Source organism: Phoenix dactylifera, chromosome 4 (genome assembly GCF_051530095.1).
Source record: "Phoenix dactylifera cultivar Ajwa chromosome 4, Ajwa_hap1_PhDact_Kaust_v1.1, whole genome shotgun sequence".
Lineage (NCBI taxonomy): Eukaryota > Viridiplantae > Streptophyta > Magnoliopsida > Arecales > Arecaceae > Phoenix > Phoenix dactylifera.
In genome coordinates this window covers 666,589-782,129 of record NC_143193.1, presented here as the reverse complement: position 1 = coordinate 782,129, position 115,541 = coordinate 666,589, and the positions used below count along the sequence as shown (strand labels likewise).

Genomic DNA, 115,541 nt, shown 5'->3' with positions numbered 1-115,541 from the left:
CATCATATATACTAAAATTATTTAGAACATCAGACTTTAAAATCACTAAATCTGAAACCAAAATATGTTTTGATTATGCAATTAAATATAATTTTATCTTTCCATAATGTTGACATCATATAGGGTGCTAGCTTCATCAAAAAACAAACACATCATATAGGGTGCTAGATGTAAATATGGTTAAATTTGCCTTTTGAAAAAATCTAGCCACTCTTGTCCAGACTAAAATTACTGAGAACATTAGACTTGAAAATCACTAAATCTGAAACCAAATTATATTCTGATTATGCAATTAAATATAATTTTATCTTTCTTTGTTTTAGATAGTGATCAATCAACCAATGGAATGCAGAATTAAAATATAAACATTTAAGAATGATCTTATCTCTTACATTTCCTAATATTTGTAGGTCTGCAGCTTGGATATGAGTTATAAATTTGGTGGACTCAAAACTTAATTTCTGGCCAAAGGAGGGGTTTATAGAAAATCCATCGATTTCTTATATCCTATAAAATATTTAACGAATGGCAGGTCCCGCCGGCGTCTTCCAAATTAAGTTTCACATATGATATGCCGACTTTAAATTAAACTTAACAAAAGCTCCTTCTTATATCTTACCATATTTTTCAGTCCAGAAGGGCCCAAATTTATTCAATCCCATTTTACCCGACGACCCTCGGCACCCCCCCCCCCCCTCTCTCTCGGTCCCCATCTCACGGAATCCTCGGCCCCACTCTCCCCTCCGCGGATCGGCGAGGGTTCGTTCTCCGGAGACCTCTCATCCGGCGAAGAGATCGTCTCCGGCCGCCGCCTGGTGAGTAGCTTCACCCTTTCTTTGTCGCCGGTGGGATTGGCGAAAACATCCCCTCCCTATTCCCGACAGCGTCATTTGTGATGTGGGGATCACATTCTTGAAGCTCAATTCCTTAAATTGTATCGTTATTTGTTTATTTTTTACGTAAGAACGTTGGAGATTGAACTCATCAGGTGCTAAGGGCAGCATAAGATGGAGAATTAAATCGTGGAATGATTTAAATCACAAATTATCATGATTCGTGTTAATTTACAAATTCTGATATTTTTCAAATAAAAAGTTATTGTGAGGGAAAGAAATTACATGAAATGGGTTATTGAATTGTGGAACGCTCTAAAGAATCATTATTTTGAGCAAATTTATGAAGTATGAAACTATTCTTATGCCGATGTTTATTTTTTTTAAGGCGGATATGTGTGATTATTGAGAGGAATGCTTCTCAATCGATGATGAAACGCTTTGTCTACATCAACGATGATTCATCCCAGGATTCTTATTGTGACAACAGGATATCTAATAGAAAGTATACGTTGTTGAACTTTCTCCCGAAGAATCTATGGGAGCAATTCAGGTTTGCTTTGTTTATTGAATTGTAGTTCAACTATAAAGTGTTGATTTATGTTAGACTTGTAATAATTGTGGTATCTATATATTCTAGTAGAAAGTATAATGTTGTAGACTTTCTTTTGTATGTGTTATCAATTTCAGATTAAGCATTATTGATATCAAACATTCAGACTTTATGAGATTTTGAACTCTTATTTGATTAATCCTTTTCTTTGAGCATACACCTTTTGCTTTGGGTGAAAGCTGGCACCTGGCTTTCCTTGTTGTTTCCTAGTAGGAGTAGCTATCTCAAATGTTAACACTAGCTCATTCAATCTATCATCAAAAGTTTCAACATGATTCTATTAGTTTGTGTGCTCTTATTTTTTGGACTCTTTCAAACAAAAACTTTGAGCTGCTCTTATTTCATCTTTATCATTCACTCACTCCCTCACTCGCTTACTCTTTTTGACCCTTCAAAAAGAAAATTAAATTTTTCTTTAGATGATAACCTTCACTAGTCTTAGTTGTACGTGGTCTTTTTTTTTGCTGTGCACCTTTTAAGCTTCCTCTAACGTGATAACTCGATCTTTATCATGCTCTTTTAACAGCTTCCATTACATATCTTGTATTTTCTTTATTGATCAACATCATGACCATATCGTAGTCTTACTAGACTATGGCCTCTTTCAATATCAATAAGTTAATTTCCCCCCTCGTATATTGGCTTTCATCCATTTTTTTATTTTTTAAATCAGCCCCAACACATAATGTTATAATGTGGCAAGTCTCTTAATCAGCGATCTCTATGTAAGTTGACACTGTAGTCTAGAACAAGTGATTTGTATGTCAGAGCACTGATAAAGCGGTTCATCATGATCAACAACTATTGAAAATTGTGCAATAATATAGGAGAAGTATTCTCATTGAATTATTGGGAATGAATTTAAGAATCAGGGATCTTCTAGTGTCACAATCCTTTGACCTTTTTCCTTTTAGGGTAGAAGAGGCCACAAGCAATGGGCTACATGAGGGGAGATAGGCCTTCCCCAATATTCCTAACCTCCCAAACCAATTGGTTGCCTCAACCTGAACCACCTGATTTTGGGCGTAGGGACCTATTCCAGGTGGAAATTGTGTCGAGATGTAGGTTTAGTTTGGAACATGCCTTGAACCAGCCTTATCTGAATCGAGTAGAACCGCCTAAGGCTGTACATGGGTTGGGTTGACCTGTGACCCGATCCGACCCGACTTGAATTGAAGGACCCGCGGGGCTAGGTCGGGTCCTAAAATTGGACCTATTCTATTTTTCGGGTCGACCCGACCTGTTTTTTTGAGTCAATTTTGGATCGCTTATCCAATGACCTGATTTGACCCGATCCGAACCCGAATTACCCTTTTAGGCCTGCAGCCTACAAGCCCACAGTCTACCGATAAAAATCAAGCTAAAAATATTTTTTATTAAAAAAATGTAAAAAAAAAAGAAAGCAGAAAAGGAGGGGGGGAATGTCATGTCGCCCGTTTTGATCATTTCGCGGAAATCACTTTAATGCAGTTCTTCTTTCCGCCCTTCTCTTAAGCATTACGGTTGATGTGAATCTTGTGCTCATGAATTTGGATCTTTGTGAAATGGGCCGATCTTTGTGATTCAATGATCAGAAGCTGTTCCTTGGAACTCTCTCTGCAGAGAATTGTGCCCAAATTTCATTCGACTTAGTATTCGAGAAGGAATTTGAATTGTCTCACAGCTCAAAGAATGCCAGTGTGTTTTTCTGTGGGTACATTAGTACTTATCCTGAGCCCTAGATCATGCCTCCCCACTCCCTAGGGCAATAGCCGATCGTCATATGACAGGTGGCGGAATGTCATATCGCCCTTGATGATGATGGGACGGCTATGCAAGTCCGGACCCATCATCTGGTACATGGCATAGGCTGTTCATAAATTAAAACAGGTCCAGAGTGAGGAGGAATGTCATGTCGCCTTTCCTTCATTCATGAATTAAAGCAGGTCTCTTAATGATGATGGGACGACTATGCAAGTTTGACCCATCATCTATTACATGGCATATGTTGTTCATAAATTAAATCACCAGATCGGCTCTCTCTCGTCATATGACAGGTGGCAGAATGTCATGTCCCCTTGCCTTCTTTCATAAATTAAAACAGCAAGTTCGGACCCAACCCTGACCCAAACCCAAACCCAAACCCGACCCGGACCTGAATTTTTTAGGTCGGGTCTGGGTTATGTATGGACCTGACCCGATCCGAATAACTTGTTGGATCAAAAATTATAGCCGTAGACCCGACCCGACCCGACTCGATCTTCAGTTGGGTAGGGTTTGGGTCCAAAATTAGGACCCGAACAAGAAACTGGGTCGAGTCTGGGTCACTCAAGACCCGACCCATATGCACCCCTAGAATCGCCTGGTTTTGCTCGGTTCCGGGCAGTTCAAGCTGTACACTGCATTTGTACCCCGTCAGTTACAATCTTGAGTTGCCTCATCTCTCAATCATACTCTCTCTCACTCTCACATTTTGTTAAGTTTAGGGTTTCGACCCCCCCAAAAGGAAAGCGTCGAACCGAGCCATCAATAAGTCAGCTCCTTCTACTGCACCTCAAGCACCCTCCCCCTTGCGCCGCCATCACCTCTAACAATGATCATAGGTACGTGAGTTGCCCTCTCTCTCTCTCTCTTCCAGCAATGATGACCCTGACAGTTCACTCTTTCTTCTCTCTCTTTTAAAGATGACAATGATCTTGTTGGCGGCTTCGCCCTCCTCTCTCTTTCTCCTTTCTTTCTCTCCCTCGAAGATGATGATGACCCCAATGGCTTCACCGCCCTCTTTCTCCTTCCTCTCTCTTCTCCTCCCTCTCCTTCTTCCTCTCTCCTCTCTCCCTCTCCCTCTCCCTCTCCCTCTCCTTAGTTATGATACACCTTGGGTCGGTATGGTAAGTATCGGTACTATACCGAATTAGTCGTTGTTTGGCATGACCTATGGTACTGATTTGGCGAGCCTTGCCCCAAATCTTATGGAGGTGAGATTTGAACCTAGGTCCTTAGTACAACAATCAAGATGCTTTACTGGTTTGATAATGTATTTACTTGCAACTATAAATTGAGTTTAATATTTTTAGCATCTTGATAGTTGTATCTGCCATCAACATTAAATTGGATTTGTAGGTGATATTATGTTGATTGATTTAGAGATTACAAGATTAACTACTAAGGAACTATGGAGGAGGCCTAAGAGGATGTCCCAAGATTAGAAGAATGAAAGATAGACTAAATGAAGTACAATCGCAGTGAACTTGAAGATGAAATATGATAATCAAGTGCTTAACCAAAACTGATGGATAGGAGATCCCACGATTAGGTTAGTTTCATTATGTAGGATCTAATATAGAAAACTGGTGAGATGGATAAAAACATCTATATTAGGAGTTTTATGGATGAAATTAGAGGCAATTTTAGGTAATATATTATTGATGCGTTTCTTGGCAACTTCATGAAGATTTTTATAAAATGACAACAAGGCCTTCTATGCTCTGTGGCTTATAATGTTGGTTAATGGAGAGGATCCTAGCAAACACGATGAATGCAACACAGAGGAGAATGTTGGGGTGGCTGTGTGGTGAAACTATAAAGGATAGAGCGGGGAGTTGGTATATTAAAGATGAAGTAGTAGGGTTGAATTTGATGATATGGGCATGTGCTATGAAGATCCAAGGAGGCTCCAATAGGAAGCGATGCTGTGAAAATATCCCGAAAGAGGAAGGGAGGACCTAAGGTAACATGTTGGAAATTGTTAGAGGTAAAATGAAAAGCTTGCAATAAAAATACAGTTAGCCCTTAATAGAAATGATAGACAAATGAGGATTCATAGAAGCCAAATGCAAATAGTCGGAGACAAGTCTTGATGACCATAGTTATGGATATGGTCATAGTTACAACATCATGCTTAAGTATAATAGTAATTTTGCGCATGTTGACTTTTAACCATACCGTGACTATGGAGTTCAAAATTTGCAAGAAAATACCTAAGTGCTAAGTTGAATGCTATGTGTAGTATGATTATTATATTTTTGCATCTCAAGGTAGTATTTCTTTATATTAGTTTGTGATGAAGAGGATTATTTTTGCTAACTCTTGGGTCTTAAAGGTACTTTCCTTCGTGTGTAGCATCTGGTTTCATCCAAATCCTTGGAGTCGTCTATGTTCTTGTCATCCATTTGAGTTTTTGCAAACCCTCTAGTTTGTGGTTGTCACATCAAAAGAAGCATATTTGCTCTTCTCCATTATGCTTCTTCATAGATGTGAACATCAGTCATTGCTTTAAAGATCCCATTCAGTATTCTCAGCTTGGTCTTGGTCATGTTGTTGTATACCTGAACATCTCTTGCCTTGTCAGTATACTTTACATATCATGAACCACATTAGATAGTTAGGCAACTTGGAGCAATGTGATTGGCGGTTTGTGCATATCTCAGTGGAAGTGAGGCCAAGTTCATAATGTAAGGTAATTTTGGAATTAGCATCTGATTTTTGAAAAGTAACTAACATTGTTTTAATGTCTCTCTCAAAAAGTATTAAGAGTTTCATTTCCCTTTTTTCTTTTTATTTTTTATGTTGCTGTCATTCTATGAGTTACTAAAAGAATCTTTAGCAAACAAAACTACTTATATCTTTGGTATGTTAACATATGTCACCTTTATCTAGACATCATTAATGACTGTTAAGATGGAAAGCATCAATCTTCATTGTTAACAATTGTGATTATCATAAGTTTGATGCATGGTTTTCATTATATTTGCTACTTACAGCATTTTATTTATTTACTTATTAAATTGATCTGTATGCATGCATGTATGAGCATACACATAAAGTTGCAACCTGCAAACATGCTTTCTTTCAGTGCTTGATTGTTCACTTATGTTTGTGCCTACTACCCTTTGGTCCCTGTTTATTCTTGTCACCTCTCTTTCTTTAGTCTATTGTGTGATTTGCTGACTTCTTGGTGTGAAGATGCATCAAGACGTACTCCAAAACCTATATCTTCATGTTGTAGCTTATAGTGGTGAGTATCAATATGTTCAATACCACCATCTTGCCTATTCTTTCTCGACATTATCTCAAGACTATAGAATGGTGATGATTTCTACTCTCTGAATAGAGCTTTCTCATTGCATATTCGAAGGGGGAAGTTGAATTTAAGAGAAATCACTTGCTTATGCATTATCATAAGTGTACAAATCGTGCTTTTGCTAAGTGAAACTTTGCATTTGGAGTTTAGACTATTTTTTCCTTCCTTACGTACACAAGTAGTCAACTGAAAAAAATCTGACCTTCCAGGAGAATAATAAAAGAAAGATTCTTGTAATGATGTGGGAAGCATTAAATTTTCTGATGATAATCCTGCATAACATAAAATACTTTAGCCACTAGTTAATAAGATTGAAGTTGCATGTGCTCTAGTCCTTTCAGAGGCTTTTGCTTTCAACTGAACTGCTCAGACATAGGTTGCATGCACCTTAAAAAGGGATCGATTCTAGGGGCTGAACTAAGGGTCCCCAAGAGGGTTTAAAAATTATATCTTGGAGAAAGGAGTTACCAACAATTGATGAAGGACAATTCTCTTCTACTGATGTAGTAGAGCTCGTGGCAGTCCTAGCCATTTGCTGGAGGATATCTTAAACATGTGCCTTCTTCTATGATGCATGATTCTATTTAATCATGTAACTTTTTTTTTTCAATGCCAATTTAGTTTATTTTGAAGATATCTTAACAAAAACTTGGCATTCTTTTTGACATGGATCTTTTTCTCATTATGACAGATTTATTCTCAATATTGATAGATTTATATGAATCTCTCCTGGTATGATATTGATATAGTATCTCATGTGCATGGTGGAAGTGATCAGGCTTTTAGTGTGTTCAATATCACAGCAGGCTTTACAGTAAATGTCTTTCATATTCTTGGGACCTCACTATCTTTTATTTTTTTCGTTTTTCAGCCGTTTCATGAATCAGTACTTTTTGCTGATTGCATGCCTTCAACTGTGGTCACTTATTACTCCTGTAAACCCAGCAAGTACATGGGGTCCGCTTATCTTTATATTTGCGGTCTCTGCTACGAAAGAGGCCTGGGATGACTACAACAGATATCTTTCTGACAAGCAAGCAAATGAGAAAGAAGTTTGGGTTGTAAAGGAGGGCATTCGAAAACATGTATGGTTCTTTTTCACTCTTTCTTGTTAATGGTTTCATTAATGATCGTGAACTTTTGGTAGCACTCCCAAAACATCAAATCAGTTTACTTGTTAAATGGCCATGATTTTTACGTTTGTTCTTCTTAACGAACAAAGGATTCATTCAACTCTTGTGGTGGTGGTTTTCTTGCTATGGTCCCCACTTTTCTTATCTATCTTATATATGCACCAGATTTATGTGACCTAATTGATTCTGTGACGACATGCAATACATTAAGTAGATTAAAAGACACAGGATTGCTTCAAAATGTACAGATTCCACATGTTTTCTTATTGTTTTGCAAGTAGGACTTCTCTTAATAAGAATTGTATAACATGGTTGTTTTAGTTTGGCATGCCATGCTTTCTACTTCGAATATTGGTGTTATTGGTTAAGAAATTCAGACCAGCCAGTTGACATGGTACTGTATGTTGTTTCATAATGTTGGGAATGGTTATTTTGTATTAGTTAAAGCCAACTTTCTGCCTAACAATATGAAAGACAAAGTTTGAAAAGTTGATAGAGCAGCATTTGAGTCATTTCTTAAAAATCCCATGAAAGCCACTTTGCATTAGTGGAAAGATATGCTAGGAATTTATGTTTGTCGTTTGTCATGAAATTTCTTTAGATAAGTGACAAGGATGTTAAACAAATCAAAATTCCAAATAGGGAAATTTTTTAATTTAGTAGATTGATTTAGATTTATAAAGAAAAGCACAAGGATGAAGCTGTGCAAAACTACGTATACTGAAAATCTAAAATAGGTTCTGATCTTTGGAGAAACCCTACTTTAGCAAGTCAACCACATCATATAATTGGTAGACATATGGAAATTTTGGATATGTACACTTCTATATAGTTGATTGCTTGCACTGGGGATGGACATGTCTACAATCACAGGTACCTACTTATGAGACTTCGACACCTTGTACAACCTGGAAAATCTTTACCATTCATAAAAATTATGTGTTTTCTAACTGACTTCACCTTTTATTGGATATGACATGATATCTAGTTATTTATTACCACTTTTCAGTATGAGAGTTTATTTAGACTTTGAATATATGTATAACAATGAGTTTTTGAGGGGAGTCTATGCTTTTATTAATATGGCTGACTTTGTGCATGATGTGAAGTGGTGGGTTTATTATCTTAGTTAACATTTCATTCTATTGACAATGTATTTATTTATTTTTTCATTCAATTGCTGAATATAATAGCATGATTTTAAGTTGTCAACTTTGTTCTTTCCCTTTCTTTAGTTTTGGACATTGTTTTCTAGGACGGGCTTCATATTGTTCTCTTGCACAACTGTTCAAGAGCTACTTGGGTGTGGCTTGTAACTTGTTACGATCTATTCAAATTAGAAATTTCGTTAAGTATGACTCCTGTATAAATACTTAGTGGAGAATAAGTTTAAAGTTTCTTTTAGCATTAAACTATGTAATAGTTGAATTGTTACTAAATGCCTCTCTATAACTTATATTCCTCATTTTTCTAAGTTTAGATTCAAGCACAAGACATTCGTATTGGTAATATAGTGTGGCTGCGAGAGAATGATGAAGTACCATGCGATCTGGTCTTGATTGGAACTTCTGAACCACAAGGCATCTGCTATGTTGAGGTATGTTGTAACTTGTAGCAACAGTTGAAAAAGTTTTGATATAAATTTCTTTATTTTATTTTTCTTTTGTTGAATAAAATAGGATGATCTTATGTAAGGGGCTTCAAGTGAAAGCACTATAATTTATAATTTCATTCAAGGTGGATGTCTGATGCTAGGAGTCCCTACAATTGGAGTATGGTAGGTTCTGTTTAAACAAAATTTACGCAAAGGGATTCTGCAGAAGCTCAGACAACAAGCTGGTTTTAGATGGTTGAAGTCCTTCGAGCATTAATGTCTTACATTGTAATGTTAAAAGAAGAAAGAAACCTTGCACTCAAGGAGATGCTTAGTAGAAAATGAGATGTTGTTTGCCATCTGATGTCTGGGTTTTGTTTTCTGGTTACTGAAGTTGAACAAATGTTAGTTTTCTGCTTGGACATTACTAAGATTTGGTGTCATTTAATTTTATTGCAAGTTGAAAAAGAAATTCCTGTCCAATATATAATGGGAAAGGTTCTGATGCTGGCCTCATGTGGCTGGCCACAGAGCCTGAATTTTCCCACTTTCTTGGGGGCCCCACATGTAAAGTGGTTAAGGAAAAGAAATATAATCCATATTTATTTCTTGCACACTTGCCTATGCACATTGTTGAAAGAAAACATCATGACATGAAGGGAAAAACACCTTAAAAAAAATTAAATATTGTTTCCTCTTCTATGTTTTTCTTTTAATTTTTATGCAGTGGGTGTGGAAAAGAGATTAGATTCCTTATTTCATGCTCGAGTAGGCTCTCTTTTTAAAGGATTTCTTGCATGTTCATTGCACTTGTAGGACTCTAGTATGCAATAAAGGTTTCTTAATGTAGAAGGCATCGCACACATGTATGCATAGTATGCTGAATTGGCCCGTACCAGCCAGTTCAGCACGTACCAGACTGGTCCGGTTCAAGCGTGGAAAACGGTTCCGGCCCCAGAAGGGTCGGAACCAATCAGTACGGTCGCGTATCGGTGCGAATCATACGCGTACTAGAAAGAAATCAAATCTGGAATAATACACATATTTTCTTTCAAAATTTATTTTTCATAAACTGATCCTAGACTCAATATTAGGCTATGGCCATGTAACGCAGTGGCATGGGTCTGATAACAGATGACAGATACCACTGTTCTAATCATTGGCGGCTCGGTGTTGAAATTAGTTTCTCAGATTACAAGTTGACAGGGCCAACGAATAATCCTCATTGGCGGGCCAGATCATAACCATGCCGAGAATATATATAAAGCAAAATTCACAAATTATCCAGTCAAATTTGCAAATTCATTTTATAAGAATATCAAAATACATAACATGTTTTAAAACAATTATGATGGTAATAATAACATGTTTGATCCATTTAATCAAACATGAAATAAAGTTTATAACCAATTTAATAAACTCATTGTAATTTTTCAAAAGTCATTTAGAAAATGCGCTTTGAAGTGTTAGATTACTTACCTCTTCTCATTTCAAAATCTCACTTCAATTAGATAGGTTGGCTTCACCTATTTATTGTCATTAAAATTTAATAATTTAATATCATCTTGGAAGCTAAGTTAAAAATTTGAGATACTACTAGGGATACGACTTCATGCCCAACAAGGATGGAGGAGGACAGGGCTAGCCAGGCGGAAGGGCCCAACAACCCGATCGATCCGGTCAAGCTAATTCCATCCGATCAAAGGTCAGACCAAAGTACAGATGCCTCACAGCAATTGAAGATGTCCAAATCTAGTAGGATCTAATAAGGATCAGGGTGGAGGCCGGTTCGTTACTTGATGGCTAAGGATCAGGACCCCCTACTGAGAGCAACATGGGTTGCAAGAGAGGGGCCCTATAGGGTCACCTGCTGACTAGAGAGAGACAGTCTAGGAAGAGAGAGAGTGGGCAATAAATGGGAGAGAAGATAGACAAAAGAAGAGGAGAAGAAAGAAGAAAAAGAGGAGGACCGCGGTTAGGTGGCTGAGGTGGTGGTCGATAGTCGAAGGACTGATGACAAGGCCAACGGTGGTGGCGACAGGGCAGCTGATGATGGAAAAATAAAAAGAAAAACAAAAAAAATAGGGGTTTTGGCTCACACCCAAGGATTGCCGATGGCCAGGCTCGGACAATGGTCATGAGCCGACATGGGAGACCGGGCAAGATATCTGGCGACAATGCCGACGCAGGGAAGATTGAGAAACAAGGAACATGATTGGTTTTTAGATATGAAAATAGGAGTCGAATAGAGTGTCTCTTTGCTTGGCTATTTTTAGTGAAACCTCGGCTGATGGCGGGGCTTATGTGTGAGGGAGTGAGGGGAAAAGAACAAGGTCCTTATCTAGGGTTCTAGTGAGGGCTTGGCTGCAGTTTCCGATAGCCATAGTGAGCCCAGTCGGCAGTCTTCTGAGAGAAGAAGAGGAAGGAAGATGCAATGGGCTGCAACAATCTCTAGTGATGGGGAAGAGCTAGGGTTGGCCGGTTGGGGTTCTTTAAATAGATGACATCCTAGGGCTTGGCTTGAATTTGGCGTGCCTTAGGGCTCCTGGCATCCGTCGGTATTGCGCGGGGGGGGGGGGGGGGGGGCGACTTCCAGTAGGAGTCTTCTTTTGCATGGCACGTGTGAGGCTGGCCCAAACAACGCAAGGCTGCTCAAGTGGACTAGGTCTTACACTATATTATATGAGATGGACTTTGCTGCTCTCGAGAGGAGAGTGTATCTACTCCTCTTAGATCGAAAATTGATGGTAATTAGGCACCCAAATCAGAGATCTACATCATTGATCATGATCCATACCACTAAAAATGCTTTAACCTAAGTCATGAGTTTTGGTGTTTTTCAAAATATGCATCAAGTAGCCACAAAAAATGGATGATTAAAATGATACCTGATCATGTTTTGTTATGATCCAAGCATTAACATCTATTGTTTTCAATTTAAATATGTTTACATGTGTAAATTATGATCGATAAGATGGATTCTTAATTTATGTACTTCATCATGTATTTAGCATTATAAGCATAATGGAAACCGTCTATTTATCTGCTTGATGTATAGATTAGAGACTATCAAAGCATGCAATTTTATGTTATAGTCGTTTTTAGTAGTATAGATCATGATTGACGGTATAAATTATTGATTTTGAATCGGAGAGTAGTAGATACCCCCTCCTCTCAAGAGGAGCATAGTCCATCCCTCTACATATGAGATGGACTTTGCTCCTTTTGAGAGGAGAGAGTATAATGGGGCATCTAGATTGAGGATCCACACAGTCGATTGTGATCTATACCGCTAAAAATGCCTAGAAATCAAAAAATCACATGTTTTGATGGTCTCTAACCTTTTTATCAATCAGGTGTGCAAATATGCCATTAAAATGTTAGGCGACCATGTTTCTCTATAATCCAAGCATCAAAATCCATTGATTTTCAATCTATATATGTTTTAACATGCATGATCAATAAGGTAGGTTCTTAGTTTAAATGCTTTTTCATGTATTTTAACAAAGTAGTATTATAAAAACTATTTATTTTTATGCTCACTTGATGCATAGGTTAGAAGCCACCAAAACACATGATTTTTGATTTTGAGACATTTTTATTGATGCATATCATGATCAATGATGTAGATCTTTAATTTGGATGTCCCATTGTTGATTTGGGACTTGAGAGTAGATACTGTCTCTCCTCAAGAGGAGCATAGTTCATCTTTTTATATATGATAACCTTTAAGAATAATTAGCAACATATGGCACATTTAAGATTTATTGAAAACCTCTTGCAACTTATTATTATGATACAAAGATGATTGAAATACTTGATTTTGATTACTAAATGCATATTTATTTTCTCAACAACATACAGAAACACGTACGTAAATTAGTAGGATAAAGAATACTCATTGTTAAATTATGATTTCTCCTATTTTGTTTGCAGACGGCTGCTCTAGATGGGGAAACTGATTTAAAGACGAGAGTTATTCCATCAGCTTGCATTGGGCTGGCACCTGAACAGTTGCACAAAATCAAGGTACCTTATCCAACTCTTCTGCATGGATGAATTCCTAGGTATTCTTTATGAGGAACTTTTCTATCACTCTTCCTTGTTAATCTTTGCATATTCAAATAAACAGGGTGTCATTGAGTGCCCCAACCCTGATAAAGACATTAGAAGATTTGATGCAAATATGCGGCTGTTTCCTCCATTTATTGATAATGATTTGTGCCCTTTGACCATCAATAACACACTTCTGCAGTCATGCTATTTAAGGAATACAGAATGGGCATGCGGAGTAGCGGTTTATACAGGCAAGTTTGTTCTATCTAGTTCCATATTTTCTATACACATATATAAATTGGTTTTATCAGGTTCCTTATTTTTTACATACCAGTTTAATAAATGCTCACAAACAATGAGCACATATTGTTTGAAACAAAAAATCGAAAGGTTCGAAGTAGAGCTAATACTTGGGGTTCTGGTTGGATGACTGGGGGCTTAGTTTTGGTAACATGAGCTATTGGATGTGATTTACTATCTTTGAACTACTCATTGTCCAAAAATCATATGATTTGGATATCCCAATCCTATGCATCCAATGGTAAAAAAGAACCGTTTAAATAACACGAAATAATGTATGCTTTTTTGACCATTGGATGCATAATCTAAGAATCAATTCATATGATTTTTTGATAGTGAGCCATTCAAAGATAGTAGATCACATCCAATGGCTTGGATCATCGGTGTTGGGCCCCCAGTCGTTTGGTTAGGACCGACCTTATTAGGGCTGTTGTGTGGATGCCCACATATTAGCTCTACTCATAATATATGTATGTATATATGTATATACATATGTACATGTGTATTTATGTATGTATGCATGGATGCAGGCATGTATGTATCTGTTTGTGTATGTTTGTATGCTTGTATGTTTGTATGCATGTTACCATTCATGCTATCCATTATTTCAGGCGGAATTATGGAATTATTTTTGCTGTTACCATATAAATTTTTCATTCAGATGTTATGGGATTTTGAATTTTGATTATTGAAGTATGACAGCACACTCTCCAACGTATTGTACTGTGCTGGCATTCAAGGGTGAAAATTATTCTGGTCATTGTACATAAGCTCATGTGACAATTTATTTTTGTAACGTTTGAAGTTGATGCACAATATTTAATACTGGTGATGTAATTTTAAAGAGGAAAACTGGACTTAAGCGTAAATCTAGATGAAAAACTTTTCTAGACTACACTTACTCTCTGCATCTCTGATTTCTGCTATTAATGCTTCACTGCTTAAGGGTTTGCTTGTGGTGCACATTGCATGTATATGGTTTCATTTCCACTCATAGTTCTGGCATTCTTGTATTGTTAAATGTATATCTAGCATTACTTTGTTCAGCAGTCTTGTGGGTGTCTTGGATCTAGTTACGGGGTATGTCATTTCATATATTTATTTTCCTTGATATGTATCCATGCTGCTAAATGGTCTTTGACATATTCTTGTTTATCATTATTGCCAATATATGTTAGAAGTCATGATTGTGAACTTGATTGCTGAAATAGAATAATTGGATTGTCCTGAAGATGCTCTTATTTTCATTCAGGGATATATTACATGGATATGTTGAATTGTAGGTTGTCTAGATCTGTTTTGGGTAGGCAATTTTCTGCAAATTAAGTCAAGTATAATCTTGGTGAGGATAATTTGGTTGATCGTATCAGACCTAGAATGGCAAGTTTTCTCATGGCTCTTTCATTCTTGAGGATGATGTGTACCTAACTTCATGCAAATAAACAAGGGTCTGATGAGCACATGGCTGCCTAGTTTGAGCTCCTTTTGTGGTCAGAAGCTAACATGGAACATCCAAAGAGTTGACACTTAGTTTTCTCTGTTGATAGGCTGTTTGTCAAAGATGCATGATGCATCCATTGCTTCTTTCTTATAGGACATGTAACCAACTTCAGAACAATATTCTACTCCTAGCCAGATAGCTAGAACTTATTGGAGAGACATTATTAAATTTTCTAACATCTCCTCTATATGCAATGTTTTATGTACTTCAATGGGTGTATCGTCTCTACAAAATTCTGAATAATCTCATTTGAACTTTTTCTGCCTGAGCTCTCAGCACTTTGAGCAATTCTCCTTTTATTCATATCATATCCCTGCTGTGAGGTCCATAGAAAGAAATAATGACTAAAGAATACAAAACTGCAAAATATTTGCTAAAAAAATGATATTGTAATGCTTGGTGAATCATATAGGGTTAATATGAAATTTGATCAGCAATCCAAAATAAAATAGCAAATGTCATATTTCTTTTTCCCTCTTTTATGGGGGTCTCTTCTACATAAGCAGTAAAGAAAATCAGTGCTATCCATTTATAAGCTACTAGCTATGTAGAGTCGACTATAGAATAGTAAATTCACAATCAATACCACATTTACTTGATTCCTCATCCAAAATGCCACTGAAATTGCAGAAGGAGCAACTACATCTCTACCGTTAGATAATTTTCCTTCCTTAAGTTAAGACTTCTTAAACAGTAAAGATCTCAACACCAGAAAGATATAAGTCAAATTGAATTCCTCAATCTCTGATAGGGAAGGCCAACAAATAGTAATTTTCATTTAAAATTTTAAAATATTGCTATAATACTCGTGTGTGTTAAGTGATTAAAATGGTTGTTGATAGAAATTTCATGGAGAGTGTATTAACAATAAATAGCTAACTATTTGTAATTTTGTATCATGATGTATCCAGGCAATGAAACAAAGTTGGGAATGAGCAGGGGTGTACCAGAGCCAAAGCTTACAGCTGTAGATGCGATGATTGATAAGTTGACTGGAGCAATATTCTTGTTCCAAATTGTAGTTGTTATTGTTCTAGGGTTTTCAGGGAACATTTGGAAGGATACTGAAGCTCGTAAGGTATTTTCTGCTGCGATTATCTAGTATAGCAGATAAATTGGATTGTCCAAATTGACCATGAACACAGATACTATTTATGGTGTCATGATTTATTTTCTTCTTGCACGTACTTGCCACAGCATGGCATTACTTCACTACAGCATGGCATTACTTCACTATTTAGTGCTTTTTCGCTATTTTTATTATGTTTTTTGAAAATAAATCTGTCATGTATCTCTAAGTTGATCTTTTATCTAAAGGTACAATAGGATTACAAAACAACTGCAAGTATGAGTATGTTTCTGGCTGATAAAGCAGGTCTATGATGCTCTTTTGTTGCTCTCTGTCAGAAAGCTGCATGGTTTCTGTATTTGGATTAAGTTTGATCTGCTACATGCTGACATTCATGGATTGGCACTCAAAAATAAAAAAAGTACAATAGGTATTTGAAAAATTCATCTGGAAAGATGGCTATAAGCCTATATCTATATGATGCCGGGCACTTTTCTTTTGTCTTTGTATTTAATGAAAAATGTCCGAATGACAAATGTTGATTCATATAGTCATCTATTTGATAGATAGGTAATCCAACCTTTATCATTTTGGGCAACGAACTTATACCCTACTTATGTAAGTTATAAATAAATTGGAGATAGCTGTGCAACAATTTTTTATGATTGTTGCAATAATACTAATGTGTTAACAAAACATTGTGATGCCGCAATTGGAGTACTAAAACATGCCTACCTCAAAGGTCTCTAAGTCATACAGGGTTTCTTACTTTGACCCATACACTTTCTTAGGTGTCACCTCATTAAGCTTGCCTTGCTTGGAGATAATTAAGCTGCTCTAGGGTTGCCTTGCCTCACCTAAGCACCTAGGTGAGTGGCCGGGGCAACGTTCACCGTCTCGTTACTGCAACCCATATGGGTACCATCCTATTACAATGTCAGAATGCAGTACAGTACGAGACGACGAGGCCTATTGAGTACATTACGGTATCACTGAGATTGCATACCGGTTTGGTACGGTACGTTTGGTACAACAAACCTTAGGCTGGAGTGTGTTTGACAACAAGTGCTGCTAGCTATTCTTTGAATCCCATAAATATTAGTTGCTATAATAATTGAAAATAGATACTTATAATGACCAAGTGTAGCTGCCAAGTGAACTATTGGAGGTATAAATGTAGTTCAGTGATATACTTAATAAACACTTGAGGTTGCTACATATGCTACTTGGAAGGTAATAGAGTTTATGTTATTCTTCATCTGGTTTAGCACTAATATAGGTGTTAGTCTTGTCATAATTGGTGCCCTAACAAAGCCATGATTTTATTGATGAGATACACTTTAGAGTCAAATATGAGAGTTCATTCTTCTAATGATTTACATTCGCATTTTTTGTATTGCACATGATGTATAATATGCTATTAGATGATCCATAGGATATATTGTAGTAAACTCAAGTGAGTGCTATGTGTGTTTCCCCAGTTGTTTCTTTTCCTTTTTTTTGTGCGTGTTACTCAACTCAGATAATCAATAGTTACTAAGACTTGATGCTAATTTTATTTTTGCCTCTATGTCAAATGATAATCCATCATTAGCATAACTGTAAGCATAATCATCCTACTTTTTTCTCGACTATTCGTGTTGGCTTTATAGATTCTCATTCACTAAGAATTCCTGTTTAGTGCCACTTTTGATGTTATTCCAAGATTCTCTGTATCCTTTCTCACAATCTCCATCCATGTTACCTCAATTCTTTCTCTCCTTTTCTTACAATCTTCAAAATGAACTACCATACCTCTCCTTGATGGAGCCTCCTCAACAAGATTCGCTAAACTGGTATCGGAGGGCGTACTGGCTAGTGACCATTTCGGCATGGTACGGGTCCATATCATGTTGTTTTGGGGCATACTGAAATAAAGAGAGCTAGCGAGGAGGGAGGAGATAGATGAAAAGAGAGAGAGAGAGGGAGAGGAAGGGAGGGAGAGAGAGGAGGGAGAGGGAATAGGCCGAGAGAGGGAGAGGGAGAGGCCGTCATTGTTGTTGACGGGGGGAGAGAGAGGGAGAAGGAGAGGGAGGGAGGGAGAGAGGTTGAGAGAGAGAGAGAGGGAGACTAACTCGGGGAACTCGTCATCGTCAGCTTGTCGAGCCGGCTAGAGACAGAGACCATTAGGGTTTCGAAATGGGGGATGGGTGAAGGAGAGAAACAAACACGTAGGGGCTGGGGCGAGGGTGCCTTAATAAACCAAACTGGTATATTGAACTGTGCTATAGTTGACCGGTTTGGTTCTGTATGCTTCGAACTAGCCAGTTCGGCATGGTTTGTCAACACTGCTCCTCAAATCTCAATATTTTATTTGATCCCAGCTTAACAATTCCAAATAAAAATGATCCAATGATTCATACTGCTTCTACTGCACGAGTTATTTGCTTGTATGGTTTTTGGGCCTTGTGCACAAGCACAAGGCTCATGACTGGTTTGGGTAAACCCTCGAGGTGCTCAAATACCAATAAACCTACCATGGAAGAAATCCTCATAATTTGACTTTCGATTTCTTATGAGTTCTTCATTCCCATAATTTGTGTGTTCTCAAGTAGCATCATAGAAGATATAGCAATTCTGTGATAGCAATTCTGGATGCCTCCATGACAAGTTCACATAGATGCACAAAATTGACTTGGACAAGATGTGGTTAAGAAATGATACAAATTCTTACTAACCTAAATGAAGCTTCTCTTGAGTTGAAAAGGATGTGTAAGACACTTAAGATCTTTTTTTCCTTAGGTCATCTATTGTTGATTGAATCAAAGCTTGTCTTATGCTGTAGCATACAAGTTGCTTAACAGAGGTGTTTTTTATTGTTCTACTTGTCTCAGGAAGCTCCAGTTGCTGGTCCTACATAAACAATGAACAGATCATAGTTTTAATAGTCTCCTTTTGCTGTTAAATTAGCAGTCATATTCTATAAACTTTTGACTATTTTTTTGATATTGAATTCCTTGAAAGTGCTTCTTTAAAATAGTTAAGCTGGAATTATTGTTTATTTTGTAATACGAAAATCAAAATAAATTTCATTACCTATGAACATCATACAGTCCAGAGTTCTGTCATTTTGTTATTTCTGACATGTTTAGTACTTACTGACTATTTTGTTTCTTGCCTGATGTAGCAATGGTATGTAAAATATCCTGATGAAGGACCTTGGTATGAACTATTGGTCATCCCTCTGCGGTTTGAGCTTTTATGTTCGATCATGATTCCAATATCTATAAAGGTATGATATGATGTTTTAATGTTGAAACTTTTGACATTCTTGAATTGGAAGTTAGTAGGCTTTTTAGTTCTTCAACAAAAGTTATACTGAAATAGGCTGTCTTTGAAGTGCGCAACCATTTGCATGTGACTCCCATGCTGTCTCTGGTTTACTGCTTATTTGGATATTAAATAGCCAAGAGCACATGCTAAATTATGCTATATAAAGTTATACTGAAGTATGCTACCCAAGTAAATGTGGTCTATATAAAGTCTAAATGGTCAACTACTAAGATTTTTGCTAATGAGTGATGAGGGCTTCTTTGTGCGATTTGTCTTCAAGATTAAAATCACTGTGATTATGATCATTGATAATTCTTGCATTCATGGTACACCATACTGTACTGAATCGGGCGGTATAGGGTATACTATACCATATCGGTTTGGTACCGGTACACCGAATCGGCTCCTGTATCGGGCATACCGACAGTGATAGAGTGGCACCGGTGCGGGGCCTGGTACCGAGTTAGAATACCTACCTTGCATTCATCGTAGGATTGATTGATTCCTGTACTAATGGCTTATGAAAAATAGTGGATATTGTTTCCAAACTCTTTAGCATTTTTTCTTACAAAAAATTATTTACTTTAATAAACCAATTAATCAATTATGCTTAAAAAATATAAGCAGATACTTACCTTCAAATAATTTTTCACATAATTCAAAAAGTGAAAAGCATTTATTCATGAAATTCTTAGATTCTGGATGTAAGATAGATAAGTTTTTCATGTAGTAGCTAATCATTTAAATTGATTAAAAAATGGCAAATCAGTTATAAATGGATTCAAGTATTGAAAGTCACCTCAATGTACAAATCCCATGTGACTTCATCAGCAGTAGCAACACTTGCAACATCATCCCATCCAAAACCACTATTTTTTCAAATTGCTTTCAGAATGGTATGTTATGTCTTAAATGGTGTTGATACTTAGTCTAAAGAATAACTGTGATTACATTTTTTCGTTAAATGCAAGTCAAATAACTCTCTATGTTTCTGTGAGATAAACTGAGTCTGTCTTTTTTGCCTAAATGCCATGTTCAAATAATTTTTCTAATAAAAATTGGTCACATGCTGTAATCCATCCAGCATGCTTATTATCTTGGGATAGAGGCCATCCTTACAGAAAAAAAGGAAAGAATTATTCTTGATGATATTCTCATTGAAAAAGAAAATAAAATTAAAGAGGCATCAACATTAAACACAAGAGCCAAATATTGAAATACATTTTCAAAATTGTTAACTAAAATAAAGTATAAATTCGAGACTCTATGATAATTATTCCACAATATTTTTCCTTCTCTACATTGTACCCTTTGTGCATTTTCATATTGTATGTTTGAACTCATGGTCTTTGCACTGTTATCTGAGCTTCAATGTCCTTTTCAAATAGTATACAATTTGTCTTTCCTTTGGTTTTCAATCATAACGATGTTGTGCAAAGTGCAAGCTGCTACTACAAGTTTAGCTTGTGATTGATAAGATATGACCTTGCAACATTCAATATTGGGAAATGCTTCCTCAGGACTCCAAAGATTCATTCATTTGCATACCTAAGGCTTGAATGCCTAAGATTAAAGAACTCCTTGGATCTAGCGGTCCTTCACTGCCTTTAGCAAAGTCTGTTAAATAAAACCTTGCACCTCTGTATGGTGCCATAAAGTTAGGTGTGTGTGCATAACCAGCATCGACAAGAATTATACTTATCTAGACAGGAGATATAAAGTCAATAATTTAACTAAAGTTGAAAAGAGTATGTTTTTAAAATTGATTAATTATGATTACCTCAAGGTACACTAAGATCCTTTTGTAAAGCTCACTGGAGGACCAGTGAATCATGTGCCGATCCTTCCCACCCGGCTAGCACATAAAGAAAAAGTAAGTCAAAAGAGCATGCTGCCATCATGTTTTGTGAAAGAAAAGTTTTTCTATTGCGATAAGGAACATGCTTTTACATCCATACAGGTATATGTGTACCATCAATTGCACAAGACAGTCCTTGAATAGAAAAGAAAGTTACATTTTAGAAATAGGTATTATGAAGAAAATATTTAAATAAATTTTATATTTAAAATTCTATGTGCATTGAGGGGATCAGATTTTGGTTTCACAAGGATATCCAAATGATCATCTGGCAATGGAAGTTGGATGTACATGAAAGACAGTTTGAATCTTGCATTCATTGCGTTATTGAAATGACCGATGGTTTCCCCACTATGTTGGAAACACTCTTGCAGATTATGGTTGCCTACTCCATAGCAATAGTATATAAATACCATCAATTGCTCCTCAACTTTCACATTGGATGTGTTTTTCAGAAGATCCCTATGACAGACAATTTCACGAAGTTTAATAAATATCTTAAGATCCATTTGGCAAACTTCCTGGCATCGTCATTCATGACCTTGCATTAATATTTCTTGAACATACATGCCACCTCTTAAAGATGAGATATGACGCGGTATCTTCTTCATATAACCATCATGATAACAACATGCAGCCAGTATACTGTAGTTACATGTCCTTTTAATCTTTTATGTTCTTCAATCTCAATTTCATCCATAATAGGCTGCATGAGAACAATAACCACAATTAAAAAAAATCTATATATTACTATTTGGTGCCAAGCATTAATCTAGAAATCAACTAGGATGTCAAAATACTAACAAAGTCAAACTTTTGACTATGATGTACAGGCTATTTAACCATAATCCTCATAAATCCTAACAATCAGATTAATTATATGGATTGATCATATATAAGAGGAGAAAATTGTACTACACAAAGTGTACATGCACTTACATATTTCTATTCGATACTATCCAAGGAAGGAGGTCAGTGTTCCATCCAATCACCACAGATCTATTTAGAAAGCGAGAATACTAGTCCATTTAAATAATACCTTTCAAATCATACAAGTTTCTGCTTTATTGTACTGTAAAAGAAATCCATGCTACACTACTTTGATAGATAGACTAAAACAAAGTGCACCACTGTTTGGTTCCAAATTTGTGGTGTAAAAAATCACTTTCTTGCTCCTATGAATATTTATAATACAAATTCAAGACAACTTTGCTGTACAAATAGGATGATCACTAAAGAGAGAAAAATAATAAAAATATAATCATATGACTGTCTGAGTCACCTATTGAGATATGCGCATGTTTTCAATCATATATTAGAATCTACAGCCACAACCATAGTTTTCCAATTCATATGCATATACAATATACAAACTCAATATATAGAGACTGCTTCTTGAATAGATATCAACATGAAAAAAATAAAATCACTCTTTGATGGAATGAATCTCTATTAAATTCAAGCGAAACATTTATAGAACCACTATGATATTAGAAAAGATGACATGCTTTTTTTCCCAAGTCTGGGTTGGCCGAGGGATGCCCCTGTTTAATAGCTCCTCCAACTGGGCATGAGCTATGGCAAGTGTATTCTCATTACTGTGAGGCACTTCGTAATGAAGCTACACCATCCCTTCTTTATATCTACCTTTCATCTCTCACCATCAAGCAATAGGTTCATGCGCGCACACGCGCACACATAGAGAGAGAGTGTGGCTGCTTTTGTAATATTTTACTCTTGATCTGATGTGGGAGATCAGACCTCTGTTACAAGAGAGTGGGGAAGGGAAGGGAAGTGGGTGATTAATACGAAAGGAGAAGGATATAGAGTTATAGACATGCATGCAGGATGTGAAAACAAACTTGTGGCCCATTTTTCTTGAAATATTAAAATCAAGATTTTCCAAAATTCTACGCCAAGCCAAATTTTCAAAAACCATGATGTTTGGTAAGTCACGTTTTCTCAAATCCTGAATTTTAGGTACCAAATAGCATGCATGGTTTTGGGAATCATAAAAAAATAAAATATTCTAAAATTTCGTGATTTTTATGGGCATCCAAATGCACCCTTTGTGTTGTTTTCTCTAAAACTTGGGAAATAATGCTTCCAACCACTTATTTCTTTTATGGTATGTATTCAATTTTTCCTTCTTAATTTCAATATGCACATGCACATACACATATAAATGTGTCTGCCCGCTCATGCATATAGGCATGCGCATATGCGCGCAGACAGGCACACGCAGTGAGAGGGATTTGGTGGTGGTGGTGGGGGAATTGAGCTGGAAAATTATTGGTAAGATTGCAGCTCAAATTCAGTCATATCAGGGTAAAATAAATGATGGATCTTGTAAGGTGAGGATCCACACTGTTGAACATGATAAGAATATTTTAAAGTACCTAAAATGTATACATAATATGTGTGTTTTGGAAGTTTCTTAACTATATGTGTAGTCAACACAATATTAAAGGGACTGGTAGAATTCGTATGCCAAAATATATTGCACACCATAAAAATTAATAAAACAGATGGTTGATCATGATTTAGATATCTAGTAATACATGACAAAGTTCAATTGATGTGGATGCTTCAAAATGGTAAATCAAATGAAAACATGGTATCTTGCTGCTAAAAGTGTTCTTTTGTGATCATTTTATGCATAAGTAGGATATATTAAAACAATTGATATTTGTTAATGTTGTGGATTTCCAACTTAGATATTGTATCCATGATTTTGCATAAATAGTAGAGGGTTCTTAATCCTCCAGGAAGTATTCTAGCTTAGTTCTATATTCGGTTTTGTTTCATATCTAACATATCTAAGAAATTGTATGCATTACAGGTTTCTCTTGATCTTGTGAAGAGTTTGTATGCAAAGTTTATTGACTGGGATGAGGAAATGTATGATCACGATACTGATACCCCTTCTCATGCAGCAAAGTAAGCCAACCATGTTTCATATCTATACTGATCGATGTTCGTACTATATCTTTCATTCTTTTGAGTTTCAGAAGTATTGGTTTCTTTCAGCACAGCAATCAGTGAGGATTTGGGACAAGTTGAGTATATTTTGACTGATAAAACGGGGACTCTTACGGAAAATAGAATGATCTTTAGAAGATGCTGTATCAGTGGCATTTTCTATGGAAATGAAAATGGAGATGCTTTGAAAGGTTATTTTCTTTTTCCTCTAATTAATTTGTTTTCTTTTTCTTTTTCTTTTTTCGCTGTCATCTTCTTTGATGCTACTTCAGTTCGTGCCTTAACTAGGAAGATATGCTGACACACTATAGAGGAACTCTGTTATCTCCTATTAGGGACTGTCATGCTATTGTAGTCTTTCAACTAAGGTTGCAGACCACAAATAGACAACAAAAGGTTTTAGATTTTTTTCCTCCCTAGTGAGTTGCCAAATTCAGAACTGCTGGAGACTATCTTTTTTTTCTTTTCTTGACTTTTCTGCTTCATATGTCTTGCATTGTGCGGCTGTTAGTTAACCTGGCCAAAAATATGTTGCCTATTATTTTGCTTATTTTTCCTTTACATTGGTTATATCATAGAATGTGGATTCTCCACAACTGATGTGCGGTAATTTGCCTTTTACCTTTTGATGTTATTTATTATATCTAATCCAATGGCTTGACTGGAACATCATTTTTGTATAATTGTACTGATTTTGGCATCTATCACCAGATATTGAACTGCTGAATGCTGTTGCCAAAAACATTCCTGATGTTATTAGATTTCTTACAATCATGACAATTTGCAACACAGTTATCCCTGTTAGAAGGTGATCTTTTATTTTTTGCACTTCAATATGTTGGCAATGTCTTGGCTTTGGTTTTTATTTTTCACTAGAATTCATTTTAATTCGCTCTCTATTTTGATTTTTAGCAATAGTGGAGCAATCACGTATAAAGCGCAATCTCAGGATGAGGATGCTCTTGTCAATGCTGCTGCTTGCTTGCATATGGTTCTTATTAGCAAAAATGGCAATACTCTTGGTAAGATGTTCCCATGTAGGAGATGTTTAATGCAGATTTTGTAGCATCATCATGGTGCAACTGTCGCTCTATTCACAATTATGGACTGATCATAAGATCATGCACATTATGGATGAGTATTGGCCTCCATGTGCTGGCAACCAGTTACCTCCTTTACTTTCTGTTATAAAATGGCCAAACTGTTATGCAATTGGTGCATGACCAGTCTAAAATTTGAAAATGCCGTGGAGGATATGTCAGCCTGATGCCGCTATCTTAGTCGTCCTGCCTTTTCCTTTTACTTAAGGAATTCCTATTAGTTAATAATCTGTTGTAACTGTTGGACAAGTACTTGCAATTTTGACTCAGTTCTGTTGTTATTTTGATATATCTGCAGAAGTCAATTTCAATGGCTCGGTTATCCAATATGATATATTAGATATTTTAGAGTTCACTTCTGACCGGAAAAGAATGTCAGTTGTAGTCAGGGATTGTCAAAATGAAAAGATTCTCCTCCTTTCCAAAGGTGCAGATGAAGCAATTTTCCCTTGTGCTTGTGCTGGTAAGTTACAAATTGATTTCATTGTTTAATTATGTTTGAAAATTTGCTAAATGTTGAGATCTTACTAGAAAACGGTATCCTATGCCCATACCCATCTTGAAATCTCAACATATAAATTGGCTGAACCGCTGAAGACCTTGGATGTCCTTAATCAAACTGCTGAGCCAATACCTTTACCTATAGCCTAAACTTCCACAAATTTGTTGAGCATATTAGCATCCTTTGACATATGAAAGTCTGACAGTGTAGTCTCAAACAGATCCCTTTAGCATGATATTTTATTAATTATTTATAGGGGATCTTTGCCTTTGGACTTCGTGAACCTTGCTTTTACAAACAGCAAGTGGACCCCACCATCCGAGTTTTAAAATGCTGGTACTAGATGCTGGTTTTGAATCGGAACAGTATGGCACCACTGCAGTCAATATGGACTGAAATGATTAATATTGATGAGAACAAAAATTAATTGGTACATATTGACTCTTGCTACATGCTGATTATCTGTATGGACAGGTATGACTGGTACATACTTGTTAAAGTGATAACTTGCCCCACACCTGTATCAATCCTGTTTACCTGTGCAAATGGTACCAAACTACTGCCAACACTAAAACTTGAACTTCCACCCCTTCATCCTTCCTAACCCTATATATGAGACATCCAGTACGGCGATGCATGTGATTTAAATTGCCTAGTCACTAGGCCTAAGGGTGGTGACACCGGGAAAGCATGAACTGATTTGGAAGCAGTTTGAGAACACATAAAAGTGGAGTGTCTCCCCATTAGGCATGAGATCTGTAGAACAGCACACTGCACGATGTAGGTCTACTATATTGGCCTAGGATCCAAGACAAGCATCAAAAGATAACAAGGAAGAATTGCTGAAAGAAAAATTTGGGAGTGAAAAATAAATTTATTCAAAAGAAAATAAAGGCCAAAACAATAAGTTTTTCTTCCACTCTCAAAGACGCCTTACCTTACATAAAAGAATTCCCTTCAACTCTTCCGATGCTCCCTTTTATTGCGAAATCCATTCCAACAACATTGGATTTATCGGTGTTGTGAAACGCCACAGTAGCCATTGCCAATATTACCATAGTAATAGTAACATCCAATGACTTTTCGACCCAACAGTTCAATCTTGAAGCTCCTTTATTGGCTCGAGTAATAATAACTTTACTGCCTTGTCCCCTTCGATGCATATATCGAAATTGGCGGTGTTCTCCAACATTTTCCTTTAGCATTGACTCCATGATCACAGTTCTAAGATTCCATTAAGCATCTTGCTCATACCATTGAATATCAAGTTGCCAATTGTAATCACTGTTCATATAACATCAATTATTACTTGCAAATAAGTAAAATCTGCAATAAAATTTTGGCCATATTCACATGCCTCCAGTTCAGTAGCACCATGTATCCACATACAACTGGCTCCAATGCATGAAATCAAATCATAATGCATAGAGTTTTCTAACTGTTCGAACTTTGAAATCTATAGTAGCTTTAAAATTAACTGATGCACCAAAAACCTTGTTGAATACTAAGGCTCAATATTAATCATCCACACCAAGCATATCTTGGTGCTTGATCTCTGAAACTATTTCAAAACTAGTCAACTCTTTATCCTTATGACTAGTTCTCCAAAAGAAACATTCATATTTTGGATAGCTTAACATAAGACTCTTCTGCATGATTTGACTCCTCAATGCGGATCTTTATGATTGGATCAACTATAGCATCCTTTGACTCTTCTTGGGCAATTTCAAAACCAACTAGTTCTTCAATCATGATCTTTTATGAACTTGATGCAACAACCACTTAATCAAGCTCGTCATGTTTTAAATTTACTTCTGTACTTGGTTGATCCTTGAGTTGATCAACTTTATCATGTTCTGAGTCTTTTATATTTGATCCAATCTCTATCAAGGTATACCGTACCGGTACTGGTAGGCGCACCGGTCGTCTATCAAATCGGTATGGTACCAGTTCAGATCGATTTAAACTGGTACCGAATCGAAAAGTAATTTTTCTGCGTCCGGGAGGGGGGGCGGACGTGCGCGCCCAATGTTAAATGCCACAGAGTGGCATTAGATGCCACTCTGTGGCATCCCACGCGGGAGCGTTGCCCCGCGCAGGCGAGCTGCCCAGCACGCGCTCGCACGAAAAACGCTTACAGGCTCGAGGAACCGTACGTTTCTTTGCGCGGGAACACTTTTTCCTGCGCGGGGAAGCTTTTCCGCGCTGTGGGCAGCGCATGCGGGGGCACAGAGTGGCATTAAATGCCGGTTCGCACCAGCCAAACCAGACAGAACAGGTCCAGTTTTGTCCGGTTTGCTCTTATACCGGCCAGTATGGGCTCCGTACTGTTCGGTTTCTGCCCGAATAGGGTCGAAATTGTTTTCCACGACTGTACCGGACCGGTTCGGTACGGGCTGAACTAGCCCGTATGGGGTATGGGCTGAACCAGCCCGTACGGGGTACGGGCCGGTTCAACACACCATGGTCTCTACCTGATTAAGCTCATCATGCTTTAAATCTTTGTTTTTAAACCAGTTCTGCTCTTCCTTTGGATTGTCGAGGAAGCCTGTAACCAAAACCTACTCTTCGGGCTACTTTTGTTTGTGAACATCTTGATTTCTCATCTTGCTAGATCTTGAATGAACAACCACTAGAATATCCCATGCTTTCTCACATGCTAGTCTTGAGTAAACAACCACAAGTATATCCTGCACTTTCTTCGGCTCTTTTATATCTTAGATATGGAGATAATTTTCTGTATCCACCATAGCTTTGATAATTCATATCACCTTCTTAGATTTCAGACTCCACTTTCTTCCTATAATCTCATTATCAAAGGTATCTGCTGGCATCCTTTTGACTCTTCTAAGATGTTCCACAAATCTTGTCCCATCCGATATGCTTTGATCATAGACTTGCACCTTGGATAATTTGTTGTTCAACTTTAGGAGACAAGTGCTGGTAGCAAAAGCAGCCATGTTGATGTTGTTGAAGTCGACCATCACGATATGAATCACCATAAAATCCACATGCACAATGAATTAATGGAAACTCTTGAACCATGCTGAATAATCACCTTAAACCACCAGCAATCAAGCTGCCGCTCCAAAAACTGTGCTCTGATTATATCTAATCGAAGCCACAAACCAATTGACCACACTTCAATCTCACTCTGATACCATGTAGAATGGCATGCTACTCGGTATAGATCTATCACGTTGGCCTAGGATCCAAGAGAAGCACAAAAGAATAATATGGAAGAATCATTGGAAGAAAAATTTGAGAGAAAAATAAATTTATTCAAAAGAAAATAAAGGCTAGAGCAATTAGTTTTGCTCTCACTCTCAAAGATACTTCACCTCATCAAAAAAATTTCCCTCCAACTCGTTGTTTCACTCTCCCCCCCTCTTTATAAGACCACGCTCTCTCTCTCCCACTAGAAGATAGCATCTCCCGCTTCCACTAAAGTACAAGCTTTTGTATATTGAGTCTAAGGCTCCACCTAACTTAACTTAAACTAGCACTAAAAGACAAACTCCAACTAGAATTGGAACAAGACACAAGGATAAACTAGGAACAGAATCCTAGTACAAGCATGGCAACCAATGGACGTCCAACAAGATCCTGCATTTGGGAGGGTGGGTTTGAGGGGTGGAGGAGCGATGGAACCTGCAGAAGGGCTGAAGAGGTGGGTAGGATGTAGATAGAGAAACAGAGATTTACTGATTGAAGGGTTGGCACAAATCTTTTCCACTTTGAAATAGTGCTGGTTATCCAGGTGAGGCGACTTGATCATCTATGACCGGCTCGGAATAATTTTTACCAAAAAGATTGCTTTAAGCTGCTATTTAGGAATAGCAGTAGCTTTACACTCTGTGCAAGGACTATTGTAATTTTTATGTGAATTTGAGCTTTTGATTCTCAAATTGTAATAAGAAATGCTAAAACTTTGCAACTGCAGCTTATGTGATTTTAGTAAAAGACAATTTGAAATGTACTTTAAGCATCTAACATTATGTTTTGCTTTCCCCTACATAATGTTACATTATTAAAGCATGTATGTGGTGATTCTATAACTTTTCAGGACAGCAAATAAGGACTTTTGTTGATGCGGTAGAGCAATATGCTCAACTTGGGTTACGCACACTCTGTTTGGGGTGGCGTGAGTTGAAAGATGATGAATATGAAGAGTGGTCTCATATGTTTAAAGAAGCTAGCACTGCATTATTTGACAGGGAGGTAAGTTGAAGTCAAAAATTAATCTAAAATGTATCTGTTAGTTAGAAGGGAAGGAACTAATGCTGCTACTACTGCCCTCTTAGTGGAAGCTGGCTGAGGTTTGCCAAAGACTAGAGCATGACCTTGAGATTCTTGGGGTAACTGCAATAGAGGATCGTCTGCAGGTACACTATTCTTTCATCAAAAGAACTTGTCAGATATTTATACTCATTTATTTTGAGGTAAAAACGTCTCTTATGGTCACATGCATTATAGAATGGTTGTGTACTAACTTTTTTGAATATTCTACTGTGATTCTTAAATAGGATGGTGTACCAGAAACTATTGAAACACTGAGGAAAGCAGGAATCAACTTCTGGATGCTAACTGGTGATAAACAAAATACTGCCATCCAAATAGCACTTCTATGCAACTTTATTTCTTCAGGTAAGCTATGATTTTCGCATCTGTCCTTTATCATCCATGTTAAGTGTAACCTTTCAGCATACTTTTTCAAGGTATACATTGTGGTAGAGATTTGACGTTCATGGTGTCAAACAAGGCTAATTTAAGCATCTTCTCTTACCTGCTGTTATATATACTCTCTTGAGATATGCAATAACCTACATGATAATTTGATATCAGCTTGCTAGCCACCTTTCTTTATCCAACTTGACAAGTAACTCCCTTCACAAGTTGTGCATTGTCAAGATTTTTGTTAGACATAGCATTAGAAAAATCAATTGTTGTTGCATAACTTCAACTGAACCCTAAGTCTTTTTGAAGTGGAGATTTGTAGCTATATGTGGGAAGTAGGAAAGTATTATCTAAAGATACCAAAGACACAGGATTTCCTTGTATTGTTTTTAAAGTTTATTAAGTATTATTAAACCTATATAGGATGCATATGATATGTTATTTTGACTTGAATCATTTGTATTCAAAGTCATTATTTAAAGAAGTTTGGCTATTGGGCCGAGAATCTTCTTATCACTTAAAATTTGACATTTTAATGCTTCCTCTCAATTTTTTTTTTTTATAAAAGTTAAATGCTGCTAAAAAGTTAAAATTTAAATCTTGTTGTAGGAATCTTGTTTTAGAAGTTAAATTCACAGTTATTTTTTGAGTGACGACGTCTGTTCAAACTGTTTTTCTAATGCTTTTATTTCTTCTCTCAAAATGTCTATCGTCGAACGGATTGAATGATAAGGCCTCTTATGCTCTGTGTATGGTATACTATCCTAGGTGAAATCTGATTGTAGACTTTGATTTTTTTAACTTCAGAGGCAAGTATCTTTCTTCCATTTGTTTCTTTTTCTATTGTTTTGTGTGTTCCAAATGATCATTACGATGAAATTCATTTTTTTTTAAAATATCAACAATATGGAACTCTAGCAATGCTATGCAAGTTTGAGAAAGCCTACAGCAAAAATCTTGGCACACAGTAAACTGATGATTCAAAGGTTCATGAGTTATGAATTATGAAATAAACCAGGATTGCCAAAGAAGACACCTGATTGATGATACGTCGCTTTCATCAAAGTAGACTAGTATAATTGATGTCATGGGATTTTATTGACACAATTGTTGGTATTGTAACTTCTATGTAGGTGATCATTGCAAAGTTGCATCATTTTTTGTAGGGAATAAGTCAGAGATCTAAAACCTCTTGTATAATAAAGATTGGATTTTGTGTTAAAGCCTCGATTTTGGTGGAATTTGGAGTGCTTAGAAGTCTTTTTACTTTATATATTAAGCAGATCATTTGTGGTAGAAATATAGATCCCTAAAGGACGTAGAGCTTTGGTTTAGCATTTGTGGTGGCTTTATAGACATTTGTAAATTGAAGCATTTAATTAAAATTCTTAAGTGAAAAATAGTTTTCCTCTAAATTGTGGATTCCAATATTCAGAATTTTGTGGAAATTACTTAAGATCTTCTCTATTTTCAATTAATTACCAGTACATATGATAGCTAATGCCCAAATTTGTGCTCCCTATAAGCAAATCGAAGTTTCAAAATCATGACAGATGTAAACAATTATATACTTAATGATGGAAATTCATCTAAAACAAACAAGATGGATAAGTAATTTTAAGTCTTGACAGCACATCAAGTAAAAATGACGATAAGATTTGAAAGATCAGGGATTGAAATCTTGCAGTATGGTGCCATATCACTCACTTGTTAGTATGGTAACTAGACAGCTTGACCATATCAACAGTGCCTTGGCCAGTAAAGGGGGGGAAAATTGGTGTAGATTACCTGTGGACCGGTTTAGGGGCATTCAGGACCTTCACACTGGTATGGTGGTTCACCCGTGATGGTCTTGATAGGGTCTTGGGTATAGGTTCCTAGCATCTACAATATGGTCAGGCTGGCATTTGATTCCTTGGAAAAGATGGCTTCTTTTATCAATATATGGTCTTTGAAAGGAAAAGTATTGATTTGTCAATTTTTATTGGATTGAATGGCCAGCAAAGGTATTAGACCAAGGTTTGAAGTTTCATCTAAAATGGATTTGTTCCGTCAGAAATGGATCAGTTTTAGAAACTGAACCAAAAATTTAGCTTTAGGCTTGGCAGTTTTAGCATGTTTTGGTCCGCTTCAGGTGGTTTTTGTCAACTTTAGCTGGAGCTAAGCATGCATACTATGCTTACTCTATATTTTGGTATTTAGTGTTATTTTGAGGTCATATATTTATAATGACAGCAAACGTTTATATGTTGACCTGCATATCTATTAATAAGTATAGAAATCAGGATGCTACAGTACCCTTTTTTTTTTTTACCATGCTACAGTCCTTATTTTATTTCATGGTTTTTTCCCTTTGATTTAGATTAACTCGATCGCAGTTTTTTGTCATTTTTACGTTGGCAGATGCACGTTGCACTTTCAACTCATAATTATGTGAATATACATTGAAAGTTGTGTTCTTGGGCATTTCAAATCTGATAATTTATTTTGCACTTATATGTACATCAAAATAGAGATTGTCAAGTACTGTTTGGCAGTAATTATTTTTTGGCCTTGTTGTCAGAGCCTAAAGGACAACTTTTGTTCATCAATGGCAAAACTGAAGATGAAGTGGTCAGAAGCTTGGAGAGAGTGCTACTCACAATGAGGATAACTTCTTCTGAACCCAAGGTACCTCTCAGCATTGTATACATTGTTCTCTGAGTGTTGTTCTGGTTCATTCTCTTATTCTTTAAGACCTGATGCAACCCAGCTCACTTGTTCATGAAACGTAATAATCTATACTTTTATTTTTTATCGTAACAACTTTGAGGAGATCAAGTTTATGAATCAAAATACATTTCATTGAATGTGAAAAATATTATGAGTTGGTCATGTGTCAGAAAGCAGAGGACTGGTTATACGCATCACTAGCTCTTGTTGGATTTCATGATTTATTATGTGAGAAGTACTCAAGGATTTAATTGTCAATTTATATAACATACTGCATGGTTACCAAAAAAATACCTAAGGTGCATATAAATTTTGATGTACCAGTCATTATTGCAGGAACCAGTTAAGATGCACTAAGATGCTCTAATTCCAAGATGCACTAAGATGTTGGTCAAATAATTATGTTGGTTGCAGAACTGTTTTGAATGCGAGTCATTTTTGTAATAATATATAGCTGCTTTATTTTGGCAATAGTATATGGTGGATCCTTTTTTGTCATTGTATGTGCTTCCTGTTTCAATCTTTTTTATAAGAAAAATTACTTTAATCTTATCTTTAAACAAGTCAGCCAGAACTTAACATGATGTATACTTGTTTAAGTATTAGGTTTTAGGTAACACATTCTTTTGGATAGCTGCTAATCCCATTTGTCATATACAATAGGACTTGGCATTTGTTGTAGATGGTTGGGCCCTTGAAATCATTTTGAAGCAATATAGGGAGGCTTTCACAGAACTAGCAATACTTTCAAGAACAGCAATCTGTTGCCGTGTGACACCTTCACAGAAAGCACAGGTACCATTTTTCTTCTTTTCTCTTCTTTTCTTTCTTTTTTCTATGGGCCACTTTGAGTTTTTTGATTTGTTGGTGGCTTCTTCATCATCCTGCTTATCTGGGACATTGACATGGTTTAGAAAAGATAAGTGAGGCTGACCTGTTTATGGGGATGTTAATCTTGGTTCTAAACTAGGTTTTTGATACCTTTGATGGTTCAAAGAAAAATGGATGTTAAAGAAATGAATCAGCAACTAGCGAAATTGACAATATTGTTGATGAACCTGAAATCCATCCTATAGTGCAGTATTGCAAAACCCATTAGCAATGTCTAGGCATAAAGAACTCATTATTAGCACATCACCTTAGGCATCTAAGTCGTCAAGCTTCCTCTCATGGTTGCTTGCCATGGATCACATGAACTTTCTGTAAGTTATCACAGTGTAGTCTATCCCTAAATAATAGTATCTTCATCAAATTTAGTTGACCATCGTAGTTATATTCATGGAAAATGGTATTCAATGTCAAGTATGAAATGGATCATCCATTCATCCCTTGATTGCTAGTCACAGATTCCTTTTCTCATTATCGGAAAAGCTATTTTATCATGTTGCTTATCATGCCCATGCCAGTTAGAGTTTAGCAGGTTACATGTGCTGTGTCATTCTGTGTCATCACTTGGCACAGATCAGCAATGCCCAGTCGTCTGTGGATGCACACTGGCATGCTTGAGCTTTTCTACTTTAGCAATTTTCTTTCAATACTTGGATCATTTTTTTTTTCACTTCTTCATAATGCTGTCTAGACATGTTTTCAATTGAAAGATCATTGCTTTGAAGTTTTAATTATGTGACCGACCTAAAATCATGCCTGAGCCTTTATGTTGATTGCTATTTAATGTGTGCATTGAATCATTTAAAAAGTTTAATGTATCACTTAAAATTGAACAGCTATATTTGCTCCAAATAAACTTAAGCTTTGTGATTTAGATTTCCATTCTGCCAGGGCATGTGAGTCAAGTTATGAAAAAACCAATTATTGCCAAGATTCAGTAGCGAACCTGTATAATGAGTAAACAAATGAACGAAGGACTTGTGCAGCTTTTGCTTTCTCTTCCTCCATCTAAATTTTTCATTATTCTAATTTTTTGGGGCTTCTTGCTAATTGCGTTCCTGCTTATTTTATGCCCAATAGTGCAGTGTATCTTATCCAATGCTGTTATCACCACTTCTGCATATGTGACTGAGAAGAGAGGATGTGCAGATACTGTCATGTCACTGTTAGATTGGGTCTTGCTCTTCTCAATCCCTTTTGTGGCTGATCCAGATTTAAACAAATTGGTGTTGTTTATTAATTATCCAATAGATGTCTAGCATCTTAAATCACTTAATATGCTATTAGTGAAATTATACAACTATTTAAAATGAAAAATATTAAAATCCATGATATGAGATGCACGAGGGATTGTGCATTATATCTTTGTCTATCCTCTCTTACAGCATGTTTAATGAACTATAAAATCCATATGGAGTTGACTATATTGATCCTTCTTCTAAATAAATTACTATTGATGGATCGAGTGTGTCTCTTCTCAAATCTCAGTACTTCTATTTGCATCTTCTATGGTTAGCAGCCTCTTCTTGTACTTTAACTCATCATCAGATTGTTCTTATGTACATTATGCATGTCCATACCATCTTGGAAAATTCTTTACTTGATTTCTTGCTAGTCTTAATCCTAATGCTTTCCCTATTATACATTTTAAAACTCCATGCTTTTAATTTAGTCACTTATCTACTTAACTTTTCCCACTTTTACTATAATTTTTGTTTGTAAGAGAGGGACTTTTAGGAGTCAGGATAAATGACCTAAAGTGTTTCTTTAGATGGATGGTGTCAGGGATTCAACCCATCATTGATCCAGGATGTTTTCCATATCCTTAAGTATTATGTATATTATTTTTTATCAATAAACTGAGTTTTGCACAACTGCTCAAATCCAATTTTGGCCTTGAGTTTGGAGTCTGGCCTGACCAACCTCAAGCTGGCTCGATCCTATTATGAACCCTATCAAGGAATTCACCACCTTCTACATGGGATCAACCATTTTGTTGATGTGGTGGCAACTTTGGATTTTGATTCCGATTTTGTGATTGGTGAATCAAAAAGCACTCTCCATTCGTAACATATTTCAGAAAGCAGTTTTAAATTTAGCAGGTAATTTCTACTTCTCACTCTCAATTTCATGTTATGAGTGCCTTGCTTGATTTCTCATTCAAAGATGCTGGTAAGACATAAAAAGTCAGAAGCAAATCTCTACTTTAATGACTTAATTTTTCTTCTATAATCAGAATTTTGGTCCCTCAAAATTGGGGAAATGTAGGTTGGAATTTGGAATGAAGTTGAAAGATGTCACCTTGAATTACATAGAAATCAGTCTCACACTGAGGTCCTAAGTCAAACCACTAATGGAATCGCAATGTTCGATGAATATTGGCTTCAAGCATCACTTTCTCTTGTTTTCTTTCTTATTTTGTTTCTTTCTATTCTGTTTTGCATCGGAGCCAACCACGACTTACAAAACAATCTGAATTATCATGAGAAAACTTTTGAGTCCTATCAAGTCTGATAAGGAATGATACAGAAATCATACTGAGACACAATATGTAGGACACTTTGACTCCCTCAACTCAACTTAGAATAGAATCTTACTTGTAATAATACTCCAAAATTTTCCAACAGTCCTTGATATATATCTTAATGTTGCAAGCGCCCAAATGAAAACAAGATTTGAGGACACCAACTAGAAGATGTAGAGAAACATGGACTGAAACTCACTAAAGAAATCCCTTCTTGTTTGAGAGGTGCTCTATGATACTTCCACTCAAATTTCTTATTCAGTAAACTCTTAGGTAGCTTTACTTAAGATTATCATCATAATGCTTGCAAAATGCAATGTTGTCCATTTGCATCAAGAATCATGTCATTCTTGGTTTGAATATTAGTGCTTTGATTCAGAGTTATATAAGTGCAGCTTGTTGAGCTACTAAAATCATGTGATTACCGAACTTTGGCAATTGGTGATGGTGGAAATGATGTAAGGATGATACAACAGGCTCACATCGGTGTGGGCATTAGTGGTAGGGAAGGGCTTCAAGCTGCAAGGGCAGCTGATTATAGCATTGGGAGTAAGTAACTTCTGTACATTTTTGTCTCTCTACATTATTTGTGAGTTCTTTCTTGTCATTCATTTTATTTGTCCAAGTATCATGGTTTTTGTTTATTTTCTAGTTGAACCATGTAAAATATCTGTTATGCAATGCCAAGTCTAACTACCAATAGTTTTGTATGTTGTTAATTCTTTACTCAACATTTTATGTCATCTATGTACTACCTAGTCTTGTCCACTCTAGGTGCAGGTTCAATGTGTGCCTACAAGCATGCATATGTCAGACTCATCTTTGTCCACTCTAAGTGCAGGTTCAGTGTTTTTAGAATCTTATGTTTCATGATTCTCATCTAATGATCTGGATTAAAATGGCCATAAACAATCCAAATTTCATCTTTGGATCTGGATCAGCCAGGAAGATAGGGTCTAAATCTGTACTTTTGAGTTCTGTAGTCCCTTAGATCATAAGAATCATGTTGATTATGCTATTTAGATAGTAATATCAGGTACGATTCCATTTCATATAAATTCATTTGATTATAGAACTTTTAATTTACTTATTACTAATAAGCCTTGAGTAGTAAAATAGCAAGCTTGTTACTGGAGTTTATGGAGTTAAAAATAAGAGTCAATTTTTTGCATTTTTACTACCATATGTTAAATTATTATCCTTTTTTTCCGAAAACATTCTAACTAAAAGGATTATTGAATTGATAGAAACTTGTAAATATCTTGAATAATGAAACATAATGTCTATTTCATTAGACATGCTAAAAATAGGTTTTTATTAGTGGAAACTAGACTTCTTGTATTAACGGTTTTTTGCTCTTCATTAATTACTCTATTTTAGTTATATTTCATTTTTTTGCATTTGTTATATATTCTAAATATTTTTGAAGAAATCAGAAAAATCTTATGATCTGCTATCTGATCCAAGCTCCAATATAGTCCAACCCATTTTATGATTGATGACTCAATCTCGATCTTAACAACAGTGGTCTGATTGATAATATATGCATAAAGTTTTCTAGGAGGAGGTTCTAGTTCCGTCGAAGTATCAAATTTGTTAATGGAGTTAAGGGTGGTGTTTGTTTAAAGGAAATACCATTTGTGATCTTCTTCTTCTTCTTACTGTGTGATGCTATCTATTACTATATGGATTCCTGTTGAGCGAATTTCTCCATATGTAGCTCCTCAATTTCTTCAAAATGAATATGCTCAAACATTTGTTTCAACATATTATATGATATCCAATGTCCAACATGTGCAATATATTATTCATTGTCCTGCTATATTGGATGGTGTTTTGTTATCCAAGCAACATTTTAGTCATTCATGCTGTGAGGACCTGTACAAGCAGTGTGTTTAGTCCTAGATCAGTTTTACGCTGCAAAAATCCTGGGTAAAGGGCCAGAAACCTCAAACAATAACTTCATGCTAGCCCTTTGGATGTGATCTTAGGTTGTTAGAAAACGGGATTAGAGTGAATCCAGCCATGGCCCGCGTGTACTAGGAGACACTGCAGCACAAGCCTTTTTGAGGATGACAATGAGCTAGTGATTTTGATAGGACCCTTTCTCTGGTGAGAATGCCAGGGTTTACACTAGAGGAGTGTGTGAGGACCTATATGAGCATGTGTTAAGTCCGCATCAATTATGCACCGGAAGATATCGAGTACTTAATAGGGCCAAGGGTCCCAAATAATAACTTTTGGCTCGCCTTTATGGGTGAGGTCTTGGGTCGAGACCCATGTATGTGGATTTGAAAGTTATGGCCTTCGTTGACTGATTTTTTTATAGTAGTATGTGATCACTAATAAAGTAGAGAGGATCTTCTTCTACGATTTTAATGTGGCATATCTTGTTTTATATTTAGAATCATTCTTTGATGCTTCTTCTGGTTTATTTAATTTTAATAACTTGATAACTAGTCTAATTTATTAGAATCATTTTTTTCCATATCCTATGCATCATAATTTGACTTATGTGTCCATTCTTTTTAGATGTAGAATCTTGATTATCTATTGTAGCATTAAATTCATGAACAACTAATTCCACTAAATTGTGTTAAGTCATATATGATTGAAGTGTCAATGTCACTGGAGGTCAATTTAGGGCACGTGAAGACACCTGGACAATAATAGACTTGCCAAGTATCTAGGCAACACCGCCAAATTGTAGGATTTTGTTTGGTGAATTTTTATTTGGTTGGCCTATGCGTATCCTTTTACTCATATAGAGGGACAAATCCACGCAAATGTTTTCTGATACTGTAGAAATCAAGGTCTGACGAACCGGCCCGTACTGGCCGGTTCGGACCGGTCCGGCCTGTAACCGGTACGCTGGAGCAGTGGAAACCGGTACGAGCCGGTTCTGTGCTAGAGACAAAGAAGACGGAGAGAAGAAGAGAGAGCGCAGGGAAGAGAGGGAGGGAGGAGACATGTGGCCGCCATCGGAGAGCCGCGGAGGGGCGGCGGAGCTTGTGGGGGGGCGGGGGAACCCGTGGGGGCGCGGTGGAGGCGGAGGCCGCAGCCGCCTCCCCTGTTTCTTTCGAAAAATTTGGAGATTTTTAAGTGAAGTCGGTACCCGATTTGCCGACTTCACTTAAAATCTCCAAATTGAAAAGCCGAGGCCATGTCCTCGGCCTCCGCCCGCCCCCACGGGTTCCCTAGTAAGGTCAGGAACTAAGAACATATCAGAAACACTTTAATGTGATTCTTAGTAAGGTCAGGTTCGAGAATGAACTTAACCAGAATTTTTTTTTTGGATTTGTCTCTTTCCTGCTTTTATAAACAGAGCTTTACGTAACTAGTTACACGGAAACTGTTTAGGTTTAAATTCATAGATGATTTTTATTATAGTTCTGGTGTTTTAGGGAGAGAAAAGTTAGTCCCTTCCCCCTAGACAATGGAGGATGAGGTTTCTAAGAAGATAAATTTCATTGGTTTATAGCTTTTACTGGCCAATGAAACATAAAGATGATTAGAATTTATTAGAAGTTCTACAAATGGTTAGAATCTAGTAGATCAAGTCCTACAAATACAATTATAACCTAAGTGCCCCATGCACTCTGCTAAGTTAAATGTCTAAAGATCAATAGGCTTGGTGTTGTTCTTACCATGCATCTTGGTTCTGTTACTAAAATGGTCTTAGCATGACTTGAAGCTATTTTTCTTTTTTTCCATTGACAAGAAGCTATGGACTCCGTCGAACTATTGCTTTTGATCTTTGATTGTGGTTGAATGAGACAAGCAGCCTCATGCCAGAAAGCTCTTGTTAGGTAACTTATTGTGGTTGAATAAATCTATTTTTAGGTATACTTTTGAAAAGTTGATGAAACTTCGAGTTTATGGATATGTTTCAAAGAGTTTTGCAGAGTCAATGTGAAGCTAAATTTATGACACATTATCGTATAGAAGACCAAGTGCTTGTCATCACCTGACCAAGTGCTTGTCATCACCTCATCTTATCATGTTTTTTTCTATTTCATTAGTAAATAGTTTTGCTCCTTGTTTCATTCCTTCTACCAGTAGAATTTGAACTTTACTTCTCAATATGGAGCTCATAAGGTTTAAGTCTCTATATATCCAAGTGCATGAAACTTATGATATCTTTATTAGTTTCACTGAACTTTACTCTCAATAGATTGTTGCAAGTTTTCCTTTTCTTCTTTATTTTCTTTTTTTTTAAATTAAAAAAAACAAAGTTTCAATGTTCATTTGATATACAACATGAGATTGTTTCATTATTTATCTAATTATTTGGCATGATTTTGCAGAATTCAGGTTTCTTAAAAGGTTGATACTTGTTCATGGGCGTTATTCATACAACCGCACAGCATTTCTATCACAATATTCCTTTTACAAGTCACTAGTGATATGTTTTATACAAATACTGTGAGTCCAATGGCTTGTGAGCTTAATTTTTGTTCCCAAATTCTTACTACTTGAAAATGTGCTGCTTTCCTTTTAGTATTTTTATGTGCCATTTAATATCAGAACCTGTGTGATGATCAATCTTCTTCAGTACTCTTCTAATAGGTTACATATAGTCTTCCATGTTTCTAATGCTAATTTCCATTCCTTTGTAGTTTTTCTTTATTTTCAGGTGTATCCGGAACTAGTTTATTCAATTCCGTCAGCCTGATGGCTTATAATGTCTTCTACACAAGTATACCAGTTTTAACAAGTGTCCTTGATAAGGATCTCACTGAAAAAACAGTGATGCAACATCCACAGATTCTATTCTATTGTCAAGCTGGAAGGTAAGCATAGATCTTTCTGGTGCTTGCCAGCTGTCTGGATCACACTAGGCATAGAATGGACGATGGTTCCCCTTTTATTTCTGCTGAGATTGTTTGCATATAAGACTAGACTGCAAGTTGCATCAGTGAATAAACAGTTCCATCATTGGCTAACTTTGTTTGTCTTGAAACCAGGCTCTTGAACCCTAGTACTTTTGCTGGATGGTTTGGCCGGTCATTATATCATGTGAGTGTAGATCTTTTTGCATAATCCATGCATGATTAGTATGATTCTGCATCCTGAGTCCTGCTTTGTTGGAAACCGTGGAGATCGTAGTTCTTAATAAATGCCTTTATGTTGCTGCTTCCTAAGCTGAGGCAGAAAATATTACTGAATATAATTACAATAATATTTCTTTATATCCATGATTGGAATGAAGTGGGAATGAATGTAAGGAATTTTTTTTTCTTCATATAGACGGCATGTTCTTCCTGTTATCTTGTAACCTTTGTGGCACTATTAGGCTCTCTTTTATGAGCTCAAATCCTTCCTAAGAACTTTCATCTAGGGATTATTCAGTTTCTTCCCTCTAAAACTACTACATATTTATCTCCCTTTTGAGGGTGGTATTCTGAGCCTCTATTGCATCCTTTTTTTGTTATAGGTTTCTCATTTCTAAATTTCTTGAACATTTTTCTGATGCCTTGCTCTCTGCTATCCTTAATGTAAACACATGCACTTTCTTTATTATTTGACTTTCTGGTATGGTACATTGTATCCTATTTTGAATATTTATTGGAGGTATGATCTCAAAAGCTGATGTTATCAATATAGTTTAGGTTTTGAAGTGTTCGCTGTGCCAATTCATGGTTGACACATAAGTTCTTGGTATTATTTATGGCTACAAATAAGTATTTCAGGATCTGATAGCAGTACAGCAATAGCAAATAGCGTAGATAGCGCAAATAGCTGTCGTTCGTCTGTTCATTTTATCTCTAAGGACTGATTTCTGGGGATGCAATAATCTTATGATTGCAGGCTCTCGTCGTTTTCTTCATTAGCGTGCATGCATATGCTGGTGAGAAATGTGAGATGGAAGAGTTATCAATGGTTGCACTCTCTGGTTGTATCTGGTTGCAGGCTTTTGTTGTGACGCTGGAGATGAAGTATTCATGATTTTATTGCCATATGTAATAGTAGTTTTCACACATAAATTGTGTAGTATCTTACAACTTTGTCTTTCACTTGTGTAGTTCCTTCACAATTTTGCAACATCTTGCCATATGGGGAAATTTTGTAGCCTTCTATGTTATCAATTGCATTGTTAGTACCATACCATCAGCTGGGATGTATGCTATCATGTTCCGTCTTTGTAAACAGCCATCCTACTGGATAACCATGGTTGTGAGTATCTTCATATCCTCTTTTTTTATTGCCTTTTAAATACCGTTTAAGTTTTCCTAGCTTTTTGACAAATGCCTTTTATTTCAGCTCATTGTTGCAGTAGGGATGGGCCCAGTGCTAGCAATCAAGTACTTCCGGTATACATACAGATCGAGTGCAATCAATATACTTCAGCAGGCAGAGCGATCTCGTGGAATAATCTTGTCCATGGGAACTCTTGAGTCGCAGCTGAAGTCTGTAGAGAAGGATGTTGCTTCATTGTCCATAACACAGCCCAAAAATAGGAACCCTGTGTATGAGCCCTTGCTATCTGATTCTCCAACTGCTACCAGAAGATCCATAGGATCATCAACATTTGATTTCTTCCAGCCTTCCAGGCTGTCGGCATCTTACTCAAGAAATTGCAAGAATAATTGAGGCTTGGGCCAACACCGGTAAAGGTGCAGTTTTCCATTGTTGAGTGTGCTGAAAATACAGCCCCCATATTTGGGGTTGGAGATTATAGTGATCTTGGTCTTCACTTTCACGGCCGCCACGTTTACCTGTTGTATGACTCTTGGGAAATTCATTACATGATATTCAGATGCAAATTGAGGAATTGCAAATCCAGGGAGGTGTCGCATGTGATTCGATTTTTTGTATTTTTGGGTATTATGCTGTGCTTTTGCCCGCCGTGATACATTGTAAGACCCTGTCTTTGGTCTACCCTTCTGTTGCTATGCTTCCTCTGCGTTATCTGACAAGCAAGTGCAGTGCACTCAGTAAGGTCCTCCATAAAGAGGAGCTGTGATCTTGCAGGATGAAGATTTTGCTAAGGGTTTATGATAATCAGCAGGCAAGAGATTGGTCTTGTGTGATGGAAAAACTTGATGAGCAAGCTTGGATCTCTTTTGTATTGTTTTGATCTGGGATGATGGTGCTCCCGAAATGTATATCTATTGATTTTTCAGTTCCATTGGAAATCAAAGAGCTCAAAGTTTCAATGTCCTGTATTTTATGAGGAGTTGCATATCACCAGCGAACAAATATATTTATCAATCCACCATAGCTCCAAAATTTTGCTCTTAAGTGGGTTGTGTCGACCCAAATAATGAACAGAAAGGGCCTATATCATGGAAATATATTCTAGTGTCAATTGCACCATGGATTCGCCTTGGTGAACAAAGAGCTCATGCGTGTGAATGCATATGTTCAAACAAGGTCAGGCATTGGTTTGTTGGGTTGCATTGCAGAGCCGCCTGGATGCTTATTCGCATGTGTCAGTCACAACTTGAAAGGGTCGATCGACCAACCTAAGAAGGGCCTAGAAATAGACCTATCCATCCTCAAATATTATATGGGCTAGGGCATGCTTTATGGGGTCCAGATCCAGTTGCTCAAGATATGATTCCAATCGAAGCATAAAACCAACATAGCTTGATCAGGCAAGTGCGTGATTATGCTCAAATTAATCTCACCCTGATTTAAGGTCATTAAGTTGATCGACTAGGTTTGTTTTTGGCTCTATTTGATATGAAGCTCAAATTAAATATTGATCAAATGGTAGATAAATTAAGTTTGATTTTAAAATTCAGGCTTGAAAATAATATTAAACTAAGCTTCATCAGATCAGGGCTTCATCAAGCATAGTCTCTCACAATCCTATCTAACATAGAGAGGAGCTTGCTTCCTACTTCTGAAGTGAAAACAACATAATTTTGATGAGCAGTTTTCTCCGGGAAAGATCAAAGTCTCCTTTTTTAATTATAAGTGGGAATCATAACAATATGATCTAGTATTATGATTTATAATATGATAACGATTATGATTGTAATATTATATAGTAATTACTAAAGTGAGAATCATTTTTAGAGTATTTTTATTAGAATTATCGAAAAAAAAATATGATAATAACATTGTGGCTATAAGCCGACGCAGCATCCCGAGGCCTCCATTTCAAGGTGAATGCAGCCAACCCCCTATAAGCGGAGCTTGAAATCTTGTTGAGAATAAATAATTAGGCTATAAGCCCTAGTCTGGAATATTCTGTGGTCTTTGCAGCATTCTACCCTCATTCATCAAAACTTTTCATAAGAGCCTGCTTACTGATTATTGAGAATTTGGACACAGTATCTCTTGTTCATCAAATGTTTCAGAAGCACAGAGATAAATCATTTTTTCCGTAAATTCTCTTTTTTATGGAAAGTTTTATTGAATACATCCAACACCATGCAATTTCATGACATGGGATTATTTAAATAAAGATTGATACAATCAGTGGTTATCGTGAAACTAATACATTTGGTCAAACTGCTAGCGGCCAGATTTCCTCTAATAGGCTGTGGTGAATGCACCACTTACAAAGCTTGCAACCCTTCACAAACATGACATGCAGAGAAGGTAAGCATGAACTAACCTACCTTCCTGACATGAGATTGGCGAGAGCTGGGTTTCCATATAAGGCATCAATGTCCAAATCCTCGGTAGAGGATGATAGTATCATCAATGCAACCACAATGGATCGCATGCTTGGCCTCAGTTGAGGCTCCAGCTGGCTGCAGGCCTTAGCAAGCTGGGCCATCTGAAAAAAAGAAAACAAACAGAGAAAATAGTTATAGAAGGAAATGATTGCTAAGATTAATTTGGTTAAACATTTTACGGTGAGCTACGTATGCACCTTATAAACCGAGTCGATCGGGTAGTTGTCACCTAGCCTTGGATCAACCAGTTTTCGCAGATGCTCTCTCGGATCGGGTTCGCTAAGAGCATCCTCAAACTGTCGGATAAAAGATAGGATAAAGAGTTAATATACTAGTCATCGGTTGTAGCAGAAAAAAAAAAGGTTGACATACTAAGTTCCATTTAAAAATTTTATTTCTCGCGTGATGAACTAAAGTCCAGCATTCCATGTGCCATAAGGTTCAGTTTTGTCAGCAGAGATCCACTGTGAGGTAAGAAGGCAAAAAGATGGACTGTGCCATGACAAAAATCTGATCCTACAATCAGATAGATAGCTTTCAGCATTAGAAATGCCGATACTCCAACCAGTAATACTGGAGGAAGCCAAGTATTTTAGCTTTCATACAAGAGAGAAGCATCAAGCAGAAGAAAAGCTAGTAAAAATATTACAAGGAAACACGATTAGAGATACTGACCAGAGCAACTAAGCCCATAAATTCTGTTGCCGCTCCTGCCTTCACCACAGCTTCTTTGGCTGAAATAAGTTCATATAGGACAACACCAAATGCATATACATCCACTTTTGTAGAGACATCACCTAACTGAGCATACCTGCAAGAAAATTGCAAATTATATGTTCAAATTCCCAAAAAAAGGACATACAGTGCCAGAATATGGTTCTCAGTAAAGTTTCCTAATATAAGAAGTAATATACAAGTATTTGCTGATTACAGCTAGACAATGTAATGACAATTTCTGGCAAAAATTTACCAAACAGGGAGGATGGATGAAAACTTAAACATATGCAACTATCTTTAAACTGTAGTTTTCCACCCAAGACTCATTGGGATAGCTTACACCAATTGACCGGACAGTGGAATAAAGCTATATGGAACACCATGCATCCAGTAAGCAATATAAAGTCTAAAATATTCAAGATTTCATAGAGAACAGTGGAATGGATGAGAGGTAGCAAATAATACTATTAAAAGCGAGGAGAACAGCTCCACTATATTCATGCAAAAATCTTCTTATTGAAAAAGCAGTGAAATTTTGCTCTAGGAGCAGAAGAGTCATCTTGTCACCACCACCAACTTGGAAGTTACTGAGAACTATGCCGTCGCAGCATTATTTTGTTGCCACCCAAATCTGCCATAGTTTTGAGGATAAAGGAAAATAGACCAATTAACCCCAATTTAAGGAGGGAGGCCAAAGAAGAAGTGAAGAAATATGATGAGATATGTCTATTCCATTTCAGCAGGTTCCTTTTTATTAGATACTACTGATAATTCAGGACAAACTGAAGCAGCTGTCAAGTCCAAAAAAAGTCATTTTTAAAAGGGTTCCATAGTTTAAATAATCACATGGATTTGGTACCCACATTTTTCTAAGGTATGCAAGGTCCGTTCACCAACTTAAATATAAGGGATTAAGAATAATCAGGGGTATGGAAAAGCAAAAAGAACATTAGCACATACTGTGACACATAATAACAATTTGATTATTAAAAATGTCAGAATAAAATTCTCACTCTGGAGGCATGTAACCAAATGTTCCAACAGCACGAGTAGGATCTGGCAAAATTCCAAATTCAGAAAGTTTTGTTAACCCAAAATCTGCAACCTGCATGAAAAGCACACAAATATTATAAAATGCATGTGGATGTTCAGCCTTCCAGGTGACAAGAACAATGGCAACCTTTCCACGGAAATTCTTGTCTATCAAAATGTTTGCTGATTTGATATCACGATGTATATATTGTGGAACTGTATGCTCATGAATATACTCTAAACCCCTTGCCGAATCAAGAGCAATCTGAACTCTAGCAGACCATGGCAGTGGATTCCTGCCTGAAAGCGGATACATCAGTAGGAGCTGTTAAACTTAGTTTATAGATTAATAAGAAATAAATCGGTTTGCAGTTTGAGGATGCTAGAAATGTGCACCGGTGCATTTACCTGACCCACGCAAATGTTGGCTTAAATTGCCATTCTCAATATATTCATAAACAAGAAATAAAGAGTCCTTGATGCAATAGCCTAATAAACGCACCTGCATTTAAGCATAAGCGATAGAATTATAAAATATTTTTTAAAAAAATAAATGATATTACTACAATGAGGCCAAATATCAATTAGGCAACTGAATCACATGAAGAGGGGAAAAACAGATGTCAAATTAACAAAGAATTCGCCAGTATCTAAGCAATGAATGATATTACTACAATGAGGCCAAATATCAATAAGGCAACCGAATCACATGAAGAGGGGGAAAAAACAGACGTCAAATTAACATAGAATTGGCCAATTAGGGGAAGAGAAAATCCTCGTGTGTAAGTTCATTCGATGCACTGTATCAATATGCTTGACCACCAGAATGCAATTTTTTTTTTTTATTAACAAAGCAGAAGCAAATAAGAAACAAAATGAGTATTAAAGTACAAATTACAGCTACTTTTAAAGCTGAAACACCTGAATCCAAGGGAATTCACAATTTCATATGGATGCAAAAGCTGCTATGAGGTAATAATAGTTTCATCAACAGTCGCAAGCAGTCCAAAGTTCTTTGTATGAGAACTGAGAGAAAGAACTGTAGAAAAGCAAGCTAAGGGGGACAATGTGACTCCAAGTTGCATTAGAAATTAATATCACAATTAAAGATTTCTTTTACAATGAGTTTTAAAGAAGAGAGAGAGAGAGAGAGAGAAGGGGGGAGAGAGAGATGCCAGCATGCTAGCTTACTCTCGATATCTTAGAAGAGAGAGGAGAAGAGAATATTTTATTATTTTTTGTCAGTTAATAATCGTATCAGACTATCATATTTTTAATGAGTGGACAAAGAGAGAGCTAACAAATGAAACGAAAATGCATTTGGCCATGATCGTTAAATAGACATTTGCTGGTCTAGTTCATTCTCCCAAGAAAAGGATATATGTTACAGCATGCTAAAAAGAGTAGTCAACTTGCCAAATTGAAGTGATGAACATGGGTCAGAACGTTCAGTTCTGCAAAGAATTCTTTAGATGATTGCATATCCATCTTCTTGATTGCAGCTTTCTGCAAGAAATGAGTACAAAACAACTAAAGCATTATGTTCACAAAAAGAGAGAGAGAGAGAGAGAGAGAGATGAGAGATAAGGGAGCATTGAACTGAATAGTGAGGAACAGATTCACATTATATTGCACATGAAAAATACTAAAATCCACATGAACAGATAGAGAGTTCATAGGATCAATCATAAGCAAGTTGAGGTCAAGCAACAAAATGTATAACATTTAAATCTACCAGGCTCAAAGTAAAGAATTAAAATGAAATAAATTAAGGAAATAATATGTAACCTAGCATGCATGCACATGCAGTGTTAAGCTGGAATTGCACGTGAGAGCATTTAGCCTTGAATGCTTCCTAATGAAAATCAATGATGGCCCTCCCAAAATGAAAATCTAGACCAGATCATGATCTATGATGTAAAATATCCAGAAACCAACAAATTATCTATTTCTGTGCTCTCTTGCCTCTGTATCAAGGGGCACCAAAATACAAAATAAATGCTAGCAATAAGGCAAGCAAAAGTATATTATAGACTACATAAATTACAAATTTTAATATTGATCTAAATATTTTGAAACTTATACAGCTCAATATTTAGCTGTTTTGGATGCTTCTAAACTATATATCGAATCAAAACCTGGTATCATGCCATAAACTTGCCCATTTTCTATCCATTTGATGCATGGGTAAAAGGAATAAGAAATACATGACTTTGAATTCTAGCCAATATAGATGTAGTAGTTCATGATCAACAGTATAGGTTTTCTTTTTGAGCAGGCCATTATTGTTTTCGTCGCAAAGAGTTGCAGCCAAATGCTCTCAAGAACATTCCATTTTCTCTCTCTCTCTAAATGCGTATGTGCATGCATGTATGTATGATATTTTCAAAATATTCAGACCAACAAAATATCATGGCATAATCTTTTAATTAACATATTACAATGAAGGACAAGTATGACAATGAACTCATAGGTAACACAACCTTAACATTAGTAAGTCCACTGGCTATTGCCTTTAGCAGAATCTTAATATGTCCCAGAAAATGGTTCATGCTATCACCAAAGTATTGGCAATGATAATGTTGATCGTCAAGGTGTTAAAAATTCACTAAAGCAATATCTACAAAGATAAACAAATACCAAAATGCAGAATTTGTATCAGATGGTTGGTGGATATTGTTGATTAAGTGATGAAGACTTAAAATGAGAAGAATTGGCTAGAGCTTGACAAGAATAGAAAACCAAAATTCAAAGTTATATCTTGGAGCTACTTTTTATGCTCTTCGAAAAAATAATCAGTTTATAAAAGTTATCTGCTTTTCTTTGCAATTTCAACATCTTGTCGTATCCATTTCTTAGTTGAAGGAGAAGAAGATATCAAATCATGAAAGGGGGGAAAACTAATTGCACATGGACAAGGAAACAGCTTAAGTCCCTGCACATAAATATGAAAATGATGGTGCAACCAACCTCTCCTCTCAGCTCGGCATAGTAAACAGCACCAAAACCACCTTCACCAATTTTACTACTCATGCTGAAATCATTAGTAGCGCCAGCAAGCTCTTCATAAGAAAACTCTACTGATTTGTCCACGGCAAATCCTGGGAGCTGGGAACCACTGCCCTCTTGAGGTGTTACATCTGAGGCATCTGCACTACCTATATTGCATAAGGAACAAATCTTTAGTAGCCAACTTACAGAAGTTTCTCAGCAAAGGAGCCAGACATTTAGCAGGCACAGTCCAACAAACCATATGATCTATTGGCTCAAATTAATAGTAGCACTAGTAGTAGTAGTAGTAGTAATCATCGTCATCTAGATTTCTTGGAGCAAACTCTCTCAGAGACCAAAGATGCACGCTTATCACAAAATGAGCTAGTGAACCTCAAGTTCCATTTTGACTTCTTCACCACGTCTGAAAGTGCTTGAGATCAATCTGATCCCATACAAATAGTCAAAAAGAAATTGGCTAATTTAAAGACTCCATTATCCATGGATTAAAGAGTAGGCAATTAATTAGTCTATCAAATAAACTGGCAAAAAACTGCAAATATTGTATGATTACAGGAAAGCAGAAACTTTTAGTCAAATCTGTCAAGATTACTTCCATTGTTTGCCTTATGATACATCAGAAGCTCCATGGATGCCACTATTTCACATCAAGGCATATCAAACTATATAGGGCAGAGGGCTCAAGTGATGTATTACCTCTTCATTGAACATATTATGACAGCATTCGGACAAGAAAGATTAGAATGCATCCAAGGTCATACAAAAAAACTCATAAGCACAACACAATTTGCCACTTGTTGCCAAATTAAGCCCAAGTTCAATGATAGTCATCTCTCTAGTCAATACGAGTCATTGTTGGTCTATCAGCATAACAAGCATATCAGCCTACCAAGAATTATGCCAAGAAAGTACTGAAAATAAGACCTAACCTTCTTCCTAACATTAAATGCCCTTTTACAGGTCAAGTATATGCCTTGGGATCTAGATAAATAAGCAAACCAGAGTTGTTGTTTTAAAGCAACTAATATAAAAACTGGAGACATGCACCTGAGATTCTTAATGAGATAAGCATTCAGAACCTTGGATATTGCACAAAAGCATCAGATTCCAGTTCCACCTTGGAGATGAAAAGAAAAAACATGGGAAAAAGGTAATATCAGTTAGACAAACTACCATGTCCATGTAGAATGGCATTATGTTCATATGTTGATGGAAGCAATAAAGCTTTCTTCCCCTTCTTTCTCCTATACACCCCAAAATATGTACAAATGGAAAATACTAGAACAGCAACTAGTGCAGCAACAGAAATTCCGGCAATGGCTCCAGCTGACAGTCCTGGTTGAATTCAATGCCAAAAGTCATGAGTTCCACATCACAAGTTACAGAGCATCAACATAAGAATTTCTTCCTCTCAATCTTGTAATCAACAATGACATATATCATCAATACAAGCGATCAAGAAAGTCTTGATTACTTTTGCTGCAAAAAAAGGAAAAAGAGCATTGCATGCTGACATTAGGGAAAAGGAAAAATTAAGGATGAAATTTATAAAATTCAAGAACATTAAGAAACAGACAACATTTGTTTACCTTGATGGAGGGGGAAGGGGGCGATAGCTTCCACTTGGATCTGCAATAAGAGCACACAAAAATTTTAAGCAAACTGATTCCAATTTGTACCGATGAAAAAGGCTAACCTATAAAATTGAAACACAGCTCTGTTTCAAACTTGAGCCCTGAAAGGCAATGTCTAAGGGACTTTCCTAAGACAAAAGCATAAGTTAAAATAGAGAAAATGAATCTACTAAGAACTTCCAACAAAGCAAGAAAGAGTACAGAAAAACAACTATAGACCTCCAGATAAAATTTGCATGTAAAATCAGCATTAACCTTCTTTGTGCCAGGCATTATCCATTTGTAAGCTACCAGGAAGCACAATGTTTAAACCATTTGTTGTATGACAAACCTGCAAACTACTTGCAATAAATCAAATTCTTTTTCCCCTTGAACAAGATTCTCAGTGTCATTTAAAGGATCTTATCCAGACTTGTGGGACTGAATCCTTTAAATAGAATCACTATTTTTGATAGGAAAATCTGTAGGAATTGCACAGATATGTAGTTAATAATTGATTATAGAGATTTCATCCAGCAACTTAAAGACATCCATTTGGAGAATATGCCAAAAACAACGAAGAAGAGTAAAAGAAAAAAACCAAACAAGCTCAAGACCCTTGTCCCCCTCCACCATGGAAATACATTAATTGCTCCACCCATAAACTATTTTTTCTGGATTTGTTCTCCATAATGAACCCACCATTTTAAATTGTAATCCCTCTGATTCAGATAAAAAAGAAGTATCTCTGTCCAACATTAAAGAGTGCACAAGTTTTCATTAACATTCACATGTATTCCGCTTCCCATAATCTTCTATCATCAACTAAAACATACTTCTTGAAGAGAAAAGATCAAAATCTACATACCTAACATCATTGGTCATGGTTTCAAAAGACAACTGCTGTATGCATTATGCAGGCAGTCAAGGGGCTGCATAGTGCATATGCATTATGCAAGCGGTCAAGGGAACACAAAGCGCATATACATTATGCAGGCCAAATGCCAGTGCATATGCAATAAGTATTTTAAATATTTGAAATTAAATAAATGCATTGCATGCAATGATAACAGCAGTATTTTTACAAATAATAGCAATGTTAATAGCAATAACAGTTAGCATTTAGTGCTTACGGCTTCATACTTAATTCTTACTAAAAATAACTATAGCGCAATTGACATATGCATATTGCTAATATACACATATGAAGCCCACTTGAAACCCATATTCAACCCAACCACTAGCTTGAACTTGCCTTATTCGCATGAGCCTACATCAGAGTGATATAGACAGTCACACAATGCCAAAAGAGCTATATATGCTGACACAATAATAAGTGTCTTGTATTTACAGCTGCAGAATACTAATATCCAAAAGATGCTAAGTGAACCATCTTTTCAGCCCATACGGGGCCCGAACGCATATAGGAGCTGCATATAGGGTACGCAGTGGGGTGAAAGGACCACATACACATCTGTAGCCACACATGTAGTCTTATGCACCGTATTTTAGAACATTGACCTACCAGAGGATGCTGAATTTACAATTAACTTCAAGTGATTTCGATAGAATCAGAAAACCTGAATTTTCACAGCTTTATTTCACTTGCTTTGTTAAAGTTCCGTAATATCTACTCTGGTTACACAGTTATGGGTATCATCAGCAGAAACAACTAAGGAACTTGTTGCTGACTTGGATTTGCAATTCTAGGATATATAAGCATATGAGACAAGAGCAAACAGTAATGCAATTCTACATTTGCTAAGAAAAATTAATTTTTACAACTTGTAGCTTGGGGACCCTTCAATGATGTAATCCTGTTTTGAATAAAAAAGAACAAAACTTGTATATTGATCATTTTGTATTTCATAAGAAACTTGTTATACCAACTTTCATTCACTTTATCAAAAATTCAACTACTATGTAGTTCCTTGCGAGCATAACATAACAATAAGGTTAGATATCATGCGCATAGTGCAATTTAATTTTTCAGTTAAACTCTCTAACACACCATTGGTACACAAGGTGCTCCTAGTACCATATTCCTTGTATTTTTTTTTTTCACCCGTTACCCCATTTCCCCTCCTCTCATTTCAATCCAAGCTTCTCGCAACTAACACAGAGATATGTATGAATCATCCTAAATGTCTAACATATCTAATTGATTTGTACAGGTCCTATTGCTCCATATTATAGACCAATGGTGGATGACCATTTCAGAGTCCTTTTCTTTACATAAGACATCTAAATGTACCTCTTCCCCCTCCCTTCTAAGATCTTCCTACTGTTTGGTTAAATAGTACTGCTTCCAGCAACCGGCAAAGTGAGCTATCCCATGCCAAAACTCAGTAGCCACTCCATATATTTGTTTCTCCAAATGCCAAAGTTCAAATTCCTACACACCTCCCAGTATGCACACTTCTGAGATAGCCAACCAAGTGAAAGTACCCCTTATGAACTATATACATTGAAACTGATCAGGCAAATTAGCCAAACAATCCAATCTTTTATCAAAATTCCCCTTCCCCAAAAATGAAGCTAACAGCCAGGTACCCAATTACTTCAAGGATCATCTAAAACTAGTAGCACGAAGCAAAGAAATGTAAGAATTCTGATTGCAAAAAAAGTTCCAAAATCCAAAGATCTTATCTTTCCTGCACAAAAAGCATCAAAATTCAATAAAAACCTGACCTTTCGTTGGGATAAAGACAATCCCCTCTCCCGCACTAAAATTGACACCTTGATTATACTTCTGCAGCAGAACCTCCTGCTTCGAGAACCCCCACTCGGCCGCCACCGAGCTCAGATTCTCCCCAGGCCGAAGCGGGTACGTCACGAACAATCCATACTCCCTCGACACATCCGCATCCCCGCAGGAACAATTAACCACGACATTGATGTCAACATTGTCCGGAATCGTATTTGGGGAGTAGGAATTGAAGGCTTCGAGAGCGGCCTCGGTGGTGAGGTTGGAATAGTTGGTGGAGGCGATGGTGGTGTAGGTATCGCCGAAGCGGGTCTGGTAGGAGAAGTTATGGCCGTGGAAGGCGCCGTCTGCGAGGCATTCGCAGGTGAAGGAGACGTTGATGCGGGAGTCGTCTGGGATGAAGTCCGTGTTGTTGATGCTGGGGTTGTAGTCGCGCATGTCGGTAAGGTTATCGTCGAAGAGGGAGGAGATGTTCTCGATGTCCATCTGCGACCCCTTGGGGATGTAGTAGGAGCCGATGGCGAGGTCGCATGACCGGCACGAGGACTCCGATGGGAGAGGGAACGAAGCTAGGAGGACGAGGAGGAGGAGGAGGACGAAGAGAATCGAGGAAATTGATCGAAATCCTAGCTCGAGCTCAGGGTTTCTCGATATGGCCATCTTCGCCAGCGAAGAAGAAACCCTAACCCTAGACTTCTCCAGTTCTTCTTGGAGTTATGGCGAGAGAGAGGGGAGAGACCGGAGGAAGTCGCGACGGCGCCCGCGACCGTTGACGACGACCCGGGGATTTATTTTTCTTTTAAAATGGTGTGAGGCTGGGATGGCTTGGGATACGGAGGATGGAGGGTTTGGATGGAAGCTTTTTATGCGGCCGAGGGAAACACGGTATCTTGCTTGGCGCCTTTTGTGACCGTTAGGTTGGGGATGAGATAAAATGGTGTAAACACACAGCTTCTCTAGCTCGCAAATGGTAGTGTGGTTCAAAGGGTGGCGTGGGTCAGTGGATGGTGTGACTGAAAGAGTTGGTTTTGTGATCAGAGACCATTTTGATAGGATGATAGCAGCAAGAGGACGGCGCATGCCAGGGCTTACAGTAGTCGGGGTTGAGCTGCAGGCAGCCTGGGAGGATATATCCTATACGAGGTTGGTACTTGGTGCCGAGCGGATGTACCTCAGAGGAGACTTCTCTATAGTGATCGATTGGATCCGGAGGGCGGATAGGTTTAGTGATAGTCATCCCTTTATCCGGGAGACTCGTAGGATGGCTCAGATGATGGGCGGCTTTCAGGCAGCACACACATTTAGGGAGGCAATAGGGCAGCAGACTGGGTTGTCTCATTTGTCGCCCGACACTCCGGAAATTTTCTTTGGACGTCTGCTTTAGATGTTCCTTCTCCTTTGTATTTCTTACTTTCCCATGATTTGGCAGGATGTGAGTTATATGACATGAGTAGCCGTTTATATATATATATATATATATATATATATATATATATATATATATATATATATAAAGGGTGGCGTTGGGAGTTTATGGACTGAATGTACCACCAGATGTGCGACTGCTTAGTTGGGAAACCTCCCTAGAGAAATAATTATAACGAGTTGGTGAATTGTAGCCAAATATACAATTTGTTTAGTTATAAACCGTAATTATTTATCGTTAATTAATTTATCATTTCGTGATAAGGTATACGGTTTTTTTTTTCTTGTTTGGGATACAAGATAAGCTATGCTTCTAATAAATTTTATCGACAGGCAGGGCGCTTTGCAATTTCACATAAGTTGTATGTGGGAAATGGAAGAGATGATCGGACAGTTGCACTTCCATCAAAACAAAACAAAGGTAGAGCTTTGGTTATTTGAGTACTTTGAGAGACAAAAAAGAGAGTTGTTATTAGATTTTTATTTTCGAAATAACCCCTTATTTTTCTTATCCATTAAAGATAGTTATTTTTTTGAAGTTTTGATCATTTAGTTTTACTAACAAAGAGACACTTTGTTTCCTTTTCTTATGCCTTAGGTAAAATTTTGACCGACTACGTTCTTTTATGAAGAGTCATTTCTTTTTATATTACAATGTATTTTGATATTTTGGATAATGTTCTTCATGTTTACAAGCATGCTTTTCTTTCTTACAACCATACTTTCTTCCTTCCTCTTACAAATTAGCAAGTGTATGGGTATTGGTGTTCTATACTATTAGAGTGCAGCCTAAATGAAAAGAAGTATGGGCTTTGTATTTTGGGGGCAATCATTTTCGCAAAACCATTTGCATAGTGGAGGAATAAATGTCTTCAAAAAAGTGCCTTAAGTGATATGAATAGCGTAAATTATTTCTATTTTTGCAGGTTTTTCTCGAATTTGGTACGTGAAGTACCTAATAGTTTAAAGATAATTATTTTTCTCTACAATAGCTTCCTCTATAACAATCAAAGTTCGTACGCATGAAGTTGAAGTTCTGGATCAATTTAATGGGTACAATTTCAAGAGATGGCTTCTCAAAATCCATTTCTTTCCTATCTTGTAAAAGGTGCTATAAGTGCTTTAAATACCATGTCAAAAAAGTTGGTTAGAAGATGGTTCTTACATGCCAAAGCAGCTCAAATTGTTGGAGGATGACTATATTTATAGAAGCATGATTTTGGGTGCTACATCTAACAAACTTTTTGACATTTATTGGCATCATAAAACTGCCCTAGAATTATGGAATGCACTTCAAGCAATATACTTGACCGAGGATGTGGGAAATAGAACGTATTTCATTAACAAGTATATTGAGTTCATGATGGTCGATAAAAAACCTATTATGGAGCAAGTTTAAGAAATAATCCGTATAGAATAAGACGTCGCCATAATTGGAGAACTAATGGTCGAGAATTTTCAAATGTCCACCATTATTAGCAAATTACCTCCAAATTGGAAATACTACCAAAAAATGTTGAAGCATAAAAGTCATCTTCAAACTTGGAAAGAATTACTTAAACATATTCAAATAGAGGAAAAGACACATGCTTGAGATAATTGGAGGCAATACAAAATCAAATCAGTCGTTCTAATTTTGGCACCAACGATGTGAATTTAGTAGTCACAATTTAACCCAATAGTTCTAAAATAACTTACAAGGGTAAGAAAAAGGCACGATAAAAAAAGAAACAATTTTTCAAGAGAGATAATAATTTCAAGAAGAGAAAACAAAAGAAGAAGGTTCTTTGTTTTATTTGTGAAAAGATTGGTCATGTGGCTAAAAAGTGCAGGTATCTCAAAAGCCAAAAAAAAATTATATGAAGCCAATAATGTGGAAGAAAATCAACTTAGCAATGATTTCAAAATCCTTCGTGTTTAATGTAGATGGTGCACAGTGGGTTGATTCCATATCAACTTGCCATGTGACTTGTTGTAGGAGTGTATTCAAATCCTACAAAGTTATTGAAAATGATGATAAAACTTTATATTGAAATTCAACTACAAGTTTAATTGTTGGATATGGTATAGTTGATCTTCAACTTTCATCGGAGATGACTCTCACTCTAAAAAATGTGCATCATATTCCTGAAATTTGAAAGAGCCTTGTTTCTATATTCTTGTTAAGTCATCATGGTTTTCATATTATTTTTGAATCCAATAAAATAATCCTATTTGAAAATGGAGAATTTATTGGAAAAGGATATTCTAAGGATACGATGTATCTCTTAAGAACTATCGATAATAATAATTTCACTTCTTCTTATATGTGTGATTTGTATGATATTTAGTACGATAAATTAGAAAAATAGTAAGAAAGGGTAAAGTTATATTAGAATATCTATAGATTGATGAGATGCAAGCTGACCCTCTTACTAAAGCTATATAAGGAGTGAAGATATAGAAACCTCAAGAGCAATGAGATTATTACCAATAAGTAAAATTTCAATGGTTGTCATCTACTCTTACTAGTGATATCAGTTAAATATCTTAAGCCAAAAGTTCAAAAAAAATTAAACATAGTTTTATCCAATTGGATTTGTAACGTGGTTACATTTCCTAGGTAAATTAAATATTTGAAAATTGAGAATTTAGAACAAATTCCATTTCAATGAGGTAATATAATTTTTCTTTCATATGAATTGGTGGGATAGATTTTAAGTCTTTAACAAGCTTATAAACATATGTGTTGTAATGAACAAAAGTACTTATCAAGTGTGGAAGTCGGGGTCGCTTTCTATGGGCTTAACTGTAAAGTTTTAGAAGTAATTATGAATACAAGATAAAGTGCATCACCTTTAAAAGTGTAGTCTTTTAAACACCAATACTCAAGTATGTTGTAAATATAATTTTTCAGACAATCTATTAGCAAGATTAAGATTTAATCTTTTTGTTCATCGAGCCTAATAAGATATATTCAAACTATAGGTTAACGGTTCTCTACCTATCATATAGCATTATAGAAACACATATAAATTTATTAATTTGAATATATTATTTATTTTGTAAATAGCAAAATCTTGTTAGAATTTTATTTTGAAAATAACTCTTTATTCTTCTTATCCATTAGAAGTATTTGTGTTTTTGAATATTTGACCATTTGGTTTCCCTAATGAAGAGATGTTTCAGTTTCTCTTCTTATCTGTTAGGAGGAAGTTTGAAATTCTGGTTGGCAACGACGTTTCTTTTATGAAGAATCACTTCTTTTCAATTTTAAATTAGCAAGTATAGCAATATTAGTGTTTTATACTTTCGACATGCAATCTCAAGTACAGAAAGTGTGGACTTTGTATATTGAAAATAATAATTTCATGTGGTTGTCCACCAAAGCTAAATCATTGTACCAATCAGTGCGACCAATGAATCATTAATGGCATGAATCATTGGAGAGTTGAGCTCATATGCGAACTGAAAGAGGGGAGAGCATTGATTATTTAATGAGTTACTTGGGAAATAATTAAGAAAGCGGAGTTGTCATAATATTAAAAAAAAAAAGAAAAAATGCTTTATTTTATATACATGAAAAGTTCAAGGTCAACAACTTAGAAAACCTCGTAAAATTACTACAAGAAATATAGTGAAAATCTTGAGATCTTTATGCGGAGATTGACCCCGAGACGAGGTGTGACCGGAATATCACCTTGATACAATAACATGAGAAAAAATATGAAACTTTTTTTTAGAAAAATAGTGAGGATCAATTTATTTAGGATAACCCACAGCCTCTGCAGAGACAAGAAAGCGAGTTGTCACGATGTGAAGAAGCCAAACATATGAACTTCCTGCACCATCATCAGTACCAATTAATGCATGATGGGACTTCACTTGGTTTTTGTCCTTCTTCCCTTTTGCTTTTTTTTCTTTTCTTTTAACCATCACTTCACATCCAAGCTTAGCATCATTGTGCGGCTGATTAGAATGACACAAATCACTGGTGGGTTACAATGCAGCTATTCTAATCCATTGACATGGGCCACAAACTTGGAGCAGAACTTCAGGAGAGAACGTGGACACCTTGACAAGCAAGACTTTGTGTGGCTCCGAGAAGAGCTTTCCTTAGTTCATAGTTGCAGTGAACCCCCACTACAAATGCCCAAGTTTTGCTAGTTTATGCATACTTGACATGCTCCACCAGATCCATGCCTCATTGGACATGAACACATGTTACATCGCACTAACCTATGCCCAAAAACACATCCATCAGACCTGACCCAGCCAAACTGGCTAAGCTATCAAAGCATGCATACATATAAATAAATATAAATGTATGGAAAGCAAACAATATATATAAATGGTCATATTAAATTGGTGTAATTAATAATACAATACTCAAAACAGGAACACAAAATTCAAGGTTCCCTAGTTCCAATGTCTCCACACAAGTTAACCCGACTTCAAGCAGTGCTTGAGCCTAGGCTCATACATATGTTTAAATTGAATCATTTGCGAGATTAGTAATGTTTTTGAAACTTCGACAAGGGATAGACAAAAAGGTGACAGGGCATGTGTTCTTTTGCATGGTCAAGAAAACATTGCATGGAACAACCAAAGACAATACCTGAGATGGCCTAAACTTCGGTGCGTATGTTTAAACTAGGTCTTATCATGGATCAAGTTGGGGCATAAGAAAAATTTTTAAATAGGTTTCTGAAGCCCGACTAAATTAAAATACGTATGGTTCATGGTCTGCTGCAGTTTAAACCCTCGCACTCAGTAGAATTTAAGCTCGACGGGTCAAACACGCTGCTGTCCGTTGACTGCTGACCGTAGCCATCCCCGGTTCTTTGCCGCTCGAGGATAAGAAATAATTAAGAATGAACCCCACGTTGCCTCGGGAATCGTGCACGGCATCGTATTCCATGCATTCACGTGCAGGATGAGGAACACGTAACTGCATCTCGAACGAGGATTTTTCCATCCAAACCCATCAGAAGTCCGGCATGTGCCCTTTAAAAAGTGTGTGAGCTTCTATGTGTAGTGAGCTTCTCGTGTAGAGCCGTCGGAGCTTTCTTTCGCTGCAACTCGCTTCATGTATATATATATATATATATATATATATATATATATATATATATATATATATATATATATATATATATATATATATATATTCTTAGGGCTTCAAGATATCGTAAGTCCAGCCACGATGACCGGATGCCAACCGCGGAGGAAACAAAGAAGAGGATCCTTTAATTTCTCGAAGCACTTTTGTTTCATGGGGTTGGTACGAGTTCGTGTGGTGCCTGTGGTGGTTACCTGTACGATTTCTTGCATTGACGTGGTTATCGATCAATCACAAGCATGAAAATTTATTACCAATTACAAGGTCGGTCTCCATGTGGTTGCTAATTATAAATCACTGATAGCATCAGAACATCAGATATGACATTTCTTGTACGTGTGGGGTATTTGAGTTATGAGAAAATTCAATACTTGACTAAGCTAGAAGATCAAACGTAAATATATCTTTAAGTAGCCCAACCAACCAATATATATAGGTGGCATAAGGTTTTTATTCGATACTTGCAACGTAGAAAGGCATCTAAAGACCGATTTTGTGAAATTAAGCACCTTTGGAGGATGGTTTCTCAATCCTCTTGATCGCTTGAAGGAAAATTAATGGCCAATATTGGATATAAAGTCCGGTGCAAAATCCGATTGTTAGTTGTCTAGATTTTCCAAAAAGAAAGATTCCATTATGGCATGTGATAGACATGTTAACTATGGTATGATTTCAAATACTGATTTTTGTCGAGACAACTTGTTTTGTTGATTGATTCACATAACATTGGCTAGTAAATATTGATAATTGTCATTGCAAATCCCCCTTTTATTAGACTTCCTAGATGTCTATATTGTAATAATAAATCAAATAAGCATAAAATATCTGCATATCAGAATAGCCTCAATTTGAATGCATACATATGAAGCCATTACTCATACATCATGTACTCAATCGGTGGTGGATACATATGAAGCCATTGCTCATAAAAAGTTTAGTATTTTTTTTCTTAATTTACTCCATATAATTTTCTTATTCAATTCAAAAATGGATATCTAAGAAGTGACCATAAAAATATATTAAGTTTATTTACTAGATTTTCCAACTAATTACCTAATTTGAGGAGGCTGTTAAATTTTCTGACTTAATCACTGAATGCATAGAGACTTCTTTTCAATCTATATCTCACCGTGACACTTCACAAAAATGGCCGACACTAGAAAGGCCCCCTTTATAGAGCTTAAATATAGAAGCCAATCAAGAGAACGAGGACTTGTGAAGGTTGTCAAATGCAAACCGGCGATAACCATAATAAATAATGTAATAATGAATCTAGTATAATACAATTTTTAGGTACTGCTCCATTCTGTGTGACAAGCATCAGTCCTTCCGATAGTCAGGGATTAGTGTGGATGGCAACATACGTAGCCAATCACACTAGATCTACTTTATGAATAGTTGTAATAGATATTCTTTCTACATTGTCAGTTATTTTATTTTTTGATTCCCATAAATATATTCATTCTAGACTGGTTTAATAAATCCAATTTACCAAAAAAATAATTGGAGATTAATATGGCATACAAGGGGCTTGTGGGTGACAGATGGTCCCTATGTACATCACATGAATCCCTACTTCCAAAAGGTTGGTTCCTAAAATAGAATAGTGCTAGAAAATATTGCTCTTTTTTCTCAAAAAAAAATATAAATTTGAAAGTCCACACTTGCCAATTACTTTCCATCTAGGTGGAATTGGGAGCATAATGAGGGTGCAATCTGTTTTCACTTTTCAATTTGGTTTTATGGTTTCACATTTCAATCTAGTTGTCATAATTTCGGAGGTTTTCAGACGAGCAAGTGGTGCACCATTGCACCTATAAAAGAAACAAGTGGCGCTCTCCTTCACCTAAAAGAAACACGTCACAATAAAGAGGCCCTACCCACCTTCCTTTTTTCTCTCGTTCGTTCCTTGTTTTTATTTTCCTCCAGTACTCTTCCACCGCTTTCGACCCTTGACGTCTACATGACCATGACATACAACAAATATCTAAGATTTGTAGTAACTGCATGCGAGCATACACTTATTCCAAGCGATGAAAAACGCAAATCCATATAACGATCGATCACAATATATATTGAGCCCTCTCGATCTTTAGCATAGTCCAGAAGAAATCTTAACCTGTCCCTAACAACATCCAGTAGCAAGCAGTACAGTGAGAGAAAGAGAGAGAGAGAGAGAGACCAAATTAAGCGATACAAGCGAGTCCATCCATGGCATCAACGAGCTGAAACGGGGAGGCTGTGCAGGACAACAGTCTCCACCGTGAGCCCCGGCCCGAAGCCGAAGAGCACCCCCCACTCCAAGCCCTCGCCGGTCGTCGCCTTCCCGTCCTCCGCCGACCTCCTCCTCATCTCATCCAGTATAAACAGCACGCAGGCGCTCGACATGTTACCGTACTCGCTTAGAACATGCCTCGTCGCCCTCATCTTCTCCTTTTCCAATCCCAACTTGGCCTCCACTTGGTCCAGAATCGCCGGCCCGCCGGGATGCGCTATCCAGAATATCGAATTCCAGTCGCTTATCCCTAGTGGAGCAAATGCCTCCGCCAGGCTCTTCTCGACGTTCTTGGATATCAGGCCTGGCACGTCCTTGAGCAGATGGAAGGTTAGCCCGACTTCCCTCAGGTGGCCGTCGATGGCGCCCTCGGAGTCCGGGAGGATGGTCTGGCTGGCCGAGACAAGCTGGAACAGCGGGCGTTCGATGGCGGGGTCGGGGTCGGCACCGATGATGATGGCGGCGGCGCCGTCCCCGAAGAGCGCCTGGCCGACGAGGCTGTCGAGGTGGGACTCCGAGGGACCACGGAAGGTGACGGCGGTGATCTCGGAGCAGACGACGAGGACCCGAGCGCCGCGGTTGTTCTCGGCGAGGTCCTTGGCGAGGCGGAGGACGGTGCCGCCGGCGAAGCAGCCCTGCTGGTACATCATGAGGCGGTTGACGGAGGGGCGGAGGCCGAGGAGCTTGGTGAGCTGGTAGTCGGCGCCGGGCATGTCTACGCCGCTGGTGGTGCAGAAGACGAGGTGGGTGATCCTGGATTTTGGCTGGCCCCATTCTTTGATGGCCTTGACGGCGGCTTCCTTTCCGAGCTTCGGGACCTCGACGACCACCATGTCCTGCCTCGCGTCGAGGGAGGGCGCCATGTAGGCGCACACGTTGGGGTTCTCCTTCAGGATCTCTTCGTTTAGGTGCATGTAGCGTTTGCGGATCATGGACTTGTCGCCTGTTTCCAAAGCAAGATGGTGAATGTGAAACTAAGTAATACCCCATCCTAAAATTTCTTATGTACATATGTATATATATCTGGATCTCATGTGCTCTATTCTTAGAGTAGGACAAAGACATGTTCTAATTCTCTCACAAGAGAGAAAATTAAATTGAACAAGGGAAAGAGAAAGAGATCACTACCTACCAAGTTTACTACAGTGACACAGATATCTCCCATTTCTTTCTCCCTTTTTTTCACACACACACACACACACACACAGAGAGAGAGAGAGAGTTCAAAGCAATACAACTCTTGAACGCATTTAGCTTGTTAACATAATGATGTCTTCAGTACAGTAGAAAGAACAGCAAGTACTAGAGAATAAGTTAGAAAGGGAATCAAACAAGTACATGGTGATGAAAGACTCACACATTCTCTTGAACTTCTCCTTGAGGTCGGTGAGATGCTCGCTCTTGGTGATGCGGAAGTAGTAGTCGGGGTAGTCGGCCTGGTACACGACATTAGCCGGCGTGGCGGTGCCGATTGCCAGAATGGTTGCTGGGCCCTCGGCCCTCTGCGAGCTCCGGATCTCCTCCACCTTGGCCATGCCTCAACTCGATTCGATAACTTGGGGGTGGTGGTCGAGTTCGAAGTAGTTATGTAGTTTGGCTATGGAGGTCGGAGAAGGAGGACAGGTGAGCGAGCTCCATCGTTGAGGTCGAACGGGATGGGTATTTATGATCGAGGTTAGGTCGGATGGACGGGTCGATGGGATACCACGTGGGAAGGAAGCCGTTTGGCACATAGATCGGTAGACCGCACGCCACGTGGCCTACTACCAGTCCGGTCCCTCGTGGGTTAGTTGGGGGTAGGTGTCATCCGACGGCAAGCACACGGATTTTTTTTTTCTTTTTTTGTTGTTGTTGTTTTTTGTTTTTATATAGGTGAAACAATTCAAAAAAAAAAAAAAAACTCTTTCGAATGATGCGCAGTAAAAAATACAACCTAGTCGATAATTTTATTTGCTTTTTGGAAGACGCAAGCAATTGATCATTGGATAATTGAATGAATAAAAGTGAGCATGGCAAAGGATAAAAGCGAGGAAGAAGCTAGATCCCTCAATTTTTTTTTTAAGGATGAAAAAAAATTATGCTATCCTATGAATTTACATGGATAGAAACTGTACCACCAATATGGTTACAGTATTTTAAAAATATTTAACTATCCAAACTTTTTTATGGCCGAAAAAGCAATTGTCCAAATATTTTTTGTTCTTTTAATTATTTTTTTTTACATAATCCAAGAGGCAAAGACAATTAGAATGTAATATTTTCTGATCGAAGCTTTTTTACTAAAGGCAGCAATCATTAACCATTTGATCTATTTAACTTATTTCAATTTATTATAGATCATACTAAATTATATGTTTAATAACATGATTAGATGTGAATATTAATTTTTGACGTCTTTAATAAACAGATCATATTCAGACCGTCAAGGGCCTTCCCATATCAAGTTTGGTAAGGCTATAAATGCCTCCAATTTAGCTCGCCGTGATAGCTAGGAGGGACCATTTGCTAACCTCAAAGTTTTAGCATTGAGTATTTAATGCGACACACACTTATACCCGTATTTTGCACATGCTTACACTTGTTTCTGTCCATAGTTACATCTACTTGGACACGAGAGACAAATTTAAACTTTCGATGGGCAGGAATAAAACATGAAATACAATCAAATGAAGGACCAAATGCCAGTTTGAGCTAAATAGCAGTAAACTTTTCTTTTTGTTATTATTATTAACAAAAGAAAGCTTGTTGTAGCCTTGTTTGATGAAGAGAATGTAGAGCTATAACCAAGCTATAGCCTTCGCATTGTGCTTGCTCATGTGCCAATATATTTATTGTTACATCATTTGGGAGGATCGCTTTGTATTCTTTAGCTACATTGCAAGTGATGGTGACCTGGAGTCATGAGCTCCATTCTTAATGCTTGCATGCTACGCTGTTATGCTGCAATAAGAATGTCTCCTCCAGATTTGTCTGTATGACGAAGTTGTTTGACATTTGGAGATGATTGAACTACACTATGAGAAAAACTGTTGAGACATATACATGAATTATAGGTGTCTTTTGTGCTATTGACCATTGGCTTAACTAGTGAGTATGCAAACCTACCATCCATGCTTTTTGGATGTATAAAATCTTAACCTATTATTGAAATTATTTCTAGTAAGATTCACCGTCTCGATATCCGACCCTATATCGACGTCACACTAGCATAGTGTCAGCACGATATGATATGAAATTTTTTTGATGTACTCTGTATCAATACGTCATATGTATCGAGTACCAATATCGAATTAATATAGTATGGTATGCTTTGTATTGTTCGGTTTGGATCGGTAACACCATCATTTCTAGTCTTCTATGCAAATGGTAAGGACAATAAAGCTGCACAGGGGAGTCTGACTTCTTCTAAATTTTCACCTATCTCTTTTCTCAAATTTTGCTGACACGAAAGGGTGTGCATTTATGTGAGAACCGTGATGAACCTTTTTTTTTAAAAAAAAAACAGAGAAGGGAAATGTGACCTTGCTTTTGTCAACAAATAATCCTTCTCATCTTTCTAGTTTTTGGTAGAAGTATTCAAATTTGACTTCATTTTCTCACTTATAACCTCCATGTTATTTGTCAATTTAAAAGCTCATGGTGTATCTGATTTGAAGTTTATCAAGCCCATCAAAACCATTTATTTCTTCTTGGTTTTTTCATCAACGCCATCTTCTTAACGAAATCTTTTGTTGCTTTTATCCAACACGCCTTGATATATTTTTTTGACTAAAAATGTACGTAATATGCATTTTTTATTCAAACTTTGAGGAACTTTTCTTTTTAAAAGTAATTCTTAGGCGTTTCGATGTTACCGTTGCTATCATGTAAATTAGTTTACGCCTCCATTGATGGCTGTGACCTATTTCCTCGTGGGGTATTCTCTGCACACCTACTTTAATGACACTAGACCAGTTAGTTCATATATTGCTCTACAAATTAGACTAGTGAAGTAGCTAAAGGTGGTGATGCATTTGACAAATGCGAATCTCCAACTTAAAAGCTGATCCACAAAGACTTTGTTTTATTTGATCTCAGAGAAGATGAAGCCAACTGTATTGGCACAACCTTTCTTATGACTCATTCAAGTTTGGACAGTATCTAGCAAAAAGAACTAAGCCTCTCCTGAAAGATGGCACAATGGTTTCAGTCATAGTATCATGCTTTAAGTTAAGCAAAAAACCTATCAGTACATCAGAATTAACATTGCCACATACCAGAACAGCTCAAGTAGAAATCGATGATGTTATATGCCGATATAGGGCCATCCCTTGGTCACCTGAAGAGTTTATGTAACACCAACACACAACTGAGAAAACTATGACATCAGGCTAAAAGTAAAAACAGCCAGAAGAATCATGTCAAAGCATATAGATCCCATGGGTACAATATGTTTCATTGGACCAGGCAATCCAATTGTTCAGCATCGGTTGTCGGGTCTCCTCCGGCGGTTCTTTTCCTCAATTCCAGACTCTGAAAATCTCTTTCTTAGGACTCCAAGAACCTCTTCCATTTTCACATCCTTCAGTTTGAGCAGCACCATCGCATGGTAAAGCAAATCTGCCATCTCCGAGGCCGTACGAGAACTGTCCTCATTCTCCAAAAGGGTCTGGATAAGTTCTCCTGCTTCTTCCCTGAAAAAAAGGTCAATAGGGAGAATTAAATGTAACCGGCTCTCAGTAAGCATGCGGATTGATAATGTGCAAAAGAACAACGAATGTTTTGCCTGCTATGTGAATGTTTAAAGATATGGAAGAAGATGAGCAGTTTACCAACTCCATCTGGATACATAATAATGCTATGCTTAATTCACAAATTATGTTTATTAACTTAAGCAGCTAAAGCAAAAACTAATCATAAACGAATACGGCTAAAGCAAATTATCCCACTGCATGCAGATTGCGGTATGCAAAAGAGCTTTTGTTTGCCGTGTAAACATTTCACTGGCATTCATGAACATGAGTAGTTACCTACACATTCTGGAAACGTCCTAATGCTAGATTTAATTCAAAAATTGTGTTAATAACTTAAGCAGCTAAGGAACAAAATCAATCATTTACAAATCAAGTTAAAACAAATTATCCCATCATGCCAAACTTGGGGAACAATCACCGTAACCCAGGTTTAGTGCACCACGACCATAATCAACAAAGCTGATTCCATCTAGTTCCATCTAACTGGTGCAGGCACCCTTTTGCTTTTCATTCCTGTTGTGGGCAGACTTTCAATTAAAGCAGCTACTGTAACCTATTTCTCATTCCATCCAAGAATGAAATCAGGGCTCCCTATGCAAGGTGGGATTCATCAGATGATTTCTCCAAGTTTGCGTATATTCTTCAATCTATATATTTTGATCAATTGAATAAGAAATGGGCATGATGTTGATGTTCCTGACATAAAGTCTATCCTCTCTCAGAAATGATTGTCGATTTCTACTATCAATTTGCAATATGGCTCATAATGTTCATTCAATGGTAATTGGTGCGATTATCTAAATATCCTATAATGTCTTTTACCAACTAGCATCCTTTAATGTCTCTTATCAACTAACATGGAAACAATGCAAAGCTAGTAGACCAAACCAACCTTTCCAAAATCCCTATGCCTCTGCTGCCATCTCATCTGGGTTTAACACCTGACTGCTCTAAAACCTTCATCTATCTCAGCTAGTCTCTAAAATTAAATAACAAACCTTCTGCTGTATATCTAGCTTGCTGCTCATTCAAAGTCAAAAAAAAAGGTAATGATGCAAGAAAAATGAGATTTTGCAAAGTTATTCTAGTACCTAAATCCTTGCAAAGTTCCGAAAGAAACAAAAATCTAATCCCAATGTCATTATAGGGGGTTGAAACATATCATTAGAAAGGCCAGTCTTCATCGATATCTAAAAGTTGCAACCAAAAAATTTTGGTAAGTACTAAGACTCTAAATTCTAATGCATATCTGGCTCGTGAATACCTATTTTGAAGAGGTGGATGGAGGAGAAGAATATTGTAGTATTTTTACAAAGGAATGAAGAGGACTTTACTCTATATTAAACTTCTGCAACTCTCTTCAATACAAAATGACTCAAGTAACAACCCCTTTATAAAGAGGATTTTACAACCCTTCAAGTAACCTCTATACAAAATACTAAGAGTCATATTTAAGAATGACACTTCGGTTTTACTCATGAAGAGGAATTCTAAGTAAATTTCATAGGTAAGATAAAAGGTCTTTTTTGGAAACACAAATGTCTTAAATAACATCTCTTGGATCAATGCACAATTAAGTTTATCTATTTCCAACACCCCCCTTTAAACTTAATTGTCTTCCATCCTTCATACCAAGCAAATCTTTGAATTTATTGAAGAGATCAACTCCAAGTGGTTTAGTAAAAATGTCCGCAACTTGATCATGAGTCTTCACATAAATAAGCTCCACATCTTTGTTCTTCACATGCTCCCGGATTGAATGAAAACGAACATCTATATGTTTGCTCCTTTGATGATAAATTGGATTCTTCCCTAAAGCAATTGCCGACTTGCTATCAATGTAAATTTGTGTAGCTTCATTTTGATCAATATTAATCTCTTTTAGCAAGCTCCTTAGCCATATTGCATGACTAACACATGAAGATGCCGCAACATATTCTGCTTCACAAGTTGAGAGAGTAACAATCGCTTGCTTCTTAGACATCCATGAGAATGCCGTATTATTCATAAAAAATACAAATCCGGAAGTACTTTTTCGGTCATCCAAGTCTCCACCCCAATCACTATCAGAATAGCCTTCAAGTTGAAAATTATTAGAATAAAAATAGAATAAGCCAAGGCTTAGAGTACCTTGAACATAACGTCGGATCCTCTTTGCCGCCTTCCAATGAGATAATTTTGGTTCCTCCATGAACCGACTCACCAAACCAACGCCATATAATATGTCCGGTCTTGTACATGTCAAGTATCTCAAACACCCTACCAAGCTTTTGTAGATTGTAGGATCAATCACCTTGCCTTCATCATTCTTGGACAATTTTACACCACAATCCACTGGTATGTTAATAGGATTGCAATCTTCCATCTTGAACCTTTTAATCACTTCATTTGCATAGTGCTCTTGAGAAAGAAAAATCCCATCTTCTAATTGATTCACTTCTAAACCAAGAAAGTAGGACATAAATCCCATGTCGGTCATTTCGAACTCCTTTGCCATTGCTTGTTTGAATTCTTTGATCAATTGCATAGAATTACCGGTGAAGATAAGATCATCAACATACAATGAGACAAGTAATTTGTTCCCATCCTCCTCTTTGATATAGAGAGCTTGTTCATAGGGGCATTGAACAAACCCATTTGCCTTGAAATAAGCATCAATTCTTAAATTCCAAGCTTTAGGTGCTTGCTTCAAACCGTAGAGCGCCTTTTTTAATTTCAACACTTTATCTTCTTGTCCACTTCTGACATAACCTTTGGGTTGCTCAATGTACACTTCTTCATTCAAATAGCCATTAAGAAAGGCTGATTTGACATCAAGTTGAAAAATCTTCCATTTGTTTTGAGCCGCCAAAGAAATCACCAAGCGAATGGTCTCCATTTGAGCAACGGGAGCAAAAACCTCCTCGTAGTCAATTCCGGCCTTTTGCTTGTAGCCTTTAGCCACAAGTCGTGCTTTGTATTTCTCCACTTCACCTTGTGGATTTCTTTTGACTTTGTAAACCCACTTTACTCCAATTGGTTCAAGCCCCCTTGGTAGAGAAGTAAGCTCCCATGTCTCATTTTTTTCTATGGCTTCTATCTCTTCATTCATGACTTTTCTCCACTTCTTATCTTTGATAGCATCTTCAAAAGAAATTATTTCTTCATTAGCAAAAAGACAAATAAGATTTAAGGGAGTTGTCACCTCATATTAATCTTGAATGCTTCTTGTCTTTAGTGGTGTTGAAACATCTTCAACCGATGAAGTAGGAGATGAAGGTGGTGTTGGCTCTCTAATTTGCTCCTTGATCTGCTCTTCATCTTGTATCATCATCATGTTAGTACTCCAATTCCAAATGCCGTCTTCTTGGAACTCCACATCTCGGCTTACAATGACTTTCTTCTCCTTTGGTTCATAAAGTTTATAAGCTTTGGATCTTGCATTGTACCCGATGAAGATGCATGGTAAGCTTTTATCATCTAACTTGCTTCTCCTTTGATCCGGAATATGTGCATAAGCTATGCACCCAAACACCTTCAAATGAGAGATATCAGGCTTGTATCCACTCCATGCTTCTTGTGGTGTTACTTCTTCCAAGTTCTTTGTGGGGCATCTATTAAGCAAGTAGACCGCACAATTGATGGCCTCGCCCCAAAACTCCTTCGACAACTCCTTTGTTTTAAGCATGCTTCGGACTATGTCAAGTATAGTCCGATTTTTTCTTTCCGCGACGCCATTTTGTTGAGGTGAGTATGGAGCAGTCAAGGGTCTCCAAATGCCATGAGTTTTGCAAAAAGCTTCAAACTCCTTAGATGTGAATTCTCCTCCCCGATCTGACCGCAACGCCTTGATGGTATAGCCACTTTGATTCTCCACCAAAGTTTTAAACTCCTTGAAAGCTTGAAATGCTTCTGACTTCTCCTTCAAGAGATACACCCATGTTTTCCTGCTGAAATCATCAATAAAAGTTAGAAAATAGCGACGACCTCCAAATGAGCTTGGAGTGATTGGTCCGCAAATGTCGGTGTGGATAAGTTGAAGTGGTGTTTTTGCTTTGTTGTAAGACTTCTTTGGAAAGCTCCTCCTGGAGTGTTTGCCAAGAACACACCCCTCACATATATTATTAGGGACATCAATATAAGGCAGCCCTTTCACCATTCTTTTACTTGAAAGAAGCTTTAGAGCACCGAAGTTTACATGTCCGAACCGCAAATGCCAAAGCCAAGATACATCCTTCATACATGCACTTAGACATTTAGCAACAATATGATTTATGTTTAATACAAACATGCGCTTATTTAACATAGGAACATGAGCAATCAATTTATTTTGTTTCTTTAGATAGAAGCTTCCTTCCTTTAGTTGCATATCAAATCCTCTCTCCAAGAGTTGCCCAATACTAAGAATATTGGTTTTCATATCAGGCACATAATAGACATTGGAAATAAACTGTTGGCTTCCATCTTTGAGTTGAATAAGTATCTTACCAATGCCCTTCACCTTTACCTTGGAAGCATCTCCAAATGAGACATGGCCATTTACCGATTCATCAAGCTCCATGAAAATTTCTTTGTGCCCCAACATGTGGTTACTTGCACCGGAGTCCAAGTACCACATATTTTGATTAATAGCATCTCCTCCTTTTCGTGCTAGTAGAAGCACGTCATCTCCATCATCTTCCTTTTTGACATAATTGGCTATTTGGCTTTCTCATGAACTTGACTAGATTAATTAGAATAGCACTCAAAAGAATAATGCCCAAACTTGTTGCAATTGTAACATTGAACTTGACCCTTGTCATACCTTCGGCCTCTACCTCTTTGTCCTTTTCCTCCACGATTTTGGTTGCCTTCCTCAATATTGTTGTGGTCACCACGGCCTCTACCACGACCATAAGATCCACCTCGACCTCTACCATGACCACATCCTCGGCCACGACCACGACCTCTTTGGCTACTTTCGTCTCTTGACTCCTTTTTGTTATTGATGGAGAGCTTGCTTTGTAGAACTTGCTCCAATGGCTCTTGTCTTCTCTTTAGTATTCTTTGCTCATAGGCTTGAAGTGAACCCATAAGCTCATCCACCGTCATAGTGTCCAAGTCTTTGGACTCTTCAATGGCCGCCACAACATAATCAAATTTGTGGTCCAAGGATCGTAGGATTTTTTCCACAACCCGATTATCATCAAGTGTCTCGCCGTTCCTCAATTGGTTCACAACGGTCAACACCCTTGTGAAATAGTCCGACACAACTTCGGACTCCCTCATTTGCAAAGCTTCAAACTCGCCTCTCAAGCTTTGGAGGCGAACCTTCTTCACCTTTTCTACACCTTTGTAAGAATTTTGTAAAATCTCCCATGCTTGCTTGGAATTGGTAGCACTAGCAACCTTCTCAAAAGCGGCCTCATCTAGGCCTTGGTAGATGAAGTAGAGAGCCTTCTTGTCTTTCTTCAAAGTCTCTCGTTGTTGCGCCGTAAGAATATCTCTATCTTCGGCTTCTACATAGCCTCTTTCGACTATGTCCCAAATATCTTGAGATCCAAGCAACGCCTTCATTTGGATACTCCAATTTTCATAGTTGGTATTGGTAAGACGAGGAATGGAAAGCACTCCGGTAGCCATGATCTTGCTCTGATACCACTTTGAAGAGGTGGATGGAGGAGAAGAATATTGTAGTATTTTTACTAAGGAATGAAGAGGACTTTACTCTATATTAAATTTCTGCAACTCTCTTCAATACAAAATGACTCAAGTAACAACCCCTTTATAAAGAGGATTTTACAACCCTTCAAGTAACCTCTATACAAAATACTAAGAGTCATATTTAAGAATGACACTTCGGTTTTACTCATGAAGAGAAATTCTAAGTAAATTTCATAGGTAAGATAAAAGGTCTTTTTTGGAAACACAAATGTCTTAAATAACATCTCTTGGATCAATGCACAATTAAGTTTATCTATTTCCAACATATTTAACATGGATTCTTTGACACAGACGCAAAACTCCAGTAACATAGGCCATAACTATAATGCCAATTTTTGAGTCACAAATCCTATTTTCACTCAAAATTTGCCCTCAGCTACTTTGAGGTGGCATACTTTCATGCCAATAGCATATGCTCAATTATTATCTAAATTAATTGGTGCACACTTGCATCATCCTTGAAGGCTAAACTAGTATTAATCTTCTCCAGTGGAATCTTGATTGAAGTCATCAACTTTCCAGAGATTTTCCACTTTACCAACTAAACATGACCCCTCTTTCAGCCTAATGTGATCCGCACCTATGGAGTTCAGTTCTCTCAACATAGTTCACTAATAAATACCCTTCTTTCTCCCTTGAAACAAACCTTTGGTATTCATGATTAATCACCGCAAGCCATTGCTTGACAAGCATTCTCTATTTTATTACACATAGGGTTCTTAAACTTTTCAAATCCCGATGCTTTTTTGCTCGTAATAGCTTTGTGAATCAGGAGATCTTTTTTATCCTCTTGAATCTCAAGATTACTTCACAAAATTTCTTCAGTATGCATGCTGCTTTCATCAAATATCTAAAGAACATTGACCCTTTAGAAATCTGCAGCAATGTTTAGGCATCTCTCTAGCAACACCCAAATTCTGATCCTAGCTTTTGCATCTATGAAGTATAACTTGGATTACTTTTTACATCTTTCCACATCCTCTTCTACACTATCTTAACCTCCTTTTGTCCTGCCTATACTCTTGCAATTTACCAATAATAGTATCAGAATGCACCTATCTCCAATAGCTTGTCCTCTCGTGAGACAATCATAATCATTCGTTATCAAATATTTTGGGTATATATTGCTGTAATGACAGATGCACAAGGAAGCAGAGAGATACTGGTAACGTCACAATATTTTAACAACAGGAGGAAAGCAAAAATACTTGTGATTCTTCCAGCAAGTTTCTCTTAAAAGAGTAGAAATTTCTAGTGATAGACACAGCACCAGCCAAAGAAAGGTATCCAAAGTGATGCTTGCTTGGACTATCCTTTTGCATTATACAGCATATGATAGCAACTATTTCTGTTGAGAAACAGTTTTTTCCTTTTTGTATCTGATCCTGTAGGGCCATATATCTTCCTTACCTCTAGGAAAAACAGTTCAGGAAAATTATGACTTGTATGAGTAGAATGGTATTTTTATTTATAATGAAACTCTAGTTTGGTCTGTTTGGTCCTCATGTTCAAATGCCCAATCAGATGAGATTAATATTAACAGATAAGCCACCTAGCATAATGAGTGTCCAACTTTTAGCACTATGAGAAGGGCATGTTTCTCAAAAGCAGACATGTAAATGCAGATTCACATTTGTAAAGGTAAAAAGCCAAATAAATGTGTAAACAAAGTTATGTGAACTAGCACTCAGCAGCTCGATGCAGCCTCGGCTTAGATTTCTAGCCATGGGATTATATAGATGTTGTCAAGTGCTCCCACTTCGCATTGGTTGATTACCATTTTTTTCCTCCCTAACTATATTGAGAGAGAAAATTAACTCTCCAGCCTCAAGAGTTGCAGCCACCAAAACCAATCCAATGCACACCCCACCCCCCACCACCCCAAAGGACCACCCCCTCCCAAGCACTGCCTGGTCCTCTACATAACCTAGTCCCATAAAAATGTTATCATTCATCATCAGATTATCTTACTTCTGCATATTATGTATTTTAAACTCCAATAACAATTAGGCAGCTAAATGCTTAATATTTATGCAGCTACATCTAGAACCCTCTTGCTTTCTGAAATCCTGAAAGCACTGATTCGCTGCTTCCACACCCATGTGGTTCATGTACTATGCAAAATACTTTGATGTATAATAACTATTTTCCTAAGCACACAAGGAATTGCTATTTGCTTCTAAGTTTAACAAGAAATTACTAGTTAATATGGTCACTATTGTCAATTTTATACCTAGAAATCAAATGCACGTTGATTGGAAATGATTCACATTTTATCAACAGGTTTTCTTTTACAAAAAAAAAATGCTACAGCAACTTTGTCCTATCAACAAACAAGCTGATTGCACATTTAAACTAGCTAAATCATGGTTAATTTGAGATGCTTTCACTCCTCAAAGCAACCTGTGATAGCAGATGTGGAAATGAGGTCCCTCTGATGGTTGTCGATGCAATAGGTTTGCCATGTACAGCCAACCAGCCTAACTAACAAGCCCAAACTCAGGGTCTATCACATAACTATTTGTCAACCCAGATGCATAGTCTAGTTTATGGCATTTCAATGAATATAACATTTAAATTTAGAAAAAGATGCAGGACTAGTGTTCAGACAGAAATCCATACCGAATTTTGGAGCAAAGTAACTCTTTGTCAAGCAGTAGCTTCTTTGTCCATGATGGCTTCCCATTTTGCTCTGCTTCTATGTCATCCTTACGTTGTGAAATTGTAGCCTCGAGCGAGTATAAACTTGTGGATGCCAGCCGATCATGATTGGGCTGTCATAAAAGCATCAGACAAACCAACTGCTGCCATCATCATCGCCATCATAGAGCAATCTACCACACTGCTCTCGAAATACTCCTAATTGACAATAATCATGAAAAGTAGAAAAGAAACCAAGTGAAATGCAAGGTCAAGATTGCAAACCTTTGGACCTTCCAAAAGATCATAAACAGATGAATAGTAGCACGTTTCAGCCCCTGTATGGCAAGTTGGCCCTTCAGGCTTCCCGAGATATATTATCTGAGATTAATTGAAGCCCAAGCTCGGTTCCGTTAAAATTCAAACAAGGCAAGAGAATGACTCTCAAATTCATCCAGGAAGAATCTTACGGAATCACGATCACAGTCAAGAAAAATGTCATGCACATTGATGAAATTCATGGAAGTCTCCCCCTTGGTCCACAAAGATGATCGCGACCGGCTATAGAAAGTGGCCTTCTGAGATGAAATGGTTGTTGCAAGGGCTTCCCTGTTGGCAAAACCTTGCATCAAAATGGCTCCAGTGTCCACGTTCTGGGCGATGGCCACTGCCAGCCCTTTGTCATCCCATTTCACACTGTCCAATAAAGTCTCAACCTGAAAGAATTTTCCAGTCACAGCATTGATTAAAAAGCCATAATCCTCCTGAAGTTTAAAAAACTGATGATCTCCTCCTTGAAATTCATGTTTTGGTTCATCTACAGTAACATTCATATTCGCAAAATTGGGTTTTCTCTATCGTCATGACCTTTACTCTCTTCCTCTATAACTTGGTGTGCAAATAGAACTATTTTAAGGTAATCTTTATTCTTGAGAAGAAAAACTAGCAAATAATTCCAGAATTTCCCGTCGAAATCCACGAACTGCTTCATTTTTTCGGATACAGAAACGAACAACATATTATTATTTACAAATCCAAGCTAAAAGAAACCCAAAGCATCCAACTTGATAACTGGAGATAACACCGACAACGTTAAAAAGAAAATAAAAAGGCAACGTGAGAAAAGTGAAACCAAGAGATAGAAACACCTAAACACCGAAAAAGAAGCAAAAGCTCTCTCTTTTTTTTGCCAGGTAAAGCATAAAACCCTAAAAACCCAAAAGCCACCTTGGAGTCGGAACGAAACTTTTCCGCCGCTATTCGAATGGATGGCTCCGACGAGGAAGAAGATGCAGATATCAGGGGGCAAATGTTCTTCCTGTGATTCCACCAGCCACCATCGATTTGGGATCTAGAAAGTCGGCGATCTCCCGGGCAAAATCTCAAGCAAGGGACGCCTGCGAAGGTCTTCGCGGCCATTACAGCACTCCCAGAGAGGGACAGAGAGAGAGAACAAGGGATTGATTTCCAGAATTCCCCGGTTTATTCTGGCCCGACGCACCGCATGCCCGGGCTTACCTCTAACTTAATATTGCAGACTAATAAGTAATATTTGCATTCATTTGGCACTTTTCTGAAAAAAAATATTGAATAGTTATAGCATTTGAAGTAGTCCCGGCATTGGCAGTGCCGTCACCGGGTCCTTTTCAAAACGGATTGCGCGAAGATATCCACATCCGACACTGTTGAACATAAAAAAATGTCCTTTTTTCCTCCAACTTGCTCTCGGCCACTTCCGGCACCAGGAGCGAAACTTTTCTCTCTGCTCTTTCTCCATTTTCTTTTTTTTGTAAAGAAGTTAATAGCAATTGAAATCATCAAGTAGTCTTGAAAAAACTCTTCTTTCCTGTCTTTCTTTTATTTGCAGTGTTTTTGAGGTACCAAAATTGCCGTTGATGTAACGAGAGAAATGGTTTTGGAGGAGAGCGTGGGTTCGTGGGATCCAGCTCCCCAGCCGGCGGCGGGGGCATTCAGGGAAGTATTTGGAACTCCCCAAAATACCCCCGACCCAGGCCTCTGCCAGAAAAATGTCTGCTTTGGCTGCAAGCAAGAGGGGCACTGGCCCCTGAGGGCGAAGCCAAGCCCTGCCCTGGAGGGCCGGCCGGCGGCCGGAGGTACCCGGAGAGGCAGTGCCCCTGTGGGCGGGGGCCTTGCATCGTGCTGACGCCTAGGATGGAGACCAATCCCGACAGGGATTTCTACAGCTGCCCCGGGATATCGGTGATCTATTCCCTCGTTCTTTATACTCTTTTGATTCTTTTATCTAGCTTCTCGTTTGATAAATACTGTATTTTGATATGTTTAGAGTTGAATTAGAGGCGTAAAAATTGGATTTTTTATTCACTTTTGGGATTTCTTGCCTTATTTACTTGAATTTTACTTGAAATTTACTTTTTAAAATGAAAGATTTTTTAGTTCAGCTCCGGGAAACTAGGACCTGACCTTCTTTGTTTTATACCTTTGTGCATTTTTTAGATAAAATCAGTAATTTGTCAGTAATATGTCCATTAGAATTGTTCAACTGCTTATATTTTGATGATCCTTTAAGTTTATGTAGATTTTGTATTTTACGGCACAGGTTGGTAAGAAGAAAATGTTCCATCTGCTGATGGATTTATTTTTTGGTTGAGCATTCATTCAAGAACTCTCAGCATTACATGTTATATGTAGTTGTATCTTTGTTTCATTTTGGTTATCTACTACAACTATAATCTGCATTTTTGGTGGTCTTTTCTTTCTACTATTGTTTATATATATATATTTTTGAATGAGCAGGCTTATGCTTTAACCAAAATTCTTGTTTTAAATCACTGGAAGTGTGACTTTTTCCTTTGGTGCGACAAGGCAAGTCCCAAACAGCAGCATGGTTGCAACAACCCTGCGAAACCAGATCACCAGCATGGTGCAGACGAGTCTTCATATCCGATATGCCCTTGCGGTGCTGGAAGATGCAGAGTTTTCACAATGATGGATGGGGACAATGCTGGTTGTAAATATTTCGCCTGTCGGATAAAGAAGGTAGTGCTTGGCTAGCATAAATTCTTCCAATCTATTGAATCAATGATTAATTAAATACATTGAGCCATTGAGGTTGTTTTGAGCATTCAACAAAGTGCATCGGTTGAATCAATCACTTCAAAAAAAAGGCAATATGTGCTGCTGCATATGCATCCATATATGTGTGTGCTGTTTGGTGACCTCGCTCTGTTGGGCTATTGCAGTCCCTATATGCAGCCAGGCTGCACAATATGTTGCTAAGCGCCCTAATATATCCAAGAAGCTTGTGCGTGCTGCCTAGACCAAATGCCGATGATGGCACAAGGTTGACACAAGTAGCCGCTTAGGTGGTCGGGTTACAACCCGGCTGCTTAGATGCCTCGTGCTTTCCAAGTCTTTAGGCTGGCAGCTACTTGAGTGCCTAGATTGGTGCATAGCAGGCATTTAGCTATTAATTAGTTGAGAAGTTTATTCTTTATAAATACTAAAATGTGATTCGTGCGATGCATATATTACTTTATTTTTCTAATAAAAAAAATTATTTAATAAATAATAAATGCTAGATGAAGGACTTGAATCTTTGGCCTTGTAGTTGACAGCCACATGAAAAAAGGGGAAGCATGCGAACAGAATGTGGGATAGGGAGAGGCAGAATGAGGAAACATGTGGGATGGGAAAAGTGGGGAGGGAAACATGGACCGTCAAACATGCCTCATGCACTGACATATTAGGAGTTGGCATTATACTATAGAATAGAAGATGTTCTTTGATTTGTTGTTATTAACTATATATGGCTGTATATAAAATCCAACAATTTTATTAATCTTGATAAATACTTTAGTTACGGGTCCAGCTTGCTGCCTGAGCCCAGTTAACACCTGAGACTACCTAGGGCTAGGTGATTCGACAGCATGTGATTGCATAATCTTCTTCTTCTCTCTTATTGTTCTTTTTGATAATTGGTGGATTTCTTTGTTGCATTATCATACTTGAAATTCAAGCATTGTTAATAAAGGGGCATTGTTATTTTTTTCAGATTAACATTTCATGCTAAAAAATTAGACTCTTAAATAAGTAATAAACTTACTTGACTTTCTCAGATCTTCTGAATATCTACATATTTTTAACTTTCATGTATTTTTATTTGTTATTCCCAGACTTGTTTATTTTTTAATATTTCTAAAATATTAAGCATGTGTGCACGTACATGGCACGTGTTATAAGATACTCCAATCTCTTGAATACGGCAGCTGCTTCCTAAAACCTTGATTAATAATGAGTGTCTGAGCTGCTAGTTATGGTCAACTACCTTACAGGTAAGCTTCTACTTGATGCTGGTTGGTCAGATTGCATATATATAAGCAGTTAGGCTTTTGGGTGAGTGCTTACTCCAATTGTTTGGCCTTTCTAATTTGATTTGGAGGCGGCAGTCCCTTACAATCAGTGCTTTAACATTACTAATTTTCTTGTGTCATTGTGTTTATGCCTTTCAAGAGAGGAAAAGGATGTTTATGCTTCTTTGCTTAGTATAGTGGTTGCAAAAGTTAAGCTCATGAAAGCTGTCCTTGTAGATGTTTATGCTCCAGCCAAGCTTATTTTTGCCCTCAATACTTTCTTCCTATTGTTTCTGCCCTTCTGTTACATCGTATCGTGATATACGTTTCTTTTTGTCCTCAACCGTAGGAATATATCACTGTTTCCTGTCACATTTTTTTCTTAATCTAGATTGAGATAGCAAAGTAACAAAGCTCTTTTCCTCATTTTGTACACTTAACTAATATGTTACAATCTACAAGTACATAGACTTCTCCTTGGTCGTTATCCCTTACTCCTACAGATTATCAAACAGAAGTTCTTCGGAGGCCAAACTTCCTTTTTTTCCCTCATGCTTCTCATACAAAGTTGACATTAAGTTGATATGATTTTCTGTGCATAATATTATTTGCACCATTTGTTATTAGATGGAGGAGTGATCATGTCATCTTAGTCATTTTCTAATGATACTAACTCCCAATGAGGAAAAGAAAATATATATTTTCTTTTATGATAGACCTAGGAAAGAAAAGAAACCAAGGAATTTTTTGAAGTTTATCTATTATCTGATTACAGGTCTTTGACAATTTAAAGACTGGAAAGAATTTCTCTTCAAAAGAAAAAAAAAGCTGGAAAGTTCACTAACCTAGTTGGTTATGTATATAAAATTGATTTCCTTGAGGGAATTTTTAACAATCAGTTTCATTTTGATCAAAGTGCCAATGTTAGGGTTTGTAAAAGCATTTTGGTACGAGAGACCTGGCCTCAGTTCCTGCCTTCACCCAACAAAATAAAGGAGAGAAAAAAGAAAAAGAAAGAAGAGAGAAGGTCTCATTTTGATTGACTTTAAAATAGTTAGTCATGGAGCTTTCATCAAGTCATAGTTGATTGTCAAGTGAATCTAGAAACTTCTTTTCCTCAGCTAGTTTCAGACTTATCTGGTTCATGATATTTCACTTGTCACAGATTTTAGCCCATGTTGTCTAATGAAGCATTCAAGGGTACGAGAGGCTGGTGCTGAGGTTTTAGTGTAGAGATGTTCTGCGAGATTGAGGGATGCCATCCCATGTGGAATAATGTGAGGAGATTAATGGGCAACCAACTTACTCCTTGCCAAGAGTATTTGCTAGCTATGCTCAAAAACATTCCAGCCTCCCTCTCATCTCTCTTTCCTTCCCTTCTTTCCCTCCCGGCACTCAGTTTCTATTCTGTTATGCACATAGTCACATAGATATGCATGTGCAGTGAAGATGACAGGAATACTGGCTCTAACCAGTATTTTCATGTTTATTCAGGTATGATCCAAAGATAAGAAGCTTATATCCATTTCAAGTGACTTAGAAGAATGATGCGGTCATTTAAAAAAAAGGCAGGAAAAATAATGTGGCCAGCCTTTTGTTCTAATTGTGATTGAACCCCTACATCCATTCTTCACTCATCCATCTCTTCTAAAAAGTTGAAAAACACCAATATTTTATGCAATCAATATGAAGTCCTCTTTCTGAATATAGGAACATGCAACCTGGCTACCATAGGCTGCACCTTGAGCTCAAATTATATGTTAAGTACTCCCTAATAAAGAAGACAAGATCGCCTTGGAGATAGGGGTTGATAAGGTAACCTCTGCCTAATCACAACTCCAAAGGCATACCATCATTCGATATAGGTGGCTTTTAGGACCGTGAGAGGGTTGAATCGGCGACTTGGTATTTGTCTGAACCTAACCTAACAAATGCAGAGATTCTCTTCACTTGTTACTTTTGGTTAGAGGCACAAAGGCCCCAAGGGTGGTGCGTCAACATTGCCGCATGAAGAGACAGGTGAAAAATCCTTGTGCCCACCATGGACCATGAAACGCATGGCGAACTCGAGACAACCCCTCTTGGAAGTCAAACTTTTCTGAGTGGATAGTCACACCCAGTTTGTAGTCTATAGCTGCTTTCAGGAGGGTAAATTGCTGCTTCAAATTGGTTTAAAGCATGGTAATCTATCAGTTTGGATGTTTGCTTCATAGTAACGTTTTTCCAATGGTTCCAAGGTTGAAATGATCTATAGGGTTGTAAGTTGGTGTGTTGATAGTTTAGGTAATAAAATCTGCTTTTGTGTCTATTTTACAGGTTGGCAGTTGTAATCACAAATTTATCATTAATAGTATTAAAAGTATGAAAGTTCGATTATTTTCTCATTGCAAATCCCAAGAAATCTTTTAAGCAGACTTGATAAGCTATCTGTTTAACTTCTTAATCCATGTTTAATCTCTCGTCAGAACAAATGATTCATGTCTAGAAATAGTGTTTTTGCTTGCTCTCTCACTCCTTTCTCTTCGTAAGGGAAATATCAATGTTCGCTTATGAAAGTTTTTGCTTGTCAAAAAAAAATTGGTGCTTCATGATCTCAGAACGTGAAATTATTTGTAAATAGCTTATACCTTCACTCCTTGTTCTCACTTAGGTTCTGGACTCAATGGTCGTTTAATGGTCTAGCCATGTCAACAAAGTTTTGTGCATGTTTCACAATGCACAGTCAACCAACCCTTGATAAGTGGCTGAGGAGCAGAACTCTTGGATAGCCTCACAAAAGGATTGAGCAGAACCTAACGTCTCTTTTTAATGAATCCAGTTAAAAATTCCTGTAGTTTAGTTTCCTTTGCATGTTGAAAGATTTCTCAGGTGGCCTTGTTAGATTACTCTATGTGAAGAAGCTCGTTCCTGAGGTGATGCATGTATACTCAACTATTAATTTTTGCTACACTCTGTCTTCTTTGATCTTTATGAACTTATCATGCTTAAGATTTTTCTTCTTCCTCCAATTCAATCTTTCTTTGTTGTTTCCCCTCTTTTGCAGGACCAAGGAGCCTCCAATCACTTCCAGTGGGTTGATAGTCCAGCAAAATTATCAGGAAAAACCGGAATATTATCTAGGTGAAACCAAGGTCCCAAACCAAAGAATAGATTGTGAAGATTTGTGCCTACATCACCAGATGAATTGGCCATGCTTGATGAATTTTCTCTTAATCCTTTGTTTTTATGGTCATAATATGGCCTAATTTTCAAACATTAGATGGCAATGGTATGTTATTACTGTGCAGTAGATGCAGGTTTGATGGCCATGCTTCTTGCACAACTCTAGATGGTACTGAATGTAAGTACAATAATTCATGTATAACTTGGAGCATATTTTGTATTGTTGTTTGTTTTGTAATTTTATCTTTTCATCTTAGTGAAAAATGACATTGAAATTGATGTTGAAATAGCATTTGCACAAAAATTTTACTGCCCCATGCTTTTATTTTCACACTTTTGAAAGCAATAAGTCTTTGTTACCAAAAACTTTAAGGTTTTTACAAAATAAATAAAACAATAAAGCTTAGTTTACTCTAGTGTTACATTCCTGGGCTTTCAAATTATATTTTACAAGTGGAAAGTGATTATGCTATTCTTTTTCTCAAAAAGAATAGAACTTATTCTTCTTGTGTCATGTTTGGCCATAATTTTTCAACAATTATATATGATAAAATATGTTGTATTTAATTATAGATATGATTGTGCATTTCACTTTGTTTGCTTTAAAAAAAAATAGGTTTCACTTCTTTGTGCTAAACTTCAAATCATTTTTTGATATCACAAACAAATATTCAACCGACTAAAGAAGAGAATCTCCTTCAGGCATCTTGCCCCTTTTTTATCGTATCTATGGTTATTCGTCGTATTTCTCAGCTTATGGCCTTCTTGTGGAATTTAAACGTAAGGCACAATACCTTGTACATTTTTTTCCCCATGTACGTTAAAAGGTTAAACTTAGACGTGTGCAGTGTATTTTCTCTATTTTGGATAGAGTAATTGTAGTGCGCGCGCTCTCTCTCTCTCTCTCTCTCTCTCTCTCTCTCTCTCTCTCTCTCTCTCTCTCTCTCTATATATATATATATATATATATGTGTGTGTGTGTGTGTGTGTGTAGATGTATATGTGTATGTATGTATATGTGTATATGTATATGTATATCTATGTATGTATGTATGTATATGTATGCATGTAGGGATGTATCTATGTATGCATGTATGGATGTATGTATGTATGTATGTATGTACGTATGTATGTATATTAAGTGCTTCTAGTTGTATAACATCTTTGTTTCAAGCCAAGGGTCTTAGCAAATTGTTTGTAAAGATAGGATCAAATGTAATGGGTCACATATAACCCTTTAAATTGTGATGATGAGGCTATCACCAAAAAATTCATGCATCAAAAGATTTTTTTTATTTATTTTTATCATCTAGTTAACTTATCACTAAGCTTAAATAATAACTACATGAATTCAACCATCAGTTTCCCTACATGAATCCAACGGTTCTGATTGATTCAACAATTCGGCTTGATCACCCGTATATCACCACACAAGCTCCAAGCCCTCTAGATCAATGTGATGATGGACACTAGTCCTGCCGTACATGTCCAGCGGTGAGCCGCCCGGACCTAGGGTTGTCAACGAGCCAAGCCCGGCTCGTTTCACAGAAGTTTAGGCTCGGGCTCGGGCTCGATAACGAGCACTATTTTGGGCTTGAGCTCAGGCTTGCTTGGCAAAGCAAAGATTCGGACTTGAGCTCGTAAAGCTCGTTTCAATTACGAGCTCTAGAACGAGCTCGAGCTCGGGCTCGAGCTCAGGCTCGGGCTCGAGCTCAGGCTCGGACTCGATAACAAGCTATTTTTCTCTATGTGATTAGATTTTTATGAATTATGGTGCTGAAATAAGATTTTTTTCAGTGGAAGACTAGAGCTTGTTTGGGCTCGTGAGCTGCTCGAGCTCGGGCTCGGGCTCGAGTGTAAACAAGCCTTATATTGGGCTCGGGCTCGTTTGACTACCAAGCCGAGCTCGAGCTGAGCTTTTACCGAGCCGAGCCCGAGCAGCTCGGCTCATTAACAGCCCTATCCGGACCCTTCCTTTTCTCCCGAACGGCGAAATCCTCCAAATTTCAATCAGACGGTTGATATTCCTCCAGCACTACTATAAAAGGCCATCTTACGAGCCACCCTCTGCCGTCGCTGGTGAGCCCGGGATCCAGGCGAGAGACGCGCGAAGCCATTTTTAGGTTTCCCAAGCGTTGCTAGGGTTTCGACGCGATGGTGAGTTCTCCAACCCTTCTTTTTCCCTTGTTCTCGATCTATTCGCTCACGAGGTTTGGTGATTTTGGTATGATAACGGCTTCTAGGGGTCGATGCCGATGAGATTTGATTGATTTTTGCGCCACATTTGATTTTTTTTTTTTAATGTAAAGATTGTACTTTTGGGTCTTGTGATCCATTGAGTTTTTCCTTTTGATATCTGTAACTTGGTTTTAAGTCTTGAACGGAACTGAACTCCTGTTTGGGTGTCGGTTAATTTGCTGAATTTATTTGTTTGTAAAGTTTTATCTTTTTTAATCTTTTGAAGAGGGATCGAATTTATTTGTTTAAATACTTTGATTTGGTGCTCTTTTATTTGTTTCTGTATGTGATTTTGGATTTTGTTGCTGGTAATCAGGTTCTTCCGAACGATATTGATCTGCTTAATCCCCCGGCGGAGCTCGAGAAGAGGAGGCACAAGCTCAAGCGTCTTGTGCAGTCCCCCAACTCCTTCTTCATGGTATTTTTTTTCTTCAGATTTTCCTTTTTTTGTTTCCTACATTGATTGATTAATCATCAAATATTCTGATCATTACTTTTTATGTTGTGGTATCTGTCACCTGTTGTAGGATGTGAAGTGCCAAGGATGCTTCAACATGTAAGCTTTTTCTTTTTCCTTGGATATTTGTTGGTTTTCGGATTAATTCGTGTTGAAGGCATTACCTGTTGAAGGTTCTTTAATCTATTTACCAATTTTAATTGTATCATTGTCTTGGGTGTTGCAGTACGACTGTGTTTAGCCACTCGCAGACTGTTGTGGTCTGTGGGAACTGTCAAACTGTGCTTTGCCAGCCAACTGGGGGTCGTGCAAGGCTCACTGAAGGATGCTCCTTCCGGCGGAAGGGCGACTGAGGGCGGTATATGCTTCCTCTTACTTGCGTTTTACTGTAAGGAAGTTCGACTTGGAAAATGAGGTTGTATGAGTTTTTAGGTGTCAGAGTGTCTTTTTTCTCTTGATTTAAGAATGTTGAGTCAGTATTAATGATGTACTTTTTTGATTTTGCTGTTCTGGAAAGTACATTATATCGTTAATTGGTACTACTGAATTGAAAAGAATAGAGTTTTGGTTGGTTGCATTCCAGTTTTATTGCCCTGTTTCTTATTGAGTTTTATGCGACTTTCATAATATTATATTAGTTAGAATGACTGTATATGGTTTAAGCACGGCTGTTTCTACCAAAAGTACTCAGTTTTGATTTCTACCTATATTGATTTATATTGAAAGTTATTAGAGATCCATGTTGATGAGACTAAGTAGACTGTTGATACTGTAGTAAAGATAGTCTTATTAATGACTTATGTAGATGTTGTGGCAAATGAAATTGCCTGAATTTATCTTAGGTAAAAGGTGGATGGAAATGTTGGTCTTTTATCATTTATAGAAGCCAAGGATGATTGGATTAGTATAGCATGCTTTAGATTGGAAAAAACTATTTTTGCCCAAGCATTTATCAATCACGAACTTGTTCAAATGAGTAGGTGTATGTGGTTGAAGAGGGATCAAAGACAACTGATACCGAATGTATTGGCCAGCGACCGGTTCTATACCTTGAAAAGAGGGGGGGGGGGAGTGGAACGCCAACCTAATTGGCATCATCGTCGCAAGGTCGTCGTCTCAGAATCATTGACGATGGACGGAGCATTGAGAGAGGGGTAAGGGGGGAAGGAAGCTTCTAAGAGTAGAATGAGAGAGAGAGAGAGAGAGAGAGAGAGAGAGGGGGGGGGGTAGCTATCGTCTGTCAGTGGCGACAACATTGAGAGAGAGAGAGAGAGAGAGAGAGAGTTAATTTGAGTCTTGTTAGGACTCTGTGGATGATTTGTTAACTAGGGTTTTAAAGATGGGTCGGTCATGTTTTCACGAGTCAGCTCTTTAAGTTTCCAGAGAGTTATGTAAGTTGTCCTATTTGAGTATGCACTATTTTAAGTGAGTCTTCATCTAATAAAACATTTGGTGATGTACTTATTCATTCTGATGAATACCTATGGATGCTTTATCAATGTGGTATCTGCGCAAACCTACCTCGTCACACTTGGCCCTTCAAAACTTGCCCCCCTGTACCATTACATGTTGCCTGCCTACCTGCCTACCCTTTGTTTATTGAATAGGGCAGTGGATAATTCATATATTGATTTGCCTCCTTTTATAGGCATACTTGATGGATGAATATGTTTTATATTTTAGTATGCTGATGCTGGACCTCATTTGAACTGAAGGGCTGTTGATCGTTAAACAGCGTTGTGTTTCTGGCAGAATGTGCTGTACCAATGCTGACAAATTGACAGTAGAATATATAGCATTCTTATTTTCTCTGTGCCAAAAGATTGATGCCTTGTAGCCTGACAAGCAAATAGAGCTCAATTAAAGGAGATATACTGACCAGGTGCCTTTTGCATGGGTCCATGTCTGCTTAATGGTTGAGCAGTGAGGATGTCCATGCTGAGGTGTTTGTTTTGAAGCAGGGATTTCAATGGCACCAGAACTTTGCTTATGCATTTTTAAGGAATTATCTCTGACTTGAGATTTGTGACAAAGCTTTGCTCTCAATGGTATTAGCAGTAGGTACTTCAAGTTTTGGAGGCTTCCAATTCCTTTATGAATTCTCTGAATTGAGATTTGTGACACAGCTTTGCTCTCAGTGGTATTAGCAGGAGGTTCTTCTAGTTTTGGGGGCTTCCAATTCCTTTATGAATTATCTCTGACTTGAGATTTGTGACAAAGCTTTGCTCTCAATGGTATTAGCAGTGGGTACTTCTAGTTTTGGGGGCTTCCAATTCCTTTATGCATGCATATATCATTGGTAAAGGAATGTTGGTGGTGTTTAACCATTGTAACATGATAAGAGTAGCTTATCCTGTTGGATCTTACTTCTATATAAGAGTAGCTTATCCTGTTATATATTCTCGTCAAGTTCATCTTGTTGTGTTAGGAGTAAACTGAAGCAAATAAATAAGCAAAATTGTGCTCGATCTCTTTGTTAGTCGGGGAATCAAGACTGCACAAGAATCTGGCTCGATTACTGATAGACTGAAGAAATTCTCTTTTGATTCAAATTCATCAATGAGGCTCATCGCTCAACTAGTCCTTGTATTCTTGTGGCCTTTTCCACATCAAAAATAACATTGGGACAAAAATGGTTCCCTTAGGAACTGTGCGTGCACTTTGTGGATGCATACGGTCGGTTATCTCTTATCCTCCTTTTCTTCCAATTCCGGAAAAAAACAGTTAATAATATCATACCATTATCATATTGTGATGACGAAAAATACAACTTGACCAATGGTTTAATAAGTCGCATAAAAGCTCTTGAAACAGGGGAACAAACAAAATAGAAAAGATAAGGTAGGGCCGGATGCCCATCTAGTCTTGCAGAATGATTAGTCCCGGCCCACCACTTTATTGATGGGCTGAGAGGAATTGGATTGGGCTAAATACCGCAGGCTGTCCATAGCTTCCTCGCGTAGATTTTGTGTGTGGGATTAGTCGGATTTGCTTCCGCGGATACGTACATGTCATCGACGTCAGCAGCGGGACCACCAACTCAAACCAGCGGGCTGAGTGCCACGTGGCACCTTCTCACCCAAGTATCCTTCTCATCCTTACTCCTTGGGTCGTGCTGTTTAAAGAGGGAAAAAATAATAATAATTTCATCTAGATCCACGGCGGATTTGATCCACCTAATAACGAGCCTATCGAAAGAAGAGGCACTGTTGTGGACTTTTGTGCCCCTCCACGTCAGGGGGACGCAAGATGAGATGGGAGAGGATAAAAGAGTCCATGGGCAGTTAAAAAGAAAGAGCCTGCTCTGTCTTTCTCTGTAATATATAAAGGCAAAGGGCCTTGACCCAAGTAAACAGCAAGGATAAGGACACAGGACCAGCCAAACATCAAGTCGCTAAGAAATCCCATCATGATCCCCTTCTGTGCGAGGTAGACTTGTGAGGACCTCCCCAAATCCCAATATCACGCTAGCCTTTTTGTAACCACATGTTGCATTGGTAATCTCGCCTGGTTGAATAATATGGCTAGGGTTTTCTTGGGTATATTAGGGGGTGTTTTAGGGATAGATGGGTTTAGGTAGATTGATATTTATAACGATCCGTACGGATGTGTGTTAGTTCCATATCGATTATTCGCCTGAACTTAAAGAATCTAAATAATACTTTTCGATTATTCATTTTAGATTAGGTTTTGAGTTGTGACAAATGGTATCTGAGCAAATTCAGCCCATAATTTATATGGACTAGGAGACATTATAATATGGGTTCGAACTCCTAGTCTGATAAGAACGTGAGGTCTTAAGTAGAGGTAGTATGTGAGAACCCATGCAGGCGTGAAAGATCGTGAATATTTATATAGGACTAAAGAACCCAAATAATATCTTATGATTAGCTATTTTGGGTGGAGTCCTGAGTTGTGACGATATTACTAGAGTTAAATGTTGTTTTAGCTTCATTCTATTTTTTTGCAATTGAAACTTGGCATGGGATTGGCCTCCTAGATCGGGCCGTCTCAATGTCTTTGAAGCAGCATGGTGACTGAGTGATGCTATTATCTTGTTGCATGTCCCTATCCTTGAGAGCATTGGCTTGTGGTAGTTGGTGTATATGCAATTAAAGTTGCGAGGAAAAGAAATGCATGCTTCCTTACCCATTTAGGAAGCTTGTAGGAAGCAGAGGAGGCATGTATGTTACATTTGATGCATTGTCAGCACCGAAAGAGACTATAGATGATGCCTAAGTTAATCTAAACATTAAGATATGGGATGCTAGGAAAATTGAATCATGAAATGTTGACTCTTTCTCTGTGTATTTATCGCAAAAACAATTCGAGGTGGGAGCAATGAAGAAGGTGATTTCATGTGGAGAATCCATTTTTTTATCTCAACAATATCATCAAATGATCGAAGTTCGCAATAAAGCTATGCACCAACAAACTAAGGATCAAAGGATAATACCATCTCAGGAGATCGATTGAGAAAAGATAGTTCTTTTTCAATAGTGTCATCAAATGATCAAACTTTAAGTTTCAAATCATTTATACAGTATCCGGATGCTATAGAATATGTGACCTAAAAGGATAAAATGGATTTATGATAGGACGTTTCCATATATTTATTTGAGCAGGCTTTGGACGTTTCAGGTGTAGTTGCTTCCAATCTCATTTGTATGCTTTTGGGGTTTTAAAAGTATGCATATAGAATTCTTTATCAGAAAGAAAGAAAGTAGCACCGGTTGTACCTCCCTGCAAACTACCTGAAAGACTTTACAAGCGTGTGCAAAGAAAAATTCACAAGTCTGGATTCATTTGATTAGTCTTTGACTTGTATATGATTGCATGCAAACGGTCTTATGCCGCAATCCAAAGGTAATAGTGCAATACAAGAAGTTAGTGGATAAGATCAGGCTTTTATATAGATTAATGATGATGTTTCTGTCTTCTAATATAATCCAACATTGGAAGTATGATTATGGAAAAAGAGAGGTTTAGGTGTATTACTCCCTTGATTAGCTAAGCATAGAGTGTGCCTATTCATAGTGATATTATTTTTCAAAAAAAAAAAAAAAAAAAGTTTTAGATAGTTTACATCCATGTGTATGTTTAATACAGTTTTGGTCGGTGGAAACCTAAGGCGCATTTAACGAGCCTCCCGTGTTGATCTGCTAATCACCACATATCGGTTGTGGATTGGTGTAATGAAACTTTTTCCTTTATTAATTCACCAAGTTACAAGTAATTATACAGCTTTATATTATTGAGCTACACTTTTGATTATGATATTAGTAAGTTGTCTATTTAGTCGTATAGCTTCGTCTTGTTACGCTACAAGCGTATGGATGCATGACCTTTATAGGATGCTACAAACTGCTATTTAGATGGATTCTACTGCCCTAGAAGTTCCAAATTGCAAACTTCCTCTCTCTGCTTAACCCTTTTCTAGTTATCTCCTTCTGCAATTAACTATAATAAATATATCGCGGATATGATATCCCTAGGCAAGCACTAAACTTTCCATTTATGCATCTCATTTTCCAGCGGATCCTCATCGATGAGCGCATAAAATTGGAAATTTTAACAATCAGTGACGAGTTCAATACATGAGAAATGGTCGATCGTCATCGAATTAGTGGAAAATAAGATTGGTAAAATAGTATCATTGCCTTTCACAAAAAGCATCTCTATAATCCCTCAAAACATGTGAGCTCATGACCAATTAACTAAAAAAAAAAAGATTAACTTATCTTTTTGATGAGGGTAAGTTGTACGTAAACGACAAAAATTACCACGATTCTAACAGACCACCGTGACATTATCTTCAAGCACGCCGGCACGCACATGGGACCATCAAAAAATTCCAATCACTTAGCTCCAAACCAATATAGAGTAGTGGTCCTCTTGTGAGCTTCAAATTGTTTCAATTGTCACCATCATCAAGCCTTTGGTAATTAGTCTACCATAAGTAAATGCATGTAATCATCACTAATTAATTAGTCAAATTATTTTTATTGAATAAAAGATTGGTGAAAGAACAAATCCATCACTCCATTGGTAGACCACGTCAACCATAAATCAATATACACAAATATGCATGTATCGTGCTTTTTTTTTTTCCATCCATTATCATGAGTATTGACCTATGATAGAATTGATCTACCGGTTGAGCGAATGACCTGGTTCAATTAATAATCGTCCACGCCAACCATAAACCAATATACACAAATATGCTTATATAATTTTTTTTTTATTATTTATGGGTTGATTTATGATTGAATTGATCTACCAGCTTAGCGGTGGACGTGATCTGATCTAATTAATAACTATTGGAACTAAAAGTCTTGCTGGGGGATTTGCAATTTTCCTCAAAACCAGAGATTTCAGAGAATCTGTGGCCGTTTACGTGAACGGACCGATTAACAACGTAAAGTTAGAAGGCGTGCGACTCGGTTGACGGATTCAAAATAATTAAATAAGTGAAGGAGCCAAAGGAAAAAATGCCATTTAATGGGTGCATGTGGATGGAACGACTTCGTCGCAAGATGTGTATGTACGCATATAATATTCTCGTTTCCATGTCAACAAAAGCGGCCCTGTTTTGCGGCTGTCCACGTTTCCTCCACGGTTGATGAGATAAGCCAACTAATAGTATTCTTGGATAAGATATGGGCATTGTTGTCATGAAATTTTATAAATTTTTAGTTTAAATCTTTTGCATATACATCCTTACAAATATTTTTTTTGTTAAGTAGTCGCCTTTTGTAAACCGCTATTTGTATATATCCCCTTCAAACATTCTCTTTTTGCATGGACACCTTCTCCTTAGATTTTGGGCTAACAGTTTTAATACATAAATAACCTTTTAAGTATAATTTAATACTATTGACCTTTTACTTAATAGCTCTAAAAAAATGTTTAGCAATTATGTTGAGGATGTTGATACAAAAAGGTAATAATATCGTTTTTCTGCCATCCAAAGATCTACGAAAACAGTATTGTGTGTTGATAATTTTGAAAAATATAATGCAAAAAAACAAGAAAACTAATTTATAAAACCTAAGCCATCCACAATGGTGATTTGGTTGGTCGAATGGTGTTAGAGCTTGGATATCAAAGGTGACAAGTGATTTGGTTTAATTCACATATTATTAGGCTCTTTGCATAATTAAAAGCGATAACTTTTTTCATATACTTCTCCCTTCCACGACATGGCTTATCCATGAGTTAGAGCTTACCGTGCCGGCAAACAAGGTTTACAAGCCAAGCTAGATTAATTGGAAAAATTACTGTTCTATTTAATTGAGCTTACTTAATTAGTATGATGATATTTACAACATCAACGTCAACTCTAGCCTTTTTTTTTCAAAATTTAAAAGTTGAGCACATGCATTAGATTAGCCATGTATTTAGAGTTGAACTATGCAAATAGCTTAAGCTTGACTAGATTTTACAGATATTTAAGCATTTGAACTAGCTAGCTTAATTTTCCAAATTTTTGTTGCACATTGTATTATTTTGGCTGATCAATTGAGGCTAGTTAGAGTGATGTTTATGCCATTAAAGTGAGAAGGAGCTCTCCTTTGATGTTTGAATCCTTGCATTTTAGTTCACTGCAATGATTTTTGGTGCCTAGCAAGTATTGTAATAGAGTAGTTTGTCAAAGATGGTAGTCTTCACTTGTAAATAATGTGAAAAATACAATGTAATAGTTGATAGAGCAGAAAGCTAGACTATTGCATGGCTTTGTAACAATAATTCACCAACCAAATCTACTTTAATGTAGACTTGTTCGGCGTTTTTCATAGTCCTAGTTGTATAATTATTTAGAGCAGTGGCTTATAACAAAATCATTTAGCAACATGGTTTCTCTATTAAATTTTGATAAAACAATCAGGTATTCTATCGCATGCATGCATATGAACCCTAAAAATTCATTGAAAAGCATTTAGTTTGCATCTTAAAAATGCTTTATTAAGCCCATATCTGAACTAGAATTTTTTTTTTTACTTTTTTTTTGTTGCTGGCTCGCAAATATAGTCCAATTTCACCCTGAGCTAGAATTCAACAACTTAAGAAAGCAACTTTAGCTTAGTACCTTACTTAATAAAAAATGTTTATGATAAATCATGAATCATTTGTCATCATATATAAGTCTACTAAAATTTAAGAACTTGAAATAAAAGGCAACAATAAAATATATTTTAATTGTAATCGTTTATTAATTTTCACAAACATATATTAAATGTGCCAATTTCCTAGTACCAATAAATGTAACAGTATCATTTGTTTTCTGTACATACATATATAGAGATTTATAAACGACTTAGAATTGTTACACTTGGGCATAGTCTCCTCATTAAACTTATTGATGGCTTCTATATAAATCTGGGTATGATCTCATCACTGTCATTCCTGTCGCCGAAACAAACAAATCCATCATACAAGGATCTCATCCGTTGGATCAGAACGATCAAGAACGATCCAACGGCATTCGACACCCCGGTCATCACCCAGGCCCAAGACGTAGCCACTAGCCACGTTGCGTGGTACAGAAGCCCGGCTCATTCGAATGGACGTGCCACTGACAAGGCTGGGGCCCAGTAGAGCCCACCCGTTAACAATTGAATTCCTAAAATACCCCTACTGAATCGCAAAATTACCCCCTGAAGGAGAATATCAGCAACTACTTCGACGTGGACAAGCGCTGCGGACGGCCGACGTGAAGAAATTTATCATCCATATAAAAATAAATAAATTATTACTCAACTTGCCATTGGGATTTTTGCACCTGAAACCCTCCAATCTGCTGCATTTGCATGTCGGCCTTTCATTTTTTATATATTTGCATCATCTCCTAACTTTCCAAACTTGGTGCTGCAAATGAGTTAAACTTGGCTGTGCAAAGCTTCCAGAAGCTTTTTTTTTGTTTTTTTTTTGGGTACATAAGCTTTAAGAAGATTTGACTTGGCTTGTTATGCTGAAGGGATATATTAAAGCTTGAGCCAAGTTTGAGTTTGGCTTAGACATTAATATTCTGGTATTAGCTTCTATCCTTGAAGAATTATCTTGAATTTAGTTAACGATTAGATTTCTAATTATTTTCCTTCCTCAAAAAGAATTTTTAATTAATTTAATTCATCTAACTTGTTTAAGCTAGAGTCTTTAGAAAATCAAAATCTTAAAAAACACATTGAGTTTGACTTGTTTTTAATTGAATGGGCTTGTTCTTAAGCTAAATTTACATAGATCTAAGAAAAATATGCTTAGAGCTTACATATCTTTGGATCTTTATTAATAAACAATCATTCCAAATAGCAATATTTGAAGTGGTCTCTTATACTAGAAAAAAAATAGAAGTGACTTGAATTTGCGAAAATAAGAATAAGGTAAGCCATTTTTATAAAATCCTCAAGAGAGGAATCTAAACCAAAATTAATGCACCACGTAAAACAAATTAAACAAATTTATTAAAATTCTCATGAATGTAAGTCTTAATACTAATAACTTTTAAGATATCAAAGATGATAGGTTTTTGTAACATGAGATAGCACGGGAAGAGGAAAAAATACTTGAAAAAAATTAGTAAATTAGAAGAAAATATACTACTAAGCAAAATAATAATCATTGATCATCAAAAATCATCTCAAAATAAGGCTAATACAAAGGATAGATAGATCATTTCATTTTGCCCAACCATGAACATAATTTTTTTTGCCTTCTTTCGTGATTATGTAAAACTTTGTATATGAGTGTATAAGGATTGCATCCCTTACATATTATTTTTTTTCTTTTTTTCTTTTTACACTATTCTGGTATGAATACATTTAAGAGAGTCAGAAAGCAGTAAGTCCTGAAGAACATTAAAAGTAGACATCACATTGATCCAGAGCACCCTATTGGAGTGGTCAGCCATGAAAAGGCCACCTAATTCGCAGATCTGCTCACCTCCCGATAGATATGTCTCACTGCAAAGAAAATGCATCCTCTCACCAAACTTCACATATCCTAAAGCATGAGGTCCTACCTCTCTAGCCTGCCTTTGTATCTAACTAATTACTGTAGCAGAGTCACTCTCAACCAGGATAACGTCAGCTCTCATGGCATGCCAACTATAGCTAAAGCTAGTCGAGTTGGCCCTCAGTTCAGCTCATAGAACTGAGGTGTCGAAGATCAGGTTACTGCCAGTAGCAACGAGTTACAAAGCCCACTCCGCCCCTCTTACCACTATCTATCATATATCCATCGAAGTTCACCCTAAAAAAACTTGGAAGTGAGGGCTTCAAAGATGCTACAAGAGCTGAGGTGGAGATTCAATTTTTTCGAGCTATCACAAGTTCTCTAAAATGATCTGAATGGATGATCTCAGTAGTTTGCACCTGAGCTCTGACCGCTCCTCCTAAAAATCTAAATTTTTCTGGCCAACCCGATGTCATAGGCAACATATACAGTTGTAACTGCAATAGATCTGAAGTGCAGCTTGCTCAAGCTACTCCTCTAGTACTCTAGGAAATTAACTGGGTCGCCGTATGGGGCATCCCTTACATAGTTTCCAGGGATTGATATGTAAAAATGATCATTGGAAGTTAATATATGAATACAATGTGAGTTAGGGTTCTACGTGCAAAATATTTATAAACATATAAAATAAGCCGAAAAATCAGAGATCAAGGAATAAAATAATGGTCTAGAAACTCCCTCCGCCTTATCATGATTGAACCGAACAAATAAAAAAAGAAAGGACAAAGAAAATTCGCGAGTGATAGTTGATCCCCAACCTCGATCCGAGGGAGTTGAATTGGTCCCGCGCGAAATCTCTCTCTCTCTCTCTCTCTCTTAATGGCGACGGAGCCACGGCTTCTGTGAAAGATCCCAACTGCATAATTGTGGGTTGTTGTGATATAATCTAAGTCTTCTCTTCTCGGCTTCGATTCCATTTCCATCTTCTCCAGTCCTCGGGGGTTGCTCGCTTTGTTAGGTTTAGGGTTTGGGCGTCGGAATATAATACAAAGATCGGTTTTTTATTCGGAAAAAAAGAGGAGCTTTGGGCGGTTTCGTTGACCCGGGAAGCATTAAATTCGGCGGGAAGCGGCAGAAGTGACATATGGTGGTCGGCTTTGGAGAAGCCCTCTTCTGCTCGTCTTCTATCTCTCTAGCGTTTGCTTGAGATTTTCGGATTCGGCGATCCATCTCTCTTTTGCTCTCTTGCTCTCGCAGTTCTCTTCTTTATTTGGAATGCTGTTTGGAAGGAGAAAGGTGTGGTCCTTTTGAGTAAAGAGTGTGTCTGGTTGGTTTCCAAGAGGGAATGGAGCTCCGGATTGTGAGGTGGAGGTTCTGAGGCTGTTGCTCTGTTTCTGGGTTTGGAGAGTTGCTGATATCTCAGGTGAAACAGAGCTTCTCTCGCGTATTTATACTAGGATTTTTGATCTGTTAGCCTCTTCTCATCTGTTTCTATGTGCTTGCTGCTTTGTCTTCTCTAAAGTTCACAGCTTTTTTTGTCGCCGAAGTATGTCGTTGGTTCTGGTAGCTCGGAAGGGGCGCCATCAGCAGCGTTACGAAAATGGGTATCGGCTTGTCGCAGGGTATTATGCCTTTTTCCTTGGCTGATTCCTCTAAAAACTTGATTTTTATTTTATTTTTATCAGAATATCTTGGCTTGGATTTGATGCCTATGACCAAACTGTGCTGATGTCCGAAAAACAGGAGAGATTAAATATTTTTCTCTCCATATTGATGTTTGTATAGCAGCATTCCTAAAATAACCAGATGGATATGATGTAAATGGTGATGCTAGGAATAAGACCATTTTAATAAGCTAAACTATTCGATCACCGGACATGTTGGCATGCAAAGGTGGCACATCAGATTGCATAAGCCACAGTACAGGAAGCAATAATTCGATAGCCAATTACCTCTTGTTTTCTTTTTATATACTGGGGTCTTTGCTGCGATCCTGGTTGAGTGTTACATGACATCTTCTCATGACGTAGTAAATGTGTGGGATGGATTCATACTTGGGTTCTATTGGACAGAAATTGTAGCCATGATCATATCTAACTAGAAGCAGCTTACGTATCGGTGTAGGAAAAGTTCGCGTGATGACTGAGTAGGAGTTCAATGGTGTCTTTGATCTAAACTAGCGGTGCCAAGTAGCTGCAATTATTTAATAGATATTCTTGATCCATTGACTATGGCAAGCATGCGAGATGCTGTTTTTTGGTTGTGCATCAGGCAGACTATGTTATAAGGTGTTGATCTATACCGTATGAATTGTCAATCTAAGCTTTAAAGAACATATGATTTCTATTGTCTTCTCTGGTATAATTGTCCAAAATTTAATTTTCTTTTTCTTTTTCTGAACTTTTCTTTCATGTGGTGGAAACAGATGCATTCCTTATAGACAAAAAACAGACACAGAGTCTCACAGTGGCAATTTGATAGATAGGCTGGAAGTTCTCATGGTTTCTTCACCGAATCGAGATGATTTTATCTTCCCAAAGGTGCAACTTTCTGTTCCATTTGCTTCAAGAGTTTGATTTTGGAAGTATATTAATTTTCTCTGACAAGGTTCAAGAATTGATTTTTTGGTCATCAGGGTGGATGGGAGAATGATGAGAGTGTAGAACAAGCAGCACGCCGCGAAGCTTGGGAGGAGGCAGGTGTGGACGGGATTATTAGCGTAAGTATTTAATCTAAATTTATTGTTTGCGGACATGGGGTGGTCGGTTTTATTAGAGTTACTGTAGCTTTCTTGAGTCAAATTTCTTTCCCCATTTACATGTGAAAACATGTCTTGAGTTGTGTATATCATGAGTGATTTTAATTTCCTACGAACCAAGAGGAAGAATCAGATAACAAGGTAAATGCTTTGTATCTGAGTGAATGATGGTCCTGATGAAATGAATCTTTGAACTCGGTTAAAAATAGAAATTAGCATAGAAGAGTCGGAAGTGTTATGGCAAGGGCTATTAGAATACTATATGAGAAGGCTGTTCCATATACTCTAAAAATATGAAACTGACACTTAGAAGCTCTTAATTCTAAAGTTTAAATATTACTTGTTATTGGCTTAATTGTAAATTTGCATTTGCAACATGAGTTTTGTTATTTCTCTATCGTGATGCAAACACTAGGAGAGTCTTGCTGATGGTACTATGAAGTATATGGTCCATTGCTCCTTTGTTGCATTTAGTTTCTATATCTAGAGTCCGATTTGCATTTTACTGAAGAAAAAAAAAAGGTGATTTTCCTCGGTAGCAGGATTAACATCCAAATTACTTATTTAAATAATTGTATTTTCGTTTAAAAAGCCAAAGTTTTCGTTTAACGCATATAACATGTTTGTCAACCTCGTGGTGCTCATCACTCTTATATTAAACAAATTATATTGTTTCCACTTTCCATCTTCAACAACCCATTCCTCGAGCATTTTCTTTAACACTTTAGGTGAATTTAATATCATTGATCTGCCACCTTACCCAACTGATATGCATGTGATCTATCTGTTGCTTGCCTATCTCTTGTACTGCTCGATCTGTTCGGTGATGATGCTCACATTACTTGAGCAAGTTAACCACTCAGGTTTATATCATTGTAAAAATAGTCTGATTTTTCTAAATTCTGGTGCTTCATTCTCTTCCTAAAGCATCTTGTAAGTTCAGAAGTGGGAGAAGCACATCATGGTATTTAAAAAGAGGTACTTGATGTTGGGGGAACTGCTCGAGCTTTGATGTTGTTGCAACGATATCATGCTTTGGAACCACCAACCAGGAAAGTTAAGTGAAAACTTTATGGGTTGACTTTTCTTCAATATTCTGTTAAGGTGGAGCTATAAACATGGCTATGTACTCGAGTCTGGTGCCAAAATAAGGATACAAGAAGGGGGAAAGGGAAACATTTTCCTTTCTCCTTTGGTTTCATTAAATTAGGAGCTCCTTAGCACATCAGTTGAGTAACTGAGACAGATGAATAGGGTATATACAGAGTCATAATGTCGTTCTTCGTAGTATTTGCATCTGATATTCAAGGGTTCTTATCTCCGACTGATCCTTGATTCATGTCGGGTTCAATCCCCCATTACCACAATTTTTTTTTTTAAAGCTAAAAGTTAGGTAAGTTCCTATCTGCTACTGATCCTCCTGTTGAAAATATTTTATTAGTATACAAAAATTGGTTTAGGATCATGTTTTATTAATTTATCATCTGAATGCTGGTAAAACCATCCATTTAACAATTCAACCAAAACTTCAGGACTGTTATCTATCATGTGTATTTATCTCTTTTGGAAGGAGACTCTGTTTTCTCCCTTTGAATGATTTATCTGATTTAAAAGGTTCGAATGCTCGTTGCTCTCATTTTTATAATTTCTGCAGTACTTTGGCATCATCCTTTTCTTCAATAACTTAAAATAGCCGATAATCAGTGGGGTAGGTAAAGTAATAACCATGGAAAGGGTGCAGACAGAAAACCACAGAGCAATTATGCTTGGGGGGCGTGCATGTGTGTGTGTGTGTGTGTGTGTGAACTTGTTCACCATTAGTTGAAGCATTGTGATGATCATTGTCCTTTCTTGTCTTCAGGAAACTTGTCTGGGTTCTTGGATTTTTAGAAGCAAGAGCAGACAGAATAGTTGCAGCCATGAAGGAACCTGCAAGGGCTACATATATGCCTTGAAGGTCACCGAGGAGCTTCAGTGCTGGCCAGAACAGGCGAGCCACAAAAGGAGATGGGTCAGTATCTAATTGCACTCCAATTATATGGTATACAAACCAGGTGCATCATTTGAGAACTCACAGGCCCCCTTCTAACACTACTATTCTTAAATCAGATACAAGTGAGGGAGGCATTTAAACTTTGTCGGTATGACTGGATGCGTTTCGCTCTTGAATCATTCATACGACTAATGTCGGACCAAACTATGCTGCCTGCTCCTGAGTTGCCAGAACCAAAAAAATTCCAGTTGCTTCATCGGAACCCTTCCACAGCTGTACCATTAGCTTCTGTGCCACTAGCTTCGACGAGCTGAGTTTTGTTAAGCCAGTCTTATGTTCGTTCTCTCATCTTTATCAGAGAACTTGGGGCTTGGCTTTGTATCATGTCACTCTGTAACATAATGGAGTTGCTTGTTCTACAAAGTTCTTGGTGAAAATGAGGCTCGTTTTGTTTACGCCAGAACTGTTGTGTGGAGTCCCAGACACAGGCGTTACTTTTGATGGGGCAATTTGGCATTGGTCTGCTGTTGGGTGAGTCCCAATCATGACAACATCTTGATCAATCCAATGGCTGTCATTGGGAATCCAGGATGGTTATTAGTGTAGAGTGTGTCACTCATGTTGTAATTCTGCTGTAATGAGAATGGGTTCATTTCCATCCACTGGGCATCTATGTGTACAGTACTTTATATTTTGTTACTGGCCTGATTATAGCTAATGCTTCATATATCAATACTAACGCTCGCTCGCGCACAAAAAGAGAGCAATCTAGCCTCTGCATGATGGACGGCTTAGGAATTGAATCTGTTTCCTATATTCATCCTTTCATCTTGATTGGAGATGAAGTTTTTAACCAAGAAGTTTATTGTTTCTCACCTTCTAAATATGACCACAAGTTTGGTGGTCCTGGAATTGCTGGAGGAGGTACAATGATCTAGAATTCTGAAAAAGAAATTTTATCAAAAAGTTTAGAAGGAATTTACACAATTTAAATCTCAGAGAGATATGCGAAAATAGAATACAAATCTATTCATACTTTTCCATAGTGATCATGCAAGAGCAATAAATAATAAATAAAAACAACTGCATTATTAATTATCGTATGAATCAGCTGTTACTTATTCATTAATTAAATTAAAGATTCTCAGTAAGCTTTGACTGACTGGGAATAATCCAAAGAATCATATAGCCGGGGAAAAAAATGTGAACAATGTGAGAATTTTTCAATAATTGAAACAATTTTTTATTATGCTTGTAGTTCTTAGCAACCTTCTGCTGCCTCCCTCTCTCTCCTCTGTAACCTCTCCACCTAATTCTCTTGCATTTTCTTTTTTGTTGTCTCTTCCTTTCATTTTCTTTTTATTCCTTGCTTTCTTTAGTCTTTCTTTAGTAGTATTTTTTCATTATCTCAACGAAATCTATATTAACGTAATACCTTGTGATGAAAAAGAAAAATATTATCCTTCCCCCAAACCACCAACAAAAAAAAAAATCTAAAAGCTTGGTCTAACCATGACCAACAGACATTTTTTTGGAACAAAGTTGTCCCTGTCAACCATACCATCCAACATTTAAGCTTACTAGTAATAATCTAGAAGCACTTATTTTATCATAACTCTGCAATCAGAATCAGAAAGAAGCACTTAACCACCAAAAGAAGAATCACAGAGAAGCACATGTTTGGTGCATTAAGTTGGAGCACCATACTCTAACCACCTCTTCTTGATTTAAAATATTTGGTACTCACATATGGCTATAACATTATTTCAGTACAAGAATCTCATTGTGTCTCTATGAGATTGTATTCAAAATTTGTATGACATGTGGTTTACAGTCAGTAGATGGTAGGGATGCTTTAATATTTCCAAGACATAATTAGTTTATTGTTGTCACTGTAAATCAGAATATAGTAGCTGTGTCCCTCTTTTGTTTGGAGAAGGCTCCAAGTACAAGTCTTGCAAAATGTTCCCCCCAAATGTTTAACTTGGATAATTGTGGCACCATTTCTTGAAATAAATGATCGTTCTCGATCATTAAAAAAAAAAAAGGGGGTGAAACAAGGTCATGCATAGCTGTGGCACTAACATAATTCACTGAACATAATTTTTGTAACAGTCAGGTTAAGTACTGAAGGATGTGCAGATTATGAAAGTAATATAAATGTTCATTTAAGTGAGGATCACAAGTCTGCGAACCATCTCAAAAGAAAATAGTATATTTATCTCATATCTTGATGAATCCAAACCATTTTGTCCACGAGCTTTACGTAATTTCAAAACAAAATTTGACATTACAATGGCAATGATGATGATGATGATTGTAAGTTTTCTCGACCTACAGCATTTGAATTCAGTCCATAATGAAAGAACCACAGCAAATAACATAAACTAGGTAATGTTGCATGACCAAAAAAAGATTTAATATAAGCATGCAGATTTGGTCTGGGTGCCAAGTGAAATCTCCAACTGGACTGAATAAGGTTCTGCCGAAGTTAAAGTCAATCCTCTGTTCGTAACAAGTCAAGAAGGTAGTTTAGGAACAGGCAGGCTCAGTGAATGTGGAAGGAAAAATAGATCACTTGTGTATATGAGTGCTTTTGGCTCAAAGTAATACGGGGTTCCAGCCATGGCCGTGCTGGCCTGGGTGGATTCTGATCCATTTCCACAGGGAAATATGGTAGGGAAAGGTCCAGTCCTTTTGCTGACAGCACTAAACTTTGTGACTTGATCCAAGGTAAGAGAAGACAAAGGGTTCCACCAATCAACCAACATAAACTCCGAGGGAAGACCCTCTCCACGCAGTGACTATAACTTTAGTTTCCTTTTTTTTCTTTATTTAAAGGAAACCAAGAAGCAGCAGCGACAAGTATCCACTTAAGTCTTCCTTGAAGCACTACAAGCGTGGAAAATGGCACTTGAGACTTTAAGGTCTGTACCATCTTTATATATCTACGATTTTCCCTTCATCTTTACTAAAAATTTTAAAAAAACAAGTGAGTGGCCTTCAAATGAACTCATTGGTCACCAATTTTTGTTTATAGCTCATGAGAGGGGCCACTAGCCTAGCAACTAGTATCTACCATTTACTACTTGACATTCCATCGTGCACACAAACCATGGAGCTTTTTGCTCTTATAGTGGTTTGCACTTTTTGACTCCCCCCTCATCACAAGCACATCTTTTCACATCATGTTCTACAGGAGCCTAGGAAATGAAGCCTAATGGGATATTGTGAAGGTCCATCACACCAGCTTTCCCACTTGATAGACCTTTTATAAGGTATCCTAACCCATGTTTACATGTTCAGTCCATGCAATATTAAGTTGGTGTGGGGCTTTAAGAGACAAGTTGGTACTCTTTCTAGCATTCTGCTGCAATTTTTGAACTCAATAGGTAGAGCATATTTCTTGCTCTGCCAGTGGCAAACAGCTAGAAGTTGGGTGTGTAATTTAAAAACTGATGCTGAAACCAGTCAAATTTGAATATGGATTGTGGCATCTGAGTAACAACTGAATTGCATATTTCTTTTTAGTGTAGTTCCTTGTGAGTGCTGACAACAAGATGATCGATGGTGGATTGTCTTAACTTTAATTATAACCGAGGGTGAGGCATTTAGAGGCAAGATTTGAGTGTTTGCTTAATTCAGTGGTAGAAGTTAAACCAAAAGTAGGATTTTTCAAATAACTAGGTGTAAGAGTTTGGATGGGATCATTTGAAGCTTCATCTTGTAAAATGTATCTGAAGTCTGTCGGATGGCATCTTGCCTCCCTTTCAATCAAAAAAAAAAAATCTAGAGTTCATCTTGCCTGGTAACTCTTCAGATGTGTTACAAGGCATATCCATGGAAGTCTTTTGTAAGGCACTTTTCGAAGTTCTTTTTTTCTAGTTCAAAAAGGAAAAATAAAGTGATTCATTTATAGCCTTTGTGAAAATGCATCTAGATTCTTGAACCTCAATAAGCCCATGCCAAATCCAGGTGATGCAAAATTAAAAAAGCAGACACTGGCTTAATTTACCATGAAGAACAATTAACATGTCTGGTGCCATATAAATATTTTTTTGAAAATGGCATGTAAATTGGAGTGCAAGGTGGAGGGTTACAGCTCTACTAAATTTACCTATTGCATTCAAATTTAGAGTTGTTATAACTGTTGGAGTTTTCTTTTTCTGCTGTCATTAATTGTTCTTTAGAGAGATTCATGAGAGTTCATGCATGTTTAGAGAGTAAAATACACACGTTCTGCAACATAGGCATGTGTGCAACCTATAGATACAATCAAGGCTATTTGTCTCATCTCATTTGGCCTGATTTAGCTAGATAAGACATAGCAGCTCCCTGATTCAATGGAACTTAACTTAGATTCTGCGAATATCTCAATACTGTTCTTATGCTTGACAAACAGTCATAAAATACTTATAATAGTAGTCCTTTAAGAAGAGAAACCAACAATATATAGTACTAAATGACAATGTAATGCATGTTATGGGATCTTGTGGTCCACGTGTCTGCTGCGAGTACACTGCACTCGACTAGCCTCTCATCTTTTCATGCACGTCCTATTTAATCAACATGTAGCTCTTGATGGGCCTCACTTAGCCTATCCTATATATGCTCCAATACGTACCTGAAGATGATATATATATATATATATATATATATATATAGAGAGAGAGAGAGAGAGAGAGAGAGAGAGAGAGAAATATGAAATAAGCCTTTCGCTTAAGCTCAAGGACAAGGTTTGTAGGTCATAACCGATCTACATAAAATTTTAATCTGCTACTGTTAAGCATGGGATGCGAGGATGGCTCATCTCTTGTCTTGCCTTGGATAAGTTAGGATTTACTAAAATTAGTGCAGTAGTGGTGTGATTTATTTATTAGAAAACCCAAGTGAGAGCAGTCACAAGTCTACAGGCATCATATCCCACTCAAGCATGCAGTTGAGGATAGTATCATTATGGATTGGTGGATGGATATGAAGCTCTAATATCATTCTCTGTTCATACACCACTAATCCAATTCTAACTTTTCATTAAACTTTTTGGATTGAACCTGAGATTCACATCAAACGATGATAGTATCTTAACAGGCTTGAATGAGATTGTCTTCTGGCTTTTCTTCCTCGTTTTTCAGCAATGTGCCAGAGGGATTTTTGGCAGGGGTTCTCAAAAGAAAATCCTAGATGCCTAATTATCTTTCCATCTCCATATTGATGGGATTGAATTGTTCTTCTTTAGTAGCTCTCATTCTTGAGAGAGAAAGAGAGAGAGAGAGAGAGAGAGAGAGAGAGAGAGACCACAAGGATTGAACATGGCATGGAGAGGAGAGGGGGTTGAGTATTTCAAGCAAAACAGTTCATTAATTATAGTTTCATGTTCCCATTGATTTGGCACTACGACTATCTCATGTGCCTCAGGGACACATTTGGTGTCCTAACCATTTTGATGAATTCTAGCTTTTAACTTGTAAGCTCAAGTAGGGCTCGTTAGGCAACCTGTCGAGTGTTGAGATCGGAAACCATGTTTTGCCTGAGCCAGAATCCTGAAGTATATAGCAACCCTAGCTTTTATAGACCATTTTGACCGTTACCATGGATCTTTTCTGTCGTAGTGGCATCTCAGATACTACAGTGATGACTAATGTCAAGTGGTTAGACAAAGAATAAGCTAAATACGTGGGAGGTCCTTAATAACAAAGGCTAGAGCTCTCTTTTTCATTGCCCTCTTCCTTTGCTAAAAAAAAAAAGAAAAAAAAAGATGCTTTAGAATCCATTCGTTACCTCCTTATAAACTGCCATTGTTTTGGGTATATATGGAGAATGGCCATTGAAGTCTGTATGGTCCTGTTAGAGAACCAAAGAACATTTAAAGAACTGCAACAGCTCTTGGAATTCATTGCTTAATGCAATTTCCCGGTGTTTGGATGGAAAGAAACAGTATTTTTTTTTAAACTAAAGAAACAATAAAATTTCCGTTAGTAAAGCTGTTCCTCCACATCACACACTCATGAAGGGAATTTCCTTGTTCTTATCCTGGAGCACAAGAGGTCCTCAAAGACAAGTTTCTGGTGTTAACCTCCTCTGTAATAATATATCCTCTCTCTCTCTCTCTCTCTCGGCTCAATGTAATTGCCATCTCTGATGTTGCTGCTCCTCTGAGTCAGCTATTTCGTATCTTTGTTGCTGCTGCTGCTCTCTCTCTCTCTCTCTCTCTCTCTCTCTCTCTCTCTCTCTCTTTCTCTGTGTCTGTGTCTCAAAAAAAAAAAAAAAACAAGAAGAAGAAAGAAGAAGAAGAGGGGACCAAGTTAAGTGACAATATTTTAGCCTAGTTGTTAGAGTTGTTCTCAAGTGTCACCAGCCCAGTCTAGATTCATTGCAACCAGAATATAATGGGGATTTTCCTCCTCCTCTCATGTCCCACAGTAATAGAATAATATGAACAGTTTCCTATTGGACAATCCATAGTCAAAACCATTAGGGCATTCATGGGAGACCATATGAGAAACATTGACAAGGATGCATCAAGACAATTCCAGCTGCTGGGTGTTGGACGCAGGATCACGAGACTCCAACACTAGGCTTAGATAATAAAGGCAGTGCCAATCTACTAACCCGAATTCCAATGGTGTAAAAAAATTCATTTATTCACCTAGCCATTCATTTAGGTTCTCTTGACCAAAGAATATCACTAGCCTAATTCAATAATCATTGCACATTTGACAAGATTTCTGTATTGGCCCTCACTCCGCTTTGGATGGTAAAGCTTTTGCTAGTAGAAGTTTTAATAGAAAATTGCTTGTTGTTTTGTAACTATATTTGAAGTGACGTAGAACTTTAACATCTGTTTGGTAATTAAACTAAGAAAGTACTTTTAATACTAGAAAATAATAATACATACTTTCAATTGTCTAACTATTTTTGCTATCAAAAACTATTATTATAAAGTATTCTCAATTTATAAAGAATTCATATTCATATTTAACAAAAATAATACAATAAATTTATTAATAATGCTAAATTTTAAAATTTATTAAAAAATAATAAATTATAAATTATCTTATCATAATAAAAGATATTAGTATAATATAATATGCTATTATTATTTTAGTATATTAAAGTACTATATCATAATAATGATATAATATAATAATATTAAATTATTATAATATGATCATTATGATAATGATGACGATAATATAATACTGTTATTATATTATATTATCATACTATCAAAAAATTTTATTATAAAGTACTGTTAACATAAATTATTTTTAAATAAAATTTATAAAAATTCTGTTGTCAGGAGTTGCACCCTAGAGTTTTTGTTTAGAAGCTCCAACTTGAAGCTTTTTCCTATTAGATCTTTTTCAACATTTGAAGGAGATAGAAACCTCTTTCAAAACTTTTACCAAATACCTCAAAATTATCCAATAAAAGCTTATGCCCTTTCAAAAAAATGTTTTTCAGCCCCCCAGAGCAGTGCGAGAGGGAGCCTCTAGTTTTCACATCTTATTGGACTGCTACTGCACAAGGAAAATCTGGAACTTTTAAAAAACTGGGTTACCTATTTTTGGATGTCCAGATTCTATCAGTTCTTTCTATGTTTCTTGGATAAGGATTCATGATCCTAAAGATCCACAGCATGGATGGACTCTATTGTCTACGTCAATTCGGTAGAATATCTGGTAGAGAGAAATCAAAGGATCTTCAAACCCAAAGGCTGGGAGGCATCATTGTCTATTATTGAAAAGATTGCTTCTCTACTGCAAACCCATCTATGTCCTCTAAGCTGCTTCCTTTCATGTTTGCTTGTTCCTTATAGCTTCTCTGATAGTTTCTTTTGTTGGACTCTTGAATTGATTTCTTAATCCCCTGAAATGAGTAATTATGGGGATAACAAATTTGAAATATTTTTTGGAGGACTACTTGGTCTCAAGTTAAGACTAAAGACAAGCAAGATGACTCAGTTTGGAGAGACTTTTCCATCCAAAAAAAAAAGAGTTTGGAGAGTCTTCCCAGCACAAGAACCTAATATTGAAAGCTAATTTACACATTTGATGATTTTTCCCTACAAAAATTAGCGAATTTTGTGACATTCTCGGAAGGAAGAGCATGGTCCTCATGCCTGCAACTCTGGTTGTAATAACTCAAAACCTTACCCAAAAAAGCTAGCCGAAAGATATTATTTGGATTTCTTGATCTTGTATAAGCATCCAAGATCTACCTAGCAAATAATCGATGTGGAGCTAAACACACGGCTGCACGGGTCATCATATACTCCCTTCGTTTAAGCTCTGGCATCCTAATCGGGCGATGGATCCAACTCCATTCAAATCCAATCGTAAATACCACGATCAGCTCGTGGTCAGCTCAAATATACTTAGGTTGTAGTGTCCCCTGGTCCACATAGGTCATGGGCCGGATCCGCTCTGATACCATTTGTAGCAACTCAAGACCTTACTAAAAAGGATAACCAGAAGGTATTATTTGGGCTCCTTGATTCTGTCTAAGTACCCAAGATCTACCTAGCGAATAACCGATGTGGAACTAAACACACTTCCGCATGGGTCATCATAGTGGTCATCACAATTTGAATAAAGAGAGATTATATAATTAATTCAATTATAGCTAGGTTAATCAGCTAGATCAAATGAAAAGGAGTGAAAGCAAATCCAGAAATTTTTGGTATGGATAGAACCTCATGGCATTTGGATTTGTTTACAGTCGCAGGATTATGTCACTAAAGAAATTGCACATCCCTAATCTCATTAGGTTTTTACAACCTCTCTGCAGCACCGGGCTCTAAATGCCCTTTTTTATTGTTCTATTATTAGTTAGATTACCAAGAAACAAAGGAACCATCTCCTTGGATTCCATGGCAAACTTTATCAAAGGCAGTGTAATTAATGTCTTTGATCAATGCATCTGTGATTAGGCAAAGCACCATATTGCTTTTGTCAGAAAGCTTCTAAAAGGCTATATTGATTAAAGGACATGAGCTTATAGTGACAAGATCCCTCAAACCAAAAGATTTGGCTGCTGTTTATTAGAGCTCTTCTACTCTAGTGGATATGTGGCATAGGGGATGAAAGTTTCCAGTGCCTAGTCATTGTTTCACTAAATAACAATACTTGTACAAGTTCCCCCCTCACATGCATCCCAACATTTCTTTTGACTCATTCAGGGTTCCATGGGCCTCACAACCAAGTATAGAACTGATAAAAAAAAAAAAAAACTTACATCCCCACCATTAGATTGAAAAGGAGACATTGGCTTTAAAAAGGTGATGGCTTGTGGGACTGATCATTGATTTGGCTCAAATTGGAAGCACATGGATAGGCAATGATAGTCCTTTCATACCTTGGTTTTAAAAACTTATGCATGCCATTCAGAACATGATCTGCATTCAAGCTCCTGTAAAATATTCTAGTGTACCTAACCTCTTAATTTGAAAACTACCGAGCTCTTGGGACCTCAGCCTTCACCTTACAAGGTTAGTAATATGAGTGTTAGGTCAAAAGGCAAACGATAATCCATTGTTAGATTCCCAGCTGTTTCGTGATTAAGATGGAATTGTATATGACTCAGTAGATGGTGAACACAATTGATAAAGAAATCAGTCCTTTGGATGTGCCTAGTCAGTCTGATCTAAAATTCTGAAGTACATCAAGATTTAGTATGGAGAAGATAATTGTCTGTGATATTGATTAGTTTTTAAGAACCTTCGTCGGCAACTTCTGTAATGGACCACATGAGATCACTCTCTTCAATGGTGAAAAGGACCCACAATTAGTCGCTATGTTAGAATATTTTGTAAATCGATTATCTAGTTTTAAAGTGACTACTTGGATGTTTCATGTTGATACCCATCATGGTTTTGCATATATTTTTTTTTTAAAGTAGCCCCTTTTGCACCATTCAAACTGACTTCCCGAAACCACCAAGGCCATAAAACATCGAACACTATTGAAATCAAACATAGGAAACCACCTCAATTTCTTCCTAAGTTTTATTTTCTTAAAAAAAAATGGTGGAAGGGAAATGCTTCAAGCCTGTAGAAAGCATGACCAACTATAATATGGAAATGTCTGGATGAAGTTAAAGGGAAATACTTATCAAAGAGATAGATAAATCGAAAGGAAATCTTTGATATGTTATAGAACATCCACTGTATATAAAGATGAAGAACTAAAAAAAAAAAACATTTAATTGAAAGCTGCAGAGAAATCTCATGAGAGTAAATAAATTAAGTTAGAGAACAATAAAGGTGATCGTATTTTCTAGCTCATGGACGCAATCAAATCTATGATTAGTTTCTGTTCCAACTTTCGACTTTTTTAGTTTCACTATATCATATATGTGTTAGCTCTTTTTCTTGTACAATTTAATTCTCTATGAGGAAGAAGTACTTTTAAATTCGAATGTACTAGGGTAAGGCATCAAAAGGGAAGAGATTGCACATGCTAATCATTTCTGTGAAGCCCTCTAATCATGTGATCGCATTTGTTTTGTGAGGACCTCTCCTCATCATTAGAAACTTCTTCCATCAGAGAATAATCATCAGAGATTTTTATTTTTTAGAAAAAAGAAACTCCTGGGCTACTCATTAGCTTTTGGCATGCACTTTTTGATTCAGCCATGGATTTGTTATGACAGCGTTAAGGTAGGAGTAATGGGTTGTTGACGGTACATATCGTTGAATTTGTTCAAATGCCATTCATGAATCAACATGCGGACCGTAGAAATATGGGGAAAAGATAGAAACTAGTATCAATTCATGTATGTTGGTGAAATCAGACTATAAATTATGTGTTTAACCACATGAATAATGTTATGGCTGCAAAAAATTGGTTTGTAAGGTTTTTTGCACTCACCTAATGCAAATAATAGATGCATGAAAACCATTTGTTCCCTTCATATTGAAAATCTTCATTTGTAATCAGTTGTTCAAGTCTTCTTTGATCTTGCATGCTTCCGTTTATTGATCACAACTCCTCACTTTGCTCCTAATGATATGCATTCCACTCTTGCGTCTAGGTTAATGACTTTTCCTTGCAAATTATGAGGTCTCAAAATTTTGCTCTGTGAACAAGTTTCCTAGTCAAATTAATGATTCTGACTTCAATTTTCTTAAAATAAATTTTCTTGCAGAAAACTTGGACAATTTCAAATTTTCCAATTGACTGATACCCTTCTTTGTTAGCAGGTGATCATTGCAGCGTACCATGACAATGTTCTTCAGGATTTCTTGGCAAGTGAAGGTAATTGTTGGGTGCTCTCTAATCCATATTTAGGCTAGCTGAAACGTTGAGAGTCTCCCTCATCATGGCATATTAACATTTAGCTCAATCCAACTATCACTCATAGCTGTTACCTTGGAGCCATGGAGAAAACCATTTGGACTTCTTCCACCGGTCCAAATCATTAGGTTGACCAGTGGTGGACTCCACATAGAATCAAACCACAAATCCTCAGGCTAAATTGCCATTATAATTTTCTCAATGGCAATCAGAGTAAAATCTTTAAGGAATATCACTCTCTCTCTCTCTCTCTCTCTCTCTCTCTCTCTCTCTCTCTCTCTCTCTCTCTCTCTCTCTTTTCTGCTCCTTATATAAACGCCACCATGCTGCACCACTCCAACCACCCTAAACCCCAACCTCTCTCTCTGTGTGTGTGTGTGTATATTTCTATTTACTACTCAGTGAAATGGACTTCTCCTATTTCTTATCCTCCTCTTCTTCTTCTACTTCACCAATCACCGACGTGCCGCAAGAGAAGAAACCTAAGCGCAAATCACCAAAGCAGCAACAAGAGAACAGCAGCAATGGCAATGGCACAGGTGGCAGCACGAGGTACCTCGGAGTGCGGCGTCGGCCATGGGGGCGATATGCGGCGGAGATACGTGACCCGGCGACCAAAGAGCGCCACTGGCTCGGCACATTCGATACCGCCGAGGAGGCCGCCGTCGCGTACGACCGCGCAGCCCGCACCCTCCGCGGCCCCCGCGCACGCACCAACTTCGCCTATCCTGACCTCCCACCTGGCTCCTCCCTCACTCCCTTCCTCTCCCCTGACCTCCAACAGCACAACCTTCTCCTCCCCTTCTACACGCCGTCAACCACTCATGACTCCCCTCAACCCCCGGCGATCACCTTACCCCACCACCAACCTCTTGCTGGCCATGAAGCCATGGGGGGCGGCGGCGGCTTCGTCCACCAACCGGAGCTCTACTATTCTTCGTCTTCTTCTTCTTCTTCGCTGTTAACTCCTCTTACACACTCTCCAACGCCAATGGCTCCGCTGGAGGCGATGCCCTCGTCGGATGCTCCACCGGAGGCGTGCTCCGCCGCCGGGATGGCGGAGGAGTTGGCGGCGGCGATGTGCTGCGACGTGGGGGAGTTCAACTCATATGGGTCGCCGGTCACGGCGAGTGGTGGTTGTGGAGGGATGTTCTTCGAGGAGGGATACGTGCACAGCCCGCTGTTCGGCCCGATGCCGACGGTGGACGACGCGGCGCCGGGGCTCGCCGACGGGTTCCAGCTGGGGGGCTCCTCCTCCTCTTACTTCTTTTGAGTTTTTGGCATTGACTTTCCTCTTCGCGCGTGCGAGCGCCCGCATGGACGTGGCGTGGGGTTGTGCGGGGTTTGAGCCAGTCCTTGTTCGGCTCATGGGTTTTCAGTGGGCTTCAAGGTTTTTCCTTTTCTCTACCCTTCTGTTCCTAGCCTTTTCGATCTTTATTTCTCTTGCTGTCGTGTGTTTATGTTATGACACAAGGTTTTCCTTCAAGTGATGAAGTGCACATAAAAAAAAAAAAATATCTATATAAATTGTCGGCTTAGAACGCTGGTGGTGTCGAGGGTCGTTGTAGGGTGAGTTGGAGTGCTGCATGGAGGCAAACACCGGGCATTTAAGAGATCCGAGTGGAAGAAGACACGCAAGTGTAGTTCACGTGGGTGGTGGAAGCACTCCACATGACATCTTCTAATTCGGAGGAAACACCTCCATGTGATATTTAGGTGGAGCGCTGCGTTTGATTGCTAACCGGCCAAAAAAGTTCCTTGTTGCATGTTCTAGAGATGCTAATCATTGCTTGGATGTGCATTAGAGCAAAAGCAATCGCATTTTCTAGCTTGTGACACATCAACCTCGTTACTTTTAATGTTTTTAGACCATTTTTATTTTTGTGGTAGCCAGTGTTCGTTCGATCATCCAATGATCTAATACAGCACTAGTAGCACGCCTCGCAATCATATCCTTTTTTTTTTTTTTTTTTTGGAGCTAACTAATCCAAGATCTACGTATTATAATTATCCTGGATCGAATACTTAAAACATACACCATCGAGGACTTAAACCTAAAATCTTTAGTTGCTAAGCAGAAAGGTATAACGTCAGAATAAATCTCATTTCAGGCACAAGAAGACAAATACATCAAACCAAGATCTAGCCTCATGATCTGCAATTCAAAAGGCTGGGTGTTTTAATGCAGCTATTTGTAAACATAGTATTTTCCTATTTGTTTTGGTGTCTGTGTCCTGGGAAGCAGCTAGAATGGGTACTGTTGTGACAACATGCTATCTTGTGTCAGCGCTCGGAATTTTCAATGTGCTTTCCATGGCATTTTTTCAACAGGTCCTGCCCATCAAACCCCTAGTCTCAGCCCAATATGAGCAGGCTTGGTTTAGTAAAACAAGTTACATGTGGAGCAGCCCATTTGATAAATGGATTAGGCCTGGCATCGGCTATGAGGCCTAACACTCCAAAGGAGCCATGTAATCTTTACACAACTGTTGGCCCATGCCGACATGTAGAGATATACGGGCCTATATGTGCATACAGAGTCGTTAGAATGCGTTGGAATATGTACCATGGACTTGGATTTGCAAATAACTCGAAACCAAAAGCATGCAAACATTTTTTGAGAGAAAGGAAGAAGCTAGCTGACCAAATACTTTGAGTGCACCATCCAAGAATAGAATCCAAAATATTTGATTACCAAGGGAGGGAGCGTGACCAATACTATAAAGCCTAATTCATGCATGCCAAGACTATAAATATCAGGATCACATCATTGCTAGAATATATATATATATATATAAATCACGATCGCAACAGGACAAGATGTAATTATGAGAATGAAGGATTACTTTTTTTGGTGCGACTAAATATAAAACAAGCATTTTTTTTCTTAGTTTGCCTAGTGGGCATCATGTATGAGCCAAGTGTCAGGTAATTACCTCACAGGATGGGTTGAAATTTACCTGCACTCAAGATGCCCGCTGCAAGAGAACCAAGCAAAACTACTGACCAATGGAAATGTTGCCTTTCAAGTTACAGTACAATTAAATTGCATGCAACTGGAATCGGAG

General features: G+C 37.4%; 9 protein-coding genes across 11 annotated transcripts; 5 read left to right on the top strand and 4 right to left on the bottom strand.

Moving 5' to 3' along the window:
- The first annotated feature begins 524 nt into the window (after positions 1-524).
- ALA2 (aminophospholipid ATPase 2) lies at positions 525-43,873 on the top strand. Its single transcript, XM_039133460.3, has 25 exons — positions 525-815; positions 1,222-1,386; positions 7,377-7,590; positions 9,119-9,235; positions 13,169-13,261; positions 13,365-13,539; positions 16,001-16,167; positions 19,325-19,429; positions 24,171-24,268; positions 24,359-24,501; positions 25,022-25,118; positions 25,223-25,332; positions 25,709-25,873; positions 29,979-30,133; positions 30,217-30,297; positions 30,439-30,559; positions 33,153-33,259; positions 33,965-34,096; positions 37,109-37,262; positions 41,021-41,138; positions 41,333-41,506; positions 41,681-41,732; positions 42,525-42,652; positions 42,740-42,890; positions 42,978-43,873. The coding sequence occupies exons 2-25, from the start codon at positions 1,262-1,264 to the stop codon at positions 43,305-43,307; spliced, it is 3,312 nt and encodes a 1,103-aa protein (XP_038989388.3). The 5' UTR covers positions 525-815; positions 1,222-1,261; the 3' UTR covers positions 43,308-43,873.
- A 1,105-nt stretch (positions 43,874-44,978) lies between these two features.
- LOC148703636 (chitin elicitor receptor kinase 1-like) lies at positions 44,979-51,296 on the bottom strand. Its single transcript, XM_088719434.1, has 9 exons — positions 51,158-51,296; positions 50,069-50,256; positions 48,515-48,604; positions 47,507-47,600; positions 47,247-47,398; positions 47,080-47,171; positions 46,025-46,160; positions 45,547-45,645; positions 44,979-45,450 (listed from the first exon to the last, which is right to left on the bottom strand). Exons 1-9 carry the CDS (start codon positions 51,180-51,182, stop codon positions 45,286-45,288), a joined length of 1,041 nt encoding a protein of 346 aa, XP_088575560.1. The 5' UTR covers positions 51,183-51,296; the 3' UTR covers positions 44,979-45,285.
- On the bottom strand, positions 51,159-55,218 carry LOC103712380 (chitin elicitor receptor kinase 1). 2 transcript variants are annotated; one of them, XM_088719435.1, is made up of 3 exons: positions 54,415-55,218; positions 51,700-51,739; positions 51,159-51,445 (listed from the first exon to the last, which is right to left on the bottom strand). In XM_088719435.1, the coding sequence occupies exons 1-3, from the start codon at positions 55,088-55,090 to the stop codon at positions 51,355-51,357; spliced, it is 807 nt and encodes a 268-aa protein (XP_088575561.1). In that variant the 5' UTR covers positions 55,091-55,218; the 3' UTR covers positions 51,159-51,354. The 2 variants fall into 2 exon arrangements, with proteins under 2 accessions (XP_088575561.1, XP_088575562.1); XM_088719436.2 differs by having other exon boundaries at positions 51,159-51,589; positions 54,415-55,217.
- A 7,772-nt stretch (positions 55,219-62,990) lies between these two features.
- Positions 62,991-64,884, bottom strand: LOC103712379 (chalcone synthase 1). Its single transcript, XM_008798885.6, has 2 exons — positions 64,589-64,884; positions 62,991-64,174 (listed from the first exon to the last, which is right to left on the bottom strand). Exons 1-2 carry the CDS (start codon positions 64,764-64,766, stop codon positions 63,174-63,176), a joined length of 1,179 nt encoding a protein of 392 aa, XP_008797107.1. The 5' UTR covers positions 64,767-64,884; the 3' UTR covers positions 62,991-63,173.
- Positions 64,885-67,496: 2,612 nt separating this feature from the next.
- On the bottom strand, positions 67,497-77,848 carry AT-IE (histidine biosynthesis bifunctional protein (HISIE)). Its single transcript, XM_089929993.1, has 5 exons — positions 77,514-77,848; positions 76,757-77,002; positions 76,572-76,667; positions 76,269-76,420; positions 67,497-67,904 (listed from the first exon to the last, which is right to left on the bottom strand). The coding sequence occupies exons 1-5, from the start codon at positions 77,703-77,705 to the stop codon at positions 67,691-67,693; spliced, it is 900 nt and encodes a 299-aa protein (XP_089786119.1). The 5' UTR covers positions 77,706-77,848; the 3' UTR covers positions 67,497-67,690.
- A 334-nt stretch (positions 77,849-78,182) lies between these two features.
- Positions 78,183-84,083, top strand: LOC103712377 (uncharacterized; the record flags this gene model as incomplete). The annotated part of the gene is made up of 3 exons (XM_039133463.3): positions 78,183-78,506; positions 79,062-79,304; positions 83,661-84,083. Coding segments are annotated over 3 exons (648 nt in total), but the record flags the coding sequence as incomplete, so codon positions are not given.
- A 1,702-nt stretch (positions 84,084-85,785) lies between these two features.
- Positions 85,786-87,062, top strand: LOC103712375 (small ribosomal subunit protein eS27y). Its single transcript, XM_008798881.6, has 4 exons — positions 85,786-85,936; positions 86,334-86,435; positions 86,545-86,573; positions 86,701-87,062. The coding sequence occupies exons 1-4, from the start codon at positions 85,934-85,936 to the stop codon at positions 86,825-86,827; spliced, it is 261 nt and encodes an 86-aa protein (XP_008797103.1). The 5' UTR covers positions 85,786-85,933; the 3' UTR covers positions 86,828-87,062.
- Positions 87,063-97,167: 10,105 nt separating this feature from the next.
- On the top strand, positions 97,168-101,838 carry LOC103712374 (nudix hydrolase 12, mitochondrial-like). Of its 2 annotated transcripts, none has more exons than XM_008798879.6 (6): positions 97,168-97,848; positions 97,948-98,047; positions 98,851-98,965; positions 99,061-99,144; positions 101,045-101,194; positions 101,293-101,838. In XM_008798879.6, exons 2-6 carry the CDS (start codon positions 97,974-97,976, stop codon positions 101,488-101,490), a joined length of 621 nt encoding a protein of 206 aa, XP_008797101.2. In that variant the 5' UTR covers positions 97,168-97,848; positions 97,948-97,973; the 3' UTR covers positions 101,491-101,838. The 2 variants fall into 2 exon arrangements, with proteins under 2 accessions (XP_008797101.2, XP_008797102.2); XM_008798880.6 differs by having other exon boundaries at positions 97,203-97,848; positions 97,955-98,047.
- Positions 101,839-112,777: 10,939 nt separating this feature from the next.
- On the top strand, positions 112,778-113,992 carry LOC103712373 (uncharacterized). The gene has a single exon (XM_008798878.6). The coding sequence runs from the start codon at positions 112,880-112,882 to the stop codon at positions 113,744-113,746; it is 867 nt and encodes a 288-aa protein (XP_008797100.4). The 5' UTR covers positions 112,778-112,879; the 3' UTR covers positions 113,747-113,992.
- Positions 113,993-115,541: the final 1,549 nt, after the last annotated feature.

Coding starts and splice junctions, on each gene's coding strand:
- ALA2 (XM_039133460.3), top strand. CDS start 1,262: ATGATGAAACGCTTTGTCTACATCAACGATGATTCATCCCAGGATTCT. Junction 30,134..30,216: donor CTGCATTATTTGACAGGGAG/GTAAGTTGAAGT, acceptor CTGCCCTCTTAG/TGGAAGCTGGCTGAGGTTTG. Junction 30,560..33,152: donor ATGCAACTTTATTTCTTCAG/GTAAGCTATGAT, acceptor CCTTGTTGTCAG/AGCCTAAAGGACAACTTTTG.
- LOC148703636 (XM_088719434.1), bottom strand. CDS start 51,182: ATGCTTATCTCATTAAGAATCTCAG. Junction 47,601..48,514: donor ATGTTCATCACTTCAATTTG/GCAAGTTGACTA, acceptor GCTTAAATGCAG/GTGCGTTTATTAGGCTATTG. Junction 47,399..47,506: donor CCAACATTTGCGTGGGTCAG/GTAAATGCACCG, acceptor ATCCGCTTTCAG/GCAGGAATCCACTGCCATGG.
- LOC103712380 (XM_088719435.1), bottom strand. CDS start 55,090: ATGGCCATATCGAGAAACCCTGAGCTCGAGCTAGGATTTCGATCAATT. Junction 51,740..54,414: donor TGTCTTTATCCCAACGAAAG/GTCAGGTTTTTA, acceptor CTCTTATTGCAG/ATCCAAGTGGAAGCTATCGC. Junction 51,446..51,699: donor CCCCTTCCCCCTCCATCAAG/GTAAACAAATGT, acceptor GAATTCAACCAG/GACTGTCAGCTGGAGCCATT.
- LOC103712379 (XM_008798885.6), bottom strand. CDS start 64,766: ATGGCCAAGGTGGAGGAGATCCGGAGCTCGCAGAGGGCCGAGGGCCCA. Junction 64,175..64,588: donor GGAGAAGTTCAAGAGAATGT/GTGAGTCTTTCA, acceptor CTTTGGAAACAG/GCGACAAGTCCATGATCCGC.
- AT-IE (XM_089929993.1), bottom strand. CDS start 77,705: ATGGCCGCGAAGACCTTCGCAGGCGTCCCTTGCTTGAGATTTTGCCCG. Junction 76,668..76,756: donor TTGACTGTGATCGTGATTCC/GTAAGATTCTTC, acceptor AATTAATCTCAG/ATAATATATCTCGGGAAGCC. Junction 76,421..76,571: donor ATCTTTTGGAAGGTCCAAAG/GTTTGCAATCTT, acceptor CTTTTATGACAG/CCCAATCATGATCGGCTGGC.
- LOC103712375 (XM_008798881.6), top strand. Junction 86,436..86,544: donor CCCCCAACTCCTTCTTCATG/GTATTTTTTTTC, acceptor CACCTGTTGTAG/GATGTGAAGTGCCAAGGATG. Junction 86,574..86,700: donor TGCCAAGGATGCTTCAACAT/GTAAGCTTTTTC, acceptor TGGGTGTTGCAG/TACGACTGTGTTTAGCCACT.
- LOC103712374 (XM_008798879.6), top strand. CDS start 97,974: ATGTCGTTGGTTCTGGTAGCTCGGAAGGGGCGCCATCAGCAGCGTTAC. Junction 98,966..99,060: donor ATGATTTTATCTTCCCAAAG/GTGCAACTTTCT, acceptor TTTGGTCATCAG/GGTGGATGGGAGAATGATGA. Junction 101,195..101,292: donor CGAGCCACAAAAGGAGATGG/GTCAGTATCTAA, acceptor TTCTTAAATCAG/ATACAAGTGAGGGAGGCATT.
- LOC103712373 (XM_008798878.6), top strand. CDS start 112,880: ATGGACTTCTCCTATTTCTTATCCTCCTCTTCTTCTTCTACTTCACCA.